At 39.6% G+C, this 144,179-nt stretch overlaps 1 protein-coding gene and 2 pseudogenes across 1 annotated transcript; all 3 read right to left on the bottom strand.

Annotated features, from left to right (window-relative positions):
- Positions 1–23,721: 23,721 nt before the first annotated feature.
- Positions 23,722–31,720, bottom strand: LOC119511375 (zinc finger protein 705A-like). The gene is made up of 7 exons (XM_037805787.1): positions 31,709–31,720; positions 29,466–29,592; positions 28,634–28,726; positions 28,055–28,134; positions 27,010–27,615; positions 24,743–24,793; positions 23,722–24,105 (listed from the first exon to the last, which is right to left on the bottom strand). The coding sequence occupies exons 1-7, from the start codon at positions 31,718–31,720 to the stop codon at positions 23,722–23,724; spliced, it is 1,353 nt and encodes a 450-aa protein (XP_037661715.1).
- Positions 31,721–32,252: 532 nt separating this feature from the next.
- LOC119511374 lies at positions 32,253–107,154 on the bottom strand (annotated as a pseudogene).
- Positions 107,155–144,103: 36,949 nt separating this feature from the next.
- The window catches only part of LOC119511373, a 1,185-nt pseudogene continuing 1,109 nt past the window's right edge, over positions 144,104–144,179 (bottom strand).

The raw sequence follows: 144,179 nt of genomic DNA, 5'->3' as shown, positions 1-144,179 counted from the left end.
AAGTAAAACTTCATTGTTTGCAGATGATATGATCTTATATCTGGAAAATGTTGAGAAATCAATGATACACCTGCTAGTGCTAATAAACAAATTTAGCAAAGTAGCGGGATACAAGATGAATGCACATAAGTCAGTAATGTTTCTATATGCTAGAAATGAACAAACTGAAGAGACATTTAAGGAAAAGATACTATTTTCAATAGCAACTAAAAAAATCAAGTACCTAGGAATGAACTTAACCAAAGATGTAAAAGACCTATAGAAAGAAAACTACATAACTCTACTAAAAGGAATAGAAGGAGACCTTAAAAGATGGAAAAATATTCCATGTTCATGGATAGGAAGGCTAAATGTCATTAAGATGTCAATTCTACCCAAACTCATCTACAGATTCAATGTAATCTCAATCAAAATTCCAAAACCTACTTTGGAGACTTGGAAAAGCTAGTAATCAAATTTATTTGGAAAGGGAAGATGCATCAAATTGCTAAAGACACTATAAAAAAGAAAAACAAAGTGGAAGGACTTACACTCCCTGACTTTGAAGCTTATTATAAAGCCACAGTTGTCAAAACAACATGGTTCTGGCACAAAGATAGACATATAGATCAAAGGAATCAAATTCAGAATTCACAGATAGACCCCCAGATCTATGGCTGACTGATCTTTGATAAGGCCCCCAAAGTCACTGAACTGGGTCATAATGGTCTTTTCAACAAATGGTTCTGGGAGAGCTGGATATTCATATTCAAAGAATGAAAGAGGACCCCTACCTCACACCCTACACAAAAATTAACTCAAAATGGATCAAAGAGCTCAATATAAAAGGAAGTACCATAAAACTCCTAGAAGATAACATAGGGAAACATCTTCAAGTCCATGTACTGGTGGCCACTCTCTAGACTTTACACCCAAAGCACAAGCAACAAAAGAAAAATAGATAAATGGAACTCCTTAAGCTTAGAAGTTTCTGTACCTCAAAGGAATTTGTCAGAAAGGTAAAGAGGCAGCCAACTCAATGGGAAAATTTTTTTGGAAACCATGTGTCGACAAAAGACTGATATCTTGCATATATAAAGAAATCCAACTCAATGATGATAGTACAGATGGGCCAATTATAAAATGGCCAAAAGATATGAAAACACAATTCTCTGAAAAGGAAATACAAATGACCAAGAAACACAGGAAAAAATGTTTGGCTTCACTAGCTGTTAGAAAGATGCAAATTAAGACCACAATGAGATACCATCTCACACCAATTAGAATGGCTGCCTTTAAACAAACAGGAAACTACAAATGCTGGAGAGTGTGTTGAGAATTTGTTACTCTTATTCATTGTTGGTGGGACAGTATAATGGTTCAGCCACTCTGGAAGACAGTCTGGCAGTTCCTTAGAAAACTAGATATAAAGTTACCCTTCAATCCAGTGATTGCACTTCTCGGTATATACATGGAAGATCTGAAAGCAGTGTCATGAACAGATATCTGCATGGCAATGTTCATAGCAGCATTATTCACAATTGCCAAGAGATGGAAACAACACAAATGTTCTTCAACAGAAGAGTGGATAAATAAAATGTGGTATATACACACAATGGAATACTACGTGGCTGTAAGAAGGAATGATGTCACAAAACATATCACAACATGGATGAACCTTGAAAACATAATGATGAGTGAAATAAGCTAGGCACAGAAAGAGAAATATTATATGCTACCACTAATGTGAACTTTGAGAAATGTAAAATAAATGGTTTGTGATGTAGAATGTAGGGGAACTAGTGATAGCAATTAAGGAAGTGGGAAAGATAATCCAATAAGAATAGATATGCTATTGTGGGTAAATTTAACATTCTGGGAATGCCCAGGAATGACTATGGTCTGTTAATTTCTGGTTGGTATAGTAGGAACAAGTTCTCAGAAATGTTGCTATATTAGGTTACTTTCTTGGGATAGAGTAGGAACACGTTGGAAGTAAAGTAGTTATCTTAGGTTAGTTGTCTTTTTCTTACTCCCTTGTGATGGTCTCTTTGAAATGTTCTTTTATTGTATGTTTTCCTAAATTTTTTATTTTTTTTATTCTTTACACAGTTGATTAAAAAGAAGAGTTAATTTAAAAAAAAAAACAAGGAAAATATATGCAGATCCCCCTTGAGGAGCTGGTGGAGAATGCAGGGGTATTGGCCTGCCCCACCTCAATGGTTGCTAATGTGCTCACAGACATAGGGGACTGGTGGTTTGATGGGTTGAGCCCTCTACCACAGGACTTGTCCTTGGGAAGACTGTTGCTGAAAAGGGGAGGCTAGGCCTCCCTATAATTGTGCCTAAGGGCCTCCTCCTGAAAGCCTCTTTGTTGCTCAGATGTGGCCCTCTCTCTCTAGCTAAGCCAACTTGAAAGGTGAAATTACTGCCTTCCCCCCTACATGGGATCAGACACCCAGGGGATTGAATCTCCCTGGCAACATGGAATATGACTCCTGGGGAGGAATGAAGACCCAGCACCGTGGGATGGAGAACATCTTAACTGAAAGGGGGAAATGAAAGGTAATTGAATAAGCTTCAGTGGTAGAGAGATTCCAAAAGGAGCCGAGAGGTCACTCTTGTGGGCACTCTGATGGTAGATACCTGAAACTATCAAACTACAACCCAGAACCATGAATCTTGAAGATGATTGTATGCAAAAGTAACTTATGAGGGGTGACAATGGGATTGGGAAAGCCATAAGGACCACACTCCCCTTTGTCTAGTTTATGGATGGAAGAGTAGAAAAATGGGGGAAGGAAAACAAAGGCACCCAGTGTTCTTTTTTACTTTAATTGCTCTTTTTCACTTTAATTATTATTCTTGTTATTTTTGTGTGTGTGGTAATGCAGGTGTCAGGGATTTATTTTGGTGATGAATGCAACTATGTAATGGTACTGTGAATAATCAAATGTAAGATTTGTTTTGTATGACTGCATGGTATGTGAATATATCTCAATAAAATGAATATTTTAAAAAAGGAATGAACTATTGTTAGACACAGCAATATGGATGAATATCAATAATTATACTGAGTGAAAGAAGCCATAAAAAATATCACAGGTCTGCCTGCACAGAGCTTCTAGTCAGCTGTTTACCCCAAGTACATAAGAATGATTTGGTAACCATGAAAACAGGATATATGAGGAGACTCTAGCATGAAATATGGAGAATGAATCACACATAGTGAAGGAAGGGAATGATGAAAAGGAACAAAATATAGGGTGGACATAGCTAACAATTATATTCATGACTTCAATGTGATAAGAGAAAATATTTGTATAAATACAGATATGCATATATTTTCATATATGCATATGTATTCATATGCATATGTGTACATGGACACTTTATAGGTATAGAGATGTTGCTGCATGCATCATTATCCTGATGAATACACCACCAGGCTTATTGTTTTCATATCCTGGCTATAATGAAGATAGTAGAAAGGGAAGCTCATACACCAACACTTGAAAGAATATGAACAGAACAATCAAATTCCTGCTCCCTGGAAAGTGCACCCTTAAACCACTACCATTAAAATATCATAGTAAGAGCCACATTTGCCCACTAGCAAAAATGGATTCAGGCCCAACTGTGCACTCAGCACAGCTGCCAATGACTAATCCCTGTTCCCCTGGCTCCCACTGGACAAAAGGGCACCAAATTCCAACCCAGCACCTTCCTTGGAGAGCCGTGTGAATACTGAGCCTTCCTCATGAAAGTGGTGAAATTGTCATAAAACTTACTACCTCCTACTGTCATCATGATGATTGTGTTATTACAAATATATGATTAATCTATAAATTTTTCAGGACTAGAATAAGCAGCCAGGCTAAGTTCCTGGCAGGCCTGGGGAACATATAATGTTTGAAGGGCTGAGAAGATCCAGATTAACTGTTTTTCAAACCCAGTCCTGGAAAGTGGGGTTAATGGGTTCAAAGGGCATAGGGTGAATATTCTGGGAAAGACCTTCAGAAGAATGAGGGCTGGTGGATTGTTTATTAATTCCATGATTTCTACACAGGCCTCTGGGAGTCAGAGCTCCAGATATAAAAGCCCAATCCCAGACAGAGATAATAAATCAATATTCCCAGTTAAAACATTTGTGGGCATGACCTTTCCATATCCAAGTGCAAAAACAGCATTTCCTACCTGTAAAATGGCTCTGTGGAAGGGTTTAGACTAATTATTCTAAATTAGTCTAGGGATTTGCATTTACCTACTCTTCTTTCCCATGATATGGATGGGACTGGGGAAATGAATCTGGAAATTCAAGCCCTAACATTTGGAAACACTAATGCTGAGACGTTGTAGGGAAAAAGAAACAAAGAGGGCAGGTGGAGGTGGATAGGACTGTGCAGGAGATGATAAAAGAAAAAGAAGACTATGGTGAACCTGAAACTAAGAAATGTAAGCATGTCAATATATACAGAAGAGCCAACTGTGTCAAATACAGCAGTTGGACCAGTTAGAAACATGGGAAGGATCTTCTGAGGTGGTGGAAATGTTCATAAAAAGGAAATGGTGATAGTTGCCCCATGGTGTACTTTTATAACACATCAGTGTCTTTTATATATAAACTGGGTGAATGTTAGGTCATATAAACTGTACTTCAGTAAAACTTAAAAATGCTTAACATGCAACTTCCTTGTGATTAAGCATTCCTTGTATAATCCATGGCAAGTGAAACCATGTCCTTATATAAACAATATGTTCATGGATAATAATACCTTTACTCATAATACAACAATCATGAAAAATCCAAATATCCACAAGGAAAATGGATAAACATTTTGTAATATAATAATTCAATGTCAAAGGACTCAATGACAAAAACCAAGATAAAAACTGATTCACGAAGATGGCAGACTGGTGAGCTGTATGTTCTAGTTACTCCTCCAGGAAAGTAGGTAAAAAGCCAGGAACTGCGTGGACTGGACACCACAGAGCAATCTGTCTTTGGGCATACTTCATACAACACTCATGAAAACGTGGAACTGCTGAGATCAGCGAAATCTGTAAGTTTTTGCGGCCAGGGGACCCGCGCCCCTCCCTGCCAGGCTCAGTCCCGGGGGAGGAGGGGCTGTCAGCTCCAGGAAGGAGAAGGGAGAATTGCAGTGGCTGCTCTCATCGGAAACTCATTCTACTGATTCAAACTCCAACCATAGATAGACTGAGGCCAGACACTAGAGACTCTGAGAGCAGCCAGCCCAGCAGAGAGGAGACGGGCATAGAAGGAAAACAACACGAGAAGCTCCAAAGTAAAAGCAGAGGATTTTTGGAGTTCTGGTGAACACAGAAAGGGGAAGGGCGGAGATCAGGCCTTGAGGCGCATATGCAAATCCCGAAGCAAGGCTGATCTCTCTGCCCAGGGCACCTTTCCTTAATGGCCCTGGTTGCTTTGTCTATTAGCATTTCAATAACCCATTAGATCTCTGAGGTGGGCCGTTTTTTTTTTTTTTTTTTTTTAAATCCTTTTTGCTTTTTCTAAAACAATTACTCTAAGAAGCTCAATACAGAAAGCTTCAAAGAATTGAAATTTGGGCACGTCAAGTCAAGAGCAGAACTAAGAGAGCTCTGAGACAAAAGGCAATAATCCAGTGGCTGAGAAAATTCACTAAACAACACAACTTCCCAAGAAAAGGGGGGTGTCCGCTCACAGCCACCATCCTGGTGGACAGGAAACACTCCTGCCCATCGCCAGCCCCATAGCCCAGAGCTGCCCCAGACAACCCAGTGTGACGGAAGTGCTTCAAATAACAGGCACACACCACAAAACTGGGCGTGGACATTAGCCTTCCCTGCAACCTCAGCTGAATGTCCCAGAGCTGGGAAGGGGGAGCAGTGTGAATTAACAGAGCCCCATTCAGCCATCATTTGAGCAGACTGGGAGCCTCCCAACACAGCCCAGCAGCCCAGAACTGCCCTGGGGGGACGGCACTCACCTGTGACATAGCACAGTCATCCCTCAACAGAGGACCCGGGGTGCACAGCCTGGAAGAGGGACCCACTTGCAAGTCTCAGGAGCCATACGCCAATACCAAAGACTTGTGGGTCAGTGGCAGAGACAAACTGTGGCAGGACTGAACTGAAGGATTAGACTATTGCAGTAGCTTTAAAAACTCTAGGATCATCAGGGAGATTTGATTGTTAGGGCCACCCCCCCTCCCCGACTGCCCAGAAACACGCCCCACATACAGGGCAGGCAACACCAACTACACACGCAAGCTTGGGACACCAATTGGGCCCCACAAGACTCACTCCCCCACTCACCAAAAAGGCTAAGCAGGGGAGATCTGGCTTGTGGAGAACAGGTGGCTCGTGGACGCCACCTGCTGGTTAGTTAGAGAAAGTGTACTCCACGAAGCTGTAGATCTGATAAATTAGAGATAAGGACTTCAACTGGTCTACAAACCCTAAAAGACCCCTATCAAGGACAGCAAATGCCACGAGGCCAAAAACAACAGAAAATTATAAAGCATATGAAAAAACCAGACGATATGGATAACCCAAGCCCAAGCACCCAAATCAAAAGACCAGAAGAGACACACCTAGAGCAGCTACTCAAAGAACTAAAGATGAACAATGAGACCCTAGTACGGGATATGAAGGAAATCAAGAAGACCCTAGAAGAGCATAAAGAAGACATTGCAAGACTAAATAAAAAAATGGATGATCTTATGGAAATTAAAGAAACTGTTGACCAAATTAAAAGATTCTGGACACTCATAGTACAAGACTAGAGGAAGTTGAACAACGAATCAGTGACCTGGAAGATGACAGAATGGAAAATGAAAGCATAAAAGAAAGAATGGGGAAAAAAATTGAAAAACTCGAAATGGACCTCAGGGATATGATAGATAATATGAAGCGTCCGAATATAAGACTCATTGGTGTCCCAGAAGGGGAAGAAAAGGGTAAAGGTCTAGGAAGAGTATTCAAAGAAATTGTTGGGGAAAACTTCCCAAATCTTCTAAACAACATAAATACACAAATCATAAATGCTCAGCGAACTCCAAATAGAATAAATCCAAAAAAACCCACTTCGAGACATATACTGATCACACTGTCAAACATAGAAGAGAAGGAGCAAGTTCTGAAAGCAGCAAGAGAAAAGCAATTCACCACATACAAAGGAAACAGCATAAGACTAAGTAGTGACTACTCAGCAGCCACCATGGAGGCGAGAAGGCAATGGCACGATATATTTAAAATTCTGAGAGAGAGGAATTTCCAGCCAAGAATACTTTATCCAGCAAAGCTCTCCTTCAAATTTGAGGGAGAGCTTAAATTTTTCACAGACAAAGAAATGCTGAGAGAATTTGCTAATAAGAGACCTGCCCTACTGGAGATACTAAAGGGAGCCCTACAGACAGAGAAACAAAGACAGGACAGAGAGACTTGGAGAAAGGTTCAGTACTAAAGAGATTCGGTATGGGTACAATAAAGGATATTAATAGAGAGAGGGAAAAATATGGCAAACATAATCCAAAGGATAAGATGGCCGATTCAAGAAATGCCTTCACGGTTTTAACGTTGAATGTAAATGGATTAAACTCCCCAATTAAAAGATATAGATTCACAGAATGGATCAAAAAAAATGAACCATCAATATGTTGCATACAAGAGACTCATCTTAGACACAGGGACACAAAGAAACTGAAAGTGAAAGGATGGAAAAAAATATTTCATGCAAGCTACAGCCAAAAGAAAGCAGGTGTAGCAATATTAATCTCAGATAAAATAGACTTCAAATGCAGGGATGTTTTGAGAGACAAAGAAGGCCACTACATACTAATAAAAGGGGCAATTCAGCAAGAAGAAATAACAATCGTAAATGTCTATGCACCCAATCAAGGTGCCACAAAATACATGAGAGAAACATTGGCAAAACTAAAGGAAGCAATTGATGTTTCCACAATAATTGTGGGAGACTTCAACACATCACTCTCTCCTATAGATAGATCAACCAGACAGAAGACCAATAAGGAAATTGAAAACCTAAACAATCTGATAAATGAATTAGATTTAACAGACATCTACAGGACATTACATCCCAAATCACCAGGATACACATACTTTTCTAGTGCTCACGGAACTTTCTCCAGAATAGATCATATGCTGGGACATAAAACAAGCCTCAATAAATTTAAAAAGATTGAAATTATTCAAAGCACATTCTCTGACCACAATGGAATACAATTAGAAGTCAATAACCATCAGAGACTTAGAAAATTCACAAATACCTGGAGGTTAAACAACACACTCCTAAACAATCAGTGGGTTAAAGAAGAAATAGCAAGAGAAATTGCTAAATATATAGAGACAAATGAAAATGAGAACACAACATACCAAAACCTATGGGATGCAGCAAAAGCAGTGCTAAGGGGGAAATTTATAGCACTAAACGCATATATTAAAAAGGAAGAAAGAGCCAAAATCAAAGAACTAATGGATCAACTGAAGAAGCTAGAAAATGAACAGCAAACCAATCCTAAACCAAGTAGAAGAAAAGAAATAACAAGGATTAAAGCAGAAATAAATGACATAGAGAACAAAAAAACAATAGAAAGGATAAATATCACCAAAAGTTGGTTCTTTGAGAAGATCAACAAGATTGACAAGCCCCTAGCTAGACTGACAAAATCAAAAAGAGAGAAGACCCATATAAACAAAATAATGAATGAAAAAGGTGACATAACTGCAGATCCTGAAGAAATTAAAAAAATTATAAGAGGATATTATAAACAACTGTATGGCAACAAACTGGATAATGTAGAAGAAATGGACAATTTCCTGGAAACATATGAACAACCTAGACTGACCAGAGAAGAAATAGAAGACCTCAACCAACCCATCACAAGCAAAGAGATCCAATCAGTCATCAAAAATCTTCCCACAAATAAATGCCCAGGGCCAGATGGCTTCACAGGGGAATTCTACCAAACTTTCCAGAAAGAACTGACACCAATCTTACTCAAACTCTTTCAAAACATTGAAAAAAATGGAACACTACCTAACTCATTTTATGAAGCTAACATCAATCTAATACCAAAACCAGGCAAAGATGCTACAAAAAAGGAAAACTACCGGCCAATCTCCCTAATGAATATAGATGCAAAAATCCTCAACAAAATACTTGCAAATCGAATCCAAAGACACATTAAAAAAATCATACACCATGACCAAGTGGGGTTCATTCCAGGCATGCAAGGATGGTTCAACATCAGAAAAACAATCAATGTATTACAACACATTAAAAACTCGAAAGGGAAAAATCAATTGATCATCTCAATAGATGCTGAAAAAGCATTTGACAAAATCCAACATCCCTTTTTGATAAAAACACTTCAAAAGGTAGGAATTGAAGGAAACTTCCTCAACATGATAAAGAGCATATATGAAAAACCCACAGCCAGCATAGTACTCAATGGTGAGAGACTGAAAGCCTTCCCTCTAAGATCAGGAACAAGACAAGGATGCCCGCTGTCACCACTGTTATTCAACATTGTGCTGGAAGTGCTAGCCAGGGCAATCCGGCAAGACAAAGAAATAAAAGGCATCCAAATTGGAAAAGAAGAAGTAAAACTGTCATTGTTTGCAGATGATATGATCTTATATCTAGAAAACCCTGAGAAATCAACGATACACCTACTAGAGCTAATAAACAAATTTAGCAAAGTAGCGGGATACAAGATTAATGCACATAAGTCAGTAATGTTTCTATATGCTAGAAATGAACAAACTGAAGAGACACTCAAGAAAAAGATACCATTTTCAATAGCAACTAAAAAAATCAAGTACCTAGGAATCAACTTAACCAAAGATGTAAAAGACCTATACAAAGAAAACTACATAACTCTACTAAAAGAAATAGAAGGGGACCTTAAAAGATGGAAAAATATTCCATGTTCATGGATAGGAAGGCTAAATGTCATTAAGATGTCAATTCTACCCAAACTCATCTACAGATTCAATGCAATCCCAATCAAAATTCCAACAACCTACTTTGCAGACTTGGAAAAGCTAGTTATCAAATTTATTTGGAAAGGGAAGATGCCTCGAATTGCTAAAGATACTCTAAAAAAGAAAAACGAAGTGGGAGGACTTACACTCCCTGACTTTGAAGCTTATTATAAAGCCACAGTTGCCAAGACAGCATGGTACTGGCACAAAGATAGACATATAGATCAATGGAATCGAATTGAGAATTCAGAGATAGACCCTCAGATCTATGGCCGACTGATCTTTGATAAGGCCCCCAAAGTCACCGAACTGAGCCATAATGGTCTTTTCAACAAATGGGGCTGGGAGAGTTGGATATCCATATCCAAAAGAATGAAAGAGGACCCCTACCTCACCCCCTACACAAAAATTAACTCAAAATGGACCAAAGATCTCAATATAAAAGAAAGCACCATAAAACTCCTACAAGATAATGTAGGAAAACATCTTCAAGACCTTGTATTAGGAGGCCACTTCCTAGACTTTACACCCAAAGCACAAGCAACAAAAGAGAAAATAGATAAATGGGAACTCCTCAAGCTTAGAAGTTTCTGCACCTCAAAGGAATTTCTCAAAAAGGTAAAGAGGCAGCCAACTCAATGGGAAAAAATTTTTGGAAACCATGTATCTGACAAAAGACTGATATCTTGCATATACAAAGAAATCCTACAACTCAATGACAATAGTACAGACAGCCCAATTATAAAATGGGCAAAAGATATGAAAAGACAGTTCTCTGAAGAGGAAATACAAATGACCAAGAAACACATGAAAAATGTTCAGCTTCACTAGCTATTAGAGAGATGCAAATTAAGACCACAATGAGATACCATCTAACACCGGTTAGAATGGCTGCCATTAAACAAACAGGAAACTACAAATGCTGGAGGGGATGTGGAGAAATTGGAACTCTTATTCATTGTTGGTGGGACTGTATAATGGTTCAGCCACTCTGGAAGTCAGTCTGGCAGTTCCTTAGAAAACTAGATATAGAGCTACCATTCGATCCAGCGATTGCACTCCTCGGTATATACCCGGAAGATCGGAAAGCAGTGACACGAACAGATATCTGCACGCCAATGTTCATAGCAGCATTATTCACAATTGCCAAGAGATGGAAACAACCCAAATGTCCTTCAACAGATGAGTGGATAAATAAAATGTGGTATATACACACGATGGAATACTACGCGGCAGTAAGAAGGAACGATCTGGTGAAACATATGACAACATGGATGAACCTTGAAGACATAATGCTGAGCGAAATAAGCCAGGCACAAAAAGAGAAATATTATATGCTACCACTAATGTGAACTTTGAAAAATGTAAAACAAATGGTTTATAATGTAGAATGTAGGGGAACTAGCAGTAGAGAGCAATTAAGGAAGGGGGAACAATAATCCAGGAAGAACAGATAAGCTATTTAACGTTCTGGGGATGCCCAGAAATGACTATGGTCTGTTAATTTCTGATGGTTGTAGTAGGAACAAGTTCACTGAAATGTTGCTATATTATGTAACTTTCTTGGGGTAAAGTAGGAACATGTTGGAAGTTAAGCAGTTATCTTAGGTTAGTTGCCTTTTTCTTACTCCCTTGCTATGGTCTCTTTGAAATGCTCTTTTATTGTATGTTTGTTTTCTTTTTAACTTTTTTTTTCATACAGGTGATTTGAAAAAAAGAAGGGAAAGTTAAAAAAAAAAAAAAAAAGAAAAAAGACAAACAAGGGGAAAAAAAAAAAAAAAAAAAAAGATGTAGTGCCCCCTTGAGGAGCCTGTGGAGAATGCAGGGGTATTCGCCTACCCCACCTCCATGGTTGCTAACATGACCACAGACATAGGGGACTGGTGGTTTGATGGGTTGAGCCCTCTACCATAAGTTTTACCCTTGGGAAGACGGTTGCTGCAAAGGAGAGGCTAGGCCTCCCTGTATTTGTGCCTAAGAGTCTCCTCCTGAATGCCTCTTTGTTGCTCAGATGTGGCCCTCTCTCTCTGGCTAAGCCAACTTGAAAGGTGAAATCACTGCCCTCCCCCCTACGTGGGATCAGACACCCAGGGAAGTGAATCTCCCTGGCAACGTGGAATATGACTCCCGGGGAGGAATGTAGACCCGGCATCGTGGGATGGAGAACATCTTCTTGACCAAAAGGGGGATGTGAAAGGAAATGAAATAAGCTTCAGTGGCAGAGAGATTCCAAAAGGAGCCGAGAGGTCACTCTGGTGGGCACTCTTATGCACACTTTAGACAACCCTTTTTAGGTTCTAAAGAATTGGGGTAGCTGGTGGTGGATACCTGAAACTATCAAACTACAACCCAGAACCCATGAATCTCGAAGACAGTTGTATAAAAATGTAGCTTATGAGGGGTGACAATGGGATTGGGAAAGCCATAAGGACCAAACACCACTTTGTCTAGTTTATGGATGGATGTGTAGAAAAGTAGGGGAGGGAAACAGACAGACAAAGGTACCCAGTGTTCTTTTATACTTCAATTGCTCTTTTTCACTCTAATTATTATTCTTGTTATTTTTGTGTGTGTGCTAATGAAGGTGTCAGGGATTGATTTAGGTGATGAATGTACAAGTATGTAATGGTACTGTAAACAATCGAAAGTACAATTTGTTTTGTATGACTGCGTGGTATGTGAATATATCTCAATAAAATGATGATTTAAAAAAAAAAAAAAAAAAAAAAAAAAAAAAATAAAAGTGGGGGAAGGAAACAAAAAGACAAAGGTACCCAGTGTTCTTTTTTACTTCAATTGCTCTTTTTCACTCTAATTATTAAAAAAAAAAAAAAAAAAAAAAAAAACTGATTCACAAAAATAATACATTTCAAGATGGATTAATCCTCAAATTATATTTTTACCAAGAAATGGAATCACCAAGGGATAAATTCTTATTTATTTCATATTTATGAATGTGAAGATGTTGCAAAATTATGTATGATGATAGAAATTAGGAGAGAGTTGAATATGGTGGAAGTGGTTACTGATAGAAATGATTCCTATCTTGACATGGTTGTTGGATACATTGGGGGTAGGGAAGGAAATGTTTGAAAAATTGAGCAACCATTCAGTTAAGAACATCACATTTCATTGTATCTCAAATTTACCTCAATTTAAGAAACATAAAAAAAGAATGATCATAAGAATATAATGGAGAGAAGAACATTTTATGTTCAGAATCTTCCTCCCAATGTCCACCTCACTGAGGATTGTTCCAGGCTGTCCATTGCTGGTGGGTTCCAGGCAGAATTTTGGGGAGTTCTCTAGGGTTTATATTAGGACTGTGGATTCACAGTTACTGGGCAGAGTCCTGTGGTGGCCTCAGTGCCATGAAGGGCCTGTAATTTTCTGTGGAGCTTGTCTCTTGACCTTCTTTGGGAACCCACAAGAGGGTGTGATGGAGATGCTGCCCAATGATATGAGTGTAGACCTCATATTCCACAGCCTTCTGTGGGAGTCAGGAGTCTGTCTACCATTTATCAGGTTTTTGGTGGTCTCCTATTCTTCTTCAGACTTGTGCAGTCTGTTAGAAGCCATCTTAATATAAGGCAAGAAAAACAGCTTGCAGGCACATGGTTGCACTACTAAGCAAGAAATGTCAACACCTTACCAAGGATAATGCAGTTCAAAAGAGGGATGCAGAGACTGAATCATATTTAGGGAAGTCCAGGCTACAGAGTCTTTAAACATTCGCTGCCTGATTGACACCTACAGAAATGTGAAGAGGATGAGAGTGATACTGATGGAGAATTTCACTTTGCTCATCTTATAACTACAGGAAAAGGCTTCCAAATGCATCAAGCAGGATGAGATGGGGAAGATGCTAATAACACTGGCATCACAAGGTGAGATCATGAGAACCAACAGAGCACAAGGCTTATTTCCATACAGAGACTGTGGTCTCCTTTCTCTCCCTGATGGCTTGTCCTCCAGGAATGGGCCTAGTTTTTGAAGCAGCAATGACCATCAGCTACACTCATGCATCCTGAAACACTATTGTGCATTCACCTCTCCCATTGTCCATCTGCATGTCATTGAGGCAAGAGGATCCATGTGAACATACCACACAACATGGGGTTCCTCTATCTTCACCTACTGGACACAAAAATGTTGTCCTCCATGTTCAGTTCATCCTGCAGTCACAGTGTATAGGACTTTCAGGAACAACCCAGAAATGTGTGGCTTTCTTTGCACACAAATCTAGTCACTTAACATGAACAAGGCTGTTACTCCTTAAGAAATTATGTATATACTCAAGGGACTACATGAGAGACAGGTTGATATGTATTTAGATGTTTACTAATTTGTTTATTAATTATTTGTCTGTTTATTTATCCATATACTAATATTTTGCCCCAATCTGTTATATATGTACTTGTAATTTGAATATAAAATTGTATAAAAATGAGACTTTTCTAATTCAAAGCAGTATTAGTTTGCCAGTATATTCCCAATGTTCCTAATTCATAGAGTAAAAGTAATAACCTTTTATCTAAGTACGTATTAGTAAAAAAAATAAAATACTAGGAATATGGATCTTTATAGCAGGACACTATACATATAGAGAATTTTATGTATTTTAATGTTATCTTCTGAGATAAATAAAGGATAAAGTTGAAGTGAAAATTTCACATGTAGTTGTTTTTATTCCAGTGAAAGAGTAGTGAAATATGAGTTTTCTGGGGAGGAAGAAATCCCTCTTTAAAATATAATAAAATTTCTACCATCCCATCCCTTGACCCTTTTTCCCTACCCATGGAAGTCCATCAATGGAAAGCTTAGGTGACAGCAATGAACTCCTCTCTCAGGGAAACTGTAGTCATAGTTGAATAAGTAGTTTTAGTTTTAAATGATGTCCCTGTGGTGGATTGCACAAACAGTAGTTTACTAATGATGGAGAAAAACAGCAAGTGACCCATGGAATATCTGTGGTATCCAACTTTGATAAATTATTGATAAGGCATCATGATTTCTCCTCAAAATAAAGAATCCTGGGTTTGTGTGCAGTGGTATAGGAGAGATGATGAGAAAGAAATTCCCTGTCCTTTGGAGGCTGTTTTAGGAGAAAAAGGAAGATTTTAAAGGAAATTAAATAGAATTAACTGTGTATCAGTAGATGATAAGGGTGATGCAGAAGTATAAGGAGGAAGCATAGGGTGAGGTGAATGTGGGGAGAAGGGGACGCTTGGAAGGGGATGCCAGGAAAGGCCTCTCTGAAAAGGAGGTATCTGGGCATTGAGGGAATCTGGGGCAAGCACTTAAGTGTGAGGAGCCAGAAGAGATGATGGCCCTGAGTAGGGATGATCACAAGATGGGAGTGAGGAGAAGCAAGAGGCCAACATTGCTGGAACATGGTGAATGACATTCCAGATAATTGGGTAATGGGTGTCATGTCCTAGATGACTGAATGCACTGTTACCAGGGTAGAGAATTTTGTTTAATTTCTCATAACCATGACTGCAGCACTGGAAAAAGTTTAAAAAATTGTCAAGGTGTGGACTATGAGTTTGTACAAGCTGAGGATGGTGAGGGCTTCATGAGCACTGGAAGATTAGAGATGGAGATACAGAAATGAAGTCAGATCTAGATACCAAGCCTGTGAGGCTTGCTGATTATTCTGCATGCAAGAGAAGCAGGGAGATATGAGTTTGAGAAGGAAAATGGGCAGGGCACGTGCATGAGGGTAGCATTCCATGAAACAGGTATGGCTAGCAGAGGAGAGAATTTAGAGGAATTGGAATGATATATGTGGGAGTAGTGAGGTTTCAGAAGCCCCACAGATATCAGGTTATATGTAGCAAATTTTCAGAATTTGATAAGCAACTTGGGCACAGATTGATCACAAGGGACATTTACAATGTGATGAGTCATCAGTGAGTGAAGTGAGTAGAACAGAGAAGACTTCTAAGGACTGGAGAGAAATAAATGAGTAAACTCTAGAGTCTCTCTGTGGTCAGATCCTTCTTGTTTTTTCCCATCAACATCATCACAAGTAGCCTCACCTGTGAACTATCCAAGACTGATTCCACAAGTTAAGGCTTGAGGTTAACATAATCCTCTGTCCAGTCCCTCTCTGTATCACTGGGAAGTACAGAATTCAGATGGCCAATATACATAAAAATAATAATACTAACTGGATTAGAAATTAGAAATACTGAGTACATCAACTGTCTTTGTTTTAAACACCATGTTTTCTTGCATGATTGCTGCCTGTTATTTAACCAAGCCAAACCTTTCCACATGGTCCACATTCATCCCTGAAGCCTCAAGGATGTCCATTTTCCATGTCTACCATGCCATACCCAAATTCTAGACAACTCCTCAAACCTTCTCCTCCTTAGACTCCCCCTTATTCCTTGTACATGGATTCCATCCTGACAGATGTTTAGGTCAAATTTTGAGGCTTTCCTGGTCTTCTGTCTTTTCATCTCAATTCTATCCTTCAGAAACCCTACTTGTCTAACCACTTTTTCTTTATATCCTCCTTGCTAATCTTGTCAGAAAAACTTTGTATCTTTCAGGATGACTATACTTGGCTCCTGAACACCCTGCTTCTTCTTTCTTACCCTTATAGTTTATTTAGGGCATGAAAAATATGTGTTTTTGATATTTGCAGTGTCTTACTTATACTCAGTAAGTAGCATTACGCATTACACATTCATTAGGCAAACTTGATTATTTATGATAATCAATATTTCTCTAGTCTGGTTGATCTTTTTTCTTCTTATCTTATTAGCTGCTGAGAGAGTGGTACCAAAATCTCCTATTCAGATTTGGGGTTTCTTTCACGTATTTAATTCTGTCAGTTTTCAAAAGCTGTGAACTTTGCATCAGGGTATTTTCATTTACCATGATTTTAAATTATATTTTTATATAAGAGAATTTGAAGGTTTACAGAAAATCATGTAAAATATACAATGTTCCTATAAACAACTATTGTAGACATTCTGTATTGGTTTCAAACCATTGTTACAACTGAAGCAAGAATAGTAAAATAAAATTATCAAATAGAGTCCATAGTTTACATTAGGTATATTTCCCATTTACCGCCCTATTATTAACATCTTGTATTAGTGTTGTACTTTCTTCATAATTCTTGAAAGAATATTCTTCTACTTGTACTATTAACCCCCATACATTTTCCACAACAGCATTCACTGTACTATCTGTCCCATGTTTTAACTTCTACCTTTCATTCTAGTCATGTACACCACACAAAATTTCTCCATTCAGTCACATCCACATACATAATTCAGTGCTATTAATTCAACTCACATAAGTATGCTATCACTACCATCCATTTCCAAACCTACACAATCATCCTAAATATAAGTCTTGTGCATATTAAGAACCAGTACCCCATTCTCTATGCCAGATTACCTGCTGGTAACTTCTATGCCAGGTTCTAACACTGTGATTGTGCTTATTTTAATAGATTTATATAAGTGAGATCATACAATACTTGTCCTTTTGTGCCAGGCATATTTTACTATTATTATGTCCTCAGTTTCATCCATGTTGGCATATGCATCTGGACTTAATTCTTTTACATGTGAGTAATATTCCAACCTATCTATATATCACATTCTGTTTTTCCATTCATCATTTGGTCTCTTGTATCAGCTCCATCTTTTGGCAGTTGTGAATGTTGCCACTTGAACATCAGGGCACAAATATCTGTTCATGCACCTGCTTTCAATTTTTCTAAGTATATACCTAGTAGCAGGATTTCTGGGTCATATGGTACTTCTATGGATAGTTTCTTGAGGAAGGGCCAAACTGTTTTCCACAGGACTGCACTAGTTTATGTTCCCATCAGCAAATAATGAGTGTCTCTATTTCTCCACATCCTCACCAACACCTCTAACATAGTGTGTTTTTTTTAAATAGTAGCCTTTCTGCTGTGTGTGAAATTATATCTGATTTTGGTTTTGATTTGCATTTCCCTAACTGCAAGTGATGTTGAGCAAATTTTCATGTGTTTCTTTTTTTTCCATTGTATGTCCTCTTTGGAAAAATGTCTATAGAATTCTTAGGCCATTTTTAATGCAATTTTGTTGAGATATATTCACATACCATACAAGCATCCAAAGCGTAGGAGCAGTTGTTCACAGTATCATCATATGGTTGTACATTCATCACCATATTCAATTTTTTTAACATTTTCATTAATCCAAGAAATAAAGATGAAAATAAGAATAAAATTAAAATTAAAAGTACAAAAGTTCACCCAGAATAGCTCATACTTCTTCTCCACATTATTTGTTTACATTTTGTCCCCCTTTGTTCTACTCATCTGTCTTTACACTGGATAAAGGGATTGTGAGCCACAATGCATTCACAATCACACAGTCACACCATGTACACTATATAGTTATATAGTCATTTTCATGAATCAAGGATACTGGATTGCAGTTCCACAGTTTCAGGTATTTCCTTCTGGCTATTCAAATACACAAAAAACTAAAAAGGGATATCTATAAATTGCATAAGAATAACCCCCATAATGACCTCTCAACTCCATTTGAAACCACCCATCCACTAAAACTTTATTTGCTTTATTTTTCTTCCTCATTTGTGTGGAGATGACTTTCTCAATCCCATGATGCTGGGTCCAGGCTTATACCTGGGAGTCATATCCCATGTTTTCAGGGAGATTTTCTGCCCTGGAAGTCATGTCCCATGTAAGGGGAAGTCAGTGAGTTAACCTGCAGCACTGGATTAGAGAGAGTGGCTACATTTCAACAATTAAAGTGGTTCTCTGGGGGTGGCTCTTAGGTACAATTATAAGTAGGCTCAGCCTCTCCTTTGTGGTACAAGCTTCTTAAGAGAAAGTGCCAAGATCATGGGTTTCACATATTAAATTACTAATCCCCAATGCTTGCAAGAATATCAGGAGTTCCCCAGGTGGGTAAGCTTAATGTTTCCATGGATTTCCCAAGTCCCTCAATAGGGCTTTGAAAATAATTTTATATTCTCTGCCCAAATCAGGATGGTCAAGGCATCACACCGACCTGTACCAACCTGTACAAACCAAGTTCTTACTGTATATTTAATTTTATATGTAATTATGATGTTTGAATATACTGACCATACAGGTTAAATTATATAGCATGCTACAGAAAATATAGATTTTCCACAAAATAAAAGTCTCTTCCTTTGGTCTCACATGGAAGTTGAAGTTTCACAATATAGTCAATATCATCCTTTCCCCTTTTGTCTGGTTTTCTTTAGTTCTAACCAAGTCCATTTTTCTTCATATCTGTAATTAAAGTCTGATCTCTTTTCAGCTTCTTTTATTTTTGCTGTATGAAGTAATGCTGCCATTCATAGTTGCTGAACTCTGGTTCTGAGTCTCAGGTGTCACACAGATATCTGAAATTCCTGGGACTAACCAGGTTATACAGAAAGACCTCATCTCAGAATTTAGAAGAAATAAAAACATTAGAACTAATGAAGACATGTGGCTGCTGTGAGAACTTACAATAGAGGAATTTTTAGCATAAGACATCCCTGGTAACCTACGCTCTCATATTCAGTTCTCAGAGTTTGCACATTATACTTAGTCCATATTACTGAGGTGTTATAATGTTTATCTTTTTGATTCTGGCTTATTTTACTCAACACACTGTCCTCAAGGTCCATTCACCTTCTTGCATATCACATGACTTCATTTCTTCTTGGCACCACTCAATAATCCATAGAATATATATAACCAGTTTACCATTCCATTTCTCAGTTGGTATACCCATAGATCACCTCCATACTTTGCATGTTGTGAATACTGCCATGATAGTCACCAATGCACAATGCCCATTCATGTCCCTGCTCTCAGATCTTCCAAGTGTATACCCAATAACAGGGTTGCAAGACTATATAGCACCCCATAATTAGCTTCCTGTGGAAGCACCACACTGCCCTCCAGATAGGCTGCTCCATTCTACTTCCCTACCAACAGAGAAAAGGTACATCCCTCTCTCCAAATTTCTCTTGCAGTTGAATCCCTTTGTTTACTTTTTAATGGTTTTATTCACACATCAACAATACATTCTAAGTAAACATTCAATGATTCCCACTATAGTCACATAGTTATGCATTTACCTCCACAACTTATATGAGGACATTTCTTCTGCAAAGAAAGAGGAAAAGGAGAAAAATGTAGAATAAAAATATAAAAGATAGATGAAAAAAACTAAAACAAAATACAATAAGGTCAGACAACAAAACCACCACCAAGTATTCCATATCACACCCTTATAAATCCCCCCTGTAAGCATTTAGCTTTAGAATATTGCCTTATTTACAATTAATGAAAGCATCTTACTATGTTACCATTAACTATAGACTCTAGTCTGCATTGATTGTATGTTTTCTCTTGTATTATTCAATTTTCAACACCATGCAATTTTGACATTCATTTGTTCTCCCTCTTTTAAAAACTTCCTTATATTTGTACATTTAATCACTATCATTGACCACTCTAGATTTCATTAAGGTTTACAGTCCCAGTCTTTATCTTCTATCTTTCCTTCTGGTGCCATACATGCTCCTAGCTATCCTCTATCCAACCATACTCACACTCATCCATGCTCAGAGTACTTACAATACTTACAATATTGTGCTACCCTCACACAGTATTATGCTATCCATTTCCGGATCTATATAACAAATCCTGTTTACCATTATGTACTCCTTCAGCATCAAATGCACAATTTCTAACCTCTTTCTAACTCATGATGGCCTGTGTTCTCAACTTTAACTCTCAAATTTCTCTCATCCATATTAGTTCATATTACTGGGTCCATACAGTACACTTTTTTGTTTCTAGCTAACTTCACTCAAAGTAATGTCTACTGTCTACCATATTTACTTTTGGAATTTATATGTCATACCTTATTTTATTTTATTTTCCCTCTCTCACTTTTACCCTTACTGATAGTCTTCATTTCTACTCTCTTTTCCAAAGCTCTCACTCCTGTCCTTTCCTATCTGCTTGTATTCCCTTTATTGTTTCTTATAGAGCAGGTCTCTTGTTCAGAAACTCTCTCAGTGATGTTTGTCTGAAAATATTTTAAACTCTCCCTCATTTTGAAGAACAGTTTTTCCAGATATAGAATTCTTGGTTGGCAGACTTTCTCTTTCAGTATCTTAAATAATCTTACCACTGCTTTCTTACCTACATGGCTTCTACTGAGAAATCTGCATGTAGTCTTATAGAGCTTTCTTTGTATGTGATAGATCACATTTCTCTTCTGCCTTCAGAATTCTGTCTTCATCTTTGACATTTGATAATCTGATTGGAGTAGATCTATTCAGATCTGTTCAGTTTTTGGTATGCTGTGCTTCTTGGGTCTGCAATTTTATGTCTTTCATAATAAATTGGAAATTTTCAGTGATTGTTTCCTCCATTATTGTTTCTGCCTCTTTTCTCTTTTCTCCTTCTGGAACACCCATGATATGTACACTCATGTCCTTCATATTGTAATTCAATTCCCTGAGACATTGCACATATTTTTCCATTGTTTTCCCTATCTGTTCTTTTTTGTGTAATATTTTAGATATCCTGTCCTCTAGTTCCTGAATACTTTCTTCTGCCTTTTCAAATCTGCTGTTGTATGTCTCCATTGTGTTTTCCATCTGTTCAGCATCATACATTTCATTCCCTTAAGTTCTGCCTATTGTTTTTTCCAACTGTTTAATGCTCCTCCTTATGTTCACCCAGTGTTTTCTTTATGTCCTTCAATTATTTTGCAATATCTTCCCTCTCCTTATTGATTTGATTTTTGAATTGATTTAGCATATTCATTTGAAGATCTTTAGTTGTTTCAAATCCTGTATCTCATTTGAAGTGTAAGTTTGTTCCTTTGACTGGGCCATGTCTTCATTTTTTCTAGTGTGTCATACATTTTTGTTGTCTAAGCATGTGGTTTCTTTCATTACAGGCACGTGGCTGGCAACTTTTGATCCCAGGTTCTTTTCTAGCTTCTCTCTCAGCTTCTGTACATCCTTGGTTCTTTCTGCCAGGACATTTCTCTCTAAGCACCTGGGGGCTCTGTGTTAGCATATCCCAGGGAAAATGCTGTGCTTCATCTGGTAGCTAAACATCCATCTCTCTGCATCTCCAAGTATCTCTAAGTGTCACTGTCAGCTCTTAGCTCTTAGCTTCCTTCCAATATGTCCCTCTCTGCTGCTCTGAGCTCATTCTATTTGTGAGTTCTTTTATAGGATGCCAGTGAATAAATCTAGACCAGCTCTGAATGGCAGGGTCCATATATCCATGGAAAAAATTTAATCAGTTGACTGAGCCATATCTCCACAAAAACACAATCAAAAGTTTCCAACCTAACCAACACTAATACATCTGCCCCCAGAAAGTTGCATTAAAGGATATGGCTTTTGAGGGGACAAAATATATCCAAACTGGCACATTCCACCCCTTGATCCCAAAAAGACCTATTCTTTCCAAATACAAAATACATTCATCCCATCATGATATCACAAAAGCTGAAATCCATTCAGCAACCATAGGTAAGTACAAGACCCCATCAAAATCAGTCACAGATGTAATCTTGTCCTAAAACAAAATTCTTTCCTCTTTGGATGTGGACCTGTGAAACCTATAACAAATTATCTGCTTCCAACATATAAAGGAGGGACTGTCATAGGATAAACATTCCCACTGCCTAAGGAGAAACTAAAAGGAAAACAGGGTTCACAGTACCAAAACAGTTCCTAAAACACACAGGGCATGCTTCATTAGATTTCAAAATTTGAGTCATTTATCAAATGATGTTTGATCCTTGAGGCTTATGAGAGAAGGAGTCCAACAATTTCCAAAGTCTTATATGGCAGCCCTTTTTTCTCCAAATGCTAGGATGAGAGCTTCAACATATTCATGCACTGGGGAAACCACATCCTTCTTAGCCCCACCCTCTGCAAGCACCAGGGTGGCATCCAACTCTCTTCCATCTCCAGGGAACATGCTCAACCCTATCTAAACAGGTTCACCACAATCACCAGGAAGTGTGCCCAAATCTCTCTGAGGCCTCAGGCAGCAGCACTCTTCCTGAGCATTGAGGCAGAAGGCCCACACTCTGACTCCAGGGAAAACTCACCCTTTCCACTTGCTTCAGTTGCTCTTCTCTCTTTCCCAGAGATTTCTTGACTCCAGATCTCAATTTCCATGGTTCTGTCTTTGAAGAAATTTTTCCTCCAATTTTTTCTCCTCCATTCCCTCCAGCCCAAACTGGCAGTGGTTCCATTTATACAGATATTGCAAACTATTGTTGGCTTGGTGCAAGCATACCAAGGTCAAAACCATCAGAAAATCAGACTTTCCACAAATCCTTTCTTGATAACACCATCTCCAATCCTGACTTGTACTGAAATGGCAGTTAGTTTCCATGTACAGTTAAATCCTCAGATGGGGCATTATCCTCTGGGGAATCACTTCCTGGTAGCCCAGAGTTTTGCAGTCCTTTGATTTCTTGTTTCTTTGTACCCAAGACTTCAATTCTTAGCATACCCCTTTCCTCTCACATTTTACTATAAGCTGCAAGAGGAAGTCAGTCTGCATTTTCAACTCTAAGTTTTGAAATCTCTTCAGCTAAGTATCCAAGATCATCATTTTCAAATTCTGCCTTCCATCCAAAAGCAGGATTCATTTTAAAAACTCTCTGTGACTTTAAATCAAGGATAGCCTTTCTTCCATTCAACATTTGCACTCATGGCCACATCAGAGCTATCTTTAGAGTCCATATTTCTAGCCACAGTGTCTTCAAAGCCATAATGGTGAACTGGTGACCAGACTTCAAGCAGCAGGCAAGTGGAAATGCTGGCTTCACTCTGGGTGGCTGATGTGCACAAGCTCCTTCTGTTTTCCAGGCACAGGAAGAGAAAGAAGCACTCCCTGCAGGAGCATTGCAGGCAGCTGGGGGGATTGCAGGGACTGCCCAGGTGGCAGCCACAACAGCCACTGCATATGTGCAACATGCTTGGGCTGTTGTTCCTCAAACCCCAGTTGGCAACCATCATGGGTGCAGCTCTTGGTGTCTGGTGCAGCCCTGTGTATCTCTGGAGTTCAGAGATATGGAGTTATTCCTGGAGCCTGTGCTGGTTTCAATGTATTATGTCACCAAAAATGCCATATCTTTGATGCAATCTTCTGGGGGTGGATATATTAATTTTGATGAGGTTGGAAGCTTTGGATTAGATTTTTTTCCAATGATATGTGCACACCCAACTGTGAATGATAATGGATTAGACAATTTCCATGGAGATGCGGCCATGCCCATGCAGTATGGGCCTTGATTAGTTTGCTAGAGCCCTGTGTAAAAGCTCAGAGGAGCTTTCTGCTGCAGCTTACAGAAATTTTAAAGACAGCTCTTGAAAGCTGATGCTGCTATTTGAAGAACACCACTTTGAAACACAACCTGGGAGCAAGAGATGTCAGCTACATGCATTCCCAGCTAACAGATTTTGGGGATGCCATTGGCCATCCTTCAGTGAAGGTACCTTATTGCTGATGCCTTAGCTTGGACATAATTATGGCCTTAGGACAGTAACTTTGTAAACAAACAAACCTACTTTATAAGAGCCAATCCATTTCTGGTATTTTGCATTCTGGCAGCATTGGCAAACCAGAATAAAGTCCATGGCTGGTAAATGTCATGGGGCAAGTTATGCCCAGAACTGCCGAAACACCCATCACCTCAATGCCCTTAGAAAGTGTCCCATCATTGCCACTGCCCGAGTCACCTTCCTGGAGATAGAAATGGCAACACATTTTTAATGCATGGCATGAGCAAATGCCTGATCAGGATTGTGGGGATTTTCCATACCCATGTCCCCAAATACCCCAGGAATTACATTACTATTCTAAGATTTAATTTTACTTCCATTTTAAGCTGAAAGACCAATAAAACATTTAAAAGGGAAAATGTGTCACCAGAAATGACTCCTAAGTTATCTGTTTATCTATGTTCTGTTCTTTATTGCTCTGCACATACTTGTTAACAGTATATAAGAATTATGACAGATCATCTTTGGTTGTACAATTGTCAATTAACATTTAAAGACATTTTCTGATTTAAACTAGTCATCATAATTATGTTTAGAGTTCTATGAAAATACAGAAGTTGAAAATTAGAATTTTCAGCCAGTTTTTACCTCATAAATATGTGCATGTGCTAATCTGTTGAAAAGAACTCTGATTTCCCTGCCTACAACTCATTGCAAAAGTCTGCATTCAGCAGTTCCAGATCACCTCACAATTCTGCATTTTAATTTATTTTTCATTAATACGTCCAAAGGAAAAACTCTGAATTCATGTCTGAATTTTGTTGTAAAGCATTCTTGATAGTTATTTTTCCCAGTATGATATTCCTGGTGTGAACTCCAGCTGAACAGTTTTTCACCTTGATTTTAGTGTTGACATTTCCTCAGTGAGAAATTTAACATTGATGAGTAAATTGAAAGCACCCAAGACTTTTCTTCATTCTATATATACATAAAATGTATTATACAATGTGCAACTTCACATGTATTCTACACATTGCTTTGTAAGTAAAGAATTTCTCACATTTTTTCATTGAGTAGCCAATCCATCAAATATTATAGCCTGTTCTCCTAGAATATCCTTCTCCTAGTAAGGATATTTCTGTCCATTTTTATGGTTTAGGAGTTATTCCTACTCTGAGCTATACTTGTATACTGAAGGATGGAGTTAAGCTGAAATTTATTATAGGTAATTACAGACTTTGAGTTCATCTTAAAATAGTAAAATCATGTTATTTAAAGATAGATTGTAAATGAAAGCATTTACCCATTTATTACCTTGAGAGATATTTATTACATTCCTGTGTGAATTCTTTTATTTTAAATGTTAGAGCTGTGGCTGAAAACTCCTCCATAAGAAAAATATATTTAATGAGTTCTCTGATGTCCAATAGCAGAATAATGTCTAAGATTTTCCTACTTAGATGGGAGAAATGTTTTCTCCCCAGTGGTAATTACCTTATGTCATCTGAGAACCAGATGACATCAGTGAACCATTTCCCACATACATGGCAGGTGTATAGTTTCTTCTCACTGTGAGTTCTTTCATGTAACCTAAGTTTACTACATAAATGGGAGGACTTTCCAAATAGATGGCAGACTTATAGTTTCTCGCCCATGTGAGTTTTCTCATGTTGCCTAAGTTTTCCATGTTGATGGAAGGATTTCCCACATGGATGACCAACTTGTGGTGTGAGTTTTCTCATGTTGCCTAAGTTTATCATGTACATAGAAGGATTTCCCTCATAGATGGCAAACAAGTGGTTGCTCTGCAGTGTGAATTCTTTCATTTTGCCTATGGGTACCACAATGACTGAAGGATTTCCCTCATATATTGCAGATATTGGGTTTCTCCCCATTGTGAATTCTCTCATGTCGCCTAAGGTTACCACAACAACTGAAGGATTTCCCACATATATTGCAGATATTGGGTTTCTCTCCAGTGTGAATTCTTTCATGTCGCCTAAGGGTACCAAATCGACTGAAGGATTTCCCACATATACTGCAAATACTGGGTTTCTCCCCAGTGTGAATTCTTTCATGTTGTTTAAGGTTACCATAATTACTGAAGGATTCCCCACATATACTGCAGACATTGGGTTTCTCTCCAGTGTGAATTCTTTCATGTCGCCTAAGGTTACTACACTGACTGAAGGATTTCCCACATATATTGCAGATATTGGGTTTCTCTCCAGTGTGAATTCTTTCATGTTGCCTAAGGGAACCAAAACGACTAAAGGATTTCCCACATATATTGCAGACATTGGGTTTCTCCCCAGTGTGAATTCTTTCATGTTGCCTAAGGTTACCATAACAACTGAAGGATTTCCCACATATATTGCAGACATTGGGTTTCTCTCCAGTGTGAATTCTTTCATGTTCCCTAAGGGTACCACAATGACTAAAGGATTTTCCACACACACTGCAGACATATGGTTTCTCCCCAGTGTGAGTTCTCTCATGCTGTCTGAGTGTAGAACTATCAGTGAAGTCTTTCCCACATACATGGCAGACATATGCTTTTAATTCTGCATGAGTTCTCTCACATTTTCTGAGGGTGGTGCTATCCGAGAAATCTTTCCCACATCTGTGGCAGGCATATAGTTTCTCCACATTGTGAATTCTTTCATGTTGCCTAAGGTTAAAACTTTGACTGAAGGAATTCCCACATAGATGGCAGTCATATGGATTCTCCACAGTGTGAATTCTTTCATGTTGTCTGAGGGTAGAACTACCGGTGAAGTTTTTCCAACTTAGATAGTAGCCATATGGCTTTTCTCCAGTGTGTATTTTCTCAAGTTGTATAACACCAGAACTACTTCTGAAGACTTTTCCACACAGATGACAGTTATATGACTTACATCCAGTTTGAATTTTCTTATTTTGACCAAAGAGTGAATGATAATTGAGAACTCTTTGAAATTGTTTGTTAACATTGGGTTTCTTTCCCATGTCAGTCTTTGTGGAGTGAGTGAAATATTCTCCCAAATCATTACTTTCAAGGTTATCCTCTTCAGTGTGAGAAATCTGCTGGTATAAATGACAAGAGAGACTGTTAATGATGTGTTCACATATATTTATTAACATAATTCTCTAGTCTAATCATTCAGAGTCTCCAACTATGCTTCATTATTATAGTTCCATGTACATGGGCACTACATTCTTTTATGCACAAATTTTGTCTTTTGTATCATCTCAACTGCAGAGCTAGCTAATTAATTTTGAAAACTTCATTATGTTTCAAAGAATAGGTATATGAACCATGTTTATGCAATTGTCCTTTTATAAGACTTTAGGTTATGGTTTTGAGCTCAGGTTAATTTTTTGCTTAATTGAAACTATCCACAGCTTTTTGATGGGAGAGTGAATAATGCCATCTATTATTACTCAGGTGATTGTGATGATCTAAATTATTCAATCCTATCTCTCTTATTGGGAGACAAATGCTCACAATCATGAAACTTACCTTTGTCTGGTTGGTAGATGTGTCCTTAGAGATATGTTGCATAGTTATCATTTCTTCTTTTTTATGGTCATTTTCCTTGCCTGGAACAATTTTAAAAGCATTATAGAGTGACATAAGCAGAATGAAATATTTGAAACCCCTCAATTATCATGTGATTATTTTTCAAATGTCATTTAGGTTGGATAACAATGTAAAATTAAGGTGTACTTTAAGAGGTAGAAACACTTTTCTGGAAATTGACAAAATATTTTCAGCATTAAAGTAAGGAAAAATAAGAAGATAAGAAGATGGGATATTCAGTGGTAAAGAGAGGGAAAATCCTCAAACAGGAGGACCAGAACACAGGCCATTATGTGAATGTCTAACTCCTGTAAGTACACAATCACAGATGGATTCTTGAATAGAAATTGATACATGTATGGAAAAATTACACATTTTTGGAGATTTCCCCCAAATTCATAGCCTACATTTCGGAGAATATCATTCAGTTCAGGAAAGCTTCTGTTGGTACTTCTAAGGACTTGTTCATTCAGTGACAATGCCCCTCCTCATAGTGAAGCACAGAATCTTAGAACTCACCTGGACTCTGTACTAGGAGAAACCTTAATCCTTCTCTCCACAGTTCTCCTTGTTCTGACTGTGAAAGCACTTCTGATATGCAGACCTGATACCCTATTTATGAGAAACAGAAGCAAAGGTTTTGAGATCTATAGTGATATAAGTTCAGGATCATCAAGTCCAGGGCAGACTATGAGGAACAGAAGGTAAGCTCTTATGAACAGCACATGGAAGTATAATTTAAATACACTATATTGAAAACTCTTTTCCTGCAAATGATGATTCTTGACCTTCAGTCAAAAACACTAAGGATATATTGATGTCCATGCCTAAATTCATGGACTACAGTTTCCACAATATTTTCATACCAGGAGAAATTATGATTTCAAAATGGTTGAAGTATACTTTATAAAAGCATCCAATAAACAAAAGCTCAACCAAAACAATCTATGTTCTATGTGGAAAATAGTATGCCTTCTGTATGTCAAAAATTCACTACTGTACCTAGTGGATAATGATTATCTAGAGAATATTTATTTTGCCCATAGAAATAAAATTTATTGCATTCTCACATTGTTATTAATGTTGGAGATTGAGCAGCAAGAAAGACCTGAAATTTTAGAGTGGAAAATCACATGCCACTGGTGGGAAACATAAGACATAAGGATTAAACAAAAACACAAAGTTTCCTTTAAGTACCCATAAGAGTTATGAAAGAATCAGAGTAGAGATCAGTGTGGGACATGGGGCCATTGCCTAGACACTTGAACAACTTGATGCTAGATTAAATTGATGGATGGATGGATGAATAGATAGATAGCTGTATAAAGATAGAATATTTTGAGAAACTCACCCATGAACATCAGGTGATTGATATTCTCCAGCATAACATCTCTGAACATCTTTCTCTGGTTTGTGTCCAGCATGGCCCACTCTTCCTTGGTAAAGTTGACAGTTACATCATTGAAGGTCACTGATTCCTAAAATGACATAGGCATTTTGGTTCAGTCAATGCCATCCCTACCAATATCCAGAGTACATTGGATTAAATGAGATCCCTGAGGAAGGGTGGTGATTGTGTACAAAATGCTCAAAACTGTGTTTGGGATTCCAGTTAGATCATTCTTACTGCTTACCCAGCATCTATCAGATACACTCACAGAGACATATACACTCTGATTACATAAAACTTCACCATAAGGCAATATTGGAATGACATAACCTGAAAATTTGCCAAAAAATCTGATAATAATAACTTCCAGATGGTGATCATAAAATTTTCTCTTGAGAATTCATTACTAAATCTCTTTCATCAAATTCAAGTAAATCCACAGACTCATCATAATGGATATTTTGTGTTATGCCTCAGAATCCAACTCATTTTGGCCAAGATACTTGCCTCAACATGGACCTTTGGGCTAGCTAAGAATTTTCCATCCCTGCAGACATAATTCCCCAGGTTTCAAACCTAAATCTTTGGTCATCTGCCTCATCACTGACAGGCTTCACCCAGAATACAGAGGTAGTCCCAAATTGTAAGGTAATTATCCCCACAAACCTGGGTCCCTGAGTGCACTTCCCTTTTCACAGGTTTTTGCTTTAAACTAACCAATCACTGACTCCTGTGGAAAATCTACTAATTTACACTTTTGGCCCATATTAAAAGCACAATACCAAGGATCCCTTTTGCTCAGCTGTGTGCTGCCCACACAGAACCAGGGCTGTTCATGTTTCTCACTGGCTCCACATGGCAACCCTCTCTCCCTAGGGTCTTGGGGTAATGAACTACTTTTTCACATATTATTCTTGCACTCCCCAATTATGTAATACCTGATGTGCACTCAGATATAAATTTAAAATCCAACTTCACCAATTTGAGACATCTGCAATGACCTCAGTTTCCCTGTCTAGGAAATGGTTTAACAAAATGCAACAAGTTTTGAAAAAGCCAATGAGTTGATAATTCCTATTTAACCAAAACTTGTTAAGTAAAAGTGATAAATCCATTATTCATTAAAATGGAAGATGTAACTGAAGCAAAGTACATAATTCTGAAGAAGTGTACAGTCTTTATGCTGAACTTCAGAACTGCATTATTCCTCTTTCACCTCTAAAAATCTCAGGTTATTATTATGAGATATGAGGGTAAGATGTTTAGTAGGAAAAACCAGGGCCCCCTGAGACTACTATACTAAAGGACAGTCCTAGGGTGACTCTTCCTATGGTAGATGACCTCCCTTACTCAATAATTACCTGGACCTCTAAACTGGAGCTTACATTGTGTCTCTTGTATACTCCTCTTGATTCTGTTGAGTGACAAATAGACTTATTTGTTCTGATCTCTTGATAGTTCTTCAAATATTTTCACTGGTCCCAAAATTTTACTATACATACAATACCCCTCCTGTTTGCACAGCTTAAAATAAGGAAACAATATTACCTGTTCATTGCTTCCACTTACAAAGTTGTTCACATGTTTTTTAAAAGAGAGAACATGGTTAATGGGGACAAGACGGTAATGAGAATTTCAAACATCTTTTCAAAATGTGAAAATATTCTCTCAAAACTGTAAGAAGTATTAGACAAAATAAATACATTCTTTTTCATTGCTTTTACTGTCCTCTTTCTTGTGCTCAACTGAACATGGCATAATCCTGACCCCAGCATTCATACCTGGACTCATTGAGCTCACCTTATGAACATCTGCCTCCCTATTCAACTAAGTTGTGCAATTTCTCATCTCTGTCTCTTATGTTCACCACAATCCTAAGCACAGCACTACCACTAAAATAGTGAATGAGTGAATTACTTCCACATTGAGTCTATAGGATGCATGAAGAAAATAAATCCTCTCATATCTCTTCTGTGAATACACAGCTTTAACAGAGGCTGGATAAATTAGTGTAAATGGTGGAGAGATTATTTGTTACTCACTACCTTGCCCATCATAATTATAGCAGAGTTCTCAGTATACACAGTGGATCTCATATATGTGAGTATCCCATGAATGTACTTAGAATGTGCCAGACCATTATGGGACATATGCATATCTTGGATAGGGTTAAATTTCAGTAGAAATAGCAATTCCCTACTCACCACTGGTTTCATTGTCAGTAGTTCTGCCACCAACTATCTTCCTCTGGGTTTTCACTCTCAGACAGTCCAAGCACTAAGCATCCAAGCTGAGGATGGAGCAAGAAGCCATGAGAATCAAAACTTGACCTATCACATATACCCAATCCTTCACCTGGAAATGCCCCCCCACCCAGTTCAACCAAGAGAAACATGTAGTTTAAGAGAAACAGGGGAGTACCCTCATCTCCTAAACTCATATATAAGAAGGCTATGGATTGTGTTGCTAATAATGAAAATGTGACTACAGATGTCTTACACATAATAACATAAAAATCATTGTGTTTCATGTGTTAATTATCCCATGGTGCTCAAAGTCTTTCAATCTCTCCATGATTCAAAAATAGGTATCTCACTTGAAGAGTTAGGTTGCTTTGAATCTATCCAGCATCTAGAACCAATTACAGCTTCTTAACTCAGCTGTGAATGAACTCTCTTAGGCATTTGGTAGCCATGCAGCCAGTAGTTCAAGACTAGGAATCCCTGAAGTGAGTAAAAGTGCAGACTGTTATCTGGAGGTGTAAGTGTATGTTTTGGAGGGAGAGTGCATCTATACTGGGCACTGGGAGGCACATTTAAAAAATTCCAAATCAAAATAGTGAGATCATGGAAGCTACTGATGATTTGAAACTCATCAAACTGAAGCTGAAACACATGACCAGAATGTTCCACCAACATGCACAATCACAAAGTGCTTGCTGGTGTGCAGTGGTCAAGAGTAGCTTGCAAGTTTCAAACTTTAATTTTCCCATAATAGGCCCTGATGACAATCCTCATGTTATCAAAGTGGATGCAGTGGACCAATTCTTCATGTTCCTCTAGGCCTCTTAAACAGGTGCCAGTTTGATATCCCATAGCCTAATAGTATTTTCCGATGATCCACCAACAGGTAGCTGATCCCTGTACAGGAGGAATGCCATACTTGTGCCCATTCAGAGCACAAATTCACAGGTACTCATGCCTCACACTTTGATGGTTCTGTCACAAGAGGCATACATGATATACTTATCATCAAAGTGTACCACATTGACAGTAGTGCAGTGGCCAACAAGGACATGGCATAAAGTGATATCAGTGACAGAAGCTATGTCCCACATGGTGATGTAGTGGTCCTTGGAACAGGTCACCATGAGTCCATTGCTAAAGTGTAAGTGCAATACAGTCTCATTGTGGTGGATCAGTGTATTCAGAACTTCACCTGTGTTCACATCACAGACTCTTACTGTAGAGACTGAAGAGCCAGTTACAGTGAAATGTTCATCATACTGGAGACAAAGGAGAGGGCCTGTGTGTCCCATTAACACTTTCAAACATGCCAAGCTGGTTTTATCCCAAATATTAATAGAATTATCTCATAGGCCACTGATAATTTTTTCATCACCATACTGTAAACAGTAGATGCCTTTACTATTTTCAGAGTGGCACTGAATCTTCTGCAAGTTGTGTCATCCACACCACCAGTTAGATTCCATAGTCTCTATGTCCTGGATGAACTTTGGGTATAATGACTTACAAAATGAACTGAGAGGGCCACCTGTGAGTCTGTTTTTAAACAGGTACTGATCCCACCCTCTTTTTTCTGAAATTCTCTTCCATAGAGGATCTGTGTGTAAAATTCATTCAATCATCTTCTTCCAAAGCAATCCTTCTGAGATCACTCACTGCCATTCTTTACAAACCAGCTCTGCTGCACACAAGAGACCTGGAATCCAGGTAAGAAAGAATGTTTCCTGCTATGTGATCTAAGCCTTGCTCTGGTAAAGCAGTAACAAAGTACTGTTGCAACATGCACTTCAGGTAAGAGTTAATATGTCCATGTTGATAGTGACACATTCATGAAATAAAATGTTACACAAATTCCACTTGATCTGATTCAGAGCACTGGTCAAAATATGTAATACACAAGTCTTTTTTCTTTTTGATAGTTTCCATCTGATGGCATCTTTCTGGAGATGATCACAGATGAAGTTCCATTAATTATCTGGAAAATATTTTGTACTTCAGATCCACCATTCCAGAATGACTGGGTGTATTCCCTTTCAGACTAGTCTGAGAAAAGACAGCAGCCATGCATCTTCCAAGATTCTTTCTGTTTATGGTATCCAGCTTTCTTCAACTATATGCCAAAAACACACTCTGGCAACATGAGCTCAATTGTCTTGTCTTCATTCACTGAGTCAGGCTCCACAGTGGCCCCAGCAGCCCTGCCTCACCCTCCCCACACAACAGTGAATGACTCTGGTGGAGGAGGTGACAGCAGAGGCAGCAGAGGCTTAAAGTGTTCTTTTAAATCAATGAGGGAAAAAAATGATAATCTGTGATAGAAAAATGTGGTAATGATATAAAGAAAGGATTAATAGAAGAAAAAATACAAGCAGGAAATGGAAAAAGAAAAAATTTAGCTTTATTAATGAAATAAATGCAAATTAGAATATTAAAAAAATAAGTATCTCTAACTCATACTGCATGTGGAATTTGGTTTTCTCATGCACATATTCTGCAAATCCTCAGATTTATGTATTTTTCATTTATGATCTAGCATAGGTCCTCCAAGACCTATCCATGCCCTCTGGACCCTCACTCCATTTCTGCTCTATCCTTCCCTGGCCTTTTGTATGTGCTTGCTGTAAATCATCTTGGTTCAACTCCTTGGGGTTCTGGAAAGACTACTCTCTCAACACCCTTGACACTAATTTTCAGAACTTTCCCTGGTGGATTTGGATATTGTGCAAGATTGAAACTATTTTGGACCACAGAAGAGCCACAATCTTTAATCCAGTCTTGTTGGGTGAGATTTTTGATTGTTTTTTTCCCTGGAGGTGTGACCACATCCATTCAGGTTAGGTCTTAATTAGATCACCAGAGTCCTTTAAATAGCTGAGATCTCACACAGACCCAGACACTTGAGTTGTTGCAGATGCAAATAAATATATAGTTGAAGACGCTAAAATGAGAGATGAAGCATAGGGTTTGTACCAAAGATGCTAAGAGAGCACTGCCAGATGCTTAGAGAGAAATCCCCTGGAAGAGCAAGCAAGGATGAACAGGAGTTGAGAGAGAGAAACTACAAGAGAGAAGCCCAGAGACATTTTGCAGAAAGCTATTTTGAAACCAGAACCAAGGAGCAAAGGAAGTGCAGTCTCCAGCCTTGTGCCTTTCCAGATGACAGAGGTGTTCTGGATACCATCCACCTTTCTTTGGTGAAGGTATCCTCTTTTTGATGCTTTAGTTTGGACACTTTGGTGGCCTTAGAACTGTAAAATGAAACCTAATGGATCCCATTTATAAAAGCCAATCCAGGGAGACTTCTGGAAGATGGCAGTTGGAGAGACAGGGCAAAAACATCTCCATGAAAAATACTAGATAAAAGACAGAAAGTGACCCAGAACACCAGTTTCAGTAATGCACCAGCTAGACAAGGTCTTCTAAATCCACAGGGACCATGCACATTGTAAAACTGGGAATCTGCATTCTGAAACAAGTGAGTGAGCCTGCTGGATAAGCAGCAGTCATGCTGCAGTCTCAAGAAACTGGGGTTGGCATTTGGAGTTGGACTAGTTTTAAAAACCCAAAAGTAGTTGCAGACATGGCAGCAAGAACTGCACAGTGAAGCACAGTGGGAACTGCATCCCCACAATCTGTAAGCATGCATCAATATCTGATGTGAACAATAGCATTTCAGGCACCCACTGGTAATTGTCTAAGAGCTAGGAAGGCAGAGATTAGCAAAAGGATGGAAATAATCACACTGCATACAGTCAACTGGCCAGCAGGCTGGGAACACTCCTGTCCAGCCCCAGAACCACAGCTCAGAGCTGCACCAAACAACCCAGCACAATGGGAAGTGTTTCAAGCAACATGTGCACATGCCACAATATCTGGCATGGATGACAAGCTTTTGCACACCCACAGTTAATTTTTCCAGAGCTAGGAAGACAGAGGTGTGCAAAAAGCAGGAAATTAACATGCTGCAAACAGCCATCCTTTCAGCAGGCTGGGAAAACACCTACATGGCCCTGTGGCACAGGACTTCCCTTGGAGGATGTGCTCACTTGTGATGTACCACAATCTTCTCTCAGGAGAGGCCCTCAGAGGGCTTGGCTTGGAAGACAGACCCACTCAGAAGTCTCAGGGACCATACACCAATACCAAGGACTGCTGTATGCACTTCTGGGCAGTGGCAGAGACAAACTGTGGTGAGATTCAACTGAAGGTTTAGAGCCTTACAATAGCTTTAAATCTGAAGGAACACTTGGGAGGTTTGATTATTAAAGCTGCTGTCCCTCTCTAACCACTCAGACACATGCCCCACATTCAGGGTGGGCAGCACCAACTACACATGCAAACTTGGTGCACCAATTGGACTCTCATAAGATTCAGACCCCCATTCACCACAAAGAAAAAGCTGGGGAAAACTGGTTTGAGGGGAATAGGTGGCTCATGGATGCCACATGCTTGTTAGTTAGAGAAAGGTTATGTCACCAAGCTGTACATCTGACAAATTAGGGATAACTGTTTGCATATGCCTACATATCCTACAATAACCCTAACAATTTAAGCAAATGCCAAGAGGCCAAAAACAACAGAAAATTTTAAAGCATATGAAGCAGATGATATGGACAACCCAAACCCAAACACCCAAATCAAAATATCAGAGGAGAAAGAGTACTTGAATCAATTAACAAAGAACTAAATACAAACAATGAGAGCATGGCATAGGACATAAAGGACAGGAAGAAGACCTTAGAAGAGCATAAAAAGAAATTGCAAGAGTAAATAAAAAAAAATACAATCTTTTGGAAATAAAAGAAACTGTTGACCAAATTAAAAGGATTCTGGATACTGACAACACAAGACTAGAGGAAGGTGAACAGCAAATCAGTGACCTCAAAGAAGATGGAATGGGAAGTGAAAAGAAAGAATGGGGAAAAATTTGAAACAATTGAAATGGACCTCAGGGGTATGATAGATAATATAAAACATCAAAATATAAGAGTCACTGGTTTTCCAGAAGGGGAAGAGACGGGTAAAGGACTGGAAAAAGTATTCAAAGAAATTTTGGGTGTAAACTGCCCAAACCTTCTAAACAACATAAATACACAAATCATAAATGTCCAGAAAACTCCAAACAGAATAAATACAAATAAACCCACTCCCAAACATATTCTGATCAGATTGTTAATTACTGAAGAAAAGGAGCAAGTTCTGAAAGCAATGAGAGAAGCAATTCACCACTTACAAAGGAAGCAGCATAAGACTAAGTAGTGACCAATCAGTGGGCACCATGGAGGTGAGAAGGCAGTGGCATGACATATCTAAAATTCTGAGAAAGAAAAATTGCCAACCAAAAATTCTTTACCCAGAAAAGCTCTCCTTGAAACCTGAGGGAGAGCTTAAACTTTTGACAGACAAACAAATGGTGAGGGAATTTGCTAAGAAGAGACCTGCCCTACTTGATATATTACTGACACAAAACAAAGAAAGGAGAGAGACATGGAGAAAGGTTCAGTATAAACAAATTCATTATGGGTACATTAAGAGTGAGAGAGAAAAATATATCTGACAACATAAGCCAAAGGAGAGGATGGCTGATTCAAGAAATGCCTTCACAGTAATAATGTTGAATGAAAATGGGTTGAACACCCCAATTAAAAGACATAGATTGGCAGAATTCATAAAAAAAAAAAAATGAACCAATATGTTGCATATAAGAGACTCATCTTAGACATGGGGACACAAAGAATTTGAAAGTGAAAGGGTGGAAAAAGAGAAACACATGAAAAAATGTTCAGGTTCACTAGCTATCAGAGAGATGCAAATTAAGACCACAATGAGATACCGTCTCACACAGTTAGAAGGGCTGCCATTATACAAACAGGTAACTACAAATGCTGGAGGGGATGTGGAGAAATTGGAATTCTTATTCATTGTTTGTGGGACTGTATAATGGTTCAGCAACTCTGGAAAACAGTCTGACAATTCCTCAGAAAACTAGATATAGAGTTACTCTTCAATCCAGCAATTGCACTTCTCAGTGTATACCTGCAAGATATGAAAGCAGTGTTGTGAACAGATATCTGCACGCCAATGTTCATAGCAGAATTATTCACAATTGCCAAGAGATGGAAACAACCCAAGTGCCCTTCAACAGATGAGTAGATAAGTAAAATGTGATATATACACATGATGGAATACCCCATGGCAATAAGAAAGAACAATGTCATGAATCACATGACAACATGGATGAACTTTGAAGACATAAATGCTGAGTGAAATAAGCCAGGCACAAAAAGGGAAACATTATATGCTACCACTAATGTGAACATTGAGAGATATAAAACAAATGGTTTATAATGTAGAATGTAGGGGACCTAAAAATAGAGAGCAATTAGTAAAGGGGGAATGATAACACAATAAGAACAGATATGTTATTTTGGGTAAAGTTAACATTCTGGGACTGCCAGGGAATGATTAAGGTTTGTTAGCTTCTGGTGGGTATGGTAGGAACAAGTTTATGGAAATGTTGCGCTCTTAGGTTATCTGTCTTTCTTAATCCTTCACTGGGTTATAGTCTGCATATTTTCTTGGGGTAGAATAGTAACATGTTGGAAGTAATGTAGTTATTTTAGGTTAGTTGTCTTTTTCTTATTCCCTTGTTTTGGTTTGTTTTAAATGTTTTTACACTGTATGTTTTAAAAATTTTTGATATAGTTAATAGTTAATTTAAAAAAATGAAAAAATATGCAGAGCCCCCTGAGGAGCTGGGGGAGAATGCAGGGGTTTTGGGCTCCCCCACCTTGAAGATTGCTGATGTGCTCACAGACACTGGGGACTGGCATTTTGATTTGCCAAGACCTCTATCACAGGACTTGCCTTTGGGAAGACTGTTACTCCAAAGGAGAAGCTAGGCCTGCTTATAACTGTGTCTAAGGGTCTCCAGAGTTCCCCTTTGTTGTTCAGATGTGACACTCTCTCTGTAGCTAAGACAACTTGGCAGGTGAAACCATTGGCCTTCCCCATATGTTGGATCTGACACCCAGGGGTAAACATCTCTCTGGCAACATGGAACTTGACTCTGGGGGAGGAATCTAGACTCAGCATTGTGGGATGGAGAACATCTTGACCAAAAGGGGGATGTGAAATGAAATGAAATAAGATTCAGTGACTGAGAGATTCCAAAAGGAGCTGAGATCACTCTGGTGGGGACTCTTATGCACAATGTAGATAAACCTTTTTAGATTTTAATGAATTCAAATATCTAGCAGTAAGTACCTGAAACTATCAAATTACAACCTGGAACCCTTGAATCTTGAAGATGATCGTATAACAATGTAGCTTGTGAGGGATGACAATGTGATTGGAAAAGCTATGTAGATCACACTCCCCTCTGTCCAGTGGATGGATGGATGAGTAGGGAAATGGGGGCAAAAAAAAATGGAAGGAAGAATGGGAGAGACAATTTAGGTGCTCTGTTTTTACTCATTTTATTTATTCTTGCTTTCACTTTTTCTGGTACAAGGAAAATGTTAAAAAAAATTGATCAGGGTGACAAACAAACAACTATATTACGGTAGTGTGATCAAATGTTTATATACTTTGTATGATTGTAAGGTATGTGAATAAATCTTAGGAATTTTTTTAAAATCAAATATCTGTCATTCAACTTCAAAATGATTTCATGGTGGGGTTAATAAATTCAAATACTACCTTCATTTGGAGGTATCAGTGGTGTCCAGACACCAAATCAATTCTTCAAATACCCTTTATAAGGAAGTAAGAGGAACAAATGGTCATAATATTTATGTCATCTCCCACAGTCCTCAGAAGTGAGGAGGCTCAGAAAATATAGAATGAATGGGTTTATCAGGATATCCAGTTGCTCCATCTGATAATTTCATAAAATGGTTGCTGTAGTACTGCTCCATATTAATCTTCATTTGTGGGAACATGCCTGCATTTCTCTTTCTCTCTTTATGTGTGGTATGTGTGTTTGTGTGTGTGTGTGAAATCATAAATCTTTATAGCCAGTAAATTTTTCCCTAAAACAATGTTAAGAATGTATTTCATGGACAAATTGTAATAATTTGTCATAAACAATTGTAGGCTTAATTCACCAATTTGTATCTAAGGTCCAGAAAAAATGTGTCTTATGTTTGATGCTATTGATGTTTAACTGTATTTGTTTATTTTATCTTCATAATAATTCCATTTATAGTTTATTTACAAAGTTAACAAATGACATGATCACAGATTCAGAAATTTCAGAAAATTTTAATATTATGACAAATTTACATGGTAGAAAATTACACAGCTAGAATTACAATTTTTCACTGCTTTTCCCCAAGCATAAATTCCTGGAGTTTTACACATCACTCACAGATTTTTACATGGAATGTCCCTCTCACATCAAACATCAGACTTCCCACTCTGGGGCTACAACCTGTTCTAGTTTCTCCACAAAAATACTCCCTATACTGAGGTTCTCATACTACATAGAAATGTATACTGCACTGGCCCCTCTCAGCAAACATCACTTGCTAGCTCTCATTTTTACTGCCCAGTTTACTCCAGAGTTTGTAATTTCAACAGATACTACCAAGCAAACATTATGTCCCTCTGACTACAACATTTACCAACCAAAACCTCAGTATTCAATGACTTCAAATACATGTAATTATTCATGACCACATCTTACACAATATATATGTAAGATATTTATCTGGGAATAAGCACAGATTCACAAGTTCTAGAGGTTTCCAAATATACCTGGGAACTCTACTATGTCTTACTAATTAGATCATTCATGCATACTCCATAACTACTCCAAATATTCTCCATATCTTTTGAATCTCATGCATTTTAACAGATGAAATTATCTCCTCCTAAGCAGATGGAATATGTAATTTGCCAGATTACACTATAATACCATAATATTTTTAAATATCCCTGAATGCATATACATTATTAGTTACTCCATCTCTCCTATTAAATAGAAAAATCATGGTACCCCTGGCCAAGTCCAATGCCTCCAATTGATCTCAATCCCATGTTTTGTTGTGCACTATATTATTGATTATAAATTAAATTGCCTTTATTAGAAACCTCTTGCTCTCTTCACAAACTCCTCTTTTAAGCTCATTTTTTACTCTTCCATTTTGAAAAAATAAAAACAAGGCAAATCTACTATGTATGTATTTTCTCTCAACTTCTAACTCTCCAGAACTTCCCTTGACAAACTGCAAGTGCATCTATCATGGCCTCAAAGTCACCTCACTTTTTGGCTCACAAAAATCAAGGCTGGTGTCTTCACTAATCACTAGTGATCTACCCATAAATAAATACTTACTTATAACAAAATTATTGGACCACAATATCCTTTTTAGAACTTCCTTTTTCCTTTCTTTTTCTGATATCACATCTCCTGATTGTATTCAAACTACTTTAGACACTTCCCCATGTCTGCTGCAAAGAACTCCTCCAAGAACACTATTAGAACATCTTGAAACTAAATTCTAACCCCTTTCTCTTCTCATTTGATGTGCTGTACTGGTCTGTTATCACATTTATTCAATTTCATTAATTTCTTCCATTGATATTTCTAAACCAAAATTCAGAAAACACTTTTTGGGATTCCATTTCAGAACTATCATGGCTACTTGCTTAACTGTATGCACATAAAATGAAATATATCACAAGATATTATCTTCTTAACAGCCAAAATATAAATATTACTCCTTCCCCTGTCTCTAATCTTTGTTAAATTCTCCAACAGGCATTCAGTGATTCATCTTTTACACATCCTCTTGAAATCACCAAGTCTAATTAAACATTGTTATTATCTCTACTGAGGATGATTTTCACCCTACATTTCCACCTCAATCCACAAGCATACCGTCTCATACTACACTCATCTGTTTTCAATTTTAGTTTAAATGAAAATTCCTCAGAAATTCCTTCAATGAACAACAACCAAAGTTAGCTTTGCCCTCCCTCTCCCACTTATTTACTATCCTAATTCTCCTTTAGGCAACCCACCAATTTGCCAGTATGAAAACAATCTATCAATATATACCTCCATCCAACTACCTGTCTATGTTCTCTCTCCCCTACTGGTCTAAATGCAGAAAAACTAAAATGCTGAATGTTAAGATCTGGCAAGATTCATTTAGACCACTAGGGATACATTTTAAATACAGAGAAATATCAAGTTAGAACCTCCTAACTTACCCTCAGAATGTCTGCCAAACACACCTAGGTCAGATTAAATGATGATCTTCTGACTAAATTTTAATTTATGAAAAAAGGGAGGTCTGATCATCTGGGCAAAAATTCTCCCCAATGGTCACCAGAATTCAAATTAAATTGGGAAAGAAAGACAATCAAACTCTTTGTTCCTGTTTGCTAATGCTGTCATTATGCCAAATACCAGAAATGGATTGGCTTTTATAAATGAGGTTAACTTGGTGACAAATTTCCAGTTCAAAAGTTAAAAATGTATCTATGCAAGGACATCAAAAAGGGGGTACCTTCACTGAAAAAAGGCTGTTATCATTGGGAAAACTCTGTTACCTCTGAAGGCATGTGGATGGCACCTGCTCACTCCCAGGCTGAATTTCAAAATGGCAATCTCCAAAATATCTCTTGGCTTAGATTCTCATGGCAAACTCTAGGCTAACATCTCTGAAGCATCAGCAAAATCTGTTTTCAGTGGCTGCCTCTAAAATATCTCTCTCAGCTACAGCACTGAGATCCTTCTTTCTTAGTTCTTACAGGGTGCCAGTAAGCTATTCAAGACCTGTGCTGTATGGCTGGGGACACACCTCCATGGAAATAATCCAAACAGGGTTATCATCTAGATTTTGGTGGGTCACATTTCCATGGAAACAACTAAATCTAAAATTTCCCACTAAATCAACAATAATACATCTACCCCCACAAAATTGCAGTAAACATAGCTTCTCTGGGGTACATAATATTTCCACACTGGCACACTCCACACCCTGGAACCAAGAAAAGCATGACCTTTCCATACACAAAGTACATTCATCCCATCATATCACAGAAACTTAAATCCACTCAGTGACAATAGGTAAGTAAAAGATCCCATTAAAATCAGTCACAGGTGTTGTCATGTCCTAAAGCAAAATTCCCCTCTAGCTGTGGACCTGTGAAACTTAGAACAAGTTATGTGCTGCCAATATAAAAAGGAGGAACAACCATAGCATAAAGGTTCCCATTGCCATAGGGAGAAACTGAAAGGAAAACAGTGTCCACAGGACCAAAACAGTTTCTAAAACCTTCAGTAAAACATCATTGGAATTCAAAGTCTGTGAGTCACTTATATAATAATGTTGTATCCTTGGGACTTCAGAGACCAGGAGCACAAACTTTTCCAAAGATTTATGCAGAAGCCACTTTTCCTCCAAATGCTAGGATGAGGGTTCAAACATATCCACACATTGGGAAGACCACCTGCTACTTGGTCCCACCTTCCTCCAACATCAATGTGTAACATGAAATCTGCCTCTTCACGTCCAATGCTCTGTCCTCTCCAAATAGTGGGGTGGTGACCAAGTTCTCCCCAATCCATTAGAATGTGTTCCCCAACTCTAAACCTTAGGTGACCACCCAGTTCCTGAGCACCAAGGCAGAGATCCTACTTCCTAATTCCTGGGCACACTGACCTTTTCCATTTCCATTGCTTGCTCTACTCTCCTTACCTGAGAATTCTTGACTCCACAATTTCCAAGATTTTTCCTTCAAGAATATTTTCCTTCAATTTGTCCCAATTCCATTTCCTCCAGTCCAGACTGCCAGTGATTACAGTTATACAGAGCTCACAAAAATTGTTGGCTTGGCATGAAGCATACAAGGGTCAAAACCATTAGACAATATGACTTTCCACAAATCCTATCTGATAACCACATCTCCAATCCTGGCTTGTACCAAAATGGTGGTTGGGTTCTATGTTTGGTTAAATCCTCATATAGGGCTATATCTTCTGAGATCTAATTTTTTGGAAGCCAGAATCCAAACTATCAGTTTCTGTTTTCTTTGTACCTAGGAGTACATTTATAAGCTTACCCCTCTCCTCTTGCATTTTACTATATGCTGCAAAGAGAAACAGGGCTACATCTTCCACATGTAGTTTGGAGATCTCTGGAGCTAAATATTCCAGGTTGTCACTTTCAAATCCTGCTTTCCATCTGACACCAAGACCCAATCTTGCCAAATTATCTGCCACTTTGGAACAGGGTTCACCTTTCTGCCAGAATGCAACATCATAGTTAACACTACACTTCAAAATCTCATCAGAGCTATGTCTAGAGTCCATATTCCTACCATCAGTTTCTTCAAAGCCTACTAGGCCTTTTCTATCAAGCTCCTCACAATTCTTCCAGAATCTTCCCCTTATCCATGTAGAAAGCCATTCAAAAATGTTTGGTATTTGCAAAGGCAGCAAAATCCCTCTCATCTGGTAAAAAAATCTTTTCCAGTATGCTAAACCTGTTGTTTGGCACAATGCCCAAAATGGATTGGCTTTTATAAAGGGAATCTATTTGGCTACAAAGTTCCAATTTGAAAGCCAAAAATGTACCTACACAATGGTATCAACAAGGGTGTACCTTCACTGTAGAAAGGCTGTTAGCATCCAAAAAACTCTGTTAGCTCCAAAGACACATGGATGAAAAATGCTCACCCCCAGGTTGCATTTTTAAATGGCATACTCCAAAATGTCTCTTGGCTTAACTTCTCATGGAAAACTCTGGGCTATATCTCCAAGACATCAGCAAAAGTCTACTTTTAGCAGCTGTGTCTAAAATTCTCTCATGAGCAACACTGAGCTCCTGTCTGAGCTCTTATAAGAAGGGCTCCAGGAAACAAATCAAGACCAGTGCTATATGGATGGGCCCACACCCCCAAGGAAATAATCTAAAGAGAGTTATCACCTAGAGCTGGGTGGGTCACATTTCCATGGAAACAAACACAGCCAAATTTTCCCAGTGAATCAACATTAATAGATCAGCCCCAGCAAGAATGCATTGAACATTGCTGTTCTGGGGGGCATAATATATCCAAACTGGCACATTCCACACCCTGAACCCCAGAAATACATCTATCCATGCACAAAAAACATTCATCCCATCACATCACAGAAACTTATATCCTTTCAGTAATAATAAGCAAGTACAAGATCCCATCAAATTCAGTTACAGGTGTTGTCTTGTCCTAAAGCAAAATTCCCCTCTAGCTGTGGACCTGTGAAACTTAGAACAAGTTATCTGCTGCCAATATACAAAGGAGAAACAGTCATAGGAAAAAGGTTCACATTCCCATAGGTAGAAACAGAAGGGAAAGCAGGGTTCACAGGAACAAAACAGTTTCTAAAACCCTCAGGGAAATCTTCATTAGATTGCAAAGTCTGAGAGTCATTTAAGTAATGATGTTGTATCCTTGGGGCTTGAGAGAACAGGAGTCCAACCTATTCCAAAGACTCATGCAGAAGTCATATTTCTATAAACAAAAGTGCACTGGAAAGACCACCTTCTCCATGCCCCACATTCCAAAAACATCAGGGTGCAGCATGGAATCTGCCTCTCCAGAGCAAATAATCTGCCCTCTCCAAATAGTATGGTGGTGGCAAGGTTCTCCCAAATCCCTGTGGAATATGATCCCCCCTCTCTGAGACCTTAGGTGGCAGTGCATTTCCTGAGCAATGAGGTGGAAAACCTACACCCTAATACTTGGACACACTTACCCTTTCTGAAAGAATTTGTTACCCTACCCATCACCTTGCATGAAATTTCTTGACTCCAGAACTTGACTTCCATGATTTTCCTTAAAGAATATTTTCCTTCAATTTGTCCCAACTATATTCTCTCCAGGGCAGACTGGCAGTGATTCCAGTAACACAGTTCTCACAAAAAAAAAGTGTAGGCTGGGCATGAAGAATACAAGAGTAAAAAAAAATTTAGCCAATGGGATTTTCCATAAATCTTATCTGGATAACAACATCTCGAATCCTGGATTGTACTGAAATGGTGGTTGGATTCCATGTTTGGTTAAATCCTTATGTAGGGCTGCAGCTTCTGTGATCTAACTTTTGGAAGCCAGAATATTCCAAGCTATCAGTTTCTGCTTTCTATGTACCACAGTTCATTTTTTCAGTATATTGCTCTCCTCCTGCATTTTACTATAAACTGCAAGAAGAAACCGGGTTACACCTTACAAAAGTAGTTTGAGATCTCTTGTGCTATATATCCCAGGTTGCCACTTTCAAATTCTGCTTTCCATCTGACACCAGTCCTCAATTTTGCCAAATTCTCTGCCACTTTGAAGCAAGGATCACCTTTCTGCTAGAATGCAACATAATATTCAACATTTCTGTTCAAAGTCTCATCAGATCTATCTTCAGAGTCTATGATCCTACCATCAGTTTCTTTGAAGCCATCTAGGCCTTTCCTATCAAGTGCCTCACAATTCTTCCAGAATCTTCCCCTTATCCATGTAAAAAGCCACTCCAAAATGTTTGGTATTTGCAAAGTCAGCAAAACCCCTCTTCTCTGGTAACAAAGTCTATTCAAGTTTGCTAATGCTGCTGTTATGCAAAATGCCAGAAATGGATTGGCTTTTACAAATGGGGTTTATTTGGCTGCAAATTACCAGTTCAAAGGCCATAACAGTGTCTATGCAAATGTATCCACAAGGGTGTACATTCCCTGAAGACAGGCTGCTGGCATCCATAAAACCTCTCTAAGCTTAGAAGGCATGTGGTTGGCATGTGCTTGATCCCATTTTCCACTTAAAATGGGGTTCTCCAAAATATCCCTGGTCTTAGGTTATTGGCATAAACTCTGGGGGGCTATCTTCTAAGCATCAGCAAAATCTGCTTTCAGCAGCTGTCTCTAAATTATCTCTCTAAGGTGCAGCACAGGGCTCCTTCTCTCTGAGTTCTTATATGGCCCCAGGAAACTAATCAAGGCTGGTGCTATAAGGATGGGACCACATATTCATGGAAATAATCTAATCAGAGTTATCACTTAGAGTACAGTGGGTCACAACTCCATGGAAACAACCAAATCTATATTTCCCCACTTAGTCAACATTAATAGATCAGCCCCCAAAATATTGCATTAAACATGGCTTCCCAGGGGACATAATATATCCAAACTGTGATATTCCACACCATGGACCCCAGAAAAACATGATCTTTCCATACACCAAATGCATTCATCCTATCACATCACAGTAACTTACATCTTTCAGTAAAAATATGCAAGTACAGGAGGGGCAAGATGGCAGAGTGGTGCAGTGTGTTTTAGTAACTCCTCCAGGACAGTTGGTGGAAAGCCAGGAACTACCTGGAACAGATACCACAGAGGAATTTGAGCTTGAGCATGCTTCATACAACACTCACAGATGTGCAGAGCAGCTGAGATCAGCAAAATCTGTGAGTTCTTGTGGCCAGGTGCCTGCACCCCTCCTGGCCAGGCACAGTCCCAAGGGAGGAGAGGCCTTCATGCTGGGAACCAGGAGGGAGAACTGTACTTGCAGCTCTGATTGAAAAGCTCAGTCTCCTGAAAGGAAATCTCTAAGCATAGAGAGACTGAGATCAAACATGTGAGCAGTCAGCCTGGTGGAGAATCAAGTATTTAAGAATAAACTTACCCAAGGACACAAAAGATATGTTTAAAGAAAACTACAAGAAACTGCTAAAAGAAATTGAACAGGGCCTAAAAAATGGAAGAACATACCATGTTTATGGATTGGAAGACTAAATATAATTAAGATGTCAACTCTACCTAAACTGATTTATAGATTCAATGCAATACCAATTAAAATCTCAACAACTTTGCAGAAATAGAAAAACCAATAACCAAATTTATTTGGAAGGGCAAGTTACCCTGAATAGCCAAAAATATCTTGAGAAAGAGGAATGAAGTGGGAGGTGTCACACTACCTGACTTTGAAGCATATTACAAAGCTACAGTGCTCAAAACAGCATGGTGCTGGCATAAGGACAGAGATATTGACCAATGGAATCAAATTGAATGTTCAGAAATAGACACTCACACCTACAGACAATTGATCTCTGATAAGGCAAAGCAAATGGGACAGAGCAGTCTCTTCAATAAGTGGTGTTTGGAGAACTGGATATCCATTTCCAAAAGAATGGAAATTATATGAAAATTAACTCCAATTGGATCAAAGATCTAAACATAAGTGCTAAGAACATAAGACTCTTAGAAGAAAATGTAGGGCAATATCTTAAAGATCTTGTGAAAGGAGGTGTTTTCCTTGACCTTACACCTAAAAGGCAAGTAAACAAAGAACAAATAGACAAATAGGATCTCCTCAAAATCAAACACCTTTGTACATCAAAGTACTTTGTTAGAAAAGTAAAAAGGCAGCCTACACAATGGTAGACAATATTTGGAACCACATATCAGATAAGGGTTTAATATCCAGAATATACAAAGCAGTCCTAGTAGTCAACAACAGAAAGGCAAACAACCCAATTAATAAATGGGAAAAAGACATGGATAGACACTTTTCCAGAGGAAATACAAATGTCTCAAATAAGCTCAGCTTCACTGGCCATTATGGAAATACAAATTAAAACCACATTGAGATATCATCTCATACCTACCAGAGTGACCATTAGGCAAACAACAGAAAATTACAAGTGCTGGAAAGGATGTGGAGAAAGAGGCACACTTATTCATTGCTGGTGGGAATGTAGAATGGTGCCACCACTCTGGAAGACAGTTTGGGGTTTCCTCAGAAAGCTAAGTATAGATCTGCCATATGACCCAGCTATTCCATTGCTACATATATACTCAAAGGAACTGAAAGTTAAGACACAAATAGACATGTGTAAACTGATGTCTACTGCAGCATTACTCATGATTGCCAAGAGATGGAAACAGCACAAATGTCCATCAACAGATGAGTGGATAAACAAACTGTGGTATATACACATGATGGACTATTATGCAGCTGTAAGATAGAACAAAGACATGAAACATATAATAATGTGGATGAACCTTGAGGACATTATTGTTGAGTGAAGTTAGCCAGAAACAAAAGGACAAATAGTGTGTGGGGTCACTAATATGGACAAACATTGAGGAGCAAATTTTGAGAGTTAAAAGCTCATAACACAGGCTACCAGGAACTAGAAAGAGGGTAGAGATCAGGCATTTGATGCTGAAGGACTACAGAATATTCAGCATGATTGATTGTATAGATCCAGAAACAGATATCATAATAATGTGTGAAGGTAGCACAATTTTTTAAGTACACTGAACAAAAATATCTGTGAGTGAAGCTGAAGGAGCTGGGATGGGGTGGGTATGACACCAGAGGTGATATAAGATGATGGAGATGGACTGTGTAACTTGGCAAAAACTGGAGTGGCCAATGACTGTTGCTAAATGTAGAGATATAAAAATGTTTTTACCCATGGTAGAACAAATGAAGGTCAACCTTGCAGAGGGTTGTAAAAGGGATGATATATGGGAAAAAATCATAGCCAAAGCACACTGAAGTCTGTAGTTGGCAGTGACATTGTAATGTGCTTCCACTGGATGTAGCAAAGGCAATGTACCAAAGTTGAGTGTACATAAGAGGGGAATGTGGAGGAGGTATATGGGATTCTTGGTCATGGTGTTTTCTTTCATTATTGTATTGTATGACATTTTATTTTTCTTTTTACTATCTTTTTATTATTCACCAAAAAAAGCTTTTTCTTAGTAATCATATGTTCAAGTGCTGATTGTGGTGCTAATGTACAAATATATGATGATATCATGAACAACTGACACTACACTGTGTATAATTGTATGGTATGTGAATAGATCTCTGTAAAATTATAGGAAAAATATAAATAGGGGTAAAAGTGCTGGAGAAAACATGGAGGGAGAGATGTGCCCACTTACTGTTGATGGGGTGGTGGAATGGTGTAGCCTTTCTGGAGGTCAGTGTGTGGTTCCACAGGAAGCTGGGTGTGTGTGGGCCATGAGGTCCTGCAGCCTCATTATGGAGTGTGTACTGGGAGGAGCTGAGAGCAAGGATGGATGGACATTTGCACACTATATTTTAACATTCTTTTATCAACAGTAAAAAATGTACTGTACTAATACTATGAGTCATTAATGGAGGGGGAAGTTTAGGGGTATGGGATGATTTGAGTTTTCTTCTTTGCATCTTTATTTCTTTTCTGGAGTAATGAAAATGTACTAAAAATTGAAAAAAATGCAATTGTGTTGATGGATGCACAGCTTTATGATGGTACCATGGGCAACTGATTGTGTACTTTGGCTCCTTGGGTAGTTGTATGGTATGTGAACAATCTCAATAAAATTAAATTAAAAAGGAAAAGGAAGACCCACAAAGGCCATGATGCTAGCTGCATCTGAGAGACACATTTTAAAGATGGCCACTGGGATCTTACACTGACATTTTGGGGAATGCCATTTTGAAATGCTACCTGGGAGCAAGCAGATGCCAGCCACATGCCTTCCCAGCTAACAGAGGTTTTCAGACACCATGGTCAACCTTCAATGAAGGTACACTGTTGTTGATGCCTTACTCTGGATAATTTATGGACTTAAGGCTGTAACTTTGTAACCAAATAAACCTCCTTTATAGAAGCCAAAATAAAAGAATACAACATTATGAAATGTTCTGAATTGTTTTAAATGGACATTGTAAAACTTAGACCATTTCTTTATTTGCAGATTGGCAGGTAGCAGGAGGATCTCTGCACAGTAGTTTTCTTGGGGTAACTAGAATATTGCATAGGTGCTCTCAACCCACACAATACAAAATCAAATTTTATTCACTAAGGCAATTTTCAAACTGAAGTATCATTATGGTAATTTTTCATTTTTTTATCCATACTTCCATATAATATTTAAAATAAAGTTAATGTTTCAAAATATTCAGATGTGAAGTATATGGTGTGTGGATAAATCATGAACAAATGCTTATATACTGTTTCATTAATGCTATGAGAAATCACCAGAATTACACCCAAAGTACAAAGGGATCATGTACATATTTTATTTTTATGACAAGGATTCATTAACTCATTTTGTATCACTTGAATATATAGCACAGAAGTTAGCAAAGAGAAGATAATAGGCAGATATTTGTTCTAATTATTAATGAAATATCAATAGATAATAAAATATCCAATTATTAGGATAAACAGAAAATATCATAATTAAATTATTTAAATTAGTATTCTGCATATTGAAAATTTTTGCTGCAAGGAGAGCCTTCTGGTCCCTCCCTGTTTGGCTGGCACCAGTTTCACTAAGTGCTGTTATCCAATCAGTCTGCACTTTCATTAACAATTATCCATTCTTCTCAAAACTTCTGGGAGTGAGTTTTTCAATTCAATGAATAATAAAGAATACATTGGTCTGATTTTCTGAATACCATCCCATCAGTGTTTTCTATTCCAATTTTATAAAAAAATAGAGCAGGAGAGGAGAGGGGTGATTCATGAAGGGGGATGAAGGGTAGGAAAAGAAGAGAATGACATAAAACACTCACAATACTGTTTTTTTTCACACACTGGAGAGGCAAGGCAGGACTTCTGTTAAGGATCCAGTCATGTTTCAGGTGCAGACAAGGATGAGTGGCCACCTGGGATGATGAAGACCATGGCAGGAATCATTGTGGTTTATAACCAGGCCATCTTTATTCAGTTTTAGTTTAAAATGTATGGAAGCAAAGACACTAGGGAAAACCCCTGGGTATGTAATACTTGGCATAAAAAAATAGAGCACAGGTGAAATTTCAAATAGACAATAGTCTCCAGATGGCTCCAGGAAATCAAAAGCTCTTCCATGGTTCTTAGAAATACCACTTACATTTCTGTCATTGATTTCTAGCTTTATTCAACCATGCTAAGACAACACAGTCATTATGAGTTTAAGGCAGACCAAGAATCATTATCTCAGGCAAAATAAATAAAGAAATAAAGAAGTAAAGAAATAAGGAAAGAAGGAAAGAAAGAAAGAAAGAAAGAAAGAAAGAAAGAAAGAAAGAAAGCAAGCAAGCAAGCAAGCAAGCAAGCAAGCAAGCAAGCTGGAAATGGAGCCTGTTAATGCTCAAGACAATGACACTTCCTCAACCTCTTGGCCTGAAGCTGTCTATTAAACTAAAGACTTCAAATGACTAACAGCAACTGTCTTGTTTAAACACTCACCTAAGTAAATCCTTCCTTAAAAAGTTTCCTTTTATTTGATTATTTCCTTTAAAAACATTCTCCAGGGACATATTAAGGGCTGCACTGCCTGAATTTGCTGAGTTCCCCTTCAGCACTTATCATGCTAGTGCATGGAGGAGCCCAATGTCCCAGTGTTGTTTTAAACATCAGAGCAACTTAAAACTGAGGTGTTAGTTAAATCCAAAAGCTAATGACAGCAATGGTTCTCCACCAGTATCTGTGAATATAGAAGTCTTGGTGTTTGAATTGGTACTTAATTGTAGCATGACAACCCAGGCAGGCCCAGTGGGTTAATACCAAGTACTGTAGTCAAGAATGTCATTGTTCCAGTTTGCTTATACTGCCATTATGAAAAATACCAGAAATGGATGGGCTTTTATAAAGGGGGATTTTATGGTTACAAAGTTACAGTCTAGAGGCCATGAAAATGTCCAAGTGAAGCAATCAACACAAGTATACATTCACCAAAAGAAGGCCAATGGCATCAGGAAAAACCTTGTTAGCTGGAAAGGCATGGGGCTGGCATCTGCTTATCCCAGGTTGTGTTCTAGCTCCACTCTTGGCTCCTGTATGTTCTTTAAGATACATCTTCAAAGTATATCACTTGGCTGCAGATGCAGAGTTCCTTCTTTTTGTCAGCTTTTATATGGCCCCAGTGATTTAATTAAGACCCACCCTGAATGGGAGGGGTAAATATTTCCATTGGAAATGATCCAGTCAAAGGTCTGGCCTACAGTTGATTAAGTCACATTTCCATGGAAACACTCAATTATTAGGTTCCAACCAAATCAATCCTAATACAAGATTGCATCAAAGAACATGGTGTTTTGGGGGACACAATACATCCAAACTAGCACAGTCATCAAAATCACTTTTCAAACCTAAACAAAGTACTTGATATTCATGGACAGGCTGAACCAGGACCAGCAACCTACAAGACCACATACCATATATGAGATGACTAGAATGAAAGGGCTATGCTTTGAATAAAATAATCAAATGTGTGGCTGATTTGCACCCTTCTCTCCCTGAAAGCATGTCTTACTCTTACTCTGGACCCTTTTACACCTAATCTCCCTGATGACAAACAGAACTTAGAATAAGAAGATGAGACTACAATATAAATTTTTCCAGATGCACCATTGGCTTGGGCAAGTAAACCTCACATGCATTGGTTTTTACACTCTTTATTACCCAAAGCAATGTTTTAGAGTTTTCCATGTATTTTGCATGTATTTGTTAAGTTTTATTCTCATCTATTGTGTTTCCGATTCTCTGCAAAGGTATTTTTACATTTCATTTTCCAAATATGTTTCCTAGTATATCAATAATAAAATTGATTTCTCTGTTAAAGAGAGGAATAACATTTGGGGCATCTCTTACAATATTAAGAGTTGCCAGTACAATCCACTCCAATATACACACCCATGTCAGGAAATAGCTTTCCATGCAATGATTTCATCAGAATATATGCACATCCTTGAAGACCAGAGTGGCCTGGTGCAACAGAAATCCAGGCTGTTGACAGATATAGATTGAATTTGTTCCCAAGGTTATATCAGCAAAGAGACAAACTAGGAGGGTAAAATGGGAGAAATACACCATTCCCATGATTTCATGTAAAAAGAATGGCTACTTTAACTACAAGGGTCAGAACACCAAGACATTCTTAAAAACATTTTTTTTTCTTATACTGTCTCTATCTGATTGTGGTACCAGAGTGCAACTGACCAAATAAAATAAGTTGGGGAGTTGTTCCTCATTTATTTTCCAGAAGAGATTGCATAGAATTGATAGTACATCAATGTTAATTAAATATTGGGTAGAATTCACCAGTGAAGCCATCTGGGCCTGAAGTTTTCTTTTCTGCAATGTTTTTCAGTACAAACTCAATGTTGTCAACCAATACAGGTCTAGTCACTGTTTCCTCAGTGAACTTTGGCAGTTTCCACCTTCAAATTAATGTCTGTTTCTTCTAAGTTGTTAACTATAGGTCATGAAATTGAGATTTTCTAAATGATCCTTGAGATCCCCATGACTGAGGCTAACAGAAAATGTTAACACTAGTAGGTATGGGAGCCAAAGGCACTCTGGTTTATGGAAATGTAGCCTGATTCAAGGGATCTGTGCTGGCCACAGATGGCTATGGGGAGAAAAAGAGTCAGAGCTAAATGGCATAATTTGATTTTTGCCTAAAGAGCTTAATTTGATGTATCTAAACTGATTTATAGATTCAACACAAAACCAATTAAAGTTGAAGAAGGGACACTTCCTAAATATGGGTTTGTTGCTTGGTGCAGCTAGAAGTCACAATGAATCCAGCTGAAGAAGAAAAGATGGCTTAGTTTATGCTGGTGGGAAGATGGGAAATTTTCAGAAATCTGCCTCCCTGAAGTGTTTCTCCAATTCAGTTTTATAGCCAGTTTCAGAGATAAAGAGATAATCATTCAGTCAACATGCAACAAGAGTGATAGACAAAAGACCTATCTGGGAGGTGCAATTAAGTCTCATGTTTATCAGAAAATTTACTGTTTTTACCCACTTGGAACAAGACCCAAGATTCTTTGTGGCTAATCAGGATGGTTTCCTGATGGGTGGAATGTGCCCCTGGTCCACATTACTACAGGACACTGTCTGAGTCTCCTGTCAGCTGTGGACACTGTATTTCTGGACTCCCTTGTTCCCCTTGGCATCAAGCTGGAACATTCCCATTCTCAATGTCCCTCCCCCTGCAATATGCACATTGCTGGGAGCACAGCAGTTTCCTTGGGACCCTGGGGGTCTTAACTTTTATAGACTTTTTTTGCTGCTGAAAAATTTTACTCAGGACTGCTCCAAAGACATTCATTTCAATTAGCTTTATAGTGATAGCTTTCTTTTGTTCCCTTCCTTGATCTGCATCAGGATCATGGAACACTTCAAATGCAATTCCACCAGAGTTGAGATCGGCAACCTAAGTTCACCTTCAACTCTCTAATTTTTGATGAATGTCAGGAGCACTGACCAATATTTCAGCTGGCCCTTGTTGGAGAGATTATTGTCTCTGCTTTTGCCCTCCAGAGGTAGAGACACCCTGCCTAAAATTCATATCATTCATGATATGAGGTAAGAAGGCAATTTCAGGGTAAATTCAAAGGCATCCCATGCTCATCTGCATTTCCCCAATAAGGTGGGGAAGAAGAGGCTGCACAAAGTAGTGGACTCTGGCAGAAAAAGTTGTGGGGTGATAGACACAACCACCACAACTCTGGCTGAAAGGCCTAGGGAAATGCAGAGTTTACAACCGCACAAAAAACATAGACCCTGGCTGCAGGGGTTGGGGAAATGCAGGAGCAGTGGGCATCTGAACTGAGGAACAAGGGTACCACCCTCTCAATCCTGGGTGACTACAGCATCTATAAGTTTATTAGGCTGAACAGAATTGGGGAGGGGTTCTTCCAACACTCATAGCTTTGATCAATTCCTTGTTTAGTTTCTAATTGTACCAGTTTTAACCATATCTTGCATTAAGTTAAGCTCTACAATGGTTTTCCAATTATTTTACCTAATCTTAGGAAGTTGCTCCCAGATTTACTCTGGAAAATCAGGCTGCCATTGTAATAACAAACAACAGTAAACCATTTACATTATATTAAAATAAAATATATCTTATTTTAATGAAAAGGAGATTTAATGGAGTTGACAATAAACTACAACACCACTGAAAACATTCTAAAGTTTTATGGAGGGTTAGGACATTTGTACTGTGTAGCATGAGTGATTTTCTCCAGATTTAGTGCTACATTAAAAGGAAACTATGAAAAAGATTAACAAATTTACAAAAGATTGGTTTCTTGCAACCCTATTTGTTATTTCCAGTTACCACTAGCTCTTAGAAAAGAGAACTAATAGATTTTAATAGGTCCTACAGATTTTGCCCAACCACAGTAGCACATGGAGATATAAAAGTTAGAGTACAAATGTATAGATAAACTAAGCTTGCTTTATAGTTACTAAACCTTCTTTTCAAGTGGAATTTTTCAGACTAAATACCACCTTTATAAATCACTTAAAGTAATACATGAAAAGTTTTCATGTTTAACAACTTTTAATTAAAATGTAAAAGTTTAATATAAGCCATTTGTAGGGATTTATTCCTTTATTCTTTTAAAAACAAGGATGAGAGAAATGCAAGAGAATGATCATTGTTTTTATCTTGGGGGTCAGGTGATCCAAGTGTCCCACAGCCTGGAGCACAGAGGCCTTGGCTACTTCTTTGGCCTGGACCTTGGAAGCTTCAGTCTGTTTATCTTTTACCTGGAAACTAGGAACCTCTTTTACTTCTCCTGGAGCAATAAGCTCTGGAGCATTTAAGGAGAGGCTAGGGGCTTGGCTGATAAGTAAAATCCATGCCCCAAACATTTTCTCTCTAGCTTTTTATTCTGAGATAGAACCACAAAACACGGTAAATTCAGAATTTTATTCCATTTGTTTACTCTCTTACAAAATAAATTTAGCTGTAAAATGGCATTTTATTTTTTTGATCCCTGATTTGGCCTCTTGCAGCCATTCTCTAATTTATACTGAGGCCAAATTACTTTGCATGCAGCTTTTATTTGTCATGGGCTTATACCCAAATTGCTTTTCTTTTTTTTTTTAATTTTGAAAATTTAATGCCTTAAAGCCAAAGTAATAACCCATGCATAAGAAAATGACAGAAATATTTCTTAGAAAATAGAAGAAAATACAGACAAATACATGTATGATACTAATGTAAATATTTGTAACAAATAGAAAACTCAAAAGACATGCAAGATAAAGTAGTTATATTTGCATACACAAATTTTGCACAACCAAAAATGAAACAGTAGAATCAATTAAGTGAGAAGAAAACATGGCACATCTTGTGCAATGTATGAAAATCAGAAGACTGACATTGCTCAGCATAAATGAACCCTTAGAAATCAGTACAAACTACTATTTCAATAGAAATGAAAACATTCCAAGAAAAATGAGAACATGGAAGTGAAATACAAATGACTATTAATGTGATGATGAGTAAGCTTGACTGCCTTATATTTAGGACTTTTCACTCAAAATGCTTATTTTCCTTTTCTTTTTCCCCAGCAGTATCAATTCACGGGAATTATTCCAACAAAGTAGTGGGACAGATTCAAAATAATTTACTTAGAAGCATGTTTGTTTCAGAGAAAATCTGTAGCAAACATAAGGATCTATTAAATAAGAACATGTCATCAATAAATTATGTCTTTTACCAAGAGAGGTAAAGCGATATAACCAAATTACAACAAGAGGCTCAAGGAAGGGTTAACACTAAATTTAAGTGGCAATTATTAACTTCTTTTTCATTCACTGAAACAAAAGAACATTAATTTTGGACCCAATATTTGCTGTTTATTGTATGGTTAATGGAAAATACTGAACCATTTTAGTTTCTGAGTTCAGATAGAGGGTTTGGCAAAAAATTTATTTACTCTCTGATCCCTAAGCTTGTACAGTTTATAGTGAGAATCCCTATAAACAAAACAAAATTATCTGAATTCATTTAGTTCCTTGGTTCAGATAAAAATAATTTGAACAGCAAGTGTTATGGGTAGGCATGTTTGTAAATATACAAAGGAGGAAGAAGGGGAAGTATTGATCTGTATTCAGATATACTCCACAACCTTTGTATGGTGAGAATAGTACAACAGTATCCTCATCTGTAAAATTTATAACATGGCCACTATTTTGTGATACCAAATAAGATGACAATAAATATCTGAAAATTAAATACTATCCTGAAACTTAAAAAAAAATGGAGGGGCATATATGGAAAAAATATACCTACTGCAAACTAATTACAGTTAGGAGTATTTTAACATTCTTTCATCAACGGTAACAATTGTACTATACCAATACTATGAGTCAACAATGGAGAGGGGGTAGCTAGGGGTATGGGAAGATTTGAGTTTCCTTTTTTTGTCTTTATTTCTTTTCTGGAATAATGAAAATGTTCTAAAAACTGAAAAAAATTAATTGTGCTGTTAGATGCACAGCTGTAGGATGGTACAGAGGCAACTGATTGTTTGTACATTTTGGATCTTTGGAAAATTGTATGGTATGTGAACAATCTCAATAAATAACAAAAGTTTAAAAATTTTACACAATTAAGACAGAAAACAGAGAAAAAAAAAGAAAGTGTTAAAAGGGAAAATAAATTATGATCCCCCAAAACACTACTTGCATTTATTTTATGAACACACCCCAGAAGAATGTGCAGAAAATCCTATCAATAGCAGATAAAACTGGGGAGTATAATCAGGAGGAGAAAAGATACTTTACAAGTAAAAATACTTTACCAAAAAAATTACTCTGCTTCTAAATTTATTGAAAAATGATTTTTATGAATAAGCTTTCAAAATTTATCCAGTGATAAGTGAGAATTAGAAACATATGCACTTTGCACTTATAGGACCACTGAGATGGAGCCATCCATTCCATCACCCTGAGCTTCTCTGGGTACTAATGTCTCTGCCCTCAGGCTCCAGGGATTTAGTCCAATGGCAGCAATGAAAGCAGTCAAAATGCTCGGTTAGAATTCATTATGATGATACATGTTGGGTCACTTTATAAATATGAACTTTTACATTTTTCAGTCCAGTTTTTCTCATCTTCAAGGAGTGCCTACTGCCACACACAAAAAGGAGAAGGAGACTGCAAGCCTTAGGATAACTGTATTTTAGTTTTGGTGAAAGTAGTGGTAGAAGTAATGTTATCATTTTCCCCTGTGGTTAACACAATCATATTTCCAAAGGTTATTCCAGGAAATGAAGAATCCTTCACTGAGAAGTATAGCAAAAGATCATTCACTGATGGTGTCATTCTTGGCATTACAGAAAGATGGCAAGAGTATACCTTCTTGGAACTATCATCTCCTGTGGTTTACAATTAAGACTTATGAATTAAAGATATCCATTGAAAGGTGAATGTTTCTGATGATGTCAGCTGTACTTAAGTTTTCTGCAAGTGTATTTCTTGCCTCACGATCCCCTCCAATTCCATTGTCTAGATTTTTCTTTCCCTAGGTGATCCAATATATTTTGTTTAAATGCTTTAAGACTCTGCTGCACTAGTCTCTAGATTACATGTTCTTCATATGATCATTCCCAAAAAACATCTGTAACAGCTGCTTGGAAAACAAGGCTGAATAAAACAGCCAGAATCCCCAAGACCTTGAAAGGCAAGGATTAAGGGATGTACAGACTGTCTCTTTAAAATTCCCTCTTTTGTTTGTGTTCATTTTGAAATAACATTTAAAATTCAAATGCAGAACATAGAAACAGTTCTTGTTTTTTTACCTCTCTGCCTGTGCCAGTTTGAATGTATTGTGTCCCCCAGAAAAAGCCATATTCTTTGATGCAATCTTGTGGGGCAGACATAATAGTGGGGATTAAGTTGGAATGTTTGGATTAGGTTGTTTGCATGGAGATGCACCCCACCCAACTGTAGATGATAACTGATGGGATATTTCCATGGAGGAGTGGCCCCACCCATTCAGCGTGGGCCTTGATCACTGGAGCCATATAAATGAGCTACTCAAAGAGAAGGAACTCAGTGCAGCTGTGAGTGACGTTTTGAAGAGGAGCAAGCTTGCTAGAGAGGAACGTCCTGGGAGAAAGCCATTTTGAAACCAGAACTTTGGAGCAGATGCCAGCCACATGCCTTCCCAGCTAACAGAAGTTTTCCGGACGCCATTGGCCATCCTCCAGTGAAGGTACCCGATTACCTTGGACACTTTATGGCCTTAAGACTATAACTGTGTAGCCAAATAGACCCCCGTTTTATAAAAGCCAATCCATCTCTGGTGTTTTGCGTTCTGCAGCATTAGCAAACTAGAACACTGCCACATATTCTTCCAGAAATTTTCTATTCACATATAATCACATATTCACTTTGAATTTTCTCAGGTAGCAGTATATCAACATATAAAGCATGCAATGCTTTACTTTGTAAACTCACACATGTACAAAAAATTCAAAATATAGTAAAATAATCACCATTGTAAAAATGATTATGAATTACTTAATTGTTCCCCATGCTGTGTGGATTAATTACCATTAAGAGTTTGTTAGAGTAACTAGAGGCAATGTGCACACACCTTTGCAAACAAAGACAATTAGTTGATGCTTCCTCAAAAATATCATTTTAAACTTGAACTAAAAATACTACCAGCAATTTTACATTCCAGAATTTTTTTTCAGTTTGTATTTATTTGTTAAACAGTCTACAATAATTTCTCCCTTTTATACTTATTGATAGATATTTTCAGATGTACAAGTTACTGTTAATTGTTACAATCAATCTATAATATTCTTTACTCTTTGTAAAATTTCTAGAATTGGAGGATACGCCCCCAGCAGGAAATGATACCATTTCATAAATTACACATGCTAATTGACTGTCATTGCTAAAATTCTGTTTGAAAAGATATACTGATTTATATTTTAATCACTACTGAGTAATACCTTTAGAAGAAATTTTCCAAAATTATTTTACACACAACAGAGTTATAAAACAACTTTAGACATTTGTGTCTGATTTGACACAACATATAACTACCTCAAGGAAAAGAACAAAAATTGTTCATAACCACAGAAATTCTGTATATATGTGTGTGTGTATATATATATACACACACACACACATAGACTAGAGAGGAGATTGATATGACTGCGTTATTTATTTAATATAAAAATCAGAATAGACATGGCTATAATAATGTTTTTAAGCTTAGAAAATACTGTTAAATTTCAAATAAAAATAAAATTTAAATCACTAAGTATGAATAAGGTAATACCCTTTTTAAAATGCAGTTTCATTTATTTCTAATTTTATGTTTATGCATATAAACACATAAAATTATACACAGATCTGTCATGACCACATATATATACTCTTTCAACATGTGTACATGCAGACATATATAGTGTAATAAAATCAAAATAATTTTTAACAATTTGAATGTTTCTAACTCTGAATATAACTTGATTAAAAATGCTAATTGCCTTCTCATTGTTTCTTTGTTTTTTCAAGTATACAAAATCCCAAGGGTTATAATCTAAATCCTTCTTTATGAGAAGATACATTCTGTAGACATAGTGGTAATCTCCTATTCCTCTCCCCCAAACCCCACTGTACAAATACTAAAATGTTTTATAGTCTTAAAAGGTCAACCATTAATTATCTATTGCACTGCCAAAACATTTACAGATCTCAATGAGCATAACTATGATATTTTACAGTGAAATATTTACAAATTTATACCCTGTGAGACTCCAAGTTATCTAGAAATACTAGATTTCTTAAAATGACATATTTTTTGTTTTTTTACAAAATTGTCTTGAATGTTGTCATGCAGTGCAATCAAATACAAAACTTTATAGTTCAGAGAGGTAGAATAAAATTTTCTTTATATAAAGAATTTTCCAATAATGGTTAAAAATATATTTATAGAATGACCTATCAGCAACTCAATACAACTACAAAAGTATGATTTAGTTACAGCAGTTTTTTAATGTACACAGGCACTAAAACTGCAATGGTGAAAGCACAAAACCTTTCTCCTTCCCTAACAATGTAATAAACACATACTAAAATATACACAGCTCAAAACCACCACAATTTTATCAATTACACTGCTAAGACATTCACACAAAAGAATGAAACCATGAAAGTTTACAATGAAGTATTTATAACTTATACTTTGTGAGACTCTATACATCTAGAAATACTAGGTGTTAAAAATGAAAAACTAACTGCATGTTATTTACAAAGTTGTCTTGAATGTTGTCATGCAATCAAGGGAACACATACAGAAGTAGTGTGTATAGTTCCAAGAGGTAGCATAAAATCTCTTTAACAAAGTAATTTATATTTTGAATGTTAACAGCAAAAAATCAGGTTGCTCAGTTTATCCACAATAAATTTACCAAATGAATTTCCATGGTTTTTTAGGTATGGTTTAACAAATGAAATATACTTCCAATAACAGCCTTCTATATGAGAAGGGCATGAAGGCCTTAAATCTTGTCTCCTCAAAAAATATATATGATAGGCCCGAGCCACGTGGCCCTGGCCGCTGCACGCACGTTCCCCTATGGCTGATCATCCTCCTGCTGACTCCTGAGGTGCTTTGTTCTGCCGACTTGCTGGGACCACTCGGGACCCTGAGGGGCCCGCGGAAGTTTAGTGGTGCAAGCTCAGCCCCCTGCGCTGTGGTGATCACCGTCCCTGGAGCGAGAGTTGGGGGCCCTAGGACCTACCTACTCAGGGAAGTGTCCTGGAGGTGGGGCAAGATGGCGGAGTGGTGAGGAGCAGAGTTTCGTCTCTCCCCTACAGCAGCTGGCAATTACCCAAGAACTATATGAAACAGTGTTTTCGGGGTCTCCAGTAACCAGTCACACATCGGACGCAAGTTTGGAATTGGAGGAAAAGCTGAGAACGCAGCGAACACTGCTGACCAAGGAATCTACCTGGAGAGGCTGAAAGAGGAGAGAGGAGAAGGGAATAGTGCCCCTGAGAGACAACTGGAGCTCTGAGGACTGGAAGAGTGGAGGGAGGTCCAGCTCAACTGGCAGTCCTCCTTCTGGGAATTCAGACCCCAGGGGCTGGAATTCAGATTCCTGCTTCAGTCAGCCACACCCCTGACAGGATCAGAGCCACCAGGAGAACTAAAGGCTCCACACCTCCTTACACTGGTGGGGGAGCTGCGGGCTGGCCAGCGTCACCTGCTGGACAGGAGAGGAAAAGCACCAATTCTAAAGGCCTCATAGGAGGGTCTCATTCTCAGGAAAACTCCATACCCTCCCAATGAGACCTGGGCCTCACTAGACTGGGAAAATCTGTCTAGGGTCAACCATATCTGAGAAGACCCACTCACAAAAAGGTTACATAGAGGCAGAGCAAGAAACAGAAAAACAAGAGGGGAAAAATTCTGATCAACTAAATAGAACCTAAGTTAGAGGTCTAGAATAAGTTGAACTGAATAACAGAGGCCAGAGAACAAAGCCAACCAACAAGAAAACCACTAGGTAAAAGACAGAAAACAAGCTCCAAAATAAACTAATCAAGAAAATCATATGCCCAGACAACTTAAGATAACAAGCCATACCAGGAAACATGAAAACATGGACCAGCCAAAGTAACAAACTAATAGCTCAGCTGAGACACAGGAGTGGAGGCAACTAATGCTAAATAAATTTGATGAAATGAAGGAAGATATAGCAAAAGAGCTGAAGGATACAAAGAAGACACTGGCTGACCATAAAGAAGAATTCATAAACTTAAAAGAACAAATGGCAGAACTCATGGGAATGAAGGCCACAATGGAGGAGATGAAAAACACAATGGAGGGACACAACAGCAGATTTGAACAGGCAGAAGAAAGGATCAGTGAACTGGAAGACAGGTGAGTAGAATTCATGCACACAAAAGAAAAGATAGTGAAAAAAATGGAAAAATATGAGCAGGGTCTTAGGGAGCTGAGTGACAACATGAAATGCACAAATATACATGTTATGGGTATCCCAGAAGGAGAAGAGAGGTGAAAAGGGGCAGAAAGAGTAATAGAAGACATATTCACTGAAAATTTAACAACTCTTATAAAAGACAGAAAATTAGAGATTCAAGAAGTACAACGTACCCCAAATAGAATAGAACCCAGTAGACCTACTCCAAGACACTTACTGGTCAGATTGTCCAATGTCAAAGACAAAGAGAGGATTCTGAAAGCAGCAAGAGAAAAACAATCCATCACATAAAAGGGAAGGTCAATAAGACTATCTACAGATTTCTCTGCAGAAACCATGGAGGCAAGAAGACAGTGGCATGATATATTTAAGATACTGAAAGAGAAAAACTGCCAACCAAGAATTCTATATCCAGCAAAACTTTCCTTCAAAAATGAGGGAGAGATTAAAACATTTTCAGACAAACAGACACTGAGAGAGTTTGTGAATAAGAGACCAGCACTACAAGAAATACTAAAGGGAGTGCTACAGGCTGATAGGAAAAGACAGGAGAGAGAGAGATGGAGAAAAGTGCAGAAATGAAGATTATCAGGAAAGGTAAAAGGAGAGGAAAAAATAAGATATGACATATAAATAACAAAAAACAAAATGGTAGTAGAAAGTACTGCTCTTACAGTAATAACACTAAATGTAAATGGATTAAACTCCCCAATAAAAAGACAGACTGGCAGAATAGATTAAAAAACAGGACCCATCTATATGCTGTCTACAAGAAACTCACTTTAGAAACAAGGACAAACATAGACTGAAAGTGAAAAGTTGGAAAAAGATATTTCATGCAAACAACAACCAGAAAAAAGTGGGAGTAGCTATATTAATATCAGACAAGTTAGGCTTCAAAAGCAAAACAATTAAAAGACACAAAGAAGGACATTATATATTAATAAAAGGGTCAATTCATCAAGAAAACATAACAGTCATAAATATTTATGCACCAAGCCAGAATGCCCCAAAATTCATGAGGCAAACACTGCGATCACTGAAAGGAGAAATAGATACCTCTACAATAATAGTTGGAGACTTCAGTACACCACTCTCATCAATGGATAGAACATCTAGACAGAGGATCACTAAAGAATCAGAGATGTTGAATTGTATGATAAATGAACTAGACTTGACAGACATTTATAGAACACTACGTCCAACAACAGCAGGATACACTTTTTTCTCAAGTGCTCATGCAACATTCTCTAGGATAGACCACATGTTGGGTCACAAAGCAAGTCTCAACAAATTTAAAAATATTGATATTATACAAAACACTTTCTCAGACCACAATGGAATGAAGCTGGAAATAAATAAAAGGCAGAAGGTCATAAAATTCACAAACATATGGAGGCTAAACAACACCCTCTTAGAAAACCAGTGGGTAAAGGAAGAACTTACAAGAGAAATTAGTAAATACCTTGAGGCAAATGACAATGAAAACACAATTTATCAAAACTTATGGGATACAGCAAAGGCGGTGCTGAGAGGGAAATTTATTGCCCTAAATGCCTATATTAAAAGAGAAGAGAGAGCAAAACTTGAAGAGTTAACTGCTCACCTGGAGGTGAGAAGAACAGCAAACTAACCCTAAAGCAAGCAGAAGGGAAGAAAGAACAAAGATTAGAGCAGAAATAAATGCAATTGAGAACAGGAAAACATCAGAGAGAATCAACAAAACCAGAAGTTGGTTCTTTGAGAAAATCAATAAAATTGGTGGACCACTGGCTAGGCTAACAAAAAAAAAGAGAGAGCAGAGGCAAATAAATGCAATCAGAAATGGGAAAGGAAATATAACTACCAACCCTGCAGAAATTAAGGAGATAATGAGAAGATACTATGAGCAACTATATGCTAATAAACTAGACAACTTAGATGAAATGGACAACTTCCTAGAAAAGCATAAACAACGAACATTAACTCAAGAAGAAATAGATGACCTCAACAAACCAATCACAAGTAAAGAGTCATCATCAAAAAGCTCCGAAAAAGGAAAACCCCAGGACCAGATGGTTTCACATGTGAATTCTACCAAGCATTCAAGAATGAATTAGTACCAATCCTGCTCAATCTCTTCAAAAAAATTGAAGAAGAGGGAAAGCTACCTAACTCTTTCTATGAAGCCATCATCACCCTAATACCTAAACCAGGCAAAGATACTACAACAAAAGAAAATTATAGACCAATTTCTTTAATGAATATAGACACAAAATTCCTCAACAAAATACTCGCAAATTGAATCCAGCAGCACATTAAAAGAATTATACACCACAACCAGGTGGGATTTATTCCAGCTATGCAAGGCTGGTTCAACACAAGAAAATCAATTAATGTAATACACCACATCATTAAATCAAAGCAGAAGAACCACATGATCATCTCGATTGATGCAGAAAAGGCATTTGACAAAATTCAACATCCTTTCCTGATGAAAACACTTCAAAGGATAGGAATAGAAGGGAACTTTTTCAATATGATAAAGGCAATATATGAAAAACCCACAGCTAACATCACACTCAATGGGGAGAGACTGAAAGCTTTTCCTCTAAGATCAGGAACAAGACAGGGATGCCCACTATCACCGTTGTTATTCAACATTGTGCTGGAAGTTCTAGCTAGAGCAATTAGGCAAGAAAAAGAAATAAAAGGCATCCAAATTGGAGAAGAAGTAAAACTTTCACTATTTGCAGATGACATGATTCTATATGTAGGAAATCCAGAAAAATCTACAGCAAAGCTACTAGAACTAGTCAATGAATACAGCAAAGTAGCAGGCTACAAGATCAACACGCAAAAATCTGTAGTGTTCCTATACACAAGTAATGTGCAACAAGAGGAGGAAATCAAGAAAAAAATCCCATTTACAATAGCAACCAAAAGAATCAAGTATTTAGGAATAAACTTAACCAAGGACACAAAAGACCTTTACATAGAAAACTATAAGAAACTGCTAAAAGAAATTGAACAAGACCTGAAAAAATGGAAGAACATACCATGTTCATGGATTGGAAGACTAAATATAGTTAAGATGGCAATTTTACCTAAACTGATTTACAGATTCAATACAATACCAATTCAAATCCCAACAACTTACTTTACAGAAATAGAAAAACCAATAACTAAATTTATTTGGAAGGGTAAGGTGCCCCAAATAGCCAAAAATATCTTGAGAAAGAGGAATGAAATGGGAGGCCTCACACTACCTGACTTTGAAGCATATTACCTAGCTACAGTGCTCAAAACAGCATGGTACTGGCATAAGGACAGATATACTGATCAATGGAATTCAATTGAGTGTTCAGAAGTACACCCTTACGTCTATGGACAACTGATCTTTGATAAGGCAGTGAAGCCGAAGCAACTGGGAAAGAGCAGCCTGTTCAATAAATGGTGTTTGGAGAACTGGATATCCATTTCCAAAAGAATGAAAGAGGATGTTCATTTCACACCTTATACCAAAATTAATTCAAAGTGGATCAAAGACCTAAACATTAGCACCAAGACCATAAAACTCTTAGAAGAAAATGTAGAGCAATATCTTAAAGATCTTGTGAAAGGAGGTGGTTTCTTAGACCTCACACCCAAGGCACAAGCAACCAAAGAACAAATAGACAAATGGGATCTCCTCAAAATTAAACACTTCTGTACATCAAAGGACTTTGTCAGAAAAGTAAAAAGGCAACCTACACAATGGGACATGATATTTGGAAACCACATATCAGATAAGGGTTTAATATCCCGAATATAGAAAGGAATCCTGCATCTCAATAACAGAAAGACAAACAATCCAATTAAAAAATGGGCAAAAGACATGAACAGACATTTTTCTGAAGAGGAAGTACAAATGGCTCAAAAGCATATGAAAAAATGCTCAACTTCACTGGCTATTAAGGAAATGCAAATCAAAACCACAATGAGATATCATCTCACACCTACCAGAATAGCCATTATCCAAAAAACAGAAAATGACAAGTGCTGGAGAGGATGTGGAGAAAGAGGCACACTTATTCATTGTTGGTGGGAATGTAGAATGGTGCAACCACTCTGGAAGACAGTATGGAGGTTCCTCAGGAAGCTAAATATAAATTTGCCATATGACCAGCTATTCCATTGCTGGGTATATACTCAGAGGAACTGAAACTTAAGACACAAACAGACATTTGTAAACCAATGTTTATTGCAGCATTATTCACAATTGCCAAGAGATGGAAACAGCCCAAATGTCCATCAAAGGACGAGTGGATAAACAAACTGTGGTATATACACATGATGGAATATTATGCAGCTGTAAGACAGAACAAAGACATGGATCATGTAATAATGTGGATGAACCTTGAGGACATTATGTTGAGTGAAGTTAGCCAGAAACAAAAGGACAGATTCTGTATGGTCTCACTAATATGAACAGACGTTAATGAACAAACTTTGGGAGTTAAAAGCTGACAACACAGGCAACCAGGAGATAGAAAGAGGGCAGAGATCAGCCATTTGATGCTGAAGGAGTACAGAATGTTTAGGATTGATTGCACAGATCCAGAAATAGATAGCATAATACTGTGTGATGGTAGCACAGTATTGTAAGTACACTGAACAAAGATGTCTGTGAGTAAAGCTGAAAGAGGTGGGATAGGAGAATGTATGACACCAGAGGTAAAGATACTTGATAAAGACTGGGACTGTATAACGTGGCAAAAACTGGAGTGGCCAATGACTGTTACTAAATATACAAATATAAAAATGTTTTTGCATGTGGGAAAGCAAATGAATGTCAACCATGTAGAAATTTGAAAAAGGGATGGTATTCAGGAAAAAACATAATCAAAGCAAACTGGAGTTTATGGTCAACAGTAACATTGTAATATACCTCCATTAAATGTAACAAAGGCAATATGCCAATGCTAAATGTATATGAGAGGGGGATATAGGGGAGTAATATGGGATTCTTGGTAGTGGTGTTATTTGCTGTCCTTAGTAGTATATTGTATTGTATGACATGTTATTTTTCTTTTTATCATTTTTTCTTATTGCTAAAAAAAACAAAACAAAACAATTATTCTTGTAGTAATCAATATGTTCAAGTGCTGATTGTGGTGATAAATGTACAACTTTATGATGATACCATGAACAACTGATTGTACACTGTGGATAAATGTATGGTATGTGAATATAACTCTATAAAATTATAGGAAAATATATATATAGGAGTAAAAGTGTTGGAGAAAACATGGTGAGAGGGATGATGCCTCACCAATATGAACTAACTACAATGTGTAAACTCAGAATTGAATCTTAGAACATAGCCTAACGTGGACACAATAATTGTAATACTTCCTAGATTGTAAGCTCTTACAGCAGTTAACTCTATCCCTGAATTGTAAGGCCTGTCTTTAAACTTTGAGATGCTGATCCCCTAGCGTATAACCTGATTTGTCTCTGGAACAATGCATATCTCTGAGACATCTGAAACTCAGAGCTAGAGCTCAGCAGATATGAATGTCAGTATTAGTGCATACAGCCACTGTCAAAAAAAAAAAAAAAAAAAAAGCTGAAAAAGAGCCCAGACTTCAATTAGTGATATGAATGAAGCAGGTCTGGTTAAGACCAGGGCAAGCCAGGCCAAAGGATAAAGGTTGAAACTGATTGTGTTTTAAAACTTCAACTTTCATATGAGACCAAGGGAATAGATATCTATTTGGTACAGGATCTAAATTTTCTAAATGGTACAACTCTACAGTCAATTTGTTCAAACACCACAATTGCGTGGAACTTTGAATAGGAAGTGAGATACAGTAGGTTAGTATAGGCTGGAGTGAAATAGTGACACATCCTAGAGTAATTTGGGCAGATAATAAAAAATATATTTACAGCCTCCCCCTCCCCAGCCCCGAGGATCTGGGGCAACACCAGTCACCTGGACTGGTGTTGATGTTGTCACAAACATTGGGACTGGCGGTTTGATGTGCTGAGCTCTCAAGCATGGGACTTGCCCTTATGAAGCTCATTACCACAAAGGAGAGTCTAAAGTTGTATGTAATGGTGCCTAAGAGTCTCCCCCTGAGTACCTTTTTGTTGCTCAGATGTGGCCCTCTCTCTAACTGAGCCATCTCAACAGGTGAACTCACTGCCCTCCCCCCTACATGGGACCCAACTCCCAGGGGTGTAAATCTCTGTGGCAACGCAGAGTATGACTCCCGGGGATGAATGTGGATCTGGCATTGTGGGACTGAGAGTATCTTCTTGACCAAAAGGGGGATGCACAATGAGACGAAATAGTTTCAGTGGTTGAGAGATTCCAAATGGAGTCGAGAGGTGACTCTGGTGGACATTCTTATGCACTATATAGATAACACCTCTTAGGCTTTAATGTATTGGAATAGCTAGAAGTAAATACCTGAAACTACCAAACTCCAACCCAGCAGTCTGGAGTCCTGAAGACAATTATATAATAACGTAAATTACAAGGGGTGACAGTGTGATTGTGAAGACCTTGTGGATCACACCCCCTTTATCTAGTGTATGGATGAGTGGAGGAATGGGGATAAAAACTAAAGGACAAATGGGGTGGGATGGGGGGATGATTTGGGTGTTCATTTTTCACTTTTATTTTTTATTCTTGTTCTGGTTCTTTCTGATGTAAGGAAAATGTTCAGCGATAGATTGTGGTGATGAACGCATAACTATGTTATCATATTGTGGACAGTGGATTGTATATCATGGATGATTGTATGGTGTGTGAATGTATTTCAATAAAACTGAATTTAATTAAAAAAAAACAATATATGATAAACTTTTTGTAGCAACAGGACCCTGTTTTTCAGCAACTTCACTGCCAAGTCAGTTGCAAAAAATAATAGAACTACAGATTTACAATGATATATTAGAAAATTATACTTTGTGAGACTCTATATATCTAGAAATACTCAGAAGTTTACAAATTAAATCTTAATTACCCATTACTTACAAAGTTGTCTTGAATATCACTATGCAACAAATGAACACAGAACTGTACAGTTTAGAGATTCTATAAAATGTTTTTTGTGAAACATCCTGAACCTAAGTACCATCTGGAAAATAATATGTACTTACATGTCCCTTTAATAGACAGGGGTATTTTTATATAAAGTGGACATGAACATTTAATGATTCTAATTGTAATATTTCTTCTAAATGTAAATATGGTAAAACATATTTGAATCACTCTATCTCCCTCCCTAACATAACATATACAAAAATAACAAAAATAACTCCAAGAGGTCAACTTGTTCTTCAAGTTAATTTGTCTATAACAGCTAGAGCAATCCAATGAAGATTACATAAACGTGAACCAATAATTCATCATCTTTATATATTTACACAGCTGAAATCATATACAGTACTATAAAACACAGTTTAACAATAAACCCCAAAAGCCAACATACAGACCTCTTAAACATAAATGTTGGCATAAATTAAATATTTCAAATGTTTTGTGTAACATAATGTTTATAGAACATATCTGCAATCTCTATAAACCAAGAAAAAATAGAAAGCAAAAGCACTGTACATTAACAGAGATAAAATCACAAAATACCCAATATGTTCATATCCCTCCTGAGAACCCAGTAAAAACAGAAGGAAACCAATGAAAATATATCAGTAATGTCATACTGTCTATACATACCACTCACCTAAAAATCACATGCAACAATCTAGAGTGGTCTATGTTTCCACAAGAAATAAATAAAGAAAAAAAAAAACCTTCTGACCTATAATTTTAAGTAAAAGATATTTACAATATAAGACAGCAATGTCTACAAATCTACAATTACTCATGGTATAAAAAACAGAAAATCTGACTACTACACACAAAATTATCTAATACCTCTCCCCACACAGACACCAAGTAAACATACATTGGGATTTTTTCACCACAGTTTACAATTAAGATATTTACAGGGAGGGGCAAGATGGCCGCATAGAGAAGAATAGAAGCTAAGTAGTCCCCCTGGAACAACTACAAAAAACCAGAAACAACTAGTAAATAATCCAGAATAACTGCAGGGGGACAAACGAGACCATCCACTCATCATACACCAACCTGAATTGGGAGGAATGCCCGAGAACACAGCATAAAATCTTGGAGAAAGCCCCAGACATCTTCAGTTTCCAGGGCTGTGAAGTGGAGAAGGGTGGAGACAGCACAAGCAGAGAGATAGACCATTGAAATGCTAATGACCTCCACCTGGGAGCTCTGTCTTCTCTAGGAGGAAAGGGGTGGGGCCCTTTCCATTCAGAACCAGACCCCAGAGCCTGGGGGAACACAGCCATACATCCTCACACCAGTCAAGAATTATAGGCTAACAGGCGTCACCTGCTGGGCAGAAAAGCACAGTGACCTGAGGCATCAAAGGGTGGAGCAATTTTCTAAGACACACCCACAGGGAAACCAGATACTGAATATTTCTTCCCTCTGGGACCTGAGCCTGTTCTGGTCTGGGAAAACCTGATTTGGATAACCAAGGAAACCATGCCTAGACAGCAGAAAATTACAACCTACACTAAGAAAAACAAAGTTATGGCCCAGTCAAAGGAACAAATGTACTCTTCAACTGAGATACAGGAATTTAAACAACTAATGCTAAATCAAATCAAAAAGTTTAGAGAAGATATTGCAAAAGAGATAGAGGCTGTAAAGGAAGCACTGGGCATTTATACGGCAGAAATCAAAAGTTCAAAAAAACAACTAGTAGAATCTATGGAAATGAAAGGCACAACACAAGAGATGAAAGACACAATGGAAATATACAACAGCAGATCTCAAGAGGCAGAAGAAGACACTCAGGAACAGGAGAACAAAACACCTGAAAGCCTACACGCAAAGAAGCAGATGGAGAAAAGAATGAAAAAATATGAGCAAAGTCTCTGGAAACTCAAGGATGAAACAAAGTACAATAACGTACGTATCATTGGTGTCCCAGAAGGAGAAGAGAAGGGAAAGGGGGCAGAAGCAATAACAGAGGAAATAATTAATGAAAATTTCCCATCTCTTATGAAAGACATAAAATTACAGATCCAAGAAGCGCAGTGTACTCCAAACAGAAGAGATATGAATAGACCTACGCCAAGACACTTAATAATCAGATTATCAAATGTCAAAGATAAAGAGAGAATCCTGAAAGCAGCAAGAGAAAAGTGATCCATTACATACAAAGGAAGCTTAATAAGACTATCTGCAGATCTCTCAGCAGAAACCATGGAGGCAAGAAGGAAGTGGTGTGATATATTTAAGATACTGAAAGAGAAAAACTGCCAACCAAGAATCTTGTATCCAGCAAAGCTGTCCTTCAAATATGAGGGAGAGCTCAAAATATTTTCTGACAAACAGACAATGAGAGACTTTGTGAACAAGACACCTGTCCTACAGGAAATACTAAAGGGAGCACTACAAAGTGATAGAAGACAGGAGTGCGTGGTTTGGAACACAATTTGGGGAGATGGTAGCACAACAATGTAAGTACACTGAACAAAGGTAACTATGAATACGGTTGAGAGAGGAAGATGGGGAGCATGTGAGACACCACAAGAAAGGAGTAAAGATAAAGACTGGGACTGTGTAACTTGGTGAAATCTAGAATATTCAACAATTGTGATAAAATGTAAAAATATGTTCTTTTCCGAGGGAGAACAAGCAAACGTCTACCTTGCAAGGTGTTAAAAATGGGGAGGCACTGGGGGAGGGATGCAATCAGCATAAACTAGAGACCGTAACTAATAGAATCATTGTATTATGCTTCCTTTAATGTAACAAAGGTGATATACCAAGCTGAATGCAGATAAGAGGGGGGGATAGGGGAGGCATGTTAGACACTTGACATTGGTGGTATTGTCTGATTCTTTATTCTACTTTTATTTAAGGTTATTTTTCCTTTTGCTGCTTCCTAGCTGTCTTTTTTTTTTTCCTCTTTCTTTTGCCTCTCTACCTTCTTTGACTCTCCCTCCTGCCTTGTGGAAGAAATGTAGATGCTCTTATATAGATAATGGTGAAGGTGGTGAACACATAAATGTATGACCATGCAGAAAACCATCGATTATTTGCTTGGGATGGAATGTATGGTGAGTGAACAAAACCATATTAAAAAAAAAATGGGTTGATAGCAAAACCTCGAGGGCAATATACTGAGTGAAATAAGCCAGACACATTAGGACAATTATTGCAGGGTCTCACTGATAGGAACTAATTATAATATGTAAACTCATAGACATGAAATATAAGGTACCAAGATATAGGACGAGGCTTAAGAATGGGGAGTGGTTGCTTAGTATGAGCAGAATGTTCAATTAGGATGAACTTAAATGTTTGGAAATGAACAGGGGTGTTGGTAGCAAGTGAGAATAACTAACAGTGCCGAATGATGTGTGAATGAGGTGGAAAGGGGAAGCTCAGAGTCATATATGTTACCAGAAGGAAAGTTGGAGGTCAAAAGATCGGAATGTATAAAACTGAATCCTATGGTGGGCAATGTCCATGATCAACTGTACAAATACTAGAAATCACTTCCATGAACCAGAACAAATGTATGACAATACAATTAGAAGTTAATAATAGAGGGGCATATAGGGAAGAAATATATACCTATTACAAACTATATACTACAGTTAGTAGTATTTCAACATTTTTTCATAAACAGTAAGAAATGTACTATATCAATACTATGAGTCAACAATTGAGGGGGGTTGGTTAGGGATAGGGGAGGATAAGAGTTTCCTTTTCTTGTCTTTTTTTTTTTTTTTTTTATCTTTAACTTTATTTCTTGTCTGGAGTAATGAAAAGTTTCTAAAAATTGAACAAAAATTAAGTGTGATGGATGCACAGCTGTATGAGGGTACCCAGGGGCAAGTGATTGTACATTTTGGATCTTTGGATAATTGTATGGTATCTGAACAATCTCAATAAAAATGAAAAAAAAAAAAAAAAAAAGAGGCTATCTTCCAACCTTCCACCACCCCCAACTCCTTCTCCGTTGTGTGCCACTCCACAAACCTGGGGAGATGTTAAGTCAAGGAAAAGGCCTGGTCAGACCTTAAACACAGAAACTGAAAACAAGCAGCCTCAGATGCTTATCAAAACAGGAATTCTCAGTGACAGGGCCCTCTCCCCAAGGAAGATAAAACTGCACTCGAAACAGTATAGACAGTCTCTCTTCTCCAATGAAAAATGGGGCCCCAGAGCCACCATCAATGGACCCTGGCCTAGGGCAGCTCTCAGCCACCCCTGGGAAAGTGGCCACAATGGGACTTCTTCCCCTGCTCTTTTGGACAATTTGTGCTGTGTAAGAGACAGGGAAACTACCTGCCCTTTCTGGACTCTTTATTCTCTGCAATAAAGGGATCATTTGCTGAAAGTTTCTGTTGTGCCCTGAATCTGTGTTCCCAGATGCACCATTGTAGCAACTCACTCCACAGATTCTGCATATTTATCTGTTTATTTTCTAATTCTCAGTTTTTGTTCTATATGTGTTGATACAGTATAATTAGGTAATTGAAATTTAGAATTGTTTTATCTTTCTAGTGAAATAAAACTTTTACTGATACAAAAAAAAAGATATTTACAATGTGTGTATGTGTGTGGGGAGGGAGAGAAGTTATTTCTATATACTTAGAAAGTTCAGAAGGTGTACAAGAAACTTGCCTATTATAAGTACAACAGTCAAATGCTTTCTGCTCAGTCCTACCCTCCAACAACCTACTGAATACAGGGATAGACAAACCAACAATTACATTAAGAAACATTCTACACATTATAGTTAGTCCATATTAGTGATGCATTATAGTGTTTGTCTTCTTGTTTATGGAGAAATGGACAACTGATTGTACACTTTGAATGACTGTACGTTATGTGATCATGTCCCAATAAAAGTGCATTAAAAAAGAGACATTTTACAAATCAACATATTTGTAAATATGAATGGTTGTGATTTCTTTACATTGAAAAATATGTAATTTAAAAACCTCAAAACACCTAAAAGACAAATCAAAATGCCTCTAAACCAACCAACTTACCAATATACTCCAGTAATATAATCCAGCAAACAAATAAATCCAAATATGTGTAGTCTACCAATTTGACTGGTCACACTAAATGATACTATTTGATACATAATAAATATGTATGCATGTATGTACATACACATATACACACATTCAAATCTGAAATGCTTTTAATGCTTAAGAATGCAATTTAAAATTTCATTCTCTTTTATTTCCTTAGAGTTTTCATTTATGTTGTTTCCAATTTTTCAAACATCATTTAGATAACTTGAGGCAAAGCAGGACAAAAGAAAATGCAGAACAAAACAACCAAACCACAAACAAAAACAAGACAAAGATTTAAAGCCAAGTACTAAGCAACCAAGTCTCAATGGCTATTCCTCAATGCCTGGGGCTGCATCCTCCAAAAACAGCTTTGGCATAAATTTATCTGCCACTGAGCACCTGAACAACAGAAACCTAGGCACCCAAAATCAGTGACATCCCTTAATGCTAAGAGCCGCTCCCTCCCTTTCAAACCATCTTAATGGCTCTTTCTATGTGCCTTTGAGGGCCCAACCAAGTGCAATTTCCCACTTACAGCTTCAGCAGGAGCTTGTGAGCCACTGAAAAAGAAACCAAATAGAATCACCATATAAAAAGAGGACAAGACCAAGAAAATAAAGCCGGGTCCTAGGTGAGAAAGTCCCAAAGGCTATTCCTCTGTACCAGGGGCTATACCCTCCCAAAACAGCTTTGGCATATATTTACATGCCACTGAGCACTCAGATAAACCTAGGCACCAAATTCAGTGACCTCTCTTAATGCCAGGGGCTCCTTCACTCCAAACTAAGTCTCAATGGCTATTCCTCCATGTGTGGGGCTGTGCCCTCCAGAAACAGTTTCGGCATGAACTTACATCCAACTAGGGCCCGACCAATTGGTTTCCCACTTACAGCTCCAGCAGGAGTTTCTTTGACTGAAGAAGAAACAAACAGGTCCACAAACAGAAGGAAACAAGGCCTGTGCATGCTCACAAGACATCCACACTCACTCACCAACCACACTCACTCATCAGACGTGTTTTCCTCCATGGCCAGACACCATTGGGGTCCTGGATGCTGAAGCAAGAAGTTCTCTCACCCAGCTCTCAGAGAAAAGTGTCTCTGTTGACAATAGAACTGAGGCTCATGAATGTCTTACCTCATGGGTCCAGGAGCCCTCTGAGCAGCATGTCATTCAGACGATTTCATCCCTTCATGGTCACCAAACTGAAGAAGAGTCAGTTCTCAAATATGGTTCTGTTGCTCCATGCAGCTAACAGAAGTCACAATGAACCCAACTGAAGAGGAAAGATGGTTTATTATGCTGGAAGAAAGAAGGGGAAATTTTCCCAAATCTGCTTCCCTGAAGTGTTTCTCCAATTTAGTTTTATACCCAGATGCAGAGAAAAAGAGAGATAATTATTCAGCTAGCAGGCAACAAGAATGATAGACAAAAGGCCCATCTATCCTGGGAGGTTTGGGGCAGTCTCCCAGTGATTCTTTAATTAGCTAAACCTATTAGGGACAAAGGAAGCCAACTATTTTAGTTAACATGTAACAGGTTGGGGAACTTCCTTAATTTGCTATCTCCTGTTTCCTAGGTGACACCTGGGAAAAGTACATATTTTACATTTACAGATGCTTGCACACTTTACATTTACAAATTGCTCCTTTGTGAGAATAGGTGTTTCCATTGTTTCCTGTTTGCAGCTTAGAAGGTTACATTTTACAATTTTCTGTTTGCTTACAGTTTTAAAGTTATATTTAAAAAGTTACTCTTGCACTGGGAATAATGCAAGGGTGTTTTGGGGACTGTGAATTCAAGGGGCAGGATTTAAGGCAGTCGGAGAGAAAAAACAATAACCCTCATCTTATAGGCATCTCCCCTGCCAGACTTGTGAGAGCCCTGCTTCTCACTGAGCCATGATCTGGGAAACTGGGTGGGATCTGCCCAGATTTGAGATGGCAGTTTGATCCTGTATGAGTCACTGTCCTTGATCAATAAATTCACTAATAAACTGGGCTCCTCATGCTGGACAGGGGAAGAGGGTGTGTGGCATGCAGGAGAGGAGGACCCTCAGTAGGTGGGTCTCTGCAGAGGGAGTAAGTCAACTTCTGTGTGGTGGTCATCAGCAGGATGTCACAGACATCCAAGTGAGAGGCACCTGGAGCCTCAGCCAGGGATTGGCTAATGGGCAGAGTCCTGCTGTGGACAGAGGGGTCTCAGGGCACGGATCAGTCTCCCTGGCTCCTGTTCTTTCTGCTGGTCCCTCCTTCCTGTTGTCTTTGATGTTAGCTCTGCTTAGGAGTCCCCTTCACCTGGGCTCATTCTCTTGGAATTGAATGATATGAACAAAATTACAGTGATTATTCCTCATGTACAGGAGGGGCCACAGCCACCAATACTCAGTGAACACCAAGTTCCCACATTGAGCTCTGCTACACAGGAGGGTGTTTTCTGTATAAAGAGGCCTCCAGTAATCTGGATAAAGTCCAAACCTCAGTGCATTGGGCCACCCCTTAACAGAATCAAAGTTCCTAATTACAATTGGTTCTACACCCAGAACAATGTAGATTAAGAATGACACATCTAAAACTGGGGTACATAATTTGATTTACCACACCAGTCAATTCCCACCTCTATTCCCACAAAGACACCAATGTCCAAACGTTTTTATCCACCCTGGATAAGTTTTGCCTGTTGTAGAATTTCATATTAATGGAAGCAAACAACATGTGCTCTGTTAATAAAGGCTTCTTTCATTCACAATAAGGATGTTGTTTCTATAAATAAAGTATATTTATTTCTTAGCAATCCTCTAATATATGAATTAGCATAAATTGTTTATCTAATTTCCTATTGATGGGATATTAGTTAATGGTGAATTAATCAGGGTTCTCCAGGGAAACAGATTCAACAAAACATATATATCAGGACAGTAAGAAAGGGTTAAGTTTAGCTTTCACATAGAGGCAGCATGGAATAGGGAAAATTGTGCAGAACTGGCTTAAACAAACCCTGTGGTAAAGGGAAGAGAGAGAGGCAGCCATGATGTAAGCATAGAATCTGCACCAGCTCCTTATATGGAAAAGTAACTAGGGTTACTGGAATGTAAAGGGATATGGGGTATAATCAGAGGTGGGAACTCACAGCAGGAAACTGAAACTGAATGAACTCTCTCAGATAGGCTGTACAACTCAAAATCTCAAAGATGGTCTAGTTAGCACTCTCAGATAGGCTGTAACCTCTGTAGTACCCAGCCAATGGGGAAATGGGAGGGACTTGGGCATTAGGAATAGATTAAAAGATCACCATGTTCTTCCTCTCATGTACCAGCTCACCAGGTTTCTGGCTGTGCACCCTATCTTGCAAGATCATAAACAAATTCTTTTCTCCTCCAGAACTGAGTGAGCATTTATTCCCTTACAGGTACCACTTTATTTCTGACAACCTGGGAGCGCATCCAGGATCTGGAGTGTCAGAGGGGGACCCCAAGGTGAAGAAAGGGAAGGTACACCCTGCCAATTGAGCAGTCTCAGACCTGTCATTGGGGGCCCATCTCCAGCAGCTGAAGAGTCTGAGACCATATGCTTGGATCTGCCTGTTGTCAATAAAAAAAATTGGAAAAGGGAAAGCCTGCCTCTGGTTGACCAGGCAACTCCATGCATGGACCAATGTAAAGAAAGAGGACTATTAAATATTATATTACCTTGGTGGTTGGGAATTTTTGATAAGTCTGAAGTTGATTGTGTGTGACTGAGATGTGTGACATACTGCACAAAGTGAGTGCAGAATCCTGATTTGCTGTTCCCTTCTCCCATGAGGGAAAGGGATAGAGATGAATAAAGTGAAAGGAACTAAGAGAAAGAAGCCCAGATAAGACTCAGAATGGGGAATAGAGGCAGTTGGCTGGTGAGGGAGGAAGATAAGGGGGCACCTATAGAGTCCCTCAGGGTCATCCCTCCAGATAGTCCACTAGAGGTAGAATGTTAAAATTTTGGATCAATAGCAATCAGACTAAGGGAAAGGACAAAAAGAAAATGATTAATTACTGTTACATTTGGATCAGAGAAAGCATTTCATTGCTAGATGTGTTCTGGCCAAAGTATGGGACCAAGGAAGATTGGCTCTGTACCAACCTTGTAATTTATGTTAATGAGTAGAAACCCTTTTCTAAGAAGGAGTCTGATTATGCCACATGCTTGCCAAAGAACAAAAAAACTTCCCTCTACCCTATGAAAGATAAAAATCCAAACTCAGAAGCTGAGTTGGTAGAATCTAAACCCTGGGACCCCTTATTAAGCCTTCCTCCTCCATACTATTCCCCTCCTCTCCCAGGACAGAAATTGTTAGAGTCTGGGGACCTAATAAAGTCAACACAGGTTCCAGGGAACCAGGAGACCCATCAGCACCAACTGTCTCACCACATATGGCCCATCAATTGTTGAGGAAAGAATTATCATAGTGCAAAAAGGATATATAGAATTTTCCATTTCCAAAAACCCTTGTAGGAAAGAGAGTAAGGGAACATCATCCCATTGAATCCCTTTACCCCTTGAGGGAGGTTCCTATGGGGCCAAAAGAAGTCAGGTACATAGATGCCCCATTAACAAGTGTGGAAGTAAGGAATTTTAAGGAGATGAAATCACTAATAGAGGACCCAATGGGGCTGGCTGAGCAAACAGATCAGTTCCTAGGCTCTAGCCTATACACATGGTCCAAACTTATGTTCATATTAAACACCCTCTTTATGAAAGAGGAGAAAGGAATGGTGAGAGGGGTGGCTATGAAAAATGGGAAAGGCAAGACCTGCTAGGGCAAGGGGTGATGGCAGCAGAGCAAAAATTTCCAAGTACTGACCCCAACTGGGATAATAATGAGGAGGATAGGGCACAAATGAAGGATCTCACAGACCTCATTATAGAGGGGATAAAGTTGGCCATGCCCAAATCTCAAAAGTTGGATAAGGCTTTTGAGATGAATCAAGAGAAAGATGAGTCTCCCTCTGCTTATCTGCAAAGATTGAGAGATCAAGTGAGGAAATATTCAGGTACGGGCCCTGATGACCCTGTGGCCCAGGGAATGTTAAAGGTCAGCTATGTGAAGGGGTCTTGGCCTGATATTTAGAAAAAGATCCAGAAAATATATGGATATGGATAAATGAGCCATTGGAGGAGTTATTAAGGGAAGCACAGAAAATATTTGTAAGAAGGGAGGATGAAAAGGAAAAGCAACAGGCTAAAGTCATGATGACCATTGTCAACCACTTGGTCAAGAGAATATTAGAAGCAGGGAATGGAGGAAGCAGACAGAGGTGAGATAAGGGAGTGGACAAGACTGACTTAAATAAAGGAGCATGGGGAATGCAGAACTCTGCAGGGTGTTAACACTGTGGAAAACCTGGCCATTTCAAAAGGAAGGGCCTAGACTTACAGAAGGAGGGCTGAGTTATACCCCTAATGAATTTTGAGGACTAGGAGAGTCAGAGGCTCCTCATCTCAGAGGGCCACTGGGAGCCTTTAGTAAATTTAAAGGTGGGCCCATATCAAGAGGAAATTACATTCTTGGTAAACAGTGGAGCAGCTCGATCCTCTGTAAATTATCTTCAAAAGGGGACCAGTCTCTCTGGCATTTCTCTCACCATCTCAGGAGTAAAAGTGGGGGAGTTAAAGTTCCCATTCTAGAGCCTACTAACATTTGTTGGGAAAATAGTCAAATTATACCTCCCTTGTTGCACATCCCAGAAGCCAGGAGTAATTTATTAGGAAGAGACCTAATAACACCTATGGGACTGGATTTAGAGGTGAGGAATGGACAAATTGAGGTTTTGGCCCTTGTATTAGTTAGGGTTCTCTAGGGAAACAGAATCAATGAGAGGTGTCTCTGGCTATCAGATTTGCAAAAGTGACTCATGCAACTGTGGGTATGCAAGAGTCCAAATTCTGAAGAGCAGTCAGCAAACTGTCAACTCCAAGGAAGATGTCTGATGAACTCCTCAGGAAACAAACTGACAACTTTGATGAACTCCTCAGGAAATGAACTGGGATCTTCGATGAACGTGCTTGATGAACTCCTCAGGAAATGAACCAGCAACTTCAATGAACTCCTCAGTTAACACTTCACTGGGCAGCCAAAGAAAAAGTGAAGGTCCTCTAACTGTCTCGCTTATAAGTCTTCAACTGATTAACTGGATTAAATCCAGCCAATTGCATTATCTCATTGTAGAAGACACACCCTTTGGTGAGTCATCAGTCACAGCTGCAGTCAATTGACTGATGATTTAATGAACCAGCCTGTTGGTTTATTAACCAGCCACAAATGTCCTCACAGGAATTGTTAGGCCAGTGTTTGCTTGACCAGACAGCGGGGTACTATCACCTGGCCAAGTTGACACAGGAACCTAACCACCACAGCCCTGCTCACTGAAGAAGATGAAAAGGACATTAAGGAGGAGGTATGGGTAAAAGAAAGAAACAGGAGAGTTGCAAATTGCCCCAAGTGAAATCAAGTTAAAGAAGGAAGGGGAGGTCTTGTGCCAGAAAAAATATCCTATTCCCCATAAAGGAAGGCAGGGACTCCAACCCATCATTGAGGGTCTCCTTTGAGATGGGCTCTTAGAGACCCGTATGTCCCCTTTTAATACTCCTATTCTCCCCATCCAGAAACCAGATGGTAGTTGGAGAATGGTGCAGGACCTAAGGGCCTTTAATCAAATTGTCCAGGTTCAACATCCTGTAGTTCCTAATCCTTACACTCTCCTGAGTAAAATCCCTGACCATCATAAGTGGTTTAGTGTAGTAGATTTAAAGGATGCATTCTGGGCCAGTCCCCTTGACCCAGAAAGTAGAGACCTGTTTGCCTTTGAGTGGGAAGATCCCTTCAATGTGTGAAAGCAGCAATACAGATTGATGGTCTTACCTCAGGGTTTTACAGAGTCCCCCAGTCTCTTTGGGCAAGAGTTAGAAAGGGTACTGGAAAATTTTCTAATACCACCTGAGATCACCCTTCTGCAATATGTAGATGATCTATTAATATTGGGTAAAGAAAGGCAAGTGGTGGTTCAAGCTATGAAGAATCTGCTGAACTTTTTAGGGGATCAAGGACTAAGGGTATCTAAAAGTAAAGTGTAATTTGTAGTAAGGGAAGTTAAGTACCTAGGCCACCTCATAAGTGAAGAAAAAAGAAAAAAATCCATGCAGAAAGGATCCAGGCCATAGTTGAGTTGCCTCTTCCTCAAAAAGAGAACTAAGGAAACTCCTGGGAGTAGTAGGGTACTGTAGATTGTGGACAGATTCTTTTGCATATCAAACTAAGGGGCTACACCAAAAATTACCAGAGGAAGAGCCTGACAATATAGAATGGGAGGAAGTGGAAATGGAGGCTTTAAATGGGCTCAAGCAAGCACTGGTGCAAGCTCCTTTCAAGCTCTTCCTTCCTTTGAGAAACCCTTTCACCTATTTGTTACAGTAGATACGGGAATGGCCTTAGGGGACCTAACCCAAATCTGGGGAGGCCAAAGAAGGCCCATAGCTCTCCTTTCAAAGGTTTTAGATCCAGTATCTAGGGGGTGGCCTGGGTGTGTTCAAGCCATTGCAGCAACTGCCCTTTTAGCACAAGAAAGCAGGAAGTTGACCTTTGGAGGGGCATTAGTAGTACCCCTCATCAAGTGAGGACTATTCTGTCTCAAAGGGCAGGGAGATTGTTGACTGATTCCCAAATCCTGAAATATGAGGCAACTCTAATGGAAAAAGATGATTTGGTCTTGACAATAGATCATAGTCTAAACCTGGTCTCTTTCCTCTGGAAGGGGCCTGAACAATTAGAGACCTCTGGCATGCTTGTTGAGACTTAATTGAATACCAAACCCGAGTCTGACCTGACCTAAGGGATCTTCCCCTGCACTCAGAGTAAAGATTGTTCATAGATGGATCCTCTAAAGTCCTAGAAGGAGAAAGGCACAATGGTTATGCAGCTGTAGATAGGGCAATTTGTGAAGTGAAAGAAGCTAGCCAATTGCCCAATAAGTGGCCAGCTCAAACTTGTGAGTTGTATGCACTAAATCAAGCCCTCAAATTATTAGAGGGAATGGATGGCACAATCTACACCAACTCTAAGTATGCCTTTGGGGTAGTCCACACCTTTGGAAACATCTGGGAAGAAAGGGGATTAATCAACAGCAAAGGAAAAGAACTGGTTCATGGGGAATTCGTGAAATAAGTATTAACCAATCTACTCTTACCTAGACAAATATCAGTGGTGCATATAAATGGACATCAGAAGGGCCCTACTGTTCAGGCAAAAGGCAATAGGTTAGCTGATGAGAAGGCTAAGAAGCCCTCTCTTTGTCCCCCTTTAAAACTAATGGTCCTGATACCCTCTATCCCTGAAGAGTTTGGGGTCTCTACATTCTCTGCCAAAGAAATAAAAGAGCTGGAACAGTTAGGAGCAACCTTAAATGATCAGGGGAAATGGTTTCTCCCAGATGGCAGACAAATGTTGAATAAACAAAGAATGAGGGAGGTATTAGCAGTCTTACAATAGGGGAGTCATTGGGGGTAACAAGCCATGTGTGATTTAGTACTTAGACAATTTGGAAGTACGGCCTTTATACAGTAGCTAAACAAATATGTGAATGGTGCATAATTTGTCAGATTAATAAAAACATCTTGAGAAAACAGGTACAAGGGGTAAGAGAGCTGGGCCTCAGATCATTCCAGAGAATTCAAGTTGATTACACTGAAGTGCCCCAATAAATCATTTAAAGTATATTTTGGTAATTGTATACCACCTCACCAGATGGGTGGAAGCCTACCTTTTATCCTCAGCTACAGAATTGGGAACTTCTAAAGTTATCCTTGAACAAATCATTCTCTGTTATGGGTTAGTGGAAAATATAGTCTCTGACAATAGCAGTCACTTTACCTACCATGTGTTGCAGAATGGCATGAAAAGCCTGGGTGTCACTTGGGACTTCCATACCCCTGGCATCCACCATCCTCTGAGAGAGTGGAAAAAATGAATCAAGCCATAAAGAAACATCTTTCTAAATTGGTTTTGGAAACAAAGTTACCCTGAATTAAGTGCTCTCCTATAGCTCTACTAAGAATCAGGACTGTCCCAAGAAAAGATCTGGGAATTTCCCCTCATGAAATGCTTGTTGGTTTGCCTTCCCCAGGAGGACTGGAGAGCTCCCCTCCCTAGACATGAAGGAGCTTTTCCTTATGAATTATATACTGGCCTTGTCTTCTACTCTATCATCTTTCAGGCACTGTGGATTGCTGGCTCAGACCCTGCCTCTTGAATTTGCTGCCCATCAACATCAGCCCAGCAGCTGGGTTCTGATCCAGTCATGGAGAGAATCCATACTTCAACCAATCTTGGAGGGACCCTATCAAGTCTTGCTGATGACTGAGGTGACATTCCAAACAGCAGAAAGAGGCTGGACTCATCACACATGAATAAAGGGACCAGTGCCTGAACCAGATGATAAGTATCCAGCAACTCAACACAAATCCTGGGGAGTGACTCCCACCTCAGATACCCTAAGGATCACTCTGAAAAGACAATAGTTGAAAGAACATACTAGGAGTGAGGAAGGGCCAGATTAAACCCTGTGTTTGCATTGTGCTCTGTGTATACTTTAGTCATGAAATTGCTTGTACTAATCATAATGTTTCATATTCAAGGAGTAACAGGTTCTGCTAAACTGGTTATAAGTACAGTCAAAGGCATAGAGTCCCAAAATGTACAATTTGACAATTGTCAAGCAATTAGCTGTAGAAATCTAAAACATCAGTGACAACTGAGGGAGAAATATAAGTATTTATGTAAGCAGACTGTTCAAATAAAGAGCAAGATTGTTGGGGGGTGCAAACATTTGAGAGTATAACTTATGAGTCACCTGACCCCTGTTACTTTTGGAACACTGTTTGGTGGACAACACAGTATAAGGGATGGGTCTCATCTAGGTTGGAGGGAAAACCATTAAGGAAAACTTGGCTGGAGTCTGACTCTCCAGTTCAAATTGACCCCAAGGTCATTAGAATACTAAAGGCCAGAGACTTAAAGCGGATCATAAAAATAGAGACAGGTTATGGAAATACAAATGTCTGGGTAGAATGGGTTAAATATATCATCCAGAGTCTAAACAGAAGTGACTGTTATGCTTGTGCAACCAGCCAACCCACTGCACAGATTGTGCCCTTCCCCTTGGGGATAAAAAAGCATGAAAAGGAGTTTAAATATATAACACTCCTCTTTCAAAATGCTACTCCTGGTGAAAGTCATAGCATGTTGTCTTCCCTTTTCCCTACAGTCCAGAAGGGAAGTGTCAAGGCCATATCAGTTTCTTGACTTGGTCCCAGAAACCACTCTGCCTGTCTCTCCAGATGGGAAGGACTCCAGGATCTTGGTACCATGGGTTTTTGTACACAAGTGTGGAATGTGAGCAAGGATAGCACTGGCAACTTCTGCAGCCTAACTATACCCTAAGCAAACCTCTGGTGGTACTGTGGGAGGGGTGTCCTCCAGCCAACACTACCTGAAAAGTGGGGAGGAACCTGTGCTCTGGTTCAATTGGCTATTTCATTCACCCTGGCATATGAAAGTAAAGAAAAGGTACCAACCCAAGGCAAAGGAGAAAAGAGAAATGTACAAAATCTACCTGGTTCTATCAATGGAAGAATTTATGTAGATAGTATAGGGGTTCCCTGGGAAGTTCCTAATGAGTTTAAAGCTAGAAATCAAGTAGCTGCAGGATTTGAATTGTTCTTATTCTGGTGAGTCACCATCAATAAAAATGTGCATCATCAGCTAAGATTTATCAACTATACCAGGGATGTCATTGAGGGAACAGCAGAACAGTTAGATGCCACTAGCTAAATGGCATGGGAATAGAATGGCCCTAGATATGATGCTAGCTGAAAAAAGGAGGTGTCTGTGGTATAGTTGGGGAAGTTGTTGCATGTTCATCCCCAATAATATGGCACCCAATGGAACTATCACCAAAGCTCTACAAGGCTTAACAGCTTTATTTCAGGAACTAGCAAAAAATTCTGGCATTAACAATCCACTCACAGAATGGTTGAAAAATTATTTCAGGAAATGGAAAGGAATTGCAATGTCTATTTTAACTTTCCTTATGATTTCAGCTGGAATATTTGCAGCAGCTGGGTGCTACATCATCCTGTGTGTCCAGAGGCTAGTTCAGAGACCCATCAAAAACACTCTAATCAAGGATATCAGCAGAACAATCTGTACCTCCCTTAAGAAGAAAGATTCCTATGATGAGGAATGTGAAAAAGCTCTTAGCAAATTTGAGAAACTAAAATGTGAAAACTAAAAAGATTTTTTTAAAAAAAGAATGAATAGGGAATCTGCAAGAAAGGGTTAAGTTTAGTTTTTCACATAAAGGCAGCATGGAATTGGGGAAATGGTGGCAGAAGGAGCTTAAACAGGCCTTGCGGTAAAGGGAAGAGAGAGAGCCATGATGTAAGCCTACAATCTGCACCAGCTCCTTATATGGAAAAATAACCAGGGTTACTGGAATGTAAAGGGATATGGGGTATAACCGGACTCCCAGCAGGAAATTTAAACTGAATGGACTCTCTCAGATAGGTTGTACAATTCAAAATCTCAAAGATGGGCTAGTTAGCTCTCTTGGATAGGCTGTGCAAATTAAAATCTCAAAGATGGGCTACTTAGCTCTCTCAGATAGGCTGCAACCTCTGTAAAACCCAGCCAATGGGGAAATGGGGGGTGGGACCAGCACATTAGGAATAGGAGATTAAAAGATTGCCAAGTTCTTTTTCCCACATGCCAGCCCATCATGTTTGTGGCTGTGCACCCTATCTTGAAAGATCATAAATTCTTTTCTTCTCTAGAACTGAGTGAGCATTTATTCCCTTACAGGCACCACTTTATTTCCAACACTTCCTAAATACCACATATACTATTTATTCCTAATGGTAAGGAGATTGTGGATATTTTCAAAAGAATGTAAGCAGCATATTACCTGAATGTGTTAACTTTATTAAAACTAAGAATATTCATCCTTATACATGTCAATTTTGGAGACAATTCCCTGACCCAAACAATATACAAGAAGAACAAGTTAAATGTCAATATGAATCACAGTCTTTTCCAGGTGAATTCTGCCTTTATTATGAAAAATAGACTGTCTCTGAAATTAAAAGGGATTGGAGACAATCAGCATACTCTAAAAAGTTCCCTGCACCAATATGTAAAGAGGAAAGGAAAACTGTAGTGCCTAAATATAAGGTAAAATCGCTATATCAGAAATGCATAGCAAAAGCTAAAAAACATCAGGTAGAGAGTGTGTAGCTAATTAAATGAACTTTTTATAACAGAAATAGAGTAATACTATTAATATTTAAGAACTTCCAACTGAAGATAAGATATGGGGGTTAGTTAATGAAGTCAATATGTCTAATATATAAATTGAGAGTAAACAAAAGGAAGTAAATCCTTGTCCCTTAAAATGAGGATGAAAAAGCCCAACACTCAAAGACTTGAGAAAGTAAGTCTTATGATGGCTAATTCAACAGCAACAATATCTAAACTTTCTCACTTAAATGAGTTTCTGTTTCCTGATGGATTACATGTATTAAAAGACCATGTCTGACTCTCTTGGAAACCAACATGAAGGACACTTAGCATATAGATGAATTAACTACAGCCATGTTGATACTATCTTATACGCAAAATTTCAGAATACCCTCCACAGAAGGGAGAATTGACTGAAGAATATTAAATGAAACATGGATTAATGAAGGTCTTAATATTCCTCATAATGGCATGCAAATAGTTAAGTGAATGTCATGCAACAATATATATGATAAAAAGAAAACTTACACATATCCAATTAAAAGTATCTTGGAAATAGGGATTTTATTATCAAATAATTCTACCTAACAAAGTGTTCTATACTGACTGGCAAGTATTAAACATTGGATATTTATTAAAAACAGGAACTCAGCTTACTTTAACAAAGGTACATAATACTTATAATCATATTAGTCAATAATGTTCTGAGTTATATTCTTTAGAGCCTAAAAGATGTGAACAAAGAGATTAGCTTATTTGTGAAGAAATTAATCTACATGAAACTTGTGGCAATAAAACTGGAAGTAAATGTCCAGTAACTGGAAAAGCAGTTTCATCTCCTTAGAATTTATTCCTTTAAAGAATGGCAGTTATGTAGTCATGTCATATGCTATAGACTGTAATATACCTCCATATCAATCCTCAATTTTCAGTATCAATGATACAGTAACATGCTTTGAAAAAATATTAATGAAACATTTCCCTAATAGCAAACTTGTTTTGGGTAACTTTCATATATCAAAAATACAACTGAGGTTACAACACATGGTTGGAATCTTAGCTAAGCTGAAAAAGATTGAAGTCAAGGCCACTGATACATGGGCTAGCATTGAAGAGCAGATAGAAGATACAAAGTCCGACCTTCTCAGACTGGAATTATATAAAGGGGACATTCCAGAGTGGATCAAGCAATGAGGAGAAGCATTGGAGGATGTCTAGCCTGCTGCTGCCTCAGCTTCTAAAATAATTGCCATCTTTGTGAGTTCTGCTGCCAAAGGCATCTTTGGTGGAATAATTGATATATTAACTTATACTAAGCCCATAGTCATCCTAATAATTGTTACCATACATACAGTATTGATTTTCAGGATTCTGAAATGGCTTCCAAATTCTGAGAAAAAGAAGGAACAGTAAGTGACAATGGAGAGAGACAAGGCAATACTGCTGTTTTACAGCATCTTCATAAAATCTTAGTACAAGGCATTTGTAGTGAAGAATGTAAGTGGAAACTTCAATCTGCTCTATTAACTCTGTACACTCTCTTACTGTTAGGAATGTAATGCATAATTTTGACATTATCTTTTTGTAGCTAAGACTGAAATATATGTGTAAAATATGTGCAGAAAAGTTCCTGGATAGAAAATATTTTTTTATGATACTTATCCAAATTCTGAGTGCTTCCTTCCAATAAAAACAGAATATAGCACCCAACTGACAATTCAAGAGTCAATGTACACTTGGCCTTACCATCATCACCTATTCCTTCTAGTAAGAGCTATAGGAGATAAAAGAACAGCCAACCAGGCACAGAGCTTTGAAAATGAGCATGACTGGCACCTGATGTTGAACAAGTATATCCCAGCAACAACTCCATTTCCAATGATGAGCAAACTACCATGTCTGCTGAGCATTCTGATCTGCCAGAACATCCATGCAGCTAGGAAGGAGATCTTGTACCCATCACCATTGAGATCTTCCAGAATGACAGCCTCAATAACCTTCAACTCACCAGGACTTGGGGATGTGGTTATGATTTTGAGTCCACATGGAACTGTGATTTATCTTTGCTGTAAAAACAACACTTGGTGTGGTGGAAAGTTTAAATGTAATTCTAAACAATGTTTTGCTGTATACTATAATTACTGGTTTTGGAAATTCCCCCAAAGAGGGGAACAAAGTAATTATATGGCATTTGGACTTTAATCACTGAATTAAATAAGCCAGTAACAGAATACTGTATATAACCTTTAGATTTTAATACAGGTATAAGAATTCTGTCAGAACATATGGACAATGCATGCAAGCCTATATTTTGAATACATGGGCTACTGACCCTAACTGAATATATCCTACCCATAGGTATGGCCAATTTCTGAAAGGGCAAGAATTTCAGAGAGTAATGTTGATTGACCCTTATGGAATGAACACTGGAGAACAAGGAGAGCCAGATATTAATGAAAATAATGATGGATGAGTTATATAGAATTTGGAGAGAGAAATCAGTGGGAGAGGGTATCACAGGATCTAAGAAATCTGATAATGAGAATGCTGATTCCTTCTATCCATGCTGCTCTCATATACCACCTGATGTTTTCTGTCCTGATAGTAAAGAACCAGTTATTACTCATGATATAGAAGCATATTTAACATAACTGTTACCTAAGAACACTCAAGTACAATTTCCAAATGACAAAAAGTGGAAAGGCCTTCCTACATTAACTGGGACAGATGATTCATATCCTTCAAGTTCCATATTAGAAATTGAAGGAGAAGATAAACAGTTAAAAAACCTGTGAATATTTTCAAGAAAGCAGAAAGGCCCTCTCAATCTTCTTACATATAGATAACATGTGATCACCTCGTCCTCTGTGAAAACAGGATGAAGATGCAGCTGTTACTTTAACCATAAATAAGTCATAAATAATGTAACAAGGTTAAGTGCAGTCCTAATCAAATATATGTTTATCAATATGATGAAATGGCTAAATAATCATAGAATGAAATGAAAAAACTATATTAAGTTAGAAGCAAGTAACAGTAATCTCTTTTCCAAATTTTAGTCTTTATGCAAATAAAAGCATATTATATTGTGCTTACAGAAATCATAGCTTAATTAGTAAAAATATTATCAGTAGAGGTTTATAGGCATTCAAGGCTAAGTCTCTGATAATCTGGATACCCTCCTTTGATCTTGACACTCATGGATCAAGATGCTTCAAATGAGATATTCATGTTCATGAAGCATCTTTTAATGTAAAAATAGAATATAACAAAGTTACTCTAAATCAAGATGTTATAAATTGTCTGTAACTCAAACAAAAAGGAACTCTCTCTAGTCTCAAAACCAGCTGTGTCTGGAGGAGTGGGGGCTCCCTCTCTTGGTAATGTATCAATTAATTTTTACATTGTAAACTTGTTTCTTTTAGCTTAAGTTCTCCTTTAGTAAAAATGTGTTAAAGGTGAATTCTTTCCTTAAGTGCTCTTTACTTTTAAACTATTGCTTGTCCCTATACACTTAATTGAGTGGGAGGTAACTTGATGAAGCCCAAACCTATTAAATCAGGACCTGATTAGGCTCAGGCCTTTTCTAATGGAGATCATAGGTATGAAGTGTAAAGAAATGGACACTTGACACTAGACAGAGTCACAGATGACTGAGCAGGAGAGTTAGAAGCCAGAGGTGAGACAGAGGAGGACAGACTGCCATGTGAATGTGACATGTTTTGGGGGCTGAGTTATGTCTGTGAGTCACCACCAGGACTCTACAGACATCAGAGAAGGCAGGGCCTGCCAATACCTTGTTTTTGGACTGCTAGCCTCCCAAACTGCCAACAATAAATTGTTGGTGAAGGCAACCAGTCTGTGGTATTTATTATAGCAACTTGGCAAACTAACACAGCATTTATTACTCTGTATGATAGCATTTTTATATGAACTCAACTCCTTCAAAGGATTAATGAGTTTAGGGACCCTTGTTCAGTGAGGCATTGTCCTCAGAGTATAAGGTATAAAGAAGAGCACTGTGCAGTGAATAAAATAGTCAATGAAATACTTCTGAAGAAATGTCTGACATTTAATCATAAGATGCTTTCTAAAATAGTGACAAGGAATTAGTGAGATTTTAGATGCCTTAATATCCCAGTACCAAATTTTTACCTGAGCTTCTTCTCCCACTAGAAATCACTTCTTTACATGTCAGAAACTCCAAAGTTGTAGACATATATTTTCTAGAGTCCAGTATACTTACTATGTGGTTTGATGCACATCAGTGTCATACTTATGGGAATAACAACAGTCAAAGATATCTGAGCTTAAAACACAGAAGAAAGTGTGAGATATTATATCCCCATATTTTTTTCTCCTATTTCCATTTATTCCCCAAACACTGAAATATTGAATCCACAACCTGTGCCTATCTACCATCTTCAGCCAATCCTGGTTGGAATATGACTGCATTAGATTCTTCCTTACCTTTAGGCAAATTTATGAAACTCCTTTAACATCAGTTACCTCATCTATCTAATAAGATTATTAGGAAGACTGAATTATATTTTCTGTGTAAACACAGCACAGTGACTGGAATATAAAAAAAAATCCAAGGAACATAAGCTAAACCACAAAATAGGACCACTTAGCTGTGGATACACAATAATTATTTTCTACTATTTATTCTCTAAATCATCCCCTTAAATTTTTTTCCTCCTTTTTTATCTGAATCTGTGCCAGTTTGAATGTATTGTGTCCCCCAAATGCCATTATCTTTGATGTACTCTTGTGGGGCAGACATTTTGGTGCTGATTAAATTTCCTTGGAATGTGCCCCACCCAGCTGTGGGTGATGACTCGGATGAGATATTCCCATGGAGGCATGGCCCCACCCATTCAGGGTGGGCCTTGATCAGTGGAGCCATATAAATGAGCTGACTCAAAGAGAAGGAACTCAGTGCAGCTGTGAGTGATGTTTTGAAGAAGAGCAAGCTTGCTAGAGAGGAACATCCTGGGAGAAAGCCATTTTGAAACCAGAACTTTGGAGCAGATGCCAGCCATGTGCCTTCCCAGCTAACAGAGGTTTTCTAGACGCCATTGGCCTTCCTCCAGTGAAGATACCCTTTACTGATGTGTTACCTTGGACACTTTATGGCCTTAAGACTGTAACTGTGTAGCCAAATAAACCCCCTTTTTATAAAAGCCAATCCATCTCTGGTGTTTTGCATTCTGCAGCATTAGCAAACTAGAACAGATTTTGGTACCAGGAGTGGGGTGCTTTTGCCACTGAGTCTGCAAATACCAAACATGTTGGAACAGCTTTTCAAATGGGTAAGGGGAAGATTCTGGAAGAATTGTGAGGAGCTTGATAGAAAAAGACAAAACTGCTTTAAAGAAACTGTTTATGGAAATATGGACTCTAAAGATGCTTCTGATGAAGACTTGAGCAGAAATGATGAATGTGTTGTTGCAAACTGGAAGAAAGGTGATCCTTGTTTTGAAGTGGCAGAGAATTTGGTAAAATTGAGTCCTGGTGTCAGATGGAAGGAAGAACTTGAAAGTGAAAACCTGGAATACTTAGCTGAGGAGATCTCCAGACTACATGTGGAGGATGTACCCGGCTTCTTCTTGCAGCTTATAATAAAATGTGAGTGGAGAGAGACAAACTTAGAACTGAACTCTTGGGTTCAAAGAAACCAGAAGCCAATGGCTCAGAAAATTACAAGCTTCCAGGGGGTGGAATCCCAGAAGCTACAGCCCAATGTGAGGATGTAACCAAACATGGAACCCAGCTGCCATTTCAGTACAAGCCAAGATTGGAGATGGAATTATCCAGAAAGGATTTGTGGAAAGTCCTATTGTCTGATGGCTTTGACCCCTGCATGCTTCATGTGAAGCCAACATAATTTTTATGAGATCTTTACAGACAGAGCCATTGCCTGTCTGGACTGGAGAAGACAGACAAGGAACAAACTGAAGGAAAAATTTCTTCAAAGACAGAGCCATGGAGGTTGAGGTCTGGAGTCAAGAGGTCTTGGGCTGGGAGAGTGGAGTGGGCTACATGCATGGAAAGGGTGAGTTTGCCCTGGAGGTCAAGGGTGGGCCTTCTGCCTTGATGCTCAGGAAATGTCTTGCTACCCCAAGCTCCAAAGAGGGTGGAGCACATTCCCAGAGAATTGGGGAGAGCCTGGCTGCCACCACACTGTTCTGAAGGGGTTGAGCATGTGCCCTGGAGATGGAAGGGAATCCAGGAGATGCCCTGATGTTTGAGGAGAGTGGGGCCAAGAAGGTGGTCTCCCCAATGTGTGGATATATTGGAGCACTCACCTAAGCATTTGGAGAGGAAAGGGCTGCCACAAAGGCCGTTAGGAAGGGTTAGACTCCCGCTATCTCAAGCCCCAAGGATGCAACATTGTTCTGTAAATGACTCTCAGACTTTGAAATCTAATGGAGTTTGTCCTGTGGGTTTTAGGAACTGTTTTGGCCCTGTTAACCCTGTTTTCCTTACTGTTTCTCCTTACGGCAATGGGAATGTTTATCCTATGAATGTCCCTCCTTTGTATATTGGAAGCATATAACTTGTTCTAAGTCCACAGATCCAAAGCTAAAGAATTATGCCTTAGGACCCACCACACCTGTAAGTGATTTTGATAGGATCTTGTACTTAACTTTTGTTACTGAAATAATTTAAGTTGTGATATTGTGATGGAATGAATGTATTTTGTACTTGGAAAGATAATGTCATTTTGGGGTCCAGGGGGTGGAATGTGTCAGTTTGAATGTATTGTGTCCCTCAAACACCATTATCTTTGATGTAGTCTTGTGGGGCAGATGTTTTGGTGCTGATTAGATTTGCTTGGAATGTGCCCCACCCAGCTGTGGGTGATGACTCTGATGAGATATTCCCATGCAGGCATGGCCCCACCCATTCAGGATAGGCCTTGATCAGTGGTTCCAAATAAATGAGCTGACTCAAAGAAAAGGAACTCAGTGCAGCTGTGAGTGATGTTTTGAAGAGGGGCAAGGTTGCTTGAGAGGAAGGTCATGGGAGAAAGCCATTTTGAAACCAGAACTTTGGAGCAGATGCCAGCCACATGCCTTCCCAGCTAACAGAGGTTTTCTGGACACCATTGGCCATCCTCCACTGAAGTTACCTGATTACTGATGTGTTACCTTGGACACTTTATGGCCTTAAGACTGTAACTGTGTAGCCAAATAAACCCCTTTTTATAAAAGCCAATCCATCTCTGGTGTCTTGCATTCCACAGCATTAGCAAACTAGAATAGAATCCTATTATTTTTTCATTTGTTTTATTAGAGAAACAGTAGGTTTACAGAAAAGCTCATGCATAAAGTACAGTTGTTCCCACATACCACCCTATTATGTAAATTATACATTACTGAGGTATATCTATTACAACTCATGAAAGAACATTTTATAATTCTACTATTAACTATTGTCTATCATTTGCATTAAGGTTCACTGTGTTGTATTGTCCTCTTTCTATTTTTAAATTTTTGTTCTAGTAACAAATAAACCTAAACATCTCCCTTTTAACCACATTCAACTATAACTTTCATTGCTGTTGATTGTATTCACAATGTTGTGCTATCACAACCACCATCCATTACTAAACCTTTCTGTCAACCCAAATAGAGACTAGTTCCAATAAGTCATCTCCTCTCTCTTCCTCCCAATCTCTCTCTCTCTCTGTCTTTAGTTTTCTCTCTCTACTTTTAATAAATACACTTGCCTGGTTGACTGTGAAGCTAAATTTTCATAAACTCTGGGAAAATGGCTGGAGTTTGGGAGGAACCTGGGATTTACATCTATAAAAAGAAAACTGGTGATGCTTTAGTACTTGGAGCTTCATAAAACTGTTATATGCTATAAATATTCTAGTTTGCATTCATCTGTTAAATGGAGAAATAAATGAAAATTAGAAATCAATATTCATATTTACAATGACACTTAGAAACTATAAAATCAGTACCCTATTTCCCAAAATCTAACTTAAAGATCAAAAATTATAAAGACAAGAGGGAAAATCACAGTTTATGCACACATGGAAAAATATTTAAAGATTGAGTTGAAGACATAATATTGAAAGAACTGGATTAAGTGAGATTTGCAGCACATTGGAGGAAAACATTGTAAAATAACAAGAAAAAGCTGAGAAAACAATAGCAAGGAAATAATGAGATCATGATATTAGGATATTGTTTAGAAATGATATATAATCAATATATCTATGTAAAATAAGATTATTTAAATAGAACAATGATATAGATCCATTTAATTTCTTTAAATAACCAATGTACTCCAATGTACATCAAGAGAGAAAAAAGAAATAAACACATATGTAGTATATTATGAATGATGCATAACTTCAGATTCAGAAGAGATTAAAAATGTACAATGAATGTGAGACCAATAAACTAAATGAATGTTAGCTGTCCAAGAAAACAGAAAATTTGTAAGCAAAACCTCTGGTGAGACAATAGGCTAATGCTGCTGCTTCTTTCTGGTTAACTGTTATTTTTTTCTATTTTATTATTCTACAATGAGTAAATTTTGATTGAATACCAAAAAGATAAGACAAAACATTCTAATTGAGTAGAAAACCTTGATATTCTCAGAGTTTTGTAAATGCACATCCTTGGAAACCTCATCAAAACACATATGAAGATAGTTATCTCCTCCTGGGAGGGAGTTTATGATATTTACATAAACTCAAAAAATTTCATGTATTTTGGACGGGCCTATTTGGATTTAATAAAATTGTACCATGAAATTGTTTGCATATTCATGATTAAATTAGATTTTCTATATGTGTGTATTAATGTGTATATATGTGTGTAATATGTATATTTATAAATAAACTATATACTTGTATATATACATTTATAATATATAAACTATGTATTTTTATATATATAAACTATCCAGATATATATCTGAAGAGAAATTCCCAGGAAGGTGAAACTTATGCATATAAGAAATGATAAAAAATAAAGATAAGTATTCTTATACTCCATAGTCATCACTGCATTGTATGATGTTTACTTCCATTATGGTGTCTATGCTAGATCATCATATGGAATAGGATAGCTATAACAAATCCAAATGTTTGGGGCATGTTCAAGATTGCATCCCTAAAATTTGGAGTTCAAAATTTAATTATATCATAGTGTAGCCAACAAAGAATGTTAGAAAAGAATGCTTTAGAACAAAGTTAATTTTTTCTTAATTTTCCAACAAAGATTCAAATTCTCTATAAATATTTTGGAATGACTGGATACTATAAATCCAAGTCCTTTCTGCTTAAACAAGAAAGGTGCTTAAAACATTTTTATTGCATGGCTAATTAACTTTTTTTTTCATCTCAGTAATATTTTAAAAGTGGTTTTCCTTCCAACAGTATTGTTTGTTGATATTTTGAGTACTAATTAAAATATGGTGCATTCTGGAAAATTGCTGAAATATGTTTTCTCAGCTCACTAAATCATAGCAACATCAGTCTTTGCATCCAATGCTTCAAAGGGTCATTTCAGAGTAGAGAGTAGGGAGATCAGGGTTAAAGCCTTCAAGAGTTGTCCAGGGAGGCGGGGCAAGATGGAAGACTGGTGAGCTGTATGTTTTAGTTACTCCTCCAGGAAAGTAGGTAGAAAGCAAGGAACTGCATGGACTGGACACCACAGAGCAATCTGTCTTTGGGCATACTTCATACAACACTCATGAAAATGTCGAACTGCTGAGATCAGCGAAATCTGTAAGTTTTTGTGGCCGGGGGACCCGCGCCCCTCCCTGCTAGGCTCGGTCCCGTGGGAGGGGGGACTGTCGGCTCCGGGGGGGAGAGGGGAGAGCTGTGGTGGCTGCTCTTCTCGGAGGCTCATTCTGCTGATCCAGACTCCAACCATAGATAGACAGAGACCAGACACCAGAGAATCTGTGAGCAGCCAGCCCACCACAGAGGAGACAGGCATAGAAAAAAAAAAAACAACACGAAAAACTCCAAAATAAAAGCAGAGGATTTTTAGAGTTCTGGGGAACACAGAAAGGGGAAGGGCGGAGCTCAGGCCCTAAGGCACATATGCAAATCCCGAAGAAAAGCCGATCTCTCTGCCCTGTGGACCTTTCCTTAATGGCCCTAGTTGCTTTGTCTCTCAGCATTTCAATAACCCATTAGATCTCTGAGGAGGACCCTTTTTTTTTTTTTTTTTTAATCCTTTTTTCTTTTTCTAAAACAATTACTCTAAGAAGCCCAATACAGAAAGCTTCAAAGACTTTCAATTTGGGCACGTCAAGTCAAGAGAAGAACTAAGAGAGCTCTGAGACAAAAGGCAATAATTCAGTGGCTGAGAAAATTCACTAAACACCACAACTTCCCAAGAAAATGGGGGTGTCCGCTCACAGCCACCATCCTGGTGGACAGGAAACACTCCTGCCCATCGCCAGCCCCATAGCCCAGAGCGGCCCCAGACAACCCAGTGTGACGGAAGGGCTTCAAATAACAGGCACACACCACAAAACTGGGTGTGGACATTAGCCTTCCCTGCAACCTCAGCTGATTGTCCCAGAGTTGGGAAGGTGGAGCAGTGTGAATTAACAAAGCCCCATTCAGCCATCATTTGAGCAGACTGGGAGCCTCCCTACACAGCCCAGCAGCCCAGAACTGCCCTGGGGGGACGGCACTCACCTGTGACATAGCACAGTCATCCCTCAACAGAGGACCCGGGGTGCACAGTCTGGAAGAGGGGCCCACTTGCAAGTCTCAGGAGCCATACGCCAATACCAAGGACTTGTGGGTCAGTGGCAGAGACAAACTGTGGCAGGACTGAACTGAAGGATTAGACTATTGCAGCAGCTTTAAAACTCTAGGATCATCAGGGAGATTTGATTGTTAGGGCCACCCCCCCTCCCCGACTGCCCAGAAACACGCCCCACATACAGGGAAGGCAACACCAACTACACACGCAATCTTGGTACACCAATTGGGCCCCACAAGACTCACTCCACCACTCACCAAAAAGGCTAAGCAGGGGAGAACTGGCTTGTGGAGAACAGGTGGCTCGTGGATGCCACCTGCTGGTTAGTTAGAGAAAGTGTACTCCACGAAGCTGTAGATCTCATAAATTAGAGATAAGGACTTCAATAGGTCTACAAACCCTAAAAGAACCCTATCAAGTTCAGCAAATGCCACGAGGCCAAAAACAACAGAAAATTATAAAGCATATGAAAAAACCAGACGATATGGATAACCCAAGCCCAAGCACCCAAATCAAAAGACCAGAAGAGACACAGCACCTAGAGCAGCTACTCAAAGAACTAAAGATGAACAATGAGACCATAGTACGGGATAGGAAGGAAATCAAGAAGACTCTAGAAGAGCATAAAGAAGACATTGCAAGACTAAATAAAAAAATGGATGCTCTTATGGAAATTAAAGAAACTGTTGATCAAATTAAAAAGATTCTGGACACTCATAGTTCAAGACTAGAGGAAGTTGAACAACGAATCAGTGACCTGGAAGATGACAGAATGGAAAATGAAAGCATAAAAGAAAGAATGGGGAAAAAAATTGAAAAAATCGAAATGGACCTCAGGGATATGATAGATAATATGAAACGTCCAAACATAAGATTCATTGGTGTCCCAGAACGGGAAGAAAAGGGTAAAGGTCTAGGAAGAGTATTCAAAGAAATTGTTGGGGAAAACTTCCCAAATCTTCTAAACAACATAAATACACAAATCATAAACGCTCAGCGAACTCCAAATAGAATGAATCCAAATAAACCCACTCCAAGACATATACTGATCACACTGTCAAACACAGAAGAGAAGGAACAAGTTCTGAAAGCAGCAAGAGAAAAGCAATTCACCACATACAAAGGAAACAGCATAAGACTAAGTAGTGACTACTCAGCAGCCACCATGGAGGCAAGAAGGCAGTGGCACGATATATTTAAAATTCTGAGTGAGAAAAAGTTCCAGCCAAGAATACTTTATCCAGCAAAGCCCTCCTTCAAATTTGAGGGAGAGCTTAAATTTTTCACAGACAAACAAATGCTGAGAGAATTTGCTAACAAGAGACCTGCCCTACTGGAGATACTAAAGGGAGCCCTACAGACAGAGAAACAAAGAAAGGACAGAGAGACTTGGAGAAAGGTTCAGTACTAAAGAGATTCAGTACGGGTACAATAAAGGATATTAATAGAGAGAGGGGAAAAATATGGCAAACATAAACCAAAGGATAAGATGGCTGATTCAAGAAATGCCTTCACGGTTATAACGTTGAATGTAAATGGATTAAACTCCCCAATTAAAAGATATAGATTCGCAGAATGGATCAAAAAAAATGAACCATCAATATGTTGCATACAAGAGACACATCTTAGACATAGGGACACAAAGAAACTGAAAGTGAAAGGATGGAAAAAAAATATTTCATGCAAGCTACAGCCAAAAGAAAGCAGGTGTAGCAATATTAATCTCAGATAAAATAGACTTCAAATGCAGGGATGTTTTGAGAGACAAAGAAGGCCACTACATACTAATAAAAGGGACAATTCAGCAAGACGAAATAACAATCGTAAATGTCTATGCACACAATCAAGGTGCCACAAAATACATAAGAGAAACACTGGCAAAACTAAAGGAAGCAATTGATGTTTCCACAATAATTGTGGGAGACTTCAACACATCACTCTCTCCTATAGATAGATCAACCAGACAGAAGACCAATAAGGAAACTGAAAACCTAAACAATCTGATAAATGAATTAGATTTAACAGACATATACAGGACATTACATCCCAAATCACCAGGATACACATACTTTTCTAGTGCTCACGGAACTTTCTCCAGAATAGATCATATGCTGGGACATAAAACAAGCCTCAATAAATTTAAAAAGACTGAAATTATTCAAAGCACATTCTCTGACCACAATGGAATACAATTAGAAGTCAATAACCATCAGAGACTTAGAAAATTCACAAATACCTGGAGGTTAAACAACACACTCCTAAACAATCAGTGGGTTAAAGAAGAAATAGCAAGAGAAATTGCTAAATATATAGGGATGAACGAAAATGAGAACACAACATACCAAAACCTATGGGATGCAGCAAAAGCAGTGCTAAGGGGGAAATTTATAGCACTAAACGCATATATTAAAAAGGAAGAAAGAGCCAAAATCAAAGAACTAATGGATCGACTGAAGAAGCTAGAAAATGAACAGCAAACCAATCCTAAACCAAGTACAAGAAAAGAAATAACAAGGATTAAAGCAGAAATAAATGACATAGAGAACAAAAAAACAATAGAGAGGATAAATATCACCAAAAGTTGGTTCTTTGAGAAGATCAACAAGATTGACAAGCCCCTAGCTAGACTGACAAAATCAAAAAGAGAGAAGACCCATATAAACAAAATAATGAATGAAAAAGGTGACATAACTGCAGATCCTGAAGAAATTAAAAAAATTATAAGAGGATATTATGAACAACTGTATGGCAATAAACTGGACAACGTAGAAGAAATGGACAATTTCCTGGAAACATATGAACAACCTAGACTGACTAGAGAGGAAATAGAAGAACTCAACCAACCCATCACAAGCAAAGAGATCCAATCAGTCATCAAAAATCTTCCCACAAATAAATGCCCAGGGCCAGATGGCTTCACAGGGGAATTCTACCAAACTTTCCAGAAAGAACTGACACCAATCTTACTCAAACTCTTTCAAAACATTGAAGAAAATGGAACACTACCTAACTCATTTTATGAAGCTAACATCAATCTAATACCAAAACCAGGCAAAGATGCCACAAAAAAGGAAAACTACCGCCCAATCTCCCTAATGAATATAGATGCAAAAATCCTCAACAAAATACTTGCAATTCGAATCCAAAGACACATTAAAAAAATCATACACCATGACCAAGTGGGGTTCATTCCAGGCATGCAAGGATGGTTCAACATAAGAAAAACAATCAATGTATTACAACACATTAAAAACTCGAAAGGGAAAAATCAATTGATCATCTCAATAGATGCTGAAAAAGCGTTTGACAAAATCCAACATCCCTTTTTGATAAAAACACTTCCAAAGGTAGGCATTGAAGGAAACTTCCTCAACATGATAAAGAGCATATATGAAAAACCCACAGCCAGCATAGTACTCAATGGTGAGAGACTGAAAGCCTTCCCTCTAAGATCAGGAACAAGACAAGGATGCCCGCTGTCACTACTGTTATTCAACATTGTGCTGGAAGTGCTAGCCAGGGCAATCCGGCAAGATAAAGAAATAAAAGGCATCCAAATTGGAAAAGAAGAAGTAAAACTGTCATTGTTTGCAGACGATATGATCTTATATCTAGAAAACCCTGAGAAATCAATGATACAGCTACTAGAGCTAATAAACAAATTTAGCAAAGTAGCGGGATACAAGATTAATGCACATAAGTCAGTAATGTTTCTATATGCTAGAAATGAACAAACTGAAGAGACACTCAAGAAAAAGATACCATTTTCAATAGCAACTAAAAAAATCAAGTACCTAGGAATAAACTTAACCAAAGATGTAAAAGACCTATACAAAGAAAACTACATAACTCTACTAAAAGAAATAGAAGGGGACCTTAAAAGATGGTAAAATATTCCATGTTCATGGATAGGAAGGCTAAATGTCATTAAGATGTCAATTCTACCCAAACTCATCTACAGATTCAATGCAATCCCAATCAAAATTCCAACAACCTACTTTGCAGACTTGGAAAAGCTAGTTATCAAATTTATTTGGAAAGGGAAGATGCCTCGAATTGCTAAAGACACTCTAAAAAAGAAAAACGAAGTGGGAGGACTTACACTCCCTGACTTTGAAGCTTATTATAAAGCCACAGTTGCCAAAACAGCATGGTACTGGCACAAAGATAGACATATAGATCAATGGAATTGAATTGAGAATTCAGAGATAGACCCTCAGACCTATGGCCGACTGATCTTTGATAAGGCCCCCAAAGTCACCGAACTGAGCCATAATGGTCTTTTCAACAAATGGGGCTGGGAGAGTTGGATATCCATATCTAAAAGAATGAAAGAGGACCCCTACCTCACACCCTACACAAAAATTAACTCAAAATGGACCAAAGATCTCAATATAAAAGAAAGTACCATAAAACTCCTAGAAGATAATGTAGGAAAACATCTTCAAGACCTTGTATTAGGCGGCCACTTCCTAGACTTTACACCCAAAGCACAAGCAACAAAAGAGAAAATAGATAAATGGGAACTCCTCAAGCTTAGAAGTTTCTGCACCTCAAAGGAATTTCTCAAAAAGGTAAAGAGGCAGCCAACTCAATGGGAAAAAATTTTTGGAAACCATGTATCTGACAAAAGACTGGTATCTTGCATATATAAAGAAATCCTACAACTCAATGACAATAGTACAGACAGCCCAATTATAAAATGGGCAAAAGATATGAAAAGACAGTTCTCTGAAGAGGAAATACAAATGGCCAAGAAACACATGAAAAAATGTTCAGCTTCACTAGCTATTAGAGAGATGCAAATTAAAACCACAATGAGATACCATCTAACACCGGTTAGAATGGCTGCCATTAAACAAACAGGAAACTAGAAATGCTGGAGGGGATGTGGAGAAATTGGAACTCTTATTCACTGTTGGTGGGACTGTATAATGGTTCAGCCACTCTGGAAGTCAGTCTGGCAGTTCCTTAGAAAACTAGATATAGAGCTACCATTCGATCCGGCGATTGCACTTCTCGGTATATACCCGGAAGATCAGAAAGCAGTGACACGAACAGATATCTGCACGCCAATGTTCATAGCAGCATTATTCACAATTGCCAAGAGATGGAAACAACCCAAATGTCCTTCAACAAATGAGTGGATAAATAAAATGTGGTTTATACACACGATGGAATACTACGCGTCAGTAAGAAGGAACGATCTCATGAAACATATGACAACATGGATGAACCTTGAAGACATAATGCTGAGTGAAATAAGCCAGGCACAAAAAGAGAAATATTATATGCTACCACTAATGTGAACTTTCAAAAATGTAAAACAAATGGTTTATAATGTAGAATGTAGGGGAACTAGCAGTAGAGAGTAATTAAGGAAGGGAGAACAATAACCCAAGAAGAACAGATAAGCTTTCTAACGTTCTGGGGATGCCCAGAAATGACTATGGTCTGTTAATTTCTGATGGATATAGTAGGAACAAGTTCACAGAAAGGTTGCTATATTATGTAACTTTCTTGGGGTAAAGTAGGAACATGTTGGAAGTTAAGCAGTTATCTTAGGTTAGTTGTCTTTTTCTTACTCCCTTGTTATGGTCTCTTTGAAATGTTCTTTTATTGTATGTTTTTTTTCTTTTTAACTTTTTTTTTCATACAGTTGATTTAAAAAAGAAGGGAAAGTTAAAAAAAAAAAAAGAAAGAAAGAAAAACAAGGAAAAAAAAAAAATGATGTAGTGCCCCCTTGAGGAGCCTGTGGAGAATGCAGGGGTATTCGCCTACCCCACCTCCATGGTTGCTAACATGACCACAGACATAGGGGACTGGTGGTTTGATGGGTTGAGCCCTCTACCATAAGTTTTACCCTTGGGAAGACGGTTGCTGCAAAGGAGAGGCTAGGCCTCCCTATATTTGTGCCTAAGAGTCTCCTCCTGAATGCCTCTTTGTTGCTCAGATGTGGCCCTCTCTCTCTGGCTAAGCCAACTTGAAAGGTGAAATCACTGCCCTCCCCCCTATGTGGGATCAGACACCAGAGTGAATCTCCCTGGCAACGTGGAATATGACTCCCGGGGAGGAATGTAGACCTGGCATCGTGGGACGGAGAACATCTTCTTGACCAAAAGGGGGATGTGAAAGGAAATGAAATAAGCTTCAGTGGCAGAGAGATTCCAAAACGAGCCGAGAGGTCACTCTGGTGGGCACTCTTACACACACTTTAGACAACCCTTTTTAGGTTCTAAAGAATTGTGGTAGCTGGTGGTGGATACCTGAAACTATCAAACTACAACCCAGAACCCATGAATCTCGAAGACAGATGTATAAAAATGTAGCTTATGAGGGGTGACAATGGGATTGGGAAAGCCATAAGGACCACACTCCACTTTGTCTAGTTTATGGACGGATGAGTAGAAAAATAGGGGAAGGAAACAAACAGACAAAGGTACCCAGTGTTCTTTTTTACTTCAATTGCTCTTTTTCACTCTAATTATTATTCTTGTTATTTTTGTATGTGTGCTAATGAAGGTGTCAGGGATTGATTTAGGTGATGAATGTACAACTATGTAATGGTACTGTAAACAATCGAAAGTACGATTTGTTTTGTATGACTGCGTGGTATGTGAATATATCTCAATAAAATGATTATAAAAAAAAAAATGTTTAAATGACTAGAAGAATCAAAAAAAAAAAAAAAAAGAGTTGTCCAGAACCTAGGCCTTCTCAAGTTGGAGAGTAGAAGTGTAAAGTGGAAATCAGCATTCCTGGGACTCATTCTCAGCAAAGAAATGAAAGCAAACCAGGAAATTATGGCTGTCATCCACCATGATCCTTGAGAGAGATCTTTTCAAAATCCCTTTTACATATGAAGCTTCATTTGCATCATGTTTTTAATTTCTCTTTTCTTTGATAGAAAGCATGCTATTTTGTATGCTTTCAAGTACACTGAATTTATGAATGTTTCTAAGAAATGTTTCTACTAAGCACTTCCAGGATGCTTTTAAAAGAGCATAATATACCTCAAATAAATATTTTTAAATGTATAAGAATATATTTTGTGTCATCTTAATATTATTTTCCATAATAAAATACAATATTTCACAACTAAATTATAAGTAAGAAAATGCTTCCTGGTTAAAACATTTAAAAACTTCAAAATTTTAAGAATCAATTTTCAAATAAGGATATCAAAACCTTTTAAAATGCATATCTTTCTTTGTATGCCTGCTATCATTCACAGTGTGCTGATTACTGACCTCTAAAAAATTAGAGTTTAGAATGAAGGTACCCTCCTGGAAAGAGGAGTTCCAATTGTTTCTACCTTCAGGAAGGTATCTGGCCCTCTTTGATGGGCTTTTACCTGATTAACTCTGGTTAACCCAGTACAATCTCACTTTTGAGAAAAGCAAAATTAGTGATCTAGGACCTTCATTCCATCTGCAAAATTACTTCACCTTTGCCATATTCTGTGGATTACAAGTAAATCACAGGTCCCACCCACAATCTAGGGGAAGGAATAAAGATGTCATGAACAGCATCAGGAGGGAATCATTCCAGCCTCCTGCAGTCCATCCACCATACTAGCTCACCCAGTCTTCTCATATCCATGGTGCAAATCTGCACAAAATACATATGCCTGGGTTCTCAATGGTAGACTATTTTTCTTTTTCTCCCTTCTGCTATTCTCACAGCCAAAGCAGATTTTACTCTAGTCTGCTAGTGTTGATGCAAGGGGAGATGGGCTTACTAAATGACTACTGAATCATTGTACAGATATTTCTTTTCAGTTGTAGAACAGCCAGAAGGAAACACATGAAATTGTGGAATTGTAACCGATACTATGCTTTGAAATTTGCTCCATAACTAACTGTTAAACTATATTTTGAAATTTATCACTTTTCTTGTGTATGTATTTCACAATAAAAAGTGTTTAAAAAAGATTTGAGGAAGGTATAGAAGGCATACATCACGTAACCTGCAACATCCCAGCATCACCTGGGCCAGCATCCCTTAGTCAACCCCCCACTTATTTATGTCACAAATCATCAGATAAATGGGTAGAGACCATCAATAGCATCACACCAGCACAGGTCAAGTTTGCTGCCAAGTGAAGACAGGGACTGAAGACCTGGGATGAGCTACTTAAGACACATTGTAGACCCTTTGGCCTGTACTCAGGGCACCCCTGCACTCCTCTGCCCTCCCCATCCACCCCTCTTGGAGACTGCAAGCAGCCTGGGGCTGCTTCTGCCAGGCCAGCATGCATGTGCACACTGGCAAAACATCTGCACTGTCCACCAGGTGCAGACAGGTTTGGCTATCCAGCAGAGCCTCCACCAAGGGCTCCACCTTGACCAGATCATCCTGCAGTTCCAAGCACAACCTTTCTACATGTGCCACCAGCTCCAGGGCTGGTGGGCAGGTATCTCTGCTCTCCCACAACAGTGCCAGGAAGCTCTGCATCATGTCTCAGGCCAGGGTCCCATGCTGCCAACATGGAGAAAGTCTTGGCAGCACCAGCCAGATCACACCATGCACATGGCACCAGCTACACCCTCCCCATCCTAAGACCATTTCCACAAGTTGCCTCAGAGCCACAGGAGTCCACCCAAGAAAAGGTAGGAAAGAAGGGTGCCAGATGCCCTGGAGAATTTCCTCCCAATCCTCTAAAGAATGCAGTCCTCTAGGAACTCTATGTGAGCACCACACATATGACTGGGACCACCTTCCACAGCTCACCTCTCTCTCTGAACCTCTCCTCTGCCCCTGTTGGCCATGCTGACCCTGGTGCCCTAACCACACAGCTCCACCTTGACACTCTTTGTACTTCACATCCTCCACCCTCATCCTACAGTTTGCAATGGGGTTTCTCTCTGACTCCTTCTCTGGGCTCTTAGCTCAATGGGGCTGCTGTCTGCCTCACCAGGATTTTCCTGGCATCTGCCACAGCAGTCACATGCCTTCCCATATACTTATGTAGCACCCTGGCTAGGGTTGGCTGATGCCATTTCCATTTCAGCAAAGAAACAACTAAAGCTGCAAGACTACTGTCACCATCCGAATATAAGCATTTTGATTTTGAAAAAAGAAACCAACATTTTACTTGACAAATACTGGAAAACACAAAGACTTATAGGCTGCCCTGGTCCAATCACTGAGAAAGGCCAAGAAAGGAAAGCCCCAGTTAGTGGTGCTGCTTGTGGATCCTGGCAGGGACAGGTCCTGCATGGGAGCTTTGATCCACTTTCCTTCACAGGAGCATATGGAAGTCACTCCCAGAGCTTCCCCACTTGGCAGGTGAAGACATCCAGCTCAGAGAGTTATGGAGACATCCAAAAGCTGCAAGGTGGTGACCCCAACAGGCTGGCCTCCATGCCCAAGCACAGATCTCACCTAAACCCAGAAGGCTACACTGTCACCTGGGGAGTCATATGTTCTCCCCCATGGGCCCTTGACTTGGCTCCTTCAGAGTTTAGCCCTGGTTGGCTGGATTCCCAGGATTTCTGAATTCTTCCTCAGTTTATACAAATCTATGTGCACATACACCCATTTTAACCTAAGAGACAGACAGGCCATTTCTGTGCCACCCTCAGTCTGCCAGAACAATGGCACATGAGGCTTTGTCCATGAAAACAGTCCCACCATGTGTTCCTTCAATGAAGGAGTAGAGGTGGTTGAAGTGAGTCCCCCCCCCCCATGGACACATAGGTGGCATCTGGGGCCTGCCTTTTCAAACAGAACACCTCTGTTTACAACTCAACTATTTCCACAGACCTGTAGAACTGAAATTAAAGTGGAGAATTAATAAAATTAATATGGACACCAACACTCTATTGATAATGCCAAACTGCATTCCAAAAGGCAGCAAGAATCTACATGTCCAAAGAGGGCAGGTGGCAGGCCCTGTCTATCCTGCTGCCATGTGTAGTCTGCTCTTCCTCATTATCTCCAAACTGGCTGTCCCTGCACACTGCCCTTGGAATTCCTGAGCTGGTTCTTTCCAGGCCCTGCTGCTGCTCCTGCTTCCCTCTCCATCTCACCCCTATGAGGGAGACTCACTAGTCTCCAGATCCCCTGTTTCCCAGACTTTAATGGCCCAACAGTTCCCAGAACCTGACTCAGGGTTTTTAGCAGCCACCCTTGGGCAGCCATGCAGGTCCACACATTGTAACTGAGAAGTTAAGATTTAAGGACTGATGATGATTACTGAATCATTACATAGATATTTCTTTTTACTTTCTGGTATATTAGAGTAGACAGGGAAATACCTGAAACCTGAATTGTAATCCAGCTGCCTTGATCTCTGATAATGAATGTATAGCCTTTATCTTGTGCCCTTATATGATTGTAAAAACCTTGTGACTTTCACTTGCACCCATTTATTTTTTTAACTCTAAAGACTTGACTACAAAAGACAGCCCCTAGTGTTTATTAATGAAGGGTTTTGGGTCAGCAAGAACTAACCCACCACAAGTTCAAAGTTATCTTGGTAATGGAAGCTGGATCTAACCATAATGGGCCTGCCTGACATGCACAGTAGCTTAGACTTTAACTTACAAGTCACCTATACCTCATTATAATCCAAAAAATCACACCCATCATCATATTAAGGGTGCCATTTTCTTACATATGTTCTGAGACTAAGCATGTAATCAATTCTGTACAAGCTTAATAATTAGATCCCTCTAATTACATAATCTGGGGGCCACTGTACTCATTATCCTAAAACCCACCCATTTTTTCATGCTTTAAAGCTATCAGAATTACTGCAATTTGGGGAGACAGGTTTTGGACCAACAGGCCATCTGTTCTGCTTCCTGCCTAGCAATAAAAGTTTTTCTCTCTTTGAAACCCCAGTGTCTCAGGAATTGGTCATTTGAGTGCATAGGGTAAAAGAATCCATTGCCTTGGTCTGGTAACAGCATCCCACTGACTGCAGAAGGCTCTGGACTTCAGATAAAGGTTGGAAGGCCCCATGCCCCTCTTCTCAAAGGAGCAGTTTCCAGGGCCTCCCACTGCAGGGAGGGTTCCTCAGGACCTTGTTTCATTCAGCACACACTCCTCCCTACCAGACACTTGGGAGCTGCTAGAAGGATGGATGAGAAGACAAAGTTGGAGGCCACGCCTACACTGCACGTGGGCAGTCTCACCAGGAACCCAGAATTTAAGTTCAGAAATGGATTAATCTGGGGCCGCCCTGGTTTTGACTTGGGTATTTATGGGTCGGGGGGGGGAGGATAGAGTAGAGGAAACTTGCTGGGAGCGTTCGCAGAGAGGACCCCGACCCGTCCGGCACCCCTGTACCTGTCGGGGCTCGCCGGCGGCTCAGCAGACCCGTGCACTCCCTGCTGCACCCGGCCTGGGTGCTCCCACCTCTAGATGCTACGTCGGCCGCCCCGCCCCTGCAACACACACACACACAGCTGCCCGAGTCATACTCACCCAGGTCTCCCGGGCTTGGCTACTCCCCGCCGCCATTTCCGCAGCCCAGGGGCCTTTGCCTGAGCCGTCGGTGGAGGTCTGGGAGCCAAAGTAGTGCCACCAGCGTGGTCGCGGTGTCGCAGGCACTACCGTGTGGGCCGCGCCTGCGCTCCAGTCCCGCGCCAGAAGAGGGCCGGCCCCGCCCCTCGGCTCGGGTCCCAGGGCTTCCGGTGCTGGGAGGGGCGGGGGCGCCGGGAATTCATTTGGCAGTTTGCCGCGCTGGTGGAGTTGGGTTTCCCTCTAGAAGGCCGCTTCCCACCAGGGTTCCTGGACAGGGGGCCCTCTCTGCATCCCCACCCTGTGAACCCTTGGGTCCTTCGAGGTCGGGATCCTGTGGGTGGAAGCTGCATCCTTAGCACCCTGAGTTGAACAGAAGTGCCCACAACCTAAACCATGGTAAGGAGGGTAGGGAGCGCCGGAACCCCCATCTCAGCAGCAGGTGCATGGAGGAAGTGATGAGCCTTGGACAGTACCCGCTCCCTTGGTCTCAAGTTACTCTGGCACCCACTGCTCTCTAACCCCGCCCCACCTCTGGATGGGAGGGGGCGACACCTCATAAACCCAGATCCCAAGGATGGGGCTGGATGGGTCTGAGCAGAGGCCCTTCTGGGTGATGCTTGTTCTTCCATCCCAGGGGTCCCTGATCAAGGAGTTGGAGGGCACCAGGTGGCAGCGACTTCCTGATCCTGGGAACTGCAGGGCAGTCCTTAGTGCTTTTGACCTTTGCCCTGACCCCCTGCAGGTCTGACCTCACTGTGACCCTGGGCCTGCTGGCAATGCTGCACAGTGGAGAGGAAGGGAGTGAGGCTTGAGGATCCTGACGGTGCATTGGCGGTTCTCCATGACCAGGTTTAAATAATGGTTAGGCAATTACCAAACTGCTCAAATCCTAGCTTGAGACATCTAGTGAAAACGTGAATGGTGAGCCTTATGGTGAATTCCAGCCTCTCCTCTTGTGGAGCTTGCAGTTTTGGAGAGCAAATCAAAGGCTGTTTGTTAGCCACAGGAAGCAGGGAGGAAGTTCTCAAGTTGAGAGATGGATAATTTGCATTGGCTCCTAAAGTGTGGAAGAAAGACTTCTGACTTCATGGCTTAATTTATTCCAAAGAATTAGGTAGGGAGATAAACATTTCAGCATTAGTTCCAGGAAAATCTGGAAATACTCCATGGGGCCCATGGAAGATTTGCCAAGTAAACCAGGACTGTGGGATGGGTGGGTCCATGTCCATGTCCCCACCATGTACTCTAGGGATCCCTCAGTGGCTGGTGACAACCTGATCTGTGGTCCCAGGCATCCTCTGGCCCCTCTCTACTTTTCTTCAAGGAGAAGCCCACTCTGCCTCACCCACTCTCCCATTTTCTCAGAAGTCAAATTGTAAGTATGTTAAAGCAGAACAATGCTTTATAACCTTCATATCTAATGGAGCTTGGTATACCAACAAAAGGTAGTGCCCACATGTGTTTAACCAACATCCAGTGTAAACTTAGGCTCTTTCTCCTTCTCCAAGCTCTCTAAGGTGAAAGGCCATTGTTAGCACATCTTAAACATATTTGCACCTATTTCTGAATTTTCTGTTCTCACCTGAATCCAGACTAGATCTAGGGTTGACTCTCTGGTCAATTACTTATCAGCTCTGTGTCCTTGGGCAATTTACTGATCCTCTCTGTACCTTCTGTCTTCTGACAACTGGGGATAATGATAGGATCTGCCTCACTGGTTTGAGTCATTTAAGGTGATGGTGGACATCATCATTTTGTTAACACATTCAAATCTGGTAGGGGGAGTTCCCTTGCTTTCCTTTTCCTCTGTAGAAACTATAGACCAATTCCTGCACTTTCCCCCACAGTTAGTGGGACACAGTTTTTTAAACTCCTGATCTGCAAGAGACTCAAAGACCATCTAGACTTGTCATCTAATGGATCCACCTCTCTACTGAATGGAATTAAGTTCATGGAGGTTCCCCTGAGGAAGCCCCTGACCCAGCTGCCCACCATGAGGCCATCTCAATGGCCCCTGGGGTAGTGCCTCTTGGGGAGATTTTTCCAATATCTATTTGCATACTAGTTGGACACCAGTCATTCTGGTCCATTTGCTGAAAGATAGAAAGAAGAGGGAGTTTCTAATTTCTTGGGTAGTGGTCCATGAAGGACAGAGGGGACATAAACAGGATCTTGAGAGAGTGGTTCAGTCAGTCCTTTCTTCAGGACCAGATAGTGTCCATAGAAGGCAGAGAGAGATGGGAGCAGGGAATAGAAAAAGTAGCCCCAACACACTGGAAGAGAGGTAGTTAGGAATGGCCCTTTTCCTTGCTGTAACAGGAGCTATTCAGACTTACAACCCTGCTCAGAGTGTCAGATGAGTCTGTGTCTCCAGTTAAAGACAGGTTCTTCAGGGGAGACCAAGGCCCACAATGCCTCTCCCCTGGGTTAGTGTCCAGTCTCCCCTAGGAAATTCCTCCTCCAAAACCCTGGGCTCCAGCCTCATCACTCAGAGCAATGACACAGCAGGTTGGAGCCCACACTCTGCAGCCTGGGTCCACAGGGCTCAGATCAGGTTTGTGTGAATGCTTTTTCTCCTCAACAGGGCTGGGACTAGGGTGAGGTGAGAGAGGCATTGAAAACTCAGTAATCAAGATAAGTAACATTTTGATGCAGTATTTTAAAAAACTGAACTTAATGCTAGAAAATCCATGATGAAAAAAATATCAAAATGTTAACTATAAACAGAATCAGCATTACTGATTTTTCTTTTTCACTCAGTCTCCAAGGGGGCAGAGCAGCAGGGCTCTACCCAAACAAGGCCCCCTTCACTTGCTATAATCCTTCTTTCCCTCTGATCCTAAGATGGATAGGGGGTGCTCAAGAAGCTTGGAGTCCAAGTTCTGTTTATTGGGCATTTGTGCCAGATGCTATGTTCAGGGAACCCAATCTGCATTGTGACTCTGTCAGTTTACCAATATCTATTTTTTTATTCTCTAATGGTTACCTGAGGGTTTGCAATACACATCTACTCTATTTTCAAAGAACATTGTACCAATCCATGTGTAGTGTAAGAGCCATACAAACAGTATGTGGCCAAGTCCTCACTCCCATCCTTTGTGCTCGTATTGTTATACTTTTTGACTTTCACTTATGCCATAATGCACTATGCACTGCCATGGTTTTCATTAGGCAATTGATAATCTTTTAGAGTGGTTAAAAAGGAATAAGTGGGAGTTTTATTTTCAACCTCATTTTCATCATTTCCTGTGCTCTTCATTTCTTTGGTGGATCCAGTTTTGGAGTGGTGTAATTTCTTTGCCTGTAGAACTAGTTTAACATGTCTTGTATGAATCTGCTGGGTTTTTTCTAACCTTTCTTTATTAAAAGATTTTGTTTTTCTGAAAAGTCTTCATTTTTCCTATATTCTTGAAAGAATTTTGTGAGATTAAGTGGTTTTCCTTTAATCACTTGGAAGATTATCTTCTAATTTGCATAGTTTCTGACAAGAGTCTACTGTAATCCTGATCCTTATTTCTCTATATGTCATGTCAGCAGTTTGAAGTATGTTTAGGTGTGTGCATGTGTGTGTGTGTGCATTTGATGTTTGTCTTGCTTGATGGGTCTGAGTTTCTTTAATCTGTAGTTTGATGTATTTTATTACTTTTGGAAATTTCTAAGCCATCTCCAAATATTGATTCTGCTCTGTTCTTGCTCTTCTCCTTCTGGGATCCCAATTACACATTTGCTAGGACATTTGATCTTGTCTCACAGACCCTGGAGGTCCTGTTCTGTTTCATTTTACTTTTTCTCTTTGTATTTCAGTGTGGATAACTTCTATTAACCTATCTTTGCTGATTCTTTCCATGACTGAATTGAGGTTCCAGATGGGACCATAGAAGGCATTTTTCATCTCTGTCATGTTGAGGGAGAGAGAAGGTGTTCTTTGTCTTTTCCTACATTTCTACTTTCTTATTGCTGTTTCCACCTTTCCCACTAAAGCCTTTAACATAATTTATACTTTATTTAATTTCCTTTTTTGGATAGTTCTAAAATTTGGGTTTGGTTTCTGAGTTTAGTTTTGTTGATCACTTCTTTCTTGATGATTTTTTTTATTCTCTTGCTTTTTTTGGTGGTAATATTTGGCCAAAAGCCAGACATATTCTGTAGGATGGTAAAATGTGAGAAGAATAGTATTTATGTTTCACAAATGGCACTCCTTTTCTGCTAGGCTTTTGATGTGGGAGGTGGAGTCAATCTTAGTCTGTAGTTGAGTTGGGTTTGGATTTTATTATTTAGTTTCAAAATTTCTAAAATTTACAAAAACTCTACCTACCAAACAAAAACTGCAACTTCCTCCCCTCCTCATCTCTGGGTAGCCTCTAATCTATTTTTTGTCCCTAAGAACTTGCTACTTCTGGATATATAACTGGAATCATGTATTATGTTTCCTTATATGTCATGCTTATTTCACACAATAATGATTTCAAGGTTCATCCATGTTGTAGCTTGCATAAGAACTTACAGCGTCTTTATGGCTGAATCATATTCCATGGGATGTATATACAATACCTCAATTATCTATTCACTCTTGATGAACACTTGGATTGTTTTCACCTCTGGCTATTGTGAATAATTCAACTGTGAACACTAGCGCACAAGTATCTGAGTCCCTGTTTTCAGTTCCTCTGAGTATATACCTGGGAATGGAATTGCTGGGCCATATGATAATTCTATGTTTAACTTTTTGTGGAATGCCATATTATTTTCCACATTGGTCACACCATTTCACATTGCCATCAACAATACATGTGGATTCTAATTTCTCCACATTCCCACCAACACAGTATTTTCCATTAAAGAAATACTTATCCTAGTGAGTATGAAGTGGCATCTCATTATTTTTTCATTTGCATTTCCCTCATGGCTGATGATGTTGAACATCTTTTCATGAGCCTTTTGGTCATTTATATGCCTTCTTTGAAGAAATGCCTGTTCAATCCCTTTGTGCAGCTTGTTTTTTCCAATTCAAATTTATTGAGATATATTCACATACCCTACAGTCATCCACAACATACAATCAGTTGTTCACAGTACCATCCTGTAGTTGTTCATTCATCACCAAAATTAATTTTTGAACATTGTCATTACTCCAAACAAATAAAAATAAGAAAAAATACAAGTAAAGGAGAATACCCAAAACATCCCACTCCTACCCCCTTCTATTATTCATTTAATTTTTGTTCCCATTTTTCTACTCATCTTTCCATACACTGTATAAAGGTAGTGTGAGCCACAGGATTTTTATAGTCACACAGTCACACTGTGTAAGCTACAAAGTTATACAATAACCCTCAAGAATCAAGGCTACTGGGTTGCAGCTCAACATTTTCAGTTATTTCCTCTTAGCTATTCCAATACACTAAAAACTGAAAAGAGGTCTCTATATAATGCATAAGAATACCATCCAGAATGACCTCTTGGCTCCATTTGAAATCTCTCAGCCACTGAAACTTCATATTGTTTCATTTCTCTTTTCCCTTTCATTTCTCTTCCCCCTTTTGCTCAAGAAGACTTTCTCAATCCCATGATGCTGGGTCCAGGCTCATCCCTGGGAGTCATGTCCCATGTTGCCAGGGATATTTATACCCCTGGGAGGCATGAGCCACATGGGGGGAGGCTGTAAATTTATCTGCTGAGTGTTTGCCCAGCATTTACTTGGTTTTTCTTTATGTTACTGAATTGTAGGAGTTATTTAAGTATTCCAGATATTAAGCCCTTATCAGAATATATGACTTGCAACTATTTTTTCCCATTCTTAGGGTTGCCTTTTTGCTTTCTTGATAATGTCTGATGCATAAAAGTTTTTATTTTGATAATGGCCCATATAACTATTTTTACTTTTATTTCTTGGTCTTTCTGTGTCATCTCTAAGAATCCAGTCCAAATATAGGGTACATAGGTTTCCACCTATGTTATCTTCTAAGAGTTTGTGGTTTCAGCTCTTATATTTAGGGCTTGATCCATTTTGAATTAATTTTTCTGTATGGTAAGAAACAGGGATCCAATTTCATTCTTTTGCATGTGTACATCTAGTTATCACAGCACCATTTCTTGAAGAGATTATTCTTTCCAGATCACATGTACATGGAACCCTTGTTGAAGATCAATAGGCAGTATGTGTGTAGGACTATTTCTGGCTCTCAATTCTATTCCATTGGTCTATATGCATATCCCCATGCCAGTACTACACTTTTTTTTTAATCTTCATTTTATTGAGATATATTCATATACCACGCAGTCATACAAAACAAATCGTACTTTCGATTGTTCACAGTACCATTACATAGTTGTACATTCATCACCCAAATCAATCCCTGACACCTTCATTAGCACACACACAAGAATAACAAGAATAATAATTAGAGTGAAAAAGAGCAATTGAAGTAAAAAAGAACACTGGGTACCTTTGTCTGTTTGTTTCCTTCCCCTATTTTTCTACTCATCCATCCATAAACTAGACAAAGTGGAGTGTGGTCCTTATGGCTTTCCCAATCCCATTGTCACCCCTCATAAGCTACATTTTTATACAACTGTCTTCGAGATTCATGGGTTCTGGGTTGTAGTTTGATAGTTTCAGGTATCCAACACAGGCTACCCCAATTCTTTAGAACCTAAAAAGGGTTGTCTAAAGTGTGCGTAAGAGTGCCCACCAGAGTGACCTCTCAGCTCCTTTTGGATTCTCTCTGCCACTGAAGCTTATTTCATTTCCTTTCACATCCCCCTTTTGGTCAAGAAGATGTTCTCCGTCCCACGATGCCAGGTCTACATTCCTCCCTGGGAGTCATATTCCACGTTGCCAGGGAGATTTACTCCCCTGGGTGTCTGATCCCACATAGGGGGGAGGGCAGTGATTTCACCTTTCAAGTTGGCTTAGCTAGAGAGACGGGGCCACATCTGAGCAACAAAGAGGCATTCAGGAGGAGGCTCTTAGGCACAACCATAGGGAGGCCTAGCCTCTCCTTTGCAGCAACCGTCTTCCCAAGGGTAAAACCTGTGGTAGAGGGCTCAACCCATCAAACCACCAGTCCCCTATGTCTGTGGTCATGTTAGCAACCATGGAGGTGGGGTAGGCGAATAACCCTGCATTCTCCACAGTCTCCTCAAGGGGGCACTGCATCTTTTTTTTTTTTCCTTGTTTTTTTTTTTTTTTTAACTTTCCCTTCTTTTTTAAATCAACTGTATGAAAAAAAAGTTAAAAAGAAAACAAACATACAATAAAAGAACATCTCAAAGAGACCATAACAAGGGAGTAAGAAAAAGACAACTAACCTAAGATAACTGCTTAACTTCCAACATGTTCCTACTTTACCCCAAGAAAGTTACCTAATATAGCAACATTCCTGTGAACTTGCTCCTACTATATCCATCAGAAATTAACAGACCATAGTCATTCCTGGGCATCCCCAGAACGTTAAATAGCTTATCTGTTCTTCTTGGATTATTGTTCCCCCTTCCTTAATTGCTCTCTATTGCTAGTTCCCCTACATTCTACATTATAAGCCATTTGTTTTACATTTTTCAAAGTTCACATTAGTGGTAGCATATAATATTTCTCTTTTTGTGCCTGGCTTATTTCGCTTAGCATTATGTCTTCAAGGTTCATCCATGTTGTCATATGTTTCACGAGATCGTTCCTTCTTACTGCCGCGTAGTATTCGATCGTGTGTATATACCACATTTTATTTATCCACTCATCTGTTGAAGGACATTTGGGTTGTTTCCATCTTTTGGCAATTGTGAATAATGCTGCTATGAACATTGGCGTGCAGATATCTGTTCGTGTCACTGCTTTCCGATCTTCCGGGTATATACCGAGAAGTGCGATCGCTGGATCGAATGGTAACTCTATATCTAGTTTTCTAAGGAACTGCCAGACTGACTTCCAGAGTGGCTGAACCATTATACAGTCCCACCAACAGTGAATAAGAGTTCCAATTTCCCCACATCCCCTCCAGCATTTGTAGTTACCTGTTTGTTTAATGGCAGCCATTCTAACCGGTGTTAGATGGTATCTCATTGTGGTCTTAATTTGCATCTCTCTAATAGCTAGTGAAGCTGAACATTTTTTCATGTGTTTCTTGGCCATTTGTATTTCCTCTTCAGAGAACTGTCTTTTCATATCTCTGGCCATTTTATAATTGGGCCGACTGTACTATTGTCATTGAGTTGTAGGATTTCTTTATATATGCAAGATATCAGTCTTTTGTCAGATACATGGTTTCCAAAAATTTTTTCCCATTGAGTTGGCTGCCTCTTTACCTTTTTGAGAAATTCCTTTGAGGTGCAGAAACTTCTAAGCTTGAGGAGTTCCCATTTAGCTATTTTCTCTTTTGTTGCTTGTGCTTTGGGTGTAAAGTCTAGGAAGTGGCCGCCTAATACAAGGTCTTGAAGATGTTTTCCTACATTATCTTCTAGGAGTTTTATGGTACTTTCTTTTATATTGAGATCTTTGGTCCATTTGGGTTAATTTTTGTGTAGGGGGTGAGGTAGGGGTCCTCTTTCATTCTTTTGGATATGGATAGCCAACTCTCCCAGCCCCATTTGTTGAAAAGACCATTGTGACTCAGTTCAGTGACTTTGGGGGCCTTATCAAAGATCAGTCGGCCATAGATCTGAGGGTCTATCTCCGAATTTTCAATTCAATTCCATTGATCTATATGTCTATCTTTGTGCCAGTACCATGCTGTTTTGGCAACTGTGGCTTTATAATAAGCTTCAAAGTCAGGGAGTGTAAGTCCTCCCACTTTGTTTTTCTTTTTTAGAGTGTCTTTAGCAATTCGAGGCATCTTCCCTTTCCAAATAAATTTGATAACTAGCTTTTCCAAGTCTGCAAAGTAGGTTGTTGGAATTTTGATTGGGATTGCATTGAATCTGTGTATGAGTTTGGGTAGAATTGACATCTTAATGACATTTAGCCTTCCTATCCATGAACATGGAATATTTTTCCATCTTTTAAGGTCCCCTTCTATTTCTTTTACTAGAGTTATGTAGTTTTCTTTGTATAGGTCTTTTACATCTTTGGTTAAGTTTATTCCTAGGTACTTGATTTTTTTAGATGTTATTGAAAATGGTATCTTTTTCTTGAGTGTCTCTTCAGTTTGTTCATTTCTAGCATATAAAAACATTACTGACTTATGTGCATTAACCTTGTATCCCGCTACTTTGCTAAATTTGTTTATTAGCTCTAGTAGCTGTATCGTCGATTTCTCAGGGTTTTCTAGATATAAGATCATATCATCTGCAAACAATGACAGTTTACTTCTTCTTTTCCAATTTGGATGCCTTTTATTTCTTTGTCTTGCCGGATTGCCCTGGCTAGCACTTCCAGCACAATGTTGAATAACAGTGGTGATAGCGGGCATCCTTGTCTTGTTCCTGATCTTAGAGGGAAGGCTTTCAGTCTCTCACCATTGAGTACTATGCTGGCTGTGGGTTTTTCATATATGCTCTTTATCATGTTGAGGAAGTTTCCTTCAATTCCTACCTTTTGAAGTGTTTTTATCAAAAACGGATGTTGGATTTTGTCAAATGCTTTTTCAGCATCTATTGAGATGATCAATTGATTTTTCCCTTTTGACTTGTTAATGTCTTGTAATACATTGATTGATTTTCTTATGTTCAACCATCCTTGCATGCCTGGAATGAACCCCACTTGGTCATGGTGTATGATTTTTTTAATGTGTCTTTGGATTCGATTTGCAAGTATTTTGTTGAGGATTTTTGCATCTATATTCATTAGGGAGATTGGCCGGTAGTTTTCCTTTTTTGTAACATCTTTGCCTGGTTTTGGTATTAGATTGATGTTAGCTTCATAAAATGAGTTAGGTAGTGTTCCATTTTCTTCAATGTTTTGAAAGAGTTTGAGTAAGATTGGTGTCAGTTCTTTCTGGAAAGTTTGGTAGAATACCCCTGCGAAGCCATCTGGCCCTGGGCATTTATTTGTGGGAAGATTTTTGATGACTGATTGGATCTCTTTGCTTGTGATGGGTTTGTTGAGGTCTTCTATTTCTTCTCTGGTCAGTCTAGGTTGTTCATATGTTTCCAGGAAATTGTCCATTTCCTCTACATTATCCATTTTGTTGCCATACAGTTGTTCATAGTATCCTCTTATAATTTTTTTAATTTCTTCAGGATCTACAGTTATGTCACCTTTTTCATTCATTATTTTGTTTATGTGGGTCTTCTCTGTTTTTGATTTTGTCAGTCTAGCTAGGGGCTTGTCAATCTTGTTGATCTTCTCAAAGAACCAACTTTTGGTGATATTTATCCTCTCTATTGTTTTTTTGTTCTCTATGTCATTTATTTCTGCTTTAATCCTTGTTATTCCTTTTCTTCTACTTGGTTTAGGCTTGGTTTGCTGTTCATTTTCTAGCTTTTTCAGTTGATCCATTAGTTCTTTGATTTTGGCTCTTTCTTCCTTTTTAATATATGCGTTTAGTGCTATAAATTTCCCCCTTAGCACAGCTTTTGCTGCATCCCATAGGTTTTGGTATGTTGTGTTCTCATTTTGATTCGTCTCTATATATTTAGCAATTTCTCTTGCTATTTCTTCTTTAACCCACTGATTGTTTAGGAGTGTGTTGTTTAACCTCCAGGTATTTGTGAATTTTCTAAGTCTCTGATGGTTATTGACTTCTAATTGTATTCCATTGTGGTCAGAGAATGTGCTTTGAATAATTTCAATCTTTTTAAATTTATTGAGGCTTGTTTTATGTCCCAGCATATGATCTATTCTGGAGAAAGTTCCATGAGCACTAGAAAAGTATGTGTATCCTGGTGATTTGGGATGTAATGTCCTATATATGTCTGTTAAATCTAATTCATTTATCAGATTGTTTAGGTTTTCAGTTTCCTTATTGGTCTTCTGTCTGGTTGATCTATCTATAGGAGAGAGTGATGTGTTGAAGTCTCCCACAATTATTGTGGAAACATCAATTGCTTCCTTTAGTTTTGCCAGTGTTCTCTCATGTATTTGTGGCACCTTGGTTGGGTGCATAGACATTTACGATTGTTATTTCTTCTTGCTGAATTGCCCCTTTTATTAGTACGTAGTGTCCTTCTTTGTCTCTCAAAACACCCCTGCATTTGAAGTCTATTTTATCTGAGATTAATATTGCTACACCTGCTTTCTTTTGGCTGTAGCTTGCATGAAATATTTTTTTCCATCCTTTCACTTTCAGTTTCTTTGTGTCCCTGTGTCTAAGATGAGTTCTTGTATGCAACATATTGATGGTTCATTTTTTTTGATCCATTCTGCGAATCTATATCTTTTAATTGGGGAGTTTAATCCATTTACATTCAACGTTATAACCATGAAGGCATTTCTTGAATCAGCCATCTTATCCTTTGGTTTATGTTTGTCATATTTTTCCCCTCTGTCTATTAATATCCTTTATTGTACCCATACCGAATCTCTTTAGTACTGAACCTTTCTCCAAGTCTCTCTGTCCTTTCTTTGTTTCTCTGTCTGTAGGGCTCCCTTGAGTATCTCCAGTAGGGCAGGTCTCTTGTTAGCAAATTCTCTCAGCATTTGTTTATCCGTGAAAAATTTAAGCTCTCCCTCAAATTTGAAGGAGAGCTTTGCTGGATAAAGTATTCTTGGCTGGAAATTTTTCTCACTCAGAATTTTAAATATATCGTGCCACTGCCTTCTTGCCTCCATGGTGGCTGCTGAGTAGTCACTACTTAGTCTTATGCTGTTTCCTTTGTATGTGGTGAATTGCTTTTCTCTTGCTGCTTTCAGAACTTGCTCCTTCTCTTCTGTGTTTGACAGTGTGATCAGTATATGTCTCGGAGTGGGTTTATTTGGATTTATTCTATTTGGAGTTCGCTGAGCATTTATGATTTGTGTATTTATGTTGTTTAGAAGATTTGGGAAGTTTTCCCCAACAATTTCTTTGAATACTCTTCCTAAACCTTTGCTCTTTTCTTCCCCTTCTGGGACACCAATGAGTCTTATATTTGGACGTTTCATATTATCTATCATATCCCTGAGGTCCATTTCGATTTTTTCAATTTTTTTCCCCATTCTTTCTTTTATGCTTTCATTTTCCATTCTGTCATCTTCGAGGTCACTGATTCGTTGTTCAACTTCCTCTAGTCTTGTACTATGAGTTTCCAGAATCTTTTTAATTTGGTCAACAGTTTCTTTAATTTCCATAAGATCATCCATTTTTTTATTTAGTCTTGCAATGTCTTCTTTATGCTCTTCTAGGGTCTTCTTGATTTCCTTTATCTCCCGTACTGTGGTCTCATTGTTCATCTTTAGTTCTTTGAGTAGCTGCTCTAGGTGCTGTGTCTCTTCTGGTCTTTTGATTTGGGTGCTTGGGCTTGGGTTATCCATATCGTCTGGTTTTTTCATATGCTTTATAATATTCTGTTGTTTTTGGCCTCGTGGCATTTGCTGAACTTGATAGTGTTTTTTTAGGATTTGTAGACCAACTGAAGTCCTTATCTCTAATTTATCAGATCTACAGCTTAGTGGAGTACACTTTCTCTAACTAAGCAGCAGGTGGCGTCCACGAGCCACCTGTTCTCCACAAGCCAGTTCTCCCCTGCTTAGCCTTTTTGGTGAGTGGGTGAGTGAGTCTTGTGGGGTCCAATTGGTGTACCAAGCTTGCGTGTGTAGTTGGTGTTGCCTGCCCTGTATATGGGGCGTGTTTCTGGGCAGTCAGGGAGAGGGGAGTGGCTCTAACAATCAAATCTCCCTGGTGATCCTAGAGTTTTAAAGCTGCTGCAATAGTCTAATCCTTCAGTTCAGTCCTGCCACAGTTTGTCTCTGCCACTGACCCACAAGTCCTTGGTATTGGCGTATGGCTCCTGAGACTTGCAAGTGGGCCCCTCTTCCAGGCTGTGCACCCCGGGTCCTCTGTTGAGGGATGACTGTGCTATGTCACAGGTGAGTGCCGTCCCCCCAGGGCAGTTCTGGGCTGCTGGGCTGTGTAGGGAGGCTCCCAGTCTGCTCAAATGATGGCTGAATGGGGCTTTGTTAATTCACACTGCTCCACCTTCCCTGCTCTGGGACTATCAGCTGAGGTTGCAGGGAAGGCTAATGTCCATGCCCAGTTTTGTGGTGTGTGCCTGTTATTTGAAGCACTTCTGTCACACTGGGTTGTGTGGGGCAGCTCTGGGCTATGGGGCTGGTGATGGGCAGGAGTGTTTCCTGTCCACTAGGATGGTGGCTGTGAGTGGACACCCCCCTTTTCTTGGGAAGTTGTGGTCTTTAGTGAATTTTCTCAGCCACTGGATTATTGCGTTTTGTCTCAGAGCTCTCCTAGTTCTGCTCTTGACTTGACCTGCCCAAATTGCAAGTCTTTGAAGCTTTCTGTATTGGGCTTCTTAGAGTAATTGTTTTAGAAAAAGAAAAAACGATTAAAAAAAAAAAAAAAAGGGCCCTCCTCGGAGATCTAATGGGTTATTGAAATGCTAAGAGACAAAGCAACCAGGGCCATTAAGGAAAGGTCCACAGGGCAGAGAAATCAGCTTTTGTTCGGGATTTGCATATGCGCCTCAGGGCCCTTCCCCTTTCTATGTTCACCAGAACTCCAAAAATCCTCCGCTTTTATTTTGGAGTTTTTCATGTTGTTTTTTTTCTATGCCTGTCTCCTCTCTGCTGGGCTGGCTGCTCTCAGATTCTCTGGTGTCTGGTCTCAGTCTATCTATGGTTGGAGTTTGCGTCAGTAGAATGAGTTTCCGATAAGAACTGCCACTGCAGTTCTCCCTTCTCCTTCCCGGAGCTGACAGCCCCTCCTCCCCCGGGACTGAGCCTGGCAGGGAGGGGCGCGGGTCCCCTGGCCGCAAAAACTTACAGATTTTGCTGATCTCAGCAGTTCCACGTTTTCATGAGTGTTGTATGAAGTATGCCCAAAGCCAGATTGCTCTGTGGTGTCCAGTCCACGCAGTTCCTGGCTTTCTACCTACTTTCCTGGAGGAGTAACTAAAACATACAGCTCACCAGTCTGCCATCTTGCCCCGCCTCCTACACTTTTTTGATTACTATAGTTTTGTAGTGAGTTTTGAAATTGAGGGTGTAAGTCTTCCAATTTCATTCTTTTTTTAAAAAATGTTTTGGCTATTTGAAGCCACTTGCAATACTGTATGAACTTGAAGATCACCTATTTTTCTGCAAAATAAGACTGCTGGAATTTTGATAGGGATTGCATTTAATCTGCAGATAACTTTGGGTAATATTGATATCTTAGTAATGTATTAAGTCTTCCAATACACAAATAAAGGATATTTTGTCATTTATTTTGGTCTTCTTTGATTTCTTTCTGCAATGTTTTGTAGTTTTCAGTGTACAAGCTTTTCTGTCTTCTTGGTTAAATTCATTTTTAGATGTTTTATTCTTTTAGATGCTATCATATATGGAATTATTTTCTAACTTTCCATTTTGGATTGTTCATTGCTAGGGTACAGAGACACAACAGAGTCTTATGTTGATTTTTACCTTGAAACTTTACCAAATTCATTTCTTACCCCAGTAGCTTTTTTTGAATGCCTTGGGATTTCCATATATAGGATCATGTCTTCTGGGAATAGAGATGGTTTTACTTCTTCCTTTTCAACTTGGATGCCTTTTCTTTTTCTTCCCTAATTGCTCTGGCTAGAAATTCTGGTACAATGTTAAATAACAGTAAGGAAAGTGGGCAAACTTATCTTGTTTGTGTTCTTGTGGGGAAAGCTTTCATTCTTTCACCATTGAATATGATAGCTGTGAGCATTTCATAAATGGCCTTTATCATGATGAGGATGTTTCCTTCTTTTCCTAGTGTTAGAAGGGTTTTCCCCATGAAACTGTTTTGAATTTTGACAAATCCTTTTCTGTTTATTGAGATGATAGGTGTTCTGGGATTTTTTGTTGTTGTTGTTGTTATTGTATTAATGTGGTGGAGATGATCATGTATTGTTTGCATTTGTTGTTATTCTAATAATGTATATTACATTTATTTTCTTATGTTGAACCCCTGTAGCATCCCTAGGATAAATCCTAGTCATTGCATATAATCTTTTTAATATGCTTTTGGATATGGCTTGCTAATATTTTCCTGAGGAATTTTGTCTCTCTGTCCATGAGAGAAATTGGTAGATAATTTTCTTCTATTGTGCTCTTTGTCTGGTTTAGTTTCAGGGAGATGCTGTCCACATAGAATGAGTTACTGAGTGTTCCCTCCTCTTCAATTTTTTGGAAGAGTTTGAGAAGATTTTGTGTTAATTCTTCTTTAACTGCTTGGTAGAATTCAACAGTGAAATCATCTGGTCCATAAGTTTTCTTTCTTGTGAGGTATTTTGGTTACTGATTCAATCTCTATATTTGTTACAGGAGTTTAATTACTTTTTGGGTCAGTTTAGATAATTTGTGTTTCTAAGAATTTGTCCATTTCATCTTATCTACTTTGTTGGCATACAATTGTTCATTTTATTGCTTTTCTATTTTTGTATGTTGTATTTTTTAAATTTTTTATTGAGAGCTTTAACATATATACATAACTGATAACTTTCAAAGTATGATTTCACAAGTAGTTGGAGAACAAATTTTAAAGAATGTCATGTCATGTGTCACAGTTCTACAACTTCAGCCATTTTCATTATTGTAGAACATAACATAATATATGCAGAAAAGTATCAACTCTTGATGTACAGCTCAACATGCAAATATATAGGTAATTTCCAAAATTGTTATGGATTACAGTTCCACAATCTCAGTCCCATCCCTTCCCTATTATGCAATAGAACATATATATAGAAAGGTGGAGACCTTCAAGGCAAATTCCAATGATCAGACTAACAAAGCCACCTTGGCAGGTGATCTCACTGCCCTCGCTCCTATGTGGGACCTAACTCCCAAGGGTGTAAATATCCCTGGCAATGCAGGATGTGACTCCTAGGGATGAATCTGGACCCAGCATCATGGGATTGATAACATCTCCTTGACCAAAAGAAGGATGTGAAATGAAACAAAATAAAGCTTCAGTCACTGAGAGATTTCAAATGGAGTTGAGAGGTCACTCTGGTGGACATTCTTATGCACTATATAGACAACACTTTCAGGTTTTATTGTATTGGAATAGCTTGAAGTAAATACCTGAAACTACCAAACTCCAAACCAGTAGACTTGACCCTTGAAGACAACTGTATAACAATGTAGATTACAAGGGGTTACAGCATGACTGTGAAAACCTTGTGGATTGCACTCCCTTTATCCAGCATATGGATGGATGAGTCAAAAAATGGGGACAAAACCTGAATGAAAAATAGGGTGGGAGGGGTGGATTTGGGTGTTCCTTTTTTAATTTTTTTATTCTTATTCTGATCCTTTCTGGTGTAAGGAAAATGTTCAAAAATAGATGATGAATGCACAACTATATGATGGTACTGTGAATAGTTGATTGTACACCATGGATGATTGTATGGCATGTGAATATATCTCAATAAAACTGAATTTAAAATTAAAAAGGACATTATTGGGACATAAGAAAAAATTGAAATATAGAATCAAGCTTTACATATGTTAAAATTATTGAACTTGATAACTGCACTTAAGGTGATTACATATCTGATTATTCTTGTTTGTGGGAAATGTACATCAAAGTATTATTGTTCAAGGAGTATGATGTGTGTAACTGGCTCTCAACTGTCAGAAAATATATACATGGGGATGGAGAAAGGAAGAGGGAGAAAAGGGGGGAGATAGAATGATACAAGAGAATAGATATATAGAATGTTAAAATTAGTGGATCTCGGGGAATGGGGGGATGTTTGGGTTCTCTGAATGGGGTTTGTATTGTTTTTGCAACTGTCCTGTATGTTTGAAATTATTTCAAAATAAAAAGTTAACAAAAAAAGGCCAGTAATTCAGTAGTATAGACTTGTGTTGCATGTTGTGGAAAATGAAATGGGAAACATTGTTACCTTGCTCTTACATTAGAATTGCACTCTCTCCTGAAGGTTTATAATTATAAATCCAAAGGATCATTATAATGCATTAGATTGGATAATTACTGACCTGATTTAGATCAAGGTGAATTCAGTTTCTTTTCATCAAATTGTAATTATTCTTTATCCAAGCCCTTTTGAGATCTACATTCCCTTTGATAAGAGAGGAAGTAATGCATTTTTTCTAAGTACCACAGATCCTTAATTGTAAACTGAATTTTCACTTTCCTGGGGTCACTGGAGGTTTGCACTCTGTAATTGAATAATGCCTTAATGAATGTAATTTGGTGGCTCCACTTGCTAATGTGACTAGTTCCTACTGTTTATTTCATATCAAAATTGGACAGCATCAGATATGGAAACATAATTACACTGTGTGGAAATAAGCCCCCAAGATTTCTAGACCTGACAGAAAAAAGCTTGTGGGCATGTAGTTAAGAGAGAGGGGAAAAGTTGACCTACATTTTTTGAGTTTCAGAGATCAACCTATATATCTGACTATCGATCAATTCATCTCCTCATATTCTAGTTTGCTAATGCTGCCAGAATACAAAATACCAAAAATGGATTGGCTCCTATAAAAGGTGTTTACTTGGTTACAAATTTACAGTCTTAAGACCTTAAAGTGCCCAAGGCAAGTCATCAATAATCATGTACTCCCACTGGAAGATGGCCAATGGTGTCCAGAAAACCTCCATCAGCTGGGAAGGCTGGTGTCTGCTCCAGAGCTCTGGCCGCAAAATGGCTTTCTCCCAGGACATTCCTCTCTGGGCTACAGTTCCTCAAAAATGTCACTCTTAGTTGTTCTTGGAGCAGTTTTCCTCTCAGCTTCTCCGGAACAGAAGTCTTCTTTCAATGGCCATCTTCAAACTGTCTCTCATCTGCAGCTACTCTCAGCTTCTGTGCATTCTTCATAGTGTCCCTCTTGGCTGTAGTTCCTCTTCAAAATCTCACTCTCAGTTGCTCTCCAAAATGTCACTCACAGCTGCACTGAGTTTCTTCCATTTGCCAGCTCATTACATGGCTCCAGTGATTTAATTTAGACCCACCCTGAATGGGTTGGGGCAACACTTCCATGGAATCCATCCAGCCAGAGTCACCACCCACAGCTGGGTGGGACACACCTCCATGGAAACACCCAAAGGATTCCAATCCAGTCAGCACTAAAATGTCTGCCCCAGAAGACTGCATCAAAAAACATGGCTTTTTTCTGGGGGATGTAATACATTCAAATTGGTGCACCTTGTCTATTCTTCTCCTAATAATCCTGACTTCATTTTCTACTGTTTGCACTGATGAATTAATTTGTAGCCTAATTCTGTTGATTTAGAACTCCAAATAAATGAGAGATTTGGAAGTTTCAGTTAAAAAAAAAATACAGATCCAAGAAGTGCAGCATACCCCAAACAGAATAGATCTGAATAGGCCTATGCCAAGACACCTAATAATCAGATTATCAAACATCAAAGACAAAGAATCCTGAAAGCAGCAAGAGAGAAGCAATCCATCACATACAAAGGAAGTGTAATAAGAATGTGCAGATTTCTCAGCTGAAACCATGGAGGCAAGAAGGAAGTGGTATCATATATTTAAGATACTGAAAGAGAAAAACTGCCAACCAAGAATCCTATATCTGGCAAAAATGTCCTTCAAATATGAGGGAGAGTCCAAAATATACCCTGACAAACAGACAGTGAGAGAGTTTGTGAACAAGATAACTTCTCTAAGGAAATACTGAAGGGAGCACTACAGATAGGAAAAGACAGGAGTGAGAGGTTTGGAACACAATTCTGGGTGATGGCAGCACAGCAATGTAAGTACACTGAACAAAGATAACTATGAATATGGTTGAATGAGGAAGTTTAGGAGCATGTGGGACACCAGATAGAAAGAAGAAAGATAAAGACTGGGACTATATAACTCAGTGAAACCTAGGGTTCTCAACAATTGTAATAAAAGGTAGAAATATGTTTTTTCATGAGGAAGAACAAAGGAATGTCAACTTTACAAGGTGTTAAAAATAGGGAGATAATGGGGAAAAATACAATCAATGTAAACTAGAGACTATAATTAACAGAAACATTGTATTATACTTCCTTTAATGTAACAAAGACAATATATCAAGGTAAATGCATATAAGAGGAAGCATAAAGGAGGGGTATGGGACTTGGCATTGGCAATGTTATCTGACTCTTTATTCTACTTTAGTTTAATGTTATCTTTCCTTTTGCTGCTTCCTAGCTGTCATTTTTTTCTCTTTCTTTTTTCTTTTTCTTTTGCCTCTCTATCTTCTTTGAGTCTTCTTCCTGCTTTGTGCAAGAAATGGAGATGTCCTTACATAGATAGTGGTGAGGGTGGTGAATACATAAATATGTGACTATACAGGGAACCATCAGTTGTTTACTTAGGATGGAAGGTATGGTGTGTGAACAAAACCATCTTAAAAACATGTGTTGAGAAGAAACTTTGAGGGCAATATACTGAGTGAAATAAGTCAGACACATAAGAACAAATATTGCAGGTTCTCACTGATAGGAACTAATTATAATATGTAAACTAATAGGCATGAAATATAAGTTACCAGGCTATAGAATGAGGGCAAAGAATGGGGAGCGGTTGCTTATTATGAGCAGAATGTTCTACTGGGTTGAACTTAGTTTGGCAATGAACAGAGGTGACAGTAGCACATTGTAAGAATAACTAACAGTGCAGAATGGTGTGTGAATGTGGTGGAAAGGGTAAGCTCAGAGTTGTGTATGCCACCATAAGTAAAGTTGGAGGTTAAAAGATGGGAATGTATAAAACAGTGAACCTTGTGGTGGGCAATGTCTGTGATTAACTGTACAAATATTAGAAATCTCTTTCATGAACCAGAACAAATGTATGACACTATAACTAGAAGTTAATAATAGAAGGTCATATAGGGAAAAATATACCTATTGCAAACTATATACTGCAGCTCATAGTATTTTAACATTCTTTCATAGATAGTAAAAAATGTACTATGCCAATACTATGAATCACCAATCAAGAGAGATGGTTAGGGATATGGGAGGATTTGACTTTCCTTTTTTTTGTCTTTATTTCTTCTCTGGAGTAATGAAAATTCAAAAAATTGAAAAAATTAATTGTGGTGATGGATGCACAGACTTCTGATGTTACCAGGGGCAATTGATTGTACACTTTGGATCTTTGGATAATTGTATGGTGTGTGAACAACCACAATAAAAAATGTGATAAAAAAATTCAATGAGCAGGTGTAGAGCAAATCCCAAAGGATGCTATAGTCTACCGTTCCACTGTGTGATTTACTTCCTTCCAGCCTGTTTTCTTTTATAATCCTTTTATTTTTGTAAGGTCAGAATGTAAGTCACTGTTTTCATTTTTTATTTTAGTTATTGGGGTCTTTTCTCATTTTGGGGGGTGGGTGCTGTGTAACTAATGACTTCTTAATTTCAGTGATCTTTTGAAAAACTAAATTCTAATTTCACACATTCTCTTAATTGTTTTTCTTTCTGTATTTCTTTTATCTATGTTCTAATCTTGTATCCTTCCTCCTGGTAACTTTGGATTTAGTCTTCTTTTCTTGATAAACCTCTTCAAATTGTGAAGCTACATTATTGATTTGAGATCTTTGAACTTTATTAACTTATCCAGCTGTGATGTGTGCACTTCTGTGACATCCTGGGGGCCCTGAGGATGCACCTCACACCTGCCCTTGGCCCGCACAAGGGTGTGCAGTGGGAGGACTGAGAGAGTGGCAGGAGGTTGTGTGGTGTAGCAGGGAATGACTGCCCAGTGTGCTTTCACCTCAGTATCAGAGAAATCCCATGGGAATGGCCCAACCCCTTCCAGTTAGAAACCCAACTCCACCAGGCTTGGCAAACTGCCAGATGCCTCCCTCCAAAACCACCACTACCACCACCACCCACCCACACCTCTGCACAGGAAGCTCTGGAGATCCAGATCAAAGTTCAGAGGTGGTGTTCCAGGGCAGGATTGGAGCATGGGCCTGGCCCTGACCCTGGCATCTGGACCCCTCTGACTGCAGCTGTGAGGGCAGATGTGCCTGGAGCAAGTTCTCAGGTCCAGAAATGGCAGCAGGGAGCAGAGAGTCCAGGAGCCCAGGGTGAGTCCCTGTGGAGGTGTGAGTTGTGCTGACAGGTACCAAGGTGCTGGGCAGGTGGGTCCCACCCAGCATGCATGCCCAGCAGGTTTCCTCCACTCTGTTCCCCTCCCTAAACACAGAGCTGGCAAAGCCAGTGTCCAAATCAAAGCCAGGGGGACCCCAGATGAATCTGTTTCAGATATTATGTTCTGGGTTCCAGGCCAGAGTGCCCTTGTGCAGTGTTGGCCTCCAACTTTGCCTCCCCAGGCCTCCTCCAGCCTCTCCCCAGTCTGGTGGGTAGCTGTCTCTGCTGAAGGAAACAGGGGTCCTGAGGAGCACTCCTCACAGTGGAAGTTCTGGAATCTTCACTCCTTGGAGAAGGGTAGGCTGGTTTTCATCCCCTTATCTGAAGTTCAGAGCCTCCTTCAGTCAGTGGGGTGTAGGGACCAGCACAGTGGCCCTGGGCCTGCACTGGAGGACCAGAGTCAGTGTCTGGAGAAACATAGACCAGTAAAATCTGGGAGATGGGGGTCTGGAGATTAGAGTGAGCCTCCTTGGTGAGGGCAGCTTGGAAAGGGAAAGAAAAGCAGCAATGGGGCCTGGCAAGAAACAGCTTGGGAATTCCAAGGGCAATCTGCAGGGACAGCCAGGATGGAGACAAAGTCAGAAAAGACCCCTGGATCAGCAGGACAGACAGGTCCTCCATTTGCCTTCTTTGGAATTGTAGGTTATTGCTGAATTTTGGAATGCAATTTAGCAGTGTGGATGAAAAATTTTATGTCTGTATCCCACACCAATTTAATTACAGTTGTAGAAGACCCTCCTGTGGAACTAGTTCAATTGTGAACAGAGGTGTTCTTTTTGAAAAGGCAGCTGCTAGGATGCCACCTAAATGTCTATGGTGGGACCCACTTCAACTACCTCTAGTCTTCTGTTGATGGAACATGTGGCAGGACTGAATTCATGGGCAAGGACTCATGTGTAATGACAGGCAGATGGGATGTGGCCCAGGCAATGGGCCTGTATGTCTCTGATGTTAAAATGGGTGTATGTGCATAGAGTTAGATTTGTAGAAACTGAGGGAAAATTCAGAAATCCTAGGAGTCCAACTTGCTGGGACTTAGCTGTGAAAGAACCAAGTAGAGGGACTTGTGTGACATAATCCATGACTCCTCAGGTGGTGGAGTGGCCTTCTGCATGTAGTTGAGGTTGGTGCTTGGGCACAGAGGCCATCTTTCTGCAGTCACCACCATGTGACCTGTGGAAGTTGTGCAACTCTCTGAGCTGGATGTCTCCCCTGGTAAATGGGGAAGATTTAGGGCTGCCTTGCACATTCCTATGAAGGAAAGTGAGCCAAGGTGCACATGAAAGGCCTGTCCATGCCGGGGCCCACAAACAGAGCTCCTAATAGAGGCTCTTTTACCTTGGCCTAGTTTTTTGTTGGTTGGATCATGGCAGGTTTTACTTCTTTGTGTTTCCCAGTATTTGTCAAGTAAAGGTTTGTTGTTTCTTTTTCCAAAATCAAAATGCTTAAAACCAGCACTGACATTAGTCCTGCTGCTTTAGTTGATTCTTTGCTGAAATGGAAATGACATCTGCCACCCCTGGTCAGGATGCTTCTTGAGTGCTCTGGAAGGCATGACTTCTGTGACAGATACTAGGGAAGTCCTGGTGAAGCAGACAGCAGCCCTCATTGAGCTAAGAACCCAGAGAAGGAATCAGACCAAAGCCCAATTGCAAATTGGAGGACAAGTGGAATGGTATGAAGTGCTAGGAGAGAGTGACCTGGTGGAGCCATGTGAACAGGGTGCCCAGGATGGGCCCCTAAGTCCCTGGGGCCAGTGTGGCCAAAGGGGGCTGAAGAGAGGCTCAGAGATGGAGTCAAGCTGTGGAAGGTGGTGCCCAGCCAGAGTTCCTGGAGGACAGCATTCTTTGGGGTATTGGGAAGAAATTCTCTAGGACATCAGATGCCCCCTGCCCCCATATTTCCTCTGGTGGGCTCCTTTCACTCCTAGGCACAATGTAGAGCTGGTCTGAGGTTGGGGGTGGTGTGGGTAGTGCCATGTGCACTGTGCAGTGACCTGGATGCTGCTGTTGTGACTGTACTCTCTGTTGGTAGTTTGGGTCCCTGGCCTGAAACTTGATGCAGAGATTCCTGGCACTGTTACAGGAGAGCAGGGATGCCTGCCCACTAGCTCTGGGACTGGTGGCCCTCAAGGGAAGGTTGTGCTGTGACCTGCAGGATTACCTCACCCAGGCAGGAAGCCCTCCTGGAGAGCCAGCTCTGCCTGCATCTGCTGGAGAGCAAGGACATGGTGTTGGTGTGCAGGAATGTGCTGCTCCAGCAGGAGAAGCCTCAGGCTGCCCATTGGTTCCTGGAGGTAGGCCTGGGGCAGAGTGTTGGGAAGGTAGATAGAGCAGCAATGCCTGAGCACAGGTGGAAGGGCACAGCAGGTGCCTGTAGGACATATGGGACCCAAGGCCCTGTCCTCATTCAGCAGCAAACCTGACCTGTGTTGATGTAAAGCTATTGATGTCCTTTATTTACCCACTGTTCTGATTTGTGACAAAAGTAAGCACATATTTGACTAAGTGATGCTGGGCCATGTGATACTGGGATGGTACAGGTTATATGTTGCACGCCTTGTATGCCTTCCTAAACTCTTAAAATTCTGAATTCCAAAGTACACCTGGCCCAGCAGGTTTCAAATGAATGACATGGGGCCTCTTTGCCCCTCTCTTTCGCTCTGTGATATAATCTGTGCACAGTTCTTTCTATTTCCACTCCCCTCCACAAAGCTAACACAATCTGTATGACCACCCCTTCTGCTCACTTCTGTCCCTCAAATGCCTTACTCACCCAGCCACCGAAGGGATTTCTGCAGTTGCAGACAGGACCATGACATGCACTAGCTTTGGTGGCTCCTGGACCCTGTGAACCAGCCCCACTTGCTGTCAAGTCTCATCTCTCAATGGCCATGCTGTCTGCCCTTCCATCCTAGACCCCTGAGATCATTCCCCATGTCAGGACCTTTGCACATGCTGGTCCCTCCCCTGCAGGTTGGAGCCTGTCTCTTGGCATGGCTGGTGCCTTCTGACAGTTGTGTCAATGTCACTTCTCAGAGAGTTTCCCAATGGGCCCCATCCAGGTAGCTCACCCTCATTACCACCTGCATGGCTCCTTCCTTGGGTTATAAATACTGTCCCATTTATTAATTTCCCTGGGTATCTTCTATCCCCCCACATTGCACTGTAGGCCCATGAGGAGAGACTGTCTTGGTTTTGCTCACTGCGGTCTCCAACACTTCACTTAACACCTTGGCCACTGGAGGGGCTCAATTTTGCAAATTTGCCAAAGTAAATGAATGATGTGAACAGATAAGTGAAGGCCTGATTAGAACCATAATAAAGTGCAGAAAGGAAACTGAGTTCATCAAAGTAGCAAACCCCAGGGGGAGAGGGTGGTCTGGGGAGGCCTCTCTGAGTGGAGTCCCTTTTACTGAGGCCTCAAGATAAGATGAAGTAGCCATGCCAAAAATGGGTATGATTCCAGTCTATGTAGCACAGTTGGGGGTGGTGGTTCCATGAAGGGTCCCTGATGTCTCCTGGCAGGCAAGGGTATGATGAAGCTACATCTGCAGAAGCCCAGCATCACTCACAGTGTGGAGATCCCCAGCTAAGAGGAGTCACAGCCAACTGAGTCCAGGGATTTTCTAGTGTCGCTGAACAATTCCGTTTCTGGAAGAAAGTTTGAACTCCTCTCCCAAAAGGTCCAAAATCCCTGGTTCAGTGAATGTTTGTGGCATTTAAGGCCATCATGGGCCTCTGTGGAGGTTCATATGGTGGATGATGGAGTTAAGTAAATGGCAGACAGCACACCGGTTACCTAGAAAGTCCAGTTAATGCAAGGACATCATTCCAGGTGGTCAGGTCAGTGCATCATTGCTGAACACAGAAGGGGGTCCTTTGTCACACTCTGCCCAGAATGCAGAACCCTGAGGCCAGCCTTGCTCTGGCAGGTAGAAGTCCTTCATGGCAGATTTTGGTCATACCACACTCTAACTCTCCTTGGCTGTGTGACTGGATTCCTATTCTTTGCCTTATCCTTACCTTGTTCTCCCCCTGGCAGGATGGGGCTGAGAGCTGTGCTCACCTCCTGGGAGGGCAGAGGAAGCCTGATGGTGGCATTCTGGGGGTTAATATGACGGTGTACCTTGGCCTGTGAGGTGATCTGATCACCATAGGACCACACTGCTGTGGTTGGCAGAGTAGACACCCCAGTCATCTCAGGCCTTTGTGGCTTGGCCACTCAGGACTTTTGAAGATAGCAAAAGTAGGAGTAACAACCAGAGCCCCTGTCAGTGCCCCAGGCAGGAATCCTTCCTGGATGTCAGGAACATGGGCTCCAGTTCCCACTGCATTTCCAGGGAGTCAGGGCACTCAGAGCTTAGCCATGCTGTCCTTGGAAGAGTTGTTGGGCATCAATGGAAGGCAGCCAGGAACTGATGCAGCTCTGGAATGACATCCACTACAACATGGAGAGGAAGAGGCTGGGTGTGGACATGCTGACCCCCTTGCAGAGATTCCACTGCCAGAAGAGGTAATTGGAGAATTTGGGTTTGTGTTATGCCACAGGGCCCCCCTCAAGGAAGAGCTGTGTACTGGGTATGGTTTCATGTTACCTCACAGACACCCCCAGTAAAAGGTGTGGCTGGGTGTGGGTTTGTGTTATCCCATGATACCCCCCAGACAGAGTGCTGCACTCTCTGTGGGTTTGTGCTCACCCCATGCCAACCCCAGGAAGAGATTGGAACTGGATTAGTGTTATCCATGCCCTCCCAGGACATGTGCTGAGACTGCAGAGTGGGGGAAGTGGGACAGGAGAACCAGTTGGGCAGGAACAGTCAGAACATAACAAATGTCCTCTTAGGCAGTTTTTCTCCAGCACTCACTGTGTGCCCTCACTGAGCCATTCTCCTCACCTGCTCTGTCAAGTAATGTGGATGCAAAGGGATGGCCCCTGGCAGGGTGGCTGAGGGCTAAGAACCATCAGTTAAGGAGGGTGTCATTCAGGCTGGCACAGTGGGAGATGCAGCTGCCCCTGCCCCAGGGAAAGAGAGGGGCCATCACTGGATGTGGGAGAAGCTCCATCTACAGCTGGAAGGGCATCTATGACAGGATTCACCACCATGGAGACCCTCAGCCCCTGCTCCCAAGAAATGGCCCTGTAGGTAATGAGCCTCTTCTCCTCCCCCTGCTCCCCTTTCCTCTCCTGCTGGGGCCAGGATCTCTGGCTGACCACAGATAGGGGATTGGAGGGACAGGTGGGAGGTGCCCAGCCCACATTTCACAGACCACTTAATCTCCACAGCTGTGCTTCCCAGTGGCCCTGGGTCTCCCTCCCAGTGCTCTGATTGCAGCAGTAGATCCTCTGAGATGGGAGAAGGGCAGGGTGATGGTAACATTGGGTGAGGTGAAGGCAGAATGCTGAGGATCTGGCAGGTGATCAGCACCAAATCCATAATAGGTGGTGTCCTTGTCATCATCATCAACAGTGATGGGAGGAAACTGAGTCACAGGCTATGCCTCCCACAGTATCACATGTGAGAGGGCTGCACAGCCAGGACTCTGGCACAGACACTCAGGACTTGGAGGTCTGCATTTAGATTTTGGCCTTCCTAACCACCAGTGCAGGGCTGCAGGTCTTGCTCTGAGCTCCAAAGCAGCTCAAGGGAAGAGGGTTCTAGCATTGCAGTGTCTGGTCAACAGACACTGCTTACAGAAGGAAGGGGAGGTGATTACTCTTAGGGCCCAAGAGAATGTTCTTGTACAGTTCCCACCAATACCCTGCAGTACTATAGCATTCCTCAGCCTGGAGGTCTCCAGGGCCAAATCCCTCCATGCAGGTGCTGGCCACCTGAATAGTAAGCCTCAGCCAGGTAAATGATCAGGGACCAGAAGGTGTGCAGCTCATCTCCAGGGTCATGAGTGTCCTCTGCCTTCCAGGGCTTTTAGAAGGGCTGAGTTGTAGACCAGGCATACCTCTCCAGAGCTGCCTTCCAACTCTGGGGCAAGGGGACTAGATAAGGAAACAAAGACCAATAGCAGGACTCACTGTCAGATGTTCCATGCAGAGTACATGTTCAGAATTGGACCAGGGACATGTGGGGTCTTTGCTAGGAAGGCTGCCCTAGATGGGTGGTCTGCACAGGTTGGTCTGCATCTGGGACTGGTGTCAGCCACATAGGCAGAGGGTCAAGGACTGGGCATAGGAAGGGCTGGGTATCCTGGAGAAGAGCTGGTACACCATCCCAGTTAAGAGCAGAGAGCAGGAGCCACATTGTGTGTGTGTGTGTGTGTGTGTGTGTTCAGGTGGGGTGGATTACAACCATTAAAAAGTGTAAAATCTTCTTAGATCATGGGTCACAGGATTACAGGCCATGGGTTGGGTTTGGCACACTGACTGGTGTGCCCTCCAGTCCTAGATGAATAGCAGGTGGCTCCTGGTGTAGTGCTGCTTGCCAAGCTGTCTGTGTCTGCAGTCACTGGGGAGAGATTTTGAGAGGGGAGAATGGAGCTCCCTTTTATTTTGTGATATACGAGATGCAGTTTAGGCCTCAGTGGGGTTGACACCACTGGAGCCATTAGGATAGGAAGCCCCACCCTCAGGGGCTCCCACCACTGGGGTCTCTAGGAGAGGTGTTCCTGCCCTTGGGAACTCCTACTTCTGGGATCACTAAGACAGGTGGTCCCCCCCCAGGGGAGCAGTGACTGAATAATTGACAGTTGATTCCTTAGCCACACATACAAAAACTCTTCAACAAAACAGAGTTGCCTGTCAAGCTTTGTGATGGGGGGATGGGTAGGGTCCTGGGTTCACCCATGGAAGGAGTCAGTCTCAAGTGTGGATGATGTGGGGGTCAGGAACTCTGTTCTGGCCCTACATCTGTGGCCCTCACCTGTTGTGCTGGTTTGGATGTATGATATCCCTCAAAACACCATGTTCTTTAATGCAATCTTGTGGGGGCAGACATAATAGTGTTGTTTATGTTGGAATTTTGGATTAGGTTGTTTCCATAGAGATGTGACTCACCCAATCATGGGTAATACCTTTGATTGGATTATTTCCATGGAGCTGTGGCTATGCCCATTCAGTGTAGGTCTTGATTAGTTTACTGGAGCCCTGTAAGAGCTCAGACAGAAGGAACACAATGCTGCAGCCAAGAGATACATTTTGGAGATGGCTATTGAAAGTAGGCTTTTGCTAGTCTGAAGTTTGCCTGGGAGAAACTAAAAGAACACCCCCAGATACCTAGAGAGAAACATCCTTGGAGAAAGCCATTTTGAAACCAGAGCTCTGGAGCAGGTGCTAGCCATGTAGCTGTGCCTTACCAGCTGACAGAGGTTTTCTGGATGCCATTGGTATTCTTCAGTGAAGGTACCTGTTCCAGTTTGCTAATGTTACCAGAATGCTAAATACCAGAAATGGATTAGCTTTGATAAAGGGGGTTTATTTGGTAGCACAGTTACAGTCTTAAGGCCATAAAGTGTCCAAGGTAAAACATCTGCCATAGGGTACCTTCACTGAATGATGACCATTGGCATCCAGAAAACCTCTGTTAGCTCAGAAGTCACATGGCTGGCATCTGCTTGCTCCCAGGTGGCATTTCAAGACGGCATTCTCTGAAATGTTGCTCTTGGGGCATTTTGTCCTCTCTTAGCTACAGCTGCTCTCTAAAATGACAGTCATAGCTGATCTGAAGTCCTTCTGTGAACTCCTTTATATACCTCCAGTGATCCAATTAACACCCACCCTGAATGGGTGGGGTAACAAATCCATGGAAATTACCCCATCAAATATTTCACTCACAGTTGATTGAATCACATCTCCATGGAAACAGTCAATCAAAGGATTCCAATCTAATCAACACTAATATGTCTGCCCCCACAAGATTGCATCAAAGAATATGGCTTTTGGTGGGATGTAATACATCCAAACTGGCTACATTTGATGTTTTTGTTTGGACACTTTTATGGCCATAGGATTTTAACTTTGTAACCAAATAAACCCCCTTTATAAAAACCAATCCATTTCTGGCATTTTGTCTAATGGCAGCAATAGCAAACTGGAACACCTGGGGTCTGCAAGTGGGCCAGGCACCTGTGCAGCTTGAGTTTACAGGGAGGGAGCTGGTAGCTCCTCTTCAGACTGAGGACAGAGAGGTGGTGGGGGAGAGGGGGGAGCACAAGGGTTGCTTCCTGGAGGGAGCCCTTGAGGAGGGAGCAGATTTGGTGGTCCCTGTTCTCATAACCTTCCTCTTCACTATCCTTGTCCTGGCACCCACCACCCTCTTCCCTCTGCCTAGAGGGTCTGAAGATCTGGTGCATTTCTAGAGAGGTTCACTGGAAGCTCCAGGATTTTGCCTTGAGTGTGGGCAGCAGCCTCAACAATTACCAGAAGGTGAGAGCAGAGGGCAGAGATGCTTCCCCCAGGCTGTCCCCTCCCTGGGGTGTTCCAACCCATTAACCTACTGCTCCCACCTAGAATGCTCCCCCACTAGTGCTCTGCCATAGAATGCTCCCCCGCAAACTGATCCTCTTAGCATGTTCCCACCCCCAGAAATCCCCAAGTATATCCCCTAAAACCCATACTCCCACAATGCTCCCCCTAGCATTCTTGCCCCAAATTTCATCTCCAGGATATTCTCCTTAGCATGTTCCCCTCTAAAGTACTCCCCCACTGGGTACTTCCACTATGACATTCCTCACCCCCAGAGTGCTGCTTCCCCAGGACACTTACCTCTAACATGCTTCTCTCCCAGAATGCTCATCACCCTAGGTTGCTTACCCCACTTGGCTGGTACCTCCCTGGGGTGTCCCTACCAAGAATCCAAAACAGAGGATGTTTCTCCCCAGGCTGCTTCTCTCCCAAGGGATGCTCCCCTTTGGATGCACCCCTGTGAATTCTCACACCAGGCTGCCTCTCTCCCTGGATGCTTTCTCCATGGGTCTCCCCTCTGGTGACAACCCCAGATCTTCTGATTCTTCCCCAACCACCATATACTGGTAGTTCCCAGACAGGAGTTCATTGTCTGATGGGCAGCCCTCTCCTGACTGGACAGTCTGCATACACAGAGGCTTTGTTTTGCCACATGGAGTGAAAAAATTGCCAATCATGTGGCTTCAATTGATGCAAATTAAGCATCACTTACGTGTAAGCCCTGAGTGCTTACAATGAGGCGGACTAGACACCAAACAAGATTTCACCTCAGGACAGAAGCCCTCAGGTAGCTGTGAGCCCAGCAGGTTGGAAATTCCATACAAGGGGCAGGAGTGAGTGTGAGGTTGGGGCAGAAGGGGTAGGCCAACCACACTGAAGGAGGAGGAGGCAACTTTCCTGGGAGACCCAGGCCTTGGCACCTGCTTGCTTCACACCATCCTGGTTCTTCTCTGAGCCATGGTGCTTCTACCTCAGAGAGAAAAGTCACCAGGTCAGATGCAGAGCCCCTGAGGTCTTGGCCACACCTTGGGAGCTTAAACTCTGTCATTCATCCTTCCATTGAATTATTTATTTTGAAGTTATTTTTTAAGTTCCAAAAGCTTTCCCCTGATCTCTGGCTTTTCCTTCTAATAGATCATGTTATATTTGGGGACTGACCCATGTCCCTCACAAAAGGCATGTTCGGGTCCCAACCCTGGTCCTGTGGGTGTGAACTCATTTAAATGTAATAGAACCTTAGAACATGTTATTACTTAAGATGTGCCCAAATGGAATGTGAGTGAGCCTTAATCCAATATGTCTGAAAGTCCTTATAAATAATGGAAATGGAGATGGATAGAGATGCCATGGGGAGCATCCAGAAGGTGGAAGTTAATGGAACTTGGAAGAGAAAGAAGATGGTGCCATATGCATTACCATGTGACAGAAAAGCCAAAGAACCCCAAAGATTGCTGGCCAGCCAGAAGATACCAACCCTGGAAGGAAGCAAGGCTTCTAGGCTCTGAAACTATGAGTCAATAATTTTCTGTTGTTAAGACAACCCTCTATCTGGTTATTTTTTCAACAACCAGGAAATGAATTCATTACCTTCCTATAAATACAGTATCTTCTTATGTTTCTCTGAGGATGTTAATTAGAATTTTTAAAAATATTCTTCATTGTCCAAAAGGGTCCTTTTGAGATTGGATTATGTTCCTGCTTGTATAGAGAAGGATGCACAGACAGAAAAAGGATAAGTCTCCTCCAGAAGTGATTTTCAATCTTTCCATGTTTGTCTTTCAACTGGCTGCTTTCTTTCACCATTGGAGATACACAAGTGCTTGTCCCTGTTTAACAGTGTGGCTGACATGGGGCCCCATGTCTGTTAATGGGGACAGTCAATGTAGATTTCAGGCTGGGATGAGGGAGCTGGTCTTCATATAATGGACCAGCAAATGTAATTTGCTCACTTTCTTGGTCTTAAAAGATCATTCTCTCCAGGATTCTAGAATTCCCTACCCATGAGTTCCTGCTGACTCCAAGCACTGGGATGCATACAGACACTTAGCCAGAGTTTTGATTCTACTAGCTGCCAAAGCAAACTCCAAGCAACTGGTTGGCTTAAACAAAGAGAATTTATTGGCTCATGATTTCAATTCTAGGGGAAGTCCAAAATCAAGTTGCCATCAAGGTGATGCTTTCTCAAAGAGACTGTGAAGTGTGGGGCTGGCTGCTAAGGATCCATGGTTTGACTTTTCTTTCAGATGGTGATGCACCTGGTGGCATCTCTTGGCTTCTCCTCTCTACTCCAGCTTCCATGGACTTTCAACTTCTGGCTGCCACCTCTAGCCTTCTTTCCCTCTGTGACTTTCCCTCTAAGCCCTTCAGTGATAGGATTAAAACACATCCCTTTTTAACTGGGCTATACCCTAACCGTAGTAAGCTCATTAAAAGGTTGACAGTATGAATTAAATTTAAGAATGTTTTTCTGGGGTACAGAGCTGCAAACCATCACAACCATTTACCCTCTCTTTCCCCACCTTTCCCCCTACCCTGTTCCTCAGCTCTACATCAGATGCCTGTCAGCCATGGGCCTTCTATCTGCTTCCTGAGTTGGCAGAACTTTGGACAATTCACACTTGCTAGTCTCCACCACTGACATTACACAACTTCACTGTTCTGGGCCCATGGCTATTTACTTCAGTTTTTCTTGGAGGAAGATCTAACACATTCTTCTACATGTATGAACCAGACATGGTCATATTAGCACTTAAATAGCATTTCTTTTAATTGAAAGAGCTTTGAAGGTTTCCAGAGAGTAGGAAATAGAGGTAAGGAAAGTTAGAGTCATGGGCCAAATGGCCATGAAGTTATGTTTGATCAGAGAGTACTGCACAGCTGGCCACCAGGGTTAGGAGTTTGCTCTGTGGATGTGAACACCATACAGGGAGGAGGGATGGTTTGGGGCCTGGCCAGGCAAATGTCATTTTGTGTCTGAGATGAGGGGATGTACTTTTGTCTTTTTTCCTTACAACCTTGTAGACTCGGGGCAGTAATAAACCTACAATCTCAAATTGCTTCTTTCCTAAGTTTCTGTCCACACAGAGCTTTTCAAATCCATGGCAGCTTGTCTTTAGTGATGAAAGATACTCTCCAAAATATTTTAGGTAGAGAGAAAGTGGGCAGAGCAAGGTAAAGTAGTCACACCTTATACCTTAATGAGGGCAAGATTAAACCTAAGGTGAAAATGTAAAGGTGAAAGGTAAAACCTGTAGTGACAGGTAAAATGAGAAGGGCAAAGGGCCAGCATCCCAGCCATATGAGGAACCAGCCACAATGGTGGCCTGTGATGTCTTTTGTTCCTTATGGGTGATGGGGTGGAGGTGCACAAAAGCTGAGGTTTAGTCCCTGGAACCTGATACTGGTGTGAGGTCTGCAATTTTCCATAATGACACCTGTGACAAAGCAATTTTTTTTTAATTTATAGAATGTGTTATAGATGTCTTTAGAATTAGACTCAAGAAAGCAGAAAAATATGAGTGTAGAAAAAAATGGAGAGAAAATTCAAAGTATATGGTCTATTAACATTTAAGACTTGCATTTATATTTGTAAAATAATTATTTTCCTGTAGCTCCATTTGTGCATAGGTCTGACTTTTAGATTAAAAATAAAAAAATTCATATATCATGTTCTCAAAACTATACTCTTTCCCATTGTCTGTGCAACTCAGAAAACTTTTAACTTGGTATTGTAGACATGCACTAGAATAGACAGTTCTCCTCTTATTAAAAAGTACAGGCCTTTAAAATGGTAACTAGGCCAAACTCCTATGTTATTCATGCTTAAAAAACACTTAACATTTTGGATATATGCTGATCTTGACAGCAAGAACTGCTATGTCTGTAAGAATGTGGGAGTCAATTACTATAATGTAAATATAAGAAATATATTTATATTCAAATTCAGGCCTCTGAAGAAAAACTAGGTAAGTAGACAATCTTGACTCATCTCATGCAAGGGCCTGAAGAATAGAAGAATAGCAATGAGCTTTAAAATTAGTTTTTCTTTTCCTCAGAAAATCCTACCATTATTGTAGAATGCTCTAGTAAAGAAATTTCTATGCTTATACCATGGAAATGAGATGTAAAATCCACATCAGCTAAGTCACTATTTAAAAGACTCACCTACCTTTCATCATTTATATTAACTAGCAGTCCTATTAGTAAGCAAGTTATTACACAAGACTTACAACAAAAACTTGCAGAAGTTGTTTCAAATGTAAAAACTCATAACATTGAACTTCTTAGATTTTTCATTTGTTTTTCAAATTCAGATTAGAGGAAGCCTTTTTCATTTAAAGCCCTTGTGCTCATATATATTCAAAGGTTTTATCATCACTATTTAGGTATCTTGATTCTCCATGCTTCAAGACAAAAAAAAATCTT

Source organism: Choloepus didactylus, chromosome 16, assembly GCF_015220235.1.
Source record: "Choloepus didactylus isolate mChoDid1 chromosome 16, mChoDid1.pri, whole genome shotgun sequence".
NCBI classification, from domain to species: Eukaryota; Metazoa; Chordata; class Mammalia; order Pilosa; family Megalonychidae; genus Choloepus; species Choloepus didactylus.
This window is presented reverse-complemented; position numbering and strand designations above follow the sequence as displayed.

What these genes read in the sequence shown, in the direction of transcription:
- LOC119511375 (XM_037805787.1), bottom strand. An exon ending in TCTCCTAGTACAGAGTCCAG is followed by an intron (nt 28,135 to 28,633) that starts GTGAGTTCTAAG and finishes AAATTGTTCCAG; the next exon opens with GCAAGGAAAATGACCATAAA. An exon ending in CATCTACCAACCAGACAAAG is followed by an intron (nt 27,616 to 28,054) that starts GTAAGTTTCATG and finishes TTATACCAGCAG; the next exon opens with ATTTCTCACACTGAAGAGGA.